Source organism: Acartia tonsa, chromosome 7 (genome assembly GCF_053477335.1).
Source record: "Acartia tonsa isolate MP-2025a chromosome 7, ASM5347733v1, whole genome shotgun sequence".
NCBI classification, from domain to species: Eukaryota; Metazoa; Arthropoda; class Copepoda; order Calanoida; family Acartiidae; genus Acartia; species Acartia tonsa.
In genome coordinates this window covers 17100973-17245151 of record NC_137266.1, presented here as the reverse complement: position 1 = coordinate 17245151, position 144179 = coordinate 17100973, and the positions used below count along the sequence as shown (strand labels likewise).

Genomic DNA, 144179 nt, shown 5'->3' with positions numbered 1-144179 from the left:
ATGATTATCGACTCCACTCTGTTTGATCAACTCTAAATAATAATATAACAAAGTAGATTATATGATACTAGTTTTTTTATATTCAAAATTTTAGCAAATCTTTTTTGTAACTGGGGTTAGTTGGTATGTACAGGTAAATCTTAATGTTAATTCAACTTTTTATATTAATTATAAATATTCTGCTTTTTAAAGTTCTGTTTCTTTGTCATTTTATTTCATACTAGCACCTCCGCCCATTGTATCTAGTACCTCTGTATTTAAAGAGGTAACAAGGAAGGCAACATTCATAAAAGCGAAGCTCTGAAACGCCAGGACAAAAGGGCATAAACACTTGTATAGTGTCAGAACTGAATAATCAGAATGTAAAAGTTGAATTAAAGAGTTGAAGCAAAATTTTAAATTTGTTGAAAACTTGCTTGCTTACATTTTTAGGACTTGATTATAGAGTTGTTTTGCTTATAATATTGTACTTTGTTGTCCCAGGAATCAGTTTCCCAAAACTCAAGTCAATTGGATAATTAGATCATTTAAAAATTTGTTGTTAAAAAAGTGAAAAAATCAACATGTTGAAAATGAATGTACGGCCATACGCCATACGCTTTCTAAATTGTACCTAACTACTACAGGGATCACCATGCAAAATTTGAAGTCAATAGGACAATTCTATCATGCCTAAATCACAAAAAAGCTATCCGTCATGGACTGACCAACCACCAACCTTTTACAAATTTCCACTCCATGTCTGACCGTATAGAAGCAAGTTCTGCACCCTGAGCCTCACATGCTATCTTTGCAGCATCCCAAGTTGTATTTCTAACAGTTAACACTTTGTAAAAATGTCCTGAAAATAATTAAGAATTTATTAACAATGAAAATTAAATAAATTTAAATGGGAAATATTCCAAGTTGGAAAAAACAAAAAAAGTTAATTTATCTATTAAAACAACCATTCATGCTCACATTTATAATGGATAAATAGAAAAATCAGGAACTTTAGTGTAATAAAAAAAAATCAGCTCACAATTTCAAACTGTCTGATGAAATTTACAATAGTACAAGTAATTATTAAAAAGCAATATCTAGTATGTTCAGATGTATCATTAGTACTAATACTTGGTCAAATTTCAGAAATGAATACTTATATAGTAGGACTAGATTATGAATACAAATAATATTACTATAGTAATAAATTTTTTTCTGGTCAAAAAGAAACCCTGAAAAACATAATTTTTTAAATATCTCCATCTTGGCGGGCACAGGGATGCCAGCAAACCTGTTAGATTCAGCCAGGTTAAAAGCAAAATATTTTTTGACTTAAACAAAGCAGTTTGTGTTACCAAAATACTAAAATATAGTAGTACATCCCAATATTAAAAAGGTATTCAAGCCAATTTCAGGTTCAAGGTATGATCGGGCAGGCCTTCAGAAATATTAAAAAGAAAGCAAAATTTAACTTTGACTCACTTTTTGTCAGAAATTCTTTATCAAACAGAGAATATGCACAACATTTTAAGGGTTGAGTACAATGATTTTCAAGTAAAATAACATTTATTCAACAATAAATCTTATAGATTTAAAATATGTTATTGTATTTAAATTTGAGATATGCAAAATTAGTTTACCTGTGTTTCCATCCACATATCCACTACTACATGTAACTGAAATAATAATAAAACAATCAATTTCTTTCCTTTTAAAAAATCTTGTGTATTGTGACTGGACAAGTAATTTAGCAACAAATGGTTGCCTAGACACAAATTACTCTGTTTAACCCTGATTCCCTCTTCTCTTATTTAGAAAGGAAACTAAGTTAGTTGCTGATTAGTTTATTACTTTAGGTCCGGTTAGGTTAGGTTTTAATTGGGTACTGTGTAGTCCGGAGTGAAAGCACTAACTTGCCCCAAATTTTATATTATTCAACTTGCACAAGGTATAAAAGCACCAAAAACTGGGCTTTTAGAATGTCTCAAGCCATTTCTTAAACACTAAATTCTAACATCACATCACTATTAGAGTAAAGCACTAGAGGGAGAAATGTTAAATAACTGTATCTCCCCATCGCAATGATCTTGTGCAAGATCCCAATTGGGTCAATGAAAATCAAACAATGGTGTTGCTTATATTAACACAGCCAAGTAGCAGAAAATATTTTAGTACCAGATAAAATAGGTCATTGAAAAAGGTAATGATGTAGAAATTTGTATCTATACTATCGATATGTCACTAGTTATTTTTAAAAACATATCATTATTGCACAGGTATTTCTTTAAAACCTATCTTAGATCCATAAAGTAAAAAATTTATTACAAAAACCTGAATTAAATAAATTTACCTTGTTCATTGGTTGCACTCAGTGTAAAACCAAAGAAAAACAGGGTGAAGATTAACACTAGCTTCATCCTTAATCTAGATATATATAATAATTGTTTTGATCCATTTACATTTCAAAAATCACATACTTGTTTTAAAAGCATAATTTGTCTGAAGTCATGAATTATTATTTTATAATATACAGTCTGTAAGTTCTTTATATGTTTGATCATGTATACAGCCATAACTCTGTGAAAAATGATTACAAAACAATTAACTTTCTAAATAAGGATTAAGACAATAATAATCATATAAAATGATATTAGGTAGATATTAATTTAGTAAATTTAATTTCTTTGAAATACAAATAATATCTACCTAATACTATTTATGTAATAAAAATTGCATTAATCCCCTTTAAAAAAGTTAATTAAACAGAATCAAACTTTAAAAATTAGAGAAAAGTATACAAAAAATAGATTTTTCCAATGATTGGTAACCATACATAAAAAAAAACTTACACCCAACTTTGCATACTTTTGGTATTAACAATAATTTACCATCAAATAGAATATTTATAAACTGATTACTTTGGCTTGTACATAAGCTGTTTTAGTATCTTAGTTCGAAAAAGATCTGTTTTGTAAGCATTTTTCACAGATTTATCTTTTCTCAAAAAAATATTATAGAGTTAAGGGAGATATTTCTGTTTTTTTAACTCTTCATAATGATAAGAGTACTTAAGATATTCTCATCTTTTACTTTTAAAATGGAAGTTGAGTGAAGATATTCTCATGTTTTAACTCTTATCATGGCTAGGCTATGATCCTTTCCATGCTATACTGAAGTTGTTTAGTTCACTGTCATCTATAGTTTAGATTTTGTAATTATTTAAAATAAAATATTTCTAAATACCAAAAAAAAAAAAAAAATGAAATGGGAAACCAGTTTAAATAAGATTTACTTATTTCATCTTATAACAACTAAACATGTATTGAAAACCCCAAAAAATTAAGTTTATCTAAAAAGTGAGAGACACCTAGCAGCAAAATTTGAACTAAATTAGGCAAAAATTGTCTAATTCTACTTATTAAAAATTTTGTACTTAGAAAAAATTTTTAATTTACAAAATTTTTAATTGTACAATTAGACAAATTTTTTGTCAAATTCTACAATCTTTTTTTTGATTTTCCAAAAAAAAAATTTATAAATATTTATCAAGTACTTAGTTTTGGAACTTTTAGAATTTATGTTATTGTATATTTTTTGTTGTTCAATTGTATACATTCCTAAGATTTTGTTAGAGTCTACGAAATTGGAATTTAGAAAACATTTTTTGAAATAAATGCTATCATACAAAAAAATTATATAATAAATACTATGTTCATTTTTATGCAAAGCCCAAAATTTCCAAAACTTTGTACTATTGTATAAAAAAAGAAATACAATAAGCATTTAATAAAAAATCTCCTTTATATCCAACAAATATAACCTAATTATTTTTGTTACTTTAGTACACATATTGAAATATTCAGTAAAGTAAAAAATGTTTGGATTCTGTCAAATTTTTTAAATTAATACTATTATACAAAATATGAATAGAAGATATACAATCAGCATTCTGGTATTAGTATGAAAATAAAAAAGTCTCAAAATTTTGTACTTAAATTTTTTTTCTTCAAATTCTATAATTTCAATTTTCTAATTCCCCTATTGTCCCCAAACTGTCTAATTCCACTATTTCAAATTTTTTTAATTCAAAAAAAAGTGAAATTGTAGAATTAGACAATTATTTTGTCAAATTCTACAATTTTTTTTTGATTTTCAAAAAAAAATTATAAATATTTCTCAAGTACTCAGTTTTGGAACTTATCAACATTTATGTTATTGTATATTTTTTGTTGTTCAATTGTATATATTCCTAAGATTTTGTTAGAGTCTACAAAATTGGAATTTAGAAAACATTTTTGATTTGAATACTATCATACAAAAAAAATACTATGTTCATTTTTAGGCAGAGTTCTAAAATTTGGACTTAACAAAATTTCCAAAACTTTGTACTATTGTATAAAAAAAGAAATACAATAAGCATGAAACAAAAATCTCTTTAAATCCACAAATTATAACCTAATTATTTTTGTTACTTTAGTACACATATTGAAATATTCAGTAAAGTAAAAAATGTTTGGACTCTGCCAAATTTTGGAAATTAATACTATTATACAAAATATGAATACAAGATATACAATCAGTAAAATGGTATTATAATGAAAATAAAAAAAAGTATACAACATATACATAAATAAATATGGTACTTAATAGACAAAATTGATACAACATGTACAAGAAAAAAAATAATGGACTGTCCAAAGTTACAAAAAAAATAATACTTTAGTATCTTTGTATAATTTTCATAACAAAAAAAAATCTACCTATAAAATGTATAACCTGGGTAGAGTGAAGCTTGTTCATAGAAGGTTTTAACTATTTTAGAAAGGGGATGGTAATCCAATCCCTTTTTAAAGTATAGAAAATAATACTGCTTACCTCTGTTCAGAAATAACCAACAGAAACTGATAATTTTCCAAATTTTCCCTCTAGTTTTATTACCATGAACAAGTGTTTTAAACACACAAATCATATTTAATAAAGCTTTGAATCCCTCATTAATTTAATTCTTTTTTCTATTCAAATTATATTTGGTGATTTGTAAAACATTTTATTAGTTACAGAAAAATTTATTTATTCCCTTTCATTTATTTTATACCAAATTCATATTGGTATATATTCAATATTCATATATATTCATATTGTCAAAACTGGATATAAAATTATTTTAATTCTAAATTATAGACAGATATTAACCAGAGAGAGAGGGGACAATGGCCTGTTTATTGCACGTCCCCAAAGTTTTATAATAACGTTTTCTTATTGATTATACAACTTTAGGGGCTTTTTATTCGTTGGTTCATTAAGTTGAGCTTCCAAACGTTTCAACCTTTAATTGTTATCTACAGAATGGGTAATTTTGTGTATCATTATTGGGGATGTACATAAATTTATCGGCCATTGTCTTATCCCTTTAGATCTCTGATAAATAAACTAGGTAGCAACTATAGGGTTTAAATTTTACATATTTATTTAAAAATTCCAAATTATTTTGATGTCGCTTTAAAGTTTAAATTAAAATCAATTTTAAATGATATTTGCAAACATTTTGAAGATTTTTTATAAACATAATTATTTTTTAATCCTTATAGTAAAGTAACAGAATCTGTGTATGTCTGAATGCAACAATAATCTCACTAACCACTGAACCGATATGGTATCCCTTTCAGGGGGGCTTCATTCAGGTCCACTTCAAAAACTTTAAAACTTGATTCTACATATATTAGCAAACATGTATTGGGATATCTAAATCTCCCATTGAGCTTAATACATCCTAAATTGAAATGTTGCTTATATAACAATTTGTGGGATAAAGATAAAAGACCTGGAGTTTTTTTTATTGAAAAAATAAAATAGACAAAGACCAAATTGTGTAAAAAATGATACATGTGACGTAATAAAATGAGGGAGATGCCCCCCCCCCCCCACTAAAAAATATATGTTAATTGCAAAATTTCTTTAAAACTGTTTTCATTAGTCGACATTGGCGGCAGCTATAAAATTTGCACCAATAGGAAGCGTTTGGGTGGCGGCAAATTTGATTTGTTATCTAGTAGATATTTTATAGTTTGCTTTAATTTATATTTTTGTCTTTTTGTTAAAGAGACACAACCATTCCTTCCGGTAGCCGTCGGGGATGTGATGGGGATGAATCTGGGCCCAAAATGTAGCATAAGTAAAAACGTTAAAAGTTATACCTACTCAGATGCTATGTCTCATGCACTATATTGATAATAAGAATGCCTTGGCCCAACATCACTCCTTAGGGGGTCTAATAATTTTTGTATCATAACTATGGCTTCAACTGTTATCCTTGTTTATATTAAAATAATATTTTGTGACTTGTAAAACATTTTATTAGTCACAGACAAGTTTATTATTATCAAAATTCAGCAAAATTTGATTATTCTCTCTTATTGCTTTTATATCACTAGAAAATATTTCTTAACAGCCCTGCCCCCTTCTAGACCACCATCTCAGTTTCAATAGATCTCGAGGGCAAGACAGTTTTATCTGGTTCCCTGTTTCTTACAAATTATAAACTATAAGACAGTCAAAATTTAAAATTTAGCTTATTTCAATCCTTTTTTTTGGCAGACTTAAGCTTTTAGGTTCTTAAGTAGCAAAGCTACTCTTTAATTCAAAATGTCCAGCCTTCTTTCTGTCTGTAAGACATATTTTTGGGGAAACATGATTTTCTCAGTACCTTTTAACCCTTAATGGTCAGGCCCTTTCTGGAAACTAACTAAGTTTGGAAAATCAACCAATCAATCAAAATTCAAAAATAGTCCCCAAAATTGTTAAGCCAACAAATAAGAAAACGTAATTATAAAACTTTGGGGTCTAGTATAATAATCAGCCTAATGTCTCTTCCTCCCTGTGTATAACCTAAATTTTAATTTTTGTAGGAGTAGTAAGCATATTTTATTTAAATCAAAATCAAATCTAATAAAGTTTTTTTATTTGAAGAATTTACCATCTACCGTTTTACTTCCATTGTAAAAAGCCTATGGGCTTCAGGCTTAGATATTTCTATAAAACGTATATATAAATGAAAATTTCAAAGTTTTGTTTCCCCAGGGGTATAGGCATTGCACAATGGATCTAGAATTCAAGGACAACTCCCCCTATTGACTCCATTGACTCCTATAGATATAAATGTAAAACTAAAGGCGGAGTATTTTTATTTTTTATAAGGAAATTCGACTTTAGGACAGTCAATGTAATTTTTTTACTTCCTGAACCTTTAATTTTTAGGTTCTCATTTTACTTTGCGGTCAGAATTTTTTAGAAATTATTCCTGGAACTTGTTAGTTTGGAAACTTATATTATGAATTAGTTATTAGCATTTTATCAACTCTTTAACTGTTATGGTTGTTAAAAAAAATTTTTTACTTTTCCCTTTAAAACTCAAATTGAAAATGGGGAGGGGTTCGACTTTCACCCTCCCACCTCTAGTGTCCCTAAGCCGCAAGTTAGTAGGGTTAGTTTGTGTGTGCCTGTCTGTCTGTACAGAAGGATCGCATTAACCGCTGAACCTATATGGTACTCCTTCGAACACAGTAAAAGTGTCTGACTGATTATGACGTAACAAAAAAAATTAGCCAATGAGAGGCCACTATAAATTTTACAATTGGTCAATAAAGGCCTCTCATTGGCTAATTTTTTTTGTTATGTAATAATCAGTCAGACACTATTACTGTGTTCTACTCCTCCACAATGTAGCTTATCATAGGTATTGAGACGATTAATAACTATCTTGAGGGAGGGTACCACCACACTCTCAAGAGAAATTCTTCCTGCAAAAGATTTTTTTCTTTTTTTCTGAATTAAAGTTTGATTGATGTGGCTTAGGGTAGCTGGCTGCAGCTGATAATGGATAATTCTTCCTTTTTTTCCCAACTAAACAGGAACCTTACTTTTCTATGTAAAGCAGGCTTTTTTTCCTAATCCAAGCCTTTTCAATTTCTCGAAAATGATAGATTTTTCATTTTGTATAACTTATAATAAATTTAGAATGATGCTTTCCCACAAGAGGCCAGTGGAGCACTGACAAGTCCTCAGTTTTCATTATTTTGATACTAATTGGAAATAGGCGGGGGGTATCCTGCCGTATCCTAACCCTGAGGGTCTGCATAGTATTTTATATAACCTAACCTAACAATACTTAAAGTAATAAACATTTACTAGGAACCCATCCTCTCATTTTAAAATAAGTTGGAGAGGGGGGGGGGGTAGGTGGGGGGTATTGTGTATCTTTGTGTGATAGCACCATTAGAATAAATCATAAATTTAAATAATATTTAATATTTGATATGAGTAATATGATTGCTAATAACAGCAGGGGTCCAGGGATAGGTTTGTCACAATTTGTTTAATCTTCCCCTAATGTATGAAATGCTGATACAAGTTCTAGATTTTCTTTGGAGAGGGGTGGGGGTGTAACTAAATTATCCCGCCATTGTCACCTCCATCTCTGATTAAGACCCACTTGTTCTCAAAATGTTTTGCAACAAAAAGTCTTTCAAAGTTGTGTCATCGCTCTAGATCTAACAGATATATTCTACAAAAAATTTACATTCATTGTCATTCTATCAAATAATTAAATATAAAATTTAATTTTTCCAAATCTAAAAGGATTAGAATTTCTTTCTTTGTTTAAAGAAAAAGGCTTTGTACAAGACATTTGTGTCTTTAGATGAAAGAATATGTAGTGTTATATTTTATTTGACTGATTGAAAGAAATTTTAAGACATAAAATTATAATTTCTAGTTGTTTATTTGTAGATAAATGGCATGTATAATGATATTTGCTTCTGAAATGTTTACAGACGATTCCTCTGATTGATTAGCATATTTCTTGACATTGTAAATATTCTTTACTTTACTTCTTACTAGCCAGTTCATACCAATAACGAAATTAATTCGGAAGAAAATCACGAAACCTATACGTGTTTTTCAGCTGTCGTTGGGGGGCAACACATCGTAAAATTGACGACCTCACCATTTGCCCCCCAAATATTATTTTAGATTTGTTTTGCTTGTTGGTTATACCTTATTCCTGCTTACTAGCGGCTTCGCCCCTAAAGGCATCTAGGGGCGAAGGAGTTTAATTTAATAACCCAATTTCTTATTTTAGCCCATCGGTTCAGCGGTTAGCGAGATCCTTCAGTACAGACAAACAGACATTTTGTTACTTTATTATAAGGATGTGAACCTTGTTTTCTAATAAAGAATTTTCATGATGTTTGTATAAATGTCCTCAACTAACTTTTGAAAAAAAATACAATTATTCCAATAACTTTTGTACACTAATTTGTTGGCAATATAAAGATATTTTATGCATTTCTCCTTCGACACTTTTCCATTTATAACAATAAACACTATCACCTGAAAACTTGGTTACTATAACTGGAGGTAGGGGGACAAAGTAACACAAATATCAGCCATGTGACGTCATAAAAATGAGGTATTATCCATCTCTTTTTTAGGGATTTTCTTTCCCACTTCTCCTCTCATCTCCCTAATTTTTATAACGTCACATAGCTGATTTGTTAGTTACTTTTATTTTTATTCACGAAAACTAAGGGTAGTCAAATCTCTCCTTTTCTGTCCAAACACCCAAAGTATTAGATTAACTAACACCCATCAGACAACCAACTCTTTGATTGCACGACCTTTGTCTGGTAGTCCTTAGTTTGTATAGTAATGAGATGTGTCTATTTTCGGCCATATAATATGACATAGCAGCAGTAGAAACTATTTTAGCTATCTTTAGTTATGCTGCAGTGAGAATCAAACCTATCACCTTCCCGACAATGAGCGGTTGTGCTACATGTCGAGTCATATGAATGCATATGATCTTGGTCTGTAGAAGAATAACCAGATATAAGTAATAGATAAGGGGTAATTTAAATGTGTACCCAAAATTTTTCTTTGAGTTGGTTGTTGAAACTTTTTACAACGTTTATTTGCTTGTTTCCTTCTTTAAATAATGTATAGTTATAATATCATTATTTAATACTAGCGTCGACGCCCCTAGAGGCTTCTAGTGGCACCTATTTTTTTTCTATGTTGCTTTCAAGTATCTGAGTAAAAAACAAATATTTTTGGGGGATTTCTCTTGGGCGGATGGTGGTACCCTTCCCCAAAATAGTTATAAACCTTCCTGGGACCTATGAGAAGATACCCTGTTAAGGAGAACCCGATCGGTTCAGCGGTTAGCGAGATCCTCCGGTACAAACAAACAAACACACAGACAGACAAACATCATGTTACTTTATTATAAGGATTTATATAATCCTATGCATTACACAATGGTCAGGGCAACTCTATTGACTAATTATCTTTTCAACTACTAACAAATAAGAGTTAATAATGTCAAATTGAAGGGTAAAAAAGTATTGGAAAAAGTTTATCTTTATGTAAATTTTAAATTAGAAATATCAAAATATAAATTTCAGCGGCCGCAGCTGTACTTGGCAGCTGCCAGCCGCCGCAGTCGGCGGTCGGCGGGAAAACGGCGGCGGATCTCTATGAAATTTTAATACGTTATGTAGACATGTAAGAAAAAAAGCTTAAGTTTAAAATTTGACGTCTCTAAGTCAAAAATTGCGGTCACAGGATCCTTTAAAGATTTCTGGAGACCTGGAGGATCAGGACCTGCAGGATCATACCTGGAACCTGTAATTGACTTGAATACCTGTATTTCATATGAGTATGTACTACTAGAGGATATTTGAGTATTTTGGTAAGAGAAATACTTTGTTTGAGTCAAAAAAAAATATTTTTGCTCTTTACCTGGATGACCCTACCAGGTTTGCTGGCATCCCGCCTCCCGACCGTTAAGGGTTAACAATTTCCATGAAGATGTATTTTTTTTCAGGAGAAAAAATCTTCAAGCTGAAAAACATTGAGAGAAAAAATGCTCCAAAGAAAACATCCAATAATGTTATGCTCCGTGTAAAAATATTGCAGCTCCTCTGTTGTGTGTGAATATTAGTTATAGCTGTGTAACAAATTAGCATTACAGACTGACAGAAAGACAGACAGACTCATTTTATGAAAATAAATCAGCAATTACAGTTTGTAACCCACAAATTGTGACCCAGTCAACACAAAAAATGATATAAAGTAGTAAGTTATTTTATTTTGCTAAAGGTTAAGATCTCAGAAAATGCAAATGCTAATTTTTGTTGTACTTTTGGTGGTTTACGCCATATTTGTTAAACTCCCCCTTAACCCGCCCTATGTATGGATAGGGAGGGTTAAGTGGACTTGATTAAGCAATTAGTGTAAAGTAGCATTTTTTATGATTGCGCCTACTTTATTACTTTATGTCCACTATCTACATTTAAAGAATAGCCAATTTTAATTGTTTATAGTGTTTTTTTAATTTTAATTTTATTTTACAAATCATATACTTTTTCGTGTTCTACTAAGAATGATTATTCAAAAATCAAATGAATAGCATAATTATATCATACAGAAAAATGTTGTCAAAATCATCATGTTCTAAATGGAGGAAATGACTTTCTGGTAACGATTATAGAGTTGATACGCTTTCTAAATTGTACCTTTCATAGGAATCAGCATGCAAAGTTTGAAGGCAATATGATATTTATAACATGTCTATTTTAATAATTATATCATAAAAAGAATGTTGTCAGAAAAAGCTAAAAATCGGTATGTTTTCAATGAACGTACGGACTTTTTCGTCGTATTTTAACAGAAGCTTTTCTTCTATTTCTTGTCCCTCTAACATTGCTCTAACACTGCGGGGCCAATTGCCTAACCCTGCTGGGCAATCACCTAACCTAACCTATACAAAGCTACTGTAAAAATACGACGAACAGTCCCTTAAAAGGCGTTGCCACGAAAGGGACAGTTCTAACATGCCTAGATTAACGAAAAGAGCTAACCGTTACGGACGGACGGACCGACCTTAATTATAGAAAAGATTTGATTTAAAAAAAATTAATATTATGATTTAGCGGAAATGTCTAAATTAAACTTCTACAAAGTTTTTCATTCTTTATTATTAGAAAATAAGATTTAGAAGAGTGCTTTTTAAAAGCAAACAAATCATCTTTTGAAAAACGTACAAAGAAAATTAAAAAGTAATTTAAATCTGAATTTAACTGGAAAATAAAATAAAAATATTGATATCAATCAACCACTTGTTAAACTATTTAAATTGAAAGCAAAAAAGCCTTATCACCAAAAAAGATCTGCTAGCCAAAGTTGACAATGAGTAATATAGTAAAATTGAAAATTTTAACATATCCTATTATATAAAGTAGTAAGCTTTTTTTATAGTTTGTCCCGAAGGATCTCGCTAACCGCTGAAGAAATATTATTCTCCTTTACAGTGAAGCTACTTATAGGTCCTGGGAAGGTTTTAAACTATTTTCTTGGGGGGTGGAACACCCCTAACCCCCCCAAAAAAATGAAAAATACCCCACCCCCCCCCCAAAAAAATGATATTTTTTTTAAAATCTAAAACACGAAAAATTAGTTTGATAAAACCTCTTGGGGCAAAGCCCCTAGAGGCTAGGGGCGAAGCCGCTAGTGTACATATAAATTATAAATGTTAAATATGAAATTTAATAAATGATAATTTTGAATAAAATAAAAAAGAACATTATTGTCCACATTCACATCCTCTTTGGACGCTTTTTTAAAAGGTTTAGAGGCGGCAAAAATGTATTATCAAGATTCCTATTATAGCTGCAGTGGTTTCAAAATTCTTAAAAATATTTCAATGAAAATAAAGATTTTTCCAGTACATAATTACTGTTAGGTAAGTCATATTCAAAAATTTTCAATAAAGCGTATCCTTATAATAAAGTAACAGGATGTGTGTTTGTGTGTCTGTACCGAAGGATCTCGCTAACTGCTGAACCGATCGGGTTCTCCATAATAGGGTAGCTTTGCATAGGTCCAGGGAAGGTTTATAACTATTTTGGGGGAGGGTACCACCACCCTCCCAAAAGAAATCGCCCCTAGAAAAATACCCGTCCCACAAAAAAGATTTTTTTTAATTTCTAATTTTTTTAACCAAAATTAAAAATGGGGGAGGGACCCCCCCTAGAAGAAAATTCTCCCCCCCAAAAATCATCAAATAAGTATCAATTTATCAAATAAAGCAATTACTGGTGGATCTTTCTAGTTATTAATATATTAATATTAGTATAGACATGTCACTATAACAGACTATATAAAGACAGACATCCAAATATCACCAAATAAATACAACAATTAGATGCTTATTTATCTAAGAATTTAATTTTGCTACTCTTATCCCACAAAAATAGTAAAAATCAGAACCTGCAGATATTTTTAAAAGCGAAGCTTTTCTATAATTAGGGTTGGTCCGTCCGTACGTCCGTCCGTCCGTCCGTACATCACAGTTAGCTCTTTTCATTAATCTAAACAGGTTAGAATTGTCCTATCGATTCCAAATTTTGCATGATGATTCCTGTAGTAGTTAGGTACAATTTAGAAAGCGAAGCAACTCAATAATCAATACCAGAATGTCCGTACGTCCATTTTAAAAATGTCGATTTTTAACTTTTTTGTATGTTAAAATTATCCGATTCTTCTTATTTTTAAAAACTGATTCCTATTACAACAAGGTACAATGTCATAAGCGAAGCATCTCTAAAAAAAAGTCCCAAAAATGTAAGTATGCCCTTAAACAGTATCATCTATTTATGCAGTTTTGCAACAAATTTACTTACAATATTGTTTGTATTTATGCATTAATATTCCGCTAATTCAGTTCTGACAATCTATAAGTGTTAATGTTCGTTGTCCTTCCATTTCAGAGCTTCGCTTTTATGGATGTTGTCATCCTTGTTTTATAATTATTTTATTTCTCTTCTTGGCTACACTTGGTCCAAATACTTTTCATGGAAACATACAAGTCCCAATGAATTAACTTTTTAAAAAGAAAGCTTTAATTTCAATTTCTAGAGGCCTCTAGTGGCACTTTAAATCTTTTTTTTTTAAATAATACAATACCTATCTATGTTGCTTTCAAGTCTCTTTGATAAGTTGCTGTGTTATGATTTTTTTGTGATTTCTCTTGGGAGGTTGGTGGTACACACAAATAGATAGACAGACAAACAGACATCCTGTTACTTTATTATAGGGATAAATCAAAAACAGATTTAATTAAATATCCTATATATCCTTATAATAAAGTAACAGGATGTCTATTTGTTTGTGTGTGTGTTAGTAGGTTTGTACCGAAGGATCTCGCTAACCGCTGAACCGATCGTGTTCTCTTTAGCAGGGTAGTTTCCTAGGATCAGTAATATTTGACATAAAATCACTTCACATAAATTCATTTCACATAAAACATTTGACATAAAGTATCATTTCACATAAACTCATTTGACATAAAGGTACATTTGACATAAAAACGTTTCACATAAACTCATTTGGCATAAAGGTACATTTGGCATAAAAATACATTTCATATAAAGGTATACTTGACATAAAGGTACATTTGACATAAAGATACATTTCACATAAAGGTACACTTGACATAAAGGTACATTTCACATAAAGGTACCCCGAGCATGGCAACCGGTGAACAGAATCTCAGTTCTGCACCACAAGCCTCGCACGACTGAAGTTCCCATGTCTATACAGTCATATTTATATGAAAATATTTTTAGAAGATTTTTGAATTTTTTTTGAAGATTTTCTTTTAATAATAAATAAAAATTTCTAAAAATCTTTTTTAAAAAATGGAAAATCTTCAAAAAAAAAATTCAAAAATCTTCTAAAAATATTTTCATATAAATATGACTGTATAGACAAGGGAACTTTAGTTGTGCGAGGCTTGTGGTGCAGAACTGAGATTCTGTTCACCGGTTGCCATGCTCGGGGAAAAAAATGACAACCTCGGGTAGACTTTGAAATGTATCTTTATGTGAAACGTTTTATGCTCATAGAATAAGGAGGAATAGAAATGAAAACCCTAAATATTTCTGGGAAATTTGAAGGAATCTTTGACTTGCGCAGTAAAGACAATAATGTTAAAGTACAAATCACAATGACTAGTTGTCACTAGTACATACTCTTGTTTTAATTTTGGTAAGTACAATTGGCGTTATCCTCTTAGAAATTTTTTTTCAATTTTTTCCATTTTTTTCAATTTTGTACCCCCCCCCCCCCCCCAACTACCGACAAACAACTATTTTAGGCTAGGTTAGGTTTTAGGCTAGGGAGCCGAGCGCTGCGGCTAGGCAGGCAAGGGGGCCGAGCGCTGCGGCTAGGCAGGCTAGGGAGCCGAGCGCTGCGGCCAGAGTTCATAGTTCACTGTCGGGGGGGGGGGGGTTGGTTACTCAAATTTTCAATATTGAAAAAAAAATTTCCAAGAGGATAATACCATACAATTGACCACTTTTGTAATTTTAAAGGGTCAGCTAAATGAGTATAGCCCCTTCCTCCCCCATCCCCCCCTTTCACAAGTTAATGTATGGATGTAGTTGCTATCATATATAAATCAGCTGTTTAAAAACAAACATAAGAGCACAACCTAGTTTTATAATATAAATACTGAGACCAAATTTTTTAAAGGCTTAATATGCTCATTAAATTCATTTTTAATCTATTGTGAATAGGGAAGAGGAAGCTGGATTCTTGGGTACATGGCTTTTCGTAAACTATTACAAAAGGAATTTATTTGGAATATTTTTTCTGAATAATTACTGAAATCATGTTATTTACTAACAGCCTTATAGCCGTTTTGGTCTTTCAAAAGTTCCAATTTTACTTCAGGCTAGCCAGGCAGAATCTTCTACCTGGATTCTATTCTATACTTTATCTTCTTTGTTTATGCTAAGTGTACCTTTATGTCAAGTGTACCTTTATGTCATACGTACCTTTATGTCAAATGTACCTTTATGTCAAATGTACCTTTATATCATATGTACCTTTATGTGAAACGTTTTTATGTGAAGTGTACCTTTATGGCAAATGTTTTTATGTCAAATGTACCTTTATGTGAAGTGATTTTATGTCAAATGTTTTATGTGAAATGAATTTATGTTAAATGATATTATGTCAAATATTACTGATCCAGTTTCCTAAGTCCCGGGAAGGTTTATAACTATTTGGGGGGGAAAGTACCACCACTCTACCAAGTTAAATTTATTGACAATTAACAGAAAGTTAATGTACACTTTAAATTAAGATAAACAAAATTTCCCCCTATATCAATTTAATCTATTGGTAGAATAATTTAGACACTTCTAGTTTGTATTCTCTAATCAATGTATAAAAGATTAAAATATTTAAAAACATTTATTTAACTTTTAGGCATGATTTAAGAAACTTAATTATATACTATTAAAACAATTTATTACCTTAATGAAGAATGCTTCAAGCATTCAATATTGATAATAAAATTTTTGACCAAATAATAAAAATGTTAATGTCAAACTATTCACAATCCAAAATTATTTATTGAATATATTTGTATGAACTTTATTATTTTCATAAATAAGTAAATTCGTCAATTTTTTCAACAATCTTTCTTGTGTATCATAAATATTCCAAGTCAATTAGTTTCAAATTATAAATTAAAAGATGAAATGAGTTCAAAAAGAAAATGTTTTAGGTTTCATTGAAGGCTATAAAGTGTCATGTGTTACGTCATAAAATACGTGTAAAAATGAGGGATAATAGGAGAAGTGGGAAAGGGAAACCCTTAAAAAGAGATGGATTTAGATGTGTTTTTATGATGTCACACATGACACTTTCCAGCAATTTGGTCTTCTTCATTGATGGCTGGTTACAAGTTAGAGGAAAATTGAAATTGTAGTAATAATTTCGAACCTAGTAATAGTATCTAACTTTTTATCTTTGTGACGTAACAAAAAACCATCTCTTTTTTAGGGGTTTCCTTTCACACCTCCCCTCTCATCCTTCGATTTTTGTAACGTCACAAAGATAAAAAGTTAGACACTATTACTAGGTTCATAATTTCTAATAATTTTAACTTAATTTTGGGCTACGAATATGAAATGAATAAACAAGTATGACAACATTCATAAAAGCAAAGCTTTAAAACCAGACTGTGAGAGAAACGAACGTTAAAACTTGTGGAGTCTCAGGACAATATTATTTTGTAAATATAAACAAAAATTATATAAAATTGTTGCAAAATTGCCCAAATAGAGGATACTGCTAGCCTCAGCGTGGAATGTAGTTACAGAGAGAGATGCTAAAAATTGGGCAAATAGAAAAATATAAATATTCTTACCTCAAAAAGTCTCTAATGACACTCTTAAAGGTTGAGCAAAAAATGTGTAGATTTTTTAAATTTTAATTGCGCGGCTTGTGTTAATAGTAGAAAAATGTCATGCATAACATTAGAACCGCTGTAAGAGCTAGTTTTTAAAAATATAAAAAAAATCAGGAGCTACTTGTAGTTTAGTAGGTACGTGGTAAAATGTTCATACTGGCTTAAATTTTGACTTGAGAGTAAATCATCTATAATACAAAGTAGAACGATGTCTGTCTGTCCATCTGTCTGTCCGTCTGAAGTTTAAGATCTCAGTAACCACTGAAACAATTGGACTCTACTCTTCAGGGAATATACCTACTGGTCCTGTAATGGTTTTAGGCTAATTTCTTGGGGGGTTGGACACCCCCAACCCCCCGAAAAAAATGAAAAAGAGCCCCCCCCCCAAAAAAAAAATTTTTTTTACTTTTTCTTTTTAAATCTAAAATACGAAAAATTACTTTGATCAAACCTCTTGGGGCAAAGCCCCTAGAGGCTAGTGGCGAAGCCGCTAGTTAAATATTAAAGTAAAAGGGTGTGCAAAAACGCTTACATTTTAAAATTGAAACTGCGCGGCTTGTGTTAATAGTAGAAAAATGCTATGTATATCGTATCTTAAGTTTTTAAAAATATAAGTACCATTTTTGTCCTATTTGTAGTTAAATTGCTACGTTGAAAAATAAAAAATGTAAGAACAGTTGAAAAATGAAACTGTTGCATTTGAAGTCAGTTTGGACATTCTAACACGTAGCTCATAAATTATACAGCTCAGGTATAAATCTTATATTTCCAAATAATAGAGCTTAAAGCGATTCTAACAGTATGCATAACATTTTTGTACTATTAACACAAGCCAAGCAATTAAAATCTTAAAAATTAAAGCACTTTTTTTTTGCAAACCCCTTACTTTACCATATAATGATCCCTGGATTTACTCGCAAGTTAAGTTTTAAGTCAGTTGGGACATTTTAACACGTAGCTCCTAAAATATGCGTACCACAGAAATTGTTTTTATATTTCCTAAAACTAGAGTTTATAGTGGTTCTAACGGTATACATTTTTTCTACTATTAACACAAGGTGCGCAATTTGAAGTTTAAAAATCTATGCATTTATTTTGCTCACCCTTTATATCGGTATAAAATATTTGTGTGGGAATGAGTAATTGGATCAGTGAGTCATGATGAATATATGTTAATAATCGCAAAAAATTCTTTATCATACATCAGAGATTGACAATCAGATGTAACAAAAAGTGGCATATTTAAAAATTTTAAATATTCTATTTGAATTTAATAATAATAAAACTATCAAACGATTAGAATTGAGTCTTGAATAAAGCGAAATATATTTTCTACTAAGAAGTGTGTTGTTATTGTGTAGTACAGCTCTAGCCGCGCTTTTTTTTTGAGAATAATAAATATCATGGTAATTGTTTGTCCAAAAATGCTGTTTGTTTGGGACAAAAAAAATTAAAGATGATGAACTGTTGAATTGATACTAATATATATCTTTCCTTTTTTTTTGGGGGGGGGGAGAGGATTTGAAATTTTCTTTACCATCAACCTACTAATCAGCAACCATACTAGGTAGTGTGCATAACATTGCTTGTAAATTTATAAATCATAAGATTTTACCAAAGGTGTACCAGTTTGCCTTTATAACAATAATACATTAACAATTAGGTCCAAGTCTAAATTTGACTCAAATATGGCAATCCCTCTTTTCAAAAAAGAATTATAAAGCATCCTAATTTTAGGCTCAGTCGCTGCTGACGTGCGGCTGCCGAGCCCTGATAATTATCTTTAGTTGTATACAGGGATCGGAAGCCGCGTGTAAGCCTCAGCGAAATCGTCATTTTATCACTATAAAATTTAGCAGTCTTTATACTTTAGAAAATCTTAGGGAAGGAGGGGACATTGGACCGATAATTATGCTGATACTCAATGTTTCATAACATGCATTCTGATTTGTTGGCTCAAAAACATTAGTTAGTTTAAAATAGCTGTATCTAAATTTTCAAACAACAATTTTATACTTTAGAAGGGTAATTTTGACCATCATCATTGGGTCAACTGTCAAGTCTTGGACGACTATGTAAATTAGGAATGATTTTTTTTTCAAAGTATTTAATCTAATCTTAAAAAGATAAACATTATCAGAAAAAAAGCAAAGAAAACATTCTGAAAAGGAAAACCTAAAAGAACAAATTTTTCCAAAATTAATAGAAAATTAGTTCTCATAATGATGTGTGTACCTTAAAGACTTAGTTTATGTAACATAAAATTAATGCAGACTTTGCCCTTTTAACTGGTTTTAATTGCAGGAAAATTCTTATATTTTAAGTAGCGAAGCTTCTCTATAATACGATATGTCATTGCCCGTAAGAAACGTATAGGAGCCGTAGGAGAAAAAAAATTTAGATGATTTAGCCGTCAAGCCGTCAGTATTTAGTTGGTTTGGATGGTTCAGGATGGTTCGGAACCAGCAAACACTTGGCTCGATAAAAGGCACTTCTAAGAATAAACGCCAGGTGGATAATTAACAACTCAAGGAACAAACATGGCAGCTGTTTAAAACAATAATCTAAAAAAAACTGTGCTTTAACTTAAAGTGCCCTGTGACCCAATAAAACCTAGCCTATTCTGACCTTAAGTAATAAACAAACAAACGAAAAACTACATTTCTCCCCTTACATTAATTTTTTTCCAATTAAGGAGGGTAGCGGGTGGGGATTCTTTGCTCGAAATGTCAATTTGAGTGAAATTGATTTTTCATCTTTATTTTTTTCTATTTTAGTTTTATCTTTTTTTCTTTAAAAGATATATTATGATAGTAGGAAATGAGTCATTGGCTTGTCAGGAAGTTGAAATTTTCTTTGGGGAAATTTTTTTTTGCAAATATGATGTCTATTTTTGAGGTTCAATGTATATACAACTAAAGATAATTATCAGGGCTCGGCAGCCGCACGTCAGCAGCGACTGAGCCTAAAATTGGGATGCTTTATAATTCTTTTTTGAAAAGAGTAATTGCCATATTTGGGTTAAGTTTAGAGTAACTTTTGAAATTGTATGGAGGTTAATTTCCCCAAGGCTTACAGGCTGCTGTCGCGCGACTGCCGAGATCTGAGGTGGGTTCTTAAAAAACCTTATTTGTCCCACTGATTTTAATGGGTGAAAATGATTTTAGTGGGGCAAAAGTTTTTTAAGAACCCACCTCTGATAACTATATTCATCAGTAATGAAGCAATACCAAGCGTTATACTTTTTGGAGAAAAAAAGATGTACATAATCATTTCTTTAAGGCTTATATAAAACTTATAGAATTAATTTATTTTTCTCTTTTATAAAACCTGGAATATTCCAGTGTTTAAAAGAGAGAAATATTATTAATCATATTTTTATCATAATAGATGTGAATATAAAACGATTTGAAAATTGCTTAGTCCGGCAATTTATGAGCTGGTATCCTGTTATTTTATCAAAGAGAATTATTGGAATATTATCGGAATTATATTTAGAATAAATTCTTTCAACGAAGTTGAGTTTTAACTTTATTTTAATATTAATCTATTTTAATTGTTCATTGGCCTTTTTCTCAACTCCTACTATTTCCTCCTATTTTGTCGCCCTCCCCATCATTATCCTGTTAGTTATGCTTCCCTTTAGTTAACAAACCCTAATACTATTGGACGTAATCATCCTTGCTTTGTTTTGTATACTGCGGGGGAAAACAAAATAATAAAAGTATAAAAGTGATTCTATCTAAAATTTATGTTTGTCTATTTCCTTCACTGTTACTCCAAATTGTCTCAGTGCTCACAACCAGGGAGGGAGGGGACATTGGACTGGAAATTATACTGTTACCCAAAGTTTTATAACCACTTTTATTTGTCGGCTTAAAACCTTTAAGTTTTTCCATTGATTTGTGATCGGTTGATTCCAAACTAATAATGTCCAAATATTTCACCCAACTAGTTTGGGTAATTTTATTTATCGCCATAGGGAATGAATATCAACAGAAGAATATAAAGAAAATTTGAAACACGGAAATTGTGTTCTATTATGCTTCATGTTTGTATCATCTTGCATGTAAAATATTTTGGGGGGTACTTGTGTAAGATTTATCCGCATATGTAAGGGATCTTTGACAAGTAGCTTTATCTCTTAATTTTTATATATATAAGCTAAAAATTTGATGTTTTTTTTCTTGATTTTTGTAAGTAATAGTATCAAAACTAAATTTCTATACATTATGAGATATTTGTGACCATAGGTGTAAGGGCAAGCCACCTTTATTTCATTTTGCTCTAAGATTTGATAAAAACAATATATGGAGATAATTATAATTAATTAATCGTTTCCAAAACATATCTACTTAACAAGATAATTGTTAACCTATTCTAAAATAAAACTAAAATATACTAACAGACAGGTTATTGTTCTTTAAATCTAATTCTAAATATAATACATATAAGTATAAATATATTAAACATGTTGCTAAATTCAAATTGTGTTTAATTAAAACATATTTCATGAAAATAGATGTATTACCCTAGATGGGTTGTCAATCCGTCAAACTTAAAAAGGAAATGCTAACAGACGAAGATTTTTATTTATATTTAGTCACATATGAGTTATTCCAATAAAACGAGCGACGAAAATTTTAGAAGATATTATTTCTAGCAAGCTAGATTGATTCTAAGAAAAATACAATACTTATGGCTGACTTTATGGACGAAGCAAATTCTGTACCACTTTTGATACCTGTGACGTCATATAAATGAGGGAGGTGAGAGGAGAAGTTGGAAAGAAAACCCTTAAAAACAAACAAACAAAAGGTTATTTTTGATTGTTATATTAAAAACGAAATATGATCTATCTCACAAATTTTGAGCATTTGTTGAACAATAAAAATAAATGTACTACATAATGTCCAACATTTACATATCTTTTACATTTAGCTTATAAGTAGCGAAGCTACTCAATAATACACTTTGTTTGTCTGTCCGTCAGTGTCATTCAGTAACTGCTATAATTTTTATAAAAATATTACAACACATAAAACCCCTGCGATACAGTCCTTTTAATCAATATTTTTTCTTTATTTAAAATAGTGTCCGTAATAAAATGCATAATTTTGTGCTTCGTTACTTATGGATGTTGTCATCCTTGTTTTGATGGTTACGTACCATCGTAAAAGTAAAAGAAAAAAAAAGGAAGGGGAATATTGCTTGGTTTGGGAAGGGGGAGGGGAAAAGATGACGCATTTATAATTTGTTTCTAGCCCTCCTATAAAAGTGCGTTTCAGATTTAGGGAAACTCATCATTAAAAATGCTATCTTAGTACATAATTGTAGCTTAACCTCAAAAGATATACATTTTTATACTAAAAAGAAAAACATTGCTACGATGAAGCTCTAAAAAGTGGATAAATTAAAAAAACTTTTGGTCGAAAAATCCCGGAATCCCGACGTCAAATTAGAATAATAAACTTTTCTATTATGACCTCATTCGGAATACTTTGGCCGAAAACTTTTGAATTTTTCTACTTATTATATGGGCACTATAAAGAGCTCTGTGATTAATTTAATCCCATTTCTTTTATATCATCATTATGTACTCTACAAAGAAGATTTTAGAATTAAAATTGAGGATTGTAAATTATTATTTTTAAGATATATAGAATGTATATTTTTAGCAGCTCCCAAAAGCTCATCAGCGTATAATGTGAGACCCCGTATTTTCTTTGTGTCGAGTGACATTTGTGTACCGATCATCACGGATTATTACAACTTGCTGGAGAAAATATCAGAGATATTTAGAAAGATGGAACCCTTTTAAAGGTAATCCTTTTCTTATTCTATTCATAAAAAAACATTCTGTAATTTGAAGGTTTTTTGGCTGTAGCTTAAGATTTTGATAACTACAGAATCTTCTTAGGATAGTTTTAGGCTATTTTTTGTCATTCTCAACCTTTGTAGTTTCTTATAAAAAAAAGAATAATTAAGTCCATAGGTATATTAGAAAGAAAAGACGGGTATAGTCCCTTACGTAACATCGCACCTTATGGGGCGATTCTTCGTATTTTTCACAATAACTTTTCTCCTATTTCTAGCCCCTGCGGGGCCAATTACCTAACCCTGTGGGGCAATCACCTAACCTAACCTAAAATAACCTATAAAAAGCCATTATAAAAATATGACGAATATTCCTGAAAAGACTAGCTTAGGATAAGTTGTATTTTATTTCTCAGTGGCTAAGCCCCTAACATTTAGGGAAGGTGAGAGAGGAGGTAGAAAATAGCCTCAACCCGTCTAAAACCTTATTATAGAAATTTAAACCCCTAATTTAAGCATGTATTTATATAAAACTTTCTTAATATAAAGAGCTATATTATTTTAGTGTTGTTTTTTAAATATTTTCTAACTACTGAAGAAAGTGCTTTTATGTAAGCAAACGATGAAAGTTACATAGATATTTTAAAATCATTTTATCTACGTGATAACACTAATGTTATGAAACTGTTTTATTTTGTTTAATTTTTTAGGATTATGTCAATCTCTGAACATATTTCTGTATATTTACATGTTGATATTTTTAAAATTGACGAAACCTTGAGAATACAAATTTTAATTCGAATATTTTCTACAATTATACATCTGCTCATGCAAACGTCCATGATGGATAGCTCAGAAAATGTAGCAACTGTATAAAATAAAGTATTTTTTAAGAAGAAAAAATGATATTTGGAACCAACTAAAATAATTTTGTTCACAATGAACTTTATTGTATGCTTATGTTTGTGTTTTATATTTTCATTGGTTTTTGTCTGCTAGGAGCAAATTCAGTGGCATTCTGCTCTAGTACCCAAAGTTTCAAAACATATGAAAATAAACAAAGTTCCTTAGATCTAGTTTCCAACGTCCAAGGCAATCCAAATAATTAATTTTGAATCCACAGTTCCATCTCGTTAATCCTGGAGTTGGTAATCTATAATACAAAGTCCGTCTGTCTGTCCGTCTGAAGCTTAAGATCTCGGTAACCGCTGAACCGAATGGGCTCAACCTCCCCAAAAAATTAAAAATCCCCCCCCCCCCCTACAAAAAATTGTTTTCTGGGGAAACTACTTCACATAAAATTGGCAGAACCAGAAAAATTTTTTTAACTTTTAATTTTTTTAAAATAACCCCTGGCCTTGGGGCAAAGCCCCTAGAGGCTAGGGGCGAAACCGCTAGTATAAGATAAAGCAGGTTAAGAGGACTTAATTTAATATTTTTAAAAGATATTGTCAATAAATTACTGACTACTTATTATTTGCTTATCATATGTCAAAATGAATCAAAATTCCTGGGTGAATGTGCTATACTGAATAAAACTAAGAGGATAATGTTATTTTTATACAAGAAATATTAGACATATCTAATATAAAAATTGTTATAGTTAAAATAGCTGGAATTAAATTAAATTAACGCACTTTATGACGTATTAAAGAAATAATATGTTCAAATAGTTAAAATATGTAGCTCAGCTTATTTGTGATATTTATGTTCAGTTTACATTACTTATATTATATCAGTAGCTACTCTATAACCAGTACTTACTTGCCTGTCTTTTTGGTCAATATTTCCATTGCAATGAGTTTGTACGAGGTTGTGTGACACCCATATAAATTTTCTTATTTGAAACATAGGATTTTAAAACTAATTTTGGAATAGTTACTAATCAATCGTATTATAGACATCTTTCCGATATAAAAATGAAAAATTATAAATTAAATCCAATTTGGTTAGCCTCCAGGGGCCGAAGTCTCGGGCTAACAAAACTGTTATTCATTTTTCTTTTAATATTCTTAGATGCTATACATGATTTTTCAGTATGACTGAGAACCAGTTTCGAAGCCATCCTGGAAAAAGTAACCCCAACACTTTTTTACTATGATATAGTATGAGTCCCAAAAGAGAGCTAAGACTGCAGTTGTATCGTATTTTAATTTATCTAATCTTATTTATAAAATATTTTAATATTTTACACGAGGGTATTATAAGTATACCTCAAGTTTAACGTGCTTTCAAGTATTAATATTTTAAATAATGACTTTATCAATTAATGTTTCATAATGCAAGAGAAAAGAGGAAAGTACAAAAATCATAAAGGATTAAATATCACATTTTTCCTTACAACTTTGTTACTTTTCTTACTATCTATCAAAAATTACCTACACAACTAAAAGCCCCATAAAATGTTTTTTAAATCTAAGTTGAGAAATAATTTTTCTATTTTACGATCAGCTGTTTTTATTCATATTTCTGCGCTGGAGCCATCTAGCGTATTTTATGGCAATTTATCTTGGGAGAGTGGTGGCACCCTCCGACAAAATAGTCAAGAACATCCCCATGACTTATTAGAAGCTACGCTATAAAGGGAACTATTCCATTCACTACAAAAAAAAAGAATGAAATCAGGAATAAGGTATAACCAACAAGCAAAATAAAACTAAAATTATATTTGGGGGCAGGTGTTGGCCCCAACGACAGCTAAAAATCAGGTATATATTAATTTCGTTGTTGGTAAAAGCTGGAATGAAATAATTTGATGTACATACAACTGTCTCAATGAATTGTTGAAATCTTGTTGATATTACATAACATTACATAATATCCAACATTATATTTCATAAATGACCCGGAAACTAATTTTTTTGCATAATCCTTGCTTTAGTTATTGGGCTAAACACCACCCCACTTGTCATGCTTATTTTTAACTTTTATAGCTCCCATAGAGGGTCTTAACCTGTGGGGCTCTCCCAAACCTTACTTAACCAGATAAGCATTAAAAATACAATAAGGATTACAATATCAATAAAACTAAAAGCAAAGCTTAACAAATCAATAAGAAAGACAAGCAAACATTTTTAAGCTTGATTGTAAAAAATACTTTGTTTATAACATTATACCTAATGGTCCTAGGAAGCCATATTTAAAAATAATAATCATGTTAAAAATGGATGTACAGACTTATCTGTAATGATTTTAGAGTTGCTACGCTTTCTAAATTGCCCCTAATTGATAGAGGAATAGTCATACCAAGTTTAAAAAGTACAATTTTATATGCTTAACTTACGGACGTACCGACAGACTGACTTAATTATAGAAAAGCCTCGCTTTTAATAATTTTTGTTAGATTTATTAGAGGAGTGTTTGTGTGGTCCACTAAAGAATACAGGGATATTACCAATTTTCAGCTATCTATAAAGTTTTATAAACGTAGTTGGCTCTTTATGTAGATATTACGTTTATGGGGGTTAAAAACCAAGGCTTAGGGCGGTAGCCACAATCGCAGCTATAAGTCGCTATGTCTGTTTGTTAATTTATGATTTTTTGTGCTTTGTTACTTATGAATGTTGTCATCATTGTTTAACGAAAGATATACAGTCAATTAATTGTCTTTTTATTGGCATCTTATTTTGTTTGATTCTTCAGAATGAATTAATAGAATAAGTACAATCGTGTCCCTAAGTAGTGCAGCTTTGGATATTAACAATGGCTTGAATAAACCAAGAAAAAATTAACTGTCATCTAAAAAAAAACAGTAGTTATAGTAGTTAGTAGATACAGAATTAAATCAACTGCAAAAAAAATCACAAAAGTTTATTACTCAGTCGGACGGACGGACGTAGTAACAGAGTAGCAGTGCAGTGCTATCAAAACACTTTTACTGTGATAAATATCACATATTTTGTATTGCACGTAAAGGTTACAGAAAACATATGTTTTCTGTGTTTGTGCAAAAAACAGTGCAATTTATCATTATGATAGCTTGCAATTACAGAGAGAGATAAGCGCTATTTCAAGACAACAAAGCAGTTTTTCTATTTTTGTTTTTACATTGATGCGTTTTAAAAAATAAATAAATAAAATCCCTAGGCAATTATGCCCAGACTTTTATATAAGTATTTTACGTAAAATTAGAATATCGATTGTTATTAGCCAAAAAATAATAAAAGTAGAAAAAAACTCTCTTTTTGATTCGAATTGCAGTTTTTTTTGTGATACTTTTAAAGATGTCAGCAGCTGTGTTATTATTTGTTGCCCCTTTTCCGCAAAATTCCGCAACCTACACACAACCAACCCATTGATTCAGTTATGACGCAATTATCGAGATAGGCCGACATTTGAACCAAACACTTACCCGAAAAGGAGCGGGTGCGATACATGGTAAGAAACACAAGTCGCTGGTTGGTTGCTGTGCCTTACCTTTAATCATTTCTGATCGATTGCTATTTTTATCAATGTACAGCAATTATAAAATTGTATAAAGATAATCATTTTCTTTACAAATATCTCAAATTCTAAATCCAGCTAATTCTAAATTCTTTACAATAATCTAGATAGACCTCATGATTTATTTGGCTTAAATTAGTAAAGATTATCATGAACAATTTGCATCTACACTTTAACTAAAGTTTGTTTTATCTGCTTGACTGTTCTTACTTTTACATTTATTAGCCACGCAACTTTTGTAGGTTGTCATATCCTTGTTTTTTAAAGAATGTTAGGTAAATTTTCCATTTTTATATTTAATTACTTTTAAGAACTTTGCAAAAACTTATTAATATGGTCATAAAATACATTTTATTGCATATTTGTAGACATTCCACGTACTTTTTATCTTGTACTGGCTGCTTAGTTAATAGAATGTAGGGGAAAGGGGGTAAGAAGAAAAAATAGCCTAAAACCACCATAGAATGGATATGAAAATAGATGAAAACAATCGCAAGACTAAAAATAAAGTAGCCTAAAACAATCATAGGACCCTATGTGTAGCTTACATAAATACATAGAAAACCAAATAGTTCAGTAGTTAGCGAGATCCTTCGCTATAGACAAAAAAGCTTACTACTTTATAAAATAAGATTAGTTTTAGAAAATTTGCATACTTGATTAAACATTGTTTATGTACAGAAGTCGCGCTGCAAAAAAAATAATTTGCAAAGGAAGATTGCAAGGTGTATTGTACGTCGTACAGTCAACGTGACTAAACTCATAGTTCCAGTAACACTAGGATAGAACAATGACAGAAAATAATTACCTCCCTACTTTTATTTGTTAAATTATGCCTTTAGTTGCTAGCTTTTTGAAAATATGAGGAGAAAAGGGTTGTATAATTATTTAACCGGCATTGGTTTTTCCCTCCCTGTATAGAGTTCACAGTATACAAAAATATACATTAAAGATATACAAAACATTGAAATAGATTTATTACTTTTAGACATACATATACTATTAAAGCTTGACAATCCAACCAAACAGGGGCGTCCAAGCTTTTTTTTGTTTGGGGGGGGGGGGTAAAACATTTTTAAGGGGGGAATAATTCGTTTTTGTGGGGGGCAAATTTATTTTTACCCCCCCCCCCCCCAACATTTTTACCCCGGGGGTAAAATTGACTTTGGGGGGGGTAATTAAAATTTTATTAAATATCTATTATTAAAAATGCGCGCAAAGCGCGCAAAAATTTTTTTTGTTAGAGATTTTTTATTTTTTTGGGGGGGGGTAAATACCACCCCAAATTCGTTTGGGCGGGTAATCACCCCATTACCCCCCCCCCCCTTGGACGTCTATGCAACCAAACCCCATTTTTATATTTTTTTTTGGGGGGGGGGGGTAGCTATTTATTAATTTTTTATTGGCTATTATATTGAAGGATATTGCCTTACCCCCCCCCCCCACCCCCCAATCCTCAAATAGCCTAAAACTTGCACTTTACCATTATTAAACATTAGTTTAGATCTTTATTATATAATTAATATTCCCCTGCATTTAAGAACATTTTGTAAACATTGGTCTCATGAAAATCAAATAAATATGGCGAGATTTATTTTAACTAATGCGTCTATTTCTAAAAAGAAAGAGGTAAATATTAATGTTGGGTGAAAATACGCCTCAAGGGGGATATTAGCTTACATTCAGTCTTATCTTGTCGTTAGTTGCGCTTCATTTGTGCTTCAGTTAATATTTTTCAGTTACTAAAGTGTGTTTAAATATGGCTACAATGGAAAATCTAGGTAAGAAATTTTAAATAGTTATTTATCGCATCATACAATAGGCAGCTTTCTGCATATATTAAAATGAAAAATTATTGTTTTATTCACAATTAGGATTGATAAACAAATTTAGAAAGATAGGGCTCTGGGCTGATAGTTTTGAAATTTTTAGAAAAGCTTTGTATTTGTCATGTGGCAATTTTATAAAAGTAAAATGTAAATATAGATTTTATTTTAGCTTTTCATGGAAGCTTTGTAAATATCTCAAGATGGATTTAGACAAGAATGACAATATCCATAGAATTATGACATACTGAGTTATGGAGCTTATATTTAGTGGCCATTAAAAAACAAGAATGACAACATCCATAAAAGCGAAGCTCTGAAACGGTAGGACAAATGGACATTAACACTTGTAAAATGTCAGAACTGAATAATCAGAAAGTAAATGTATAAGAGTCAAAGCAAAATTGTAAGTAAATTTGTTGAAAAACTGCTTGATACAGGATACTGTTTATAGACATACTAACATTTTTAGGACTTGATTATATAGTTGCTTTGCTTATAATATTGTACTTTGTTGTCCCAGGAATCAGTATACCAAAAATCAGACCAATCGAATAAATAGGTCACATACAAATTTGTTGTTTAAAATGTAAAAAAAATCAACATGTTTAAAATGGACGTACGGACATTCTGGTAATGATTATAGAGTTGCTACGCTTTATACCTCGTACCTAACTTCTACAGGAATCACCATGCAAAGTTTGAAATCGATAGGACAATTCTAACATGCCTAAATTAACGAAAAAAGCTATCCGTTACGGACGGACGAACGTACGGACGGACCAACCCTAATTATAGAAAAGCTTCGCTTTTAAAAATGTATAATTATCTAGCTTCGAAACCAAAAGAAGATGTTCTGCCTTAGCAACAGTTAAATAATTGCGTTGTAAAAAGGGTTCAAAAATACAAAACAAGATTAATGGTTTTTTCGTATTCATTCGAATCCGGTGGATAGGAACCGGTTCTCACCCATACGAAAACACTATATGTCTAGGATCGTATTATAACCAGTTTTCTACAAATATAAAAATGTACAATCATAAGATTAAAACCAGTTTTTTTAGCCCGTGCCTTTGTACATTCTTTATCCGCGGAAAGCTGTTTATAATACGATGCGAGAAATAACTATTACCATTGACCAACCACAGCGTTGCAACGCTAACTATATTACAAGGAGGGAAGGGTTTTGTTGTAAATCTTACTAGTTTTATAATCGTGCCATTTTGGGCATTTGAATTCAAACTTTTTCAATTGGTAATCCTAATCTACAGATGATGGGGGTAATTTATGTAAAGCTTCACTAATGTCGTCTAGCGATATCAAAATAAAAATTTTACTTGAAATAAGGGGGGAAGTTTTTCTTACTTTTGCCTAAACGCTCCGGAGGGTCCAAGCATAGGCGTCCAAGGGGGGGGGGGGGTAATGGGCCATTTGGCACCCCCAAACGATTTTTGTGAACAATACCCCCCCCCCCAAAAAAAAAAATTACCCCTAGATTTTGGGGGGGGTAATTACCCCCCCCCCCCAAAAAAAATAAATGTTCTTTATAAAAAATTTTTTGTGAAGGGTATTTACCCCCCCCCCAAATTGAATGTTCTTAAAAAAAAAATTTACTGAAAATTTTTTTTTGGGGGGGGAGGGAGTAATACCCGCCCCCCCCCCTAAAAAAAGTCATAGTGTGACAACCCCAATATAGTCCAACCAGTTAAAACAGTTCTTAACCATGATAACAAAAAATTTAATAGTTTGATCATGTTTTATTTGCTTGGGCCTTTATAAGGGCTAAAACCATCCCGGGGATCTATGATGTAATTGTAAAGCACTGAAGATTCCATAAAATAGATACCTAACTAAATTGATATTTCATTAAATAATGAAAAAGAATTTCTATAGGCGATTTCTTTTGGGAGGATGTCAGGGTGTCTCAAAACTAGTTATAAAACTTACCAGGACCTATAAGACGCTTCACTTAAAAGTATAATCATATTGGTTCAATGGTTAGTGAGTTAATTATTGTATTTTTATGTTCTAAAGAATGAGATACTACTATATATTTGAATAGTAGTGGCGCCCTTAGCATCTAAGAACTCGTGTTTTCTAAAGGGTAAAAAGGGAGGAGAAAAATAGCCTAAAACCACTCAAAGGATTGACCTATAATATTGTGGAACCATCATGGGATCTATGTGAAGCTTTCCTAAAAAGGAGAACTCAGTATTAAAAGTAATGAAATCTGAAGCTATAGTCAAATAAACCTTACTTACTACTTTATGTTAAAGGATAGTACTTATTAACTTAATAGATTAGGTAGGTGCTTTTTTTACATAATTAAATTACCCCCCCCAAAAATTTTACCCCCGGGGTAAATTAGTTTGGGGGGGGTAATTACCCCCCCCCCCCCAACAGATTTGGGGGGAGTATTTACCCCCCCCCCAACAGACTTTAGGGGGGGGGTAAATACTCCCCCCAAATTAGTTTGGGGGGGGTAAATACCCCCCCCCCCAACAGATTTGGGGGGAGTATTTACCCCCCCCCAACAGACTTTAGGGGGGGTAATTACCCCCCCCAATCAAATTTTACCCCCGGGGTAAAAATTTTGGGGGGGGGGTAAAAAAAAATTTCGCCATTTGACCCCCCCCCAAACACGAATTACCCCCCCCCCCTCAAATTTTTTACCCCCCCCCAAAAAAAAAGCTTGGACGCCCCTGGGTCCAAGCCCAGCAGGGTTACCAGTACCCAACGTAAACTAAAATAATAAAAACTAACCGCCCCTCCCCAATTTTTAAATAACAAGGATGACAACATCCATAAAAGCGAAGCTCTGAAACGTTAGGACAAACGGACATTATCGCTTGTATAGTGTCAGAACTGAATATAAATGTATAAAAGTCGATCGAAACAAAATTGTAAGTAAATCTGATGAAAAACTGCTTCAATGCAGGATATTGTTTAAGGGCATTCTTACATTTTTAGGACTTTATTATAGAGATATGATTTGCTTATAGCAATGTACTTCATTATCCTAGGAATCAGTATTCCAAAATTAGACTAATCGGATAATTTTATCGCATAAAGATTTGTTGTTAAAAAAGTTAAAAAGCAACATGTTTAAAATGGAAGTATGGACTTTCAGGTAACGATTATAGAGTTGCTTCGCTTTCTAACTCGTACCTAACTCATACAGGAATCATCATGCAAAGTTTAAAAATCGATAGGACAATTATAACATGCCTAAATTACGTACGGACGATCGGACATACGGGCGTACAGAAAGACCGACCCTAATTATAGAAAAGCTTTGCTTTTAAAAACTATTTACTTTCAAAAGGGTTGGTAGTAATCCATGCTTAACAAGGTACTTTGTGTGATAGCCCCTACTAAATTTCCTTAAACTCTTTTAGGATTGGCGGCACGGGTGCTACAGTATGGATTTGCTGGAGCTTGGACAGGTGGCGCAGCCTACATCACCTTGGTAGAGTGTCCCGCAAGGTACAGTCCTAACCTGGGAGGGACGGGACATTGGATTGTAAACAACACTGTTACCTAAAGTTGTCTAACCATGTTATTTTATTTGTTGGCAGAGTAGCCAGTATTGATGATGTATTTAAAATTATGGTTCATTGTCTTATCCCTAAAGATCACTAATCCTCACTTTTGTTCATTGACGCGGCCGGGCAGACAGACATATTAACAGACATATGGGTTCGAGTACTAGTTGCATCATAACCAAAGATGTTAAAAATAAATGGTTCCTACTTCTGCTATGTTTTATCATGATGGGATTAGGAGTAAAGGTAATGGCTCAACAAGACAAAAGCCATGCAATCAAAGATTAATGTATTTTATGTTTCTCTGCTTATTAAACTTTAAAGTTTTATATTTGAAATTTAAAACTATCAAATACGTTTTTGTAGACTAATTAAAATTATTATGTTGAATTTAAAGTAATATGATGTAAAAACCTAAAAATTTGTAACAACTACCAATAAGACACTTTAAATTAATTTTTTTTTTAAATCGAAGCTTCTCTGTTTGTGTATGTCTGTGGGTCTGTCCTTCTATCTTTCCTTAGGGTGACCAGTTTTTCTTCCCTTTTAGTACCTTTTAATTAAACATAATTCTTTTTTTAAAGAGACGTTATTTCCTCTCTGTCACTCTCTCGCTCTCTCTGTCTCTCTCTCTGTCTCTCTCTCTCTGTCTCTCTGTTTATCTCTCTCTCTATCTATCTCTCTCTCTCTCTCTCTCTCTCTCTCTCTCTCTCTCTCTCTCTCTCTCTCTCTCTCTCTCTCTCTCTCTCTCTCTCTGTCTCTCTGTCTCTCTGTCTCTCTCTCTATCTGTTTATATCTGTCTCTCTCTGTCTCTCTCTCTCTCTGTTTATCTCTGTCTCTGTCTGTCTCTGTCTGTCTTTCTCTCTCTCTCTCTCTCTCTCTCTCTCTCTCTCTCTTCTCTCTATCTCTGTCTCTCTGTCTCTCTCTCTCTCTCTCTCTCTCTGTCTCTCTCTGTCTCTCTGTCTCTATCTCTGTCTCTCTCTGTCTCTCTTTCTCTGTCTTTACTTCTTCCTGTATCCTTAGGTTAAGCTTTGCTACTATTGATATAATCGTACTTGTTTTAAATTGAGGTTCAAAAAGAATTCATATTACAATACGTGAATTAGAAAATTCAACTGTATAAATTTGAATATACGAACTAGTTCAAGCGGATATTATTTTGTGCCATATTGGAACAGTCATTTATCTCATTTTATTTTATTATTCGTTGAAAATTGTCTATAATTCTATATGATATATAAATTTTCAGTGTGGCTTAGCAAAGGAATTTAATCCTGCTGATATTAAGCAGTTTCAAAGCCAAACTAGAAATCATAATTATTACTTTTCAGAGCAGCCATGGCCACCCCTGGACAAATGCTGGATAATTGGCAGGTTATACAGATTTTCCGCCTCTTAGCAGCGCAGCTTATCTACTATTAGAGTGTGTCCGTCCGTATGTCTATTACGTCATTACCTGTCTGTAAAAAGTATTTCACAATTGAGATAGAATATCAACATCCATAAGTAGCTAAGTACAAAAAATCATGTAACAGAAGTTTATTAGTAGAAAATAAAAATAAATTTTTTGCAAAAAATCCAGAAAACTTTCAAATGTGTTTTTATATGTTTTAATATTCATTTTTTGTAGCATGACTGAAAGACCGACGGACAAGAAAATAATATAATGGATGCTCATTGGTATAGGGAATCCTCACAAAACAAATCAGCAGAAATCTGGCTTGCCCTACAGTGTTACGAACTGACAGATGGGCAGAGAACGTGAATTATAGAATAGGTTTGCTTGAAACTACGCTTAAGAGTGATTGATTGACATTTAGGCCTTTGATATATTCTTGCGGATTACAATTCCAATGAAAAGTGTTGTTAACTTATTGTAGCGCTACTTATGGACAAACCTCCAATGGATTAACATATTAATTATACTAGAGTTGGCTTGATATAACTATCTCACTATTTGTTAGTTTTCTATGAATACATATCTATTTCTCAATAAATCAATTTTCCTCCCCCGCCATTACTATCTAAAAGAAAGAAGTAAATATTTGATAATTTAAATGATTTTAAAAAGATTTTTTCAATTATACTTTTTTTTCACATTACCATCACCAAAGGGTTAATATGATTAAAATTTTAGTTTTAATATTTGAACACACAAAAGGAAGTGTCGCCACAATCGAATTCTTTTAAAGCAGAGTTTTCTTCAATTTACTATATTAAGAATTTAAATTTTCTTTTTTTATGATTAGAAATTAAATTCAAATTCAATATAATTGCAACATGAAATGAAAAAAATGAATTTATTTTTAATAAAGTAAAATAATTGATCTCATCGTTCTGGCCAATGAGAGTTTATTATGGATTATTGAAGCAGTATGAGTTTTCAACATTAATTCCTTGGAAAACTTGAGCTCATTTATAGACATTTATTTCCTATATAGATCTGACATGGATCTTGAAGCAATAAAGCAGGCTGTTTTGTAAATGTTAAAAATTGGAAGAATCTATTAAATAAAAGTTATTGCAAATAAAAATCATCTTATCATTAGATATAATGATTTTCAGCAAAATTTTGATCACATGAAAAAACATGTTTATAATATTCAAAAAGGTTAATCTTTCCTCTTTAATAATCAATATCTTATACAGTTTGAATAAATAGATGTAGATAATGAGAAAATTGAATATTTTTTTTTTAGAGAAACCAAACAAAATATTGAATTCAGTTAATTACCAAGGCTTTCAGGGGGAATGGAATTACATTCGTTGATTAATTTGCAGCTTGATTCTTTGTTAAAACTAGGGCTAAATGGCTGCGGCCAGCAACTGCCAGCTAACTGGAAAATCAGCCGTCAAAATGTCAAGATTAAGTATTGCTGCCTAAAATTCCTACAAATAATAAGTGGTTTGCCAATAGCATAATTTTCCAGGAGCCTAAAACCGTTTACATAAAATCAAAATTAAGCAGCTACCATAGAATCGTTGGCTGTATATCAAATATTTAAATATAAGAGAAAAGTATTTTTTTAAAGTAAAATTTAAGATTGCACACCCCTTCACACTTATTCATTAATCAATTAACTTTCAATTATAAAATAAGATTTTAAAAATAGACGAATTGACGTGTTTAGGAAACTTTCAGTGGAGCTGCTTATTACATGAGTAGATTTTCCTTGATCACTTGTGCCGCTGGAATGTTCGGTAAGTCAATTATTTTGGGTGATTTTCCATAAAATGCCATCTCCCCTAGTTTTGGAAAAAAATTAAAGGGTATTTTATTGAGTCGACTGTCGACTTTCAATTTTAGCTTTAAAAAGAAAAAGCAAAGAGAAATAGTTCGAGGTGGGTTACCCAACTCTAAAATAGTTGTAAACCTTTCCTGGACCTATAAAAAGCTTCACTGTAAAAGAAAAACATATTAATCCAGAGGTTAGTAAGATCTTAAACTATAATGGACAGGCAGTCAGAAACCCTTTTACATTTACATAAGCATTTTGTCTATGGGATATGACAATGGCCGATAAATTAATGTACATCCCCAATAAAGATACACAAAATATCCTCTTCTGTATATTACAATTGGTTTAAACGTTTAGAAACTCAACTGAAGGAACAAACCAATCAAAATTTAGTAAAAGTCCCAAAATTGGTGAGTCAACGAATAAGAAAGCGTTATTTTAAAAATTTTGTGGATTAATGTAATAAAAATATCAATGTATCCTCCCTCTTTAATAAGAGAAGGAAAATTTTGAAAGTAATCAACCACCTACACCAATACCTCTTCAAATAATTTTTCAGAAAATATTTGCAATAAGCTTATTAGTAAATAACTTGAAATTTCAATATTTGTTAAGCATGTTGTTCTCAAAACTATGTTCATAATTGAGCTTAAATTGTGAAAGTAACCATATTGTGTTGGAAAATTGGCAGTTGTGACTTCATAGATTTTATGTATTTTTACTTTTTGAGGCAAAACAAATTACTTTGTATAAATCATACCTATTTCCTATATGATAAATTTTAAGATCTTAAAAAGCTTTTTTTTCTTAATTTTAAATGATAAAATTGTTAATTTTAGGTTGGTATACAGATACAGACCCTCAGGTATAGTTTTGTTTCATTCATTGTTAAAACAAAAAACAGGGCTCGTCAGCCGCGCGTCAGCCCCCACGAATCCTTGAATTTAAACCTGTTTGATTGCTATGAAAATCTTCTTGAAAAGAGGTATTGCCATATTATAATCAGGTTTAGACTTCCAGATAATTTTTAAAATTGTAAAAGGTTGATTTACCTGAGGCTTACAGCCGCTGCCGAGCCCTGCATAAAACAATTATGTTTAAAACTATAGTGCAGCAATTTAACAAGATAATAAAAATTGTAAAATCAATAGTTTGCAATTCAATAAATATTTGATAATTTTCTTCAACCTAAGTTACCCTCTGCTTCACCTTTTAATTTCCAACTGTAGGCCGTTTTAGTGGTTAAGACATTCCCCATCTTTCTCATCATTACTTAAATTCACCTGAAATAGTATAGCAGCAAATATGAAAATATGATGGTGAGGAACGTTTTCGTCTGTCAGCAAATTGCTGTCTGTTCTAATGTAGCGGCTCGGCTGCGTTTATATTTCCGACGCTATTGGCTATTTTTTCAAAGTCGGCACAGGGACCTCACCCCCGTGGGTAGAGTTACATATAACTCGTTCCCTCTCTTCTTTTACTTAAATACCTACACCACAATTCTGTTTTAGAGATGGCTGCTTCTAGCTGGTTCTTTGTTTCAAATTGCTATCATGCCCTTTACTTTGATTTTCATCATGCCAACCAACAATAATCTTCTGGATGTTGATGGTAAGTTAATAGATATAGTATTCATGGATATATTAACATGGGAAAGTTGGTCGGTAATATATATGTTAATATCGTTATTTATTGGGAAGTTTGTTCATCCAGTAGGAGGGGAGAGGGTAGAGGTTATGATGATGGGTATCGTAATTTTTGCTAGCTGTGAGTATCACTTTTTTAGAATTCATGGAAATCTGGTGCAATATCCAAGTAAATTTAAGGAACAGTTAACTACTATTTTGTTCCGTTGCCTTGTACGTTTGTATGCATTGCAATTCTTATAGATTTTTTAGACTAAGATACACTAATGCCAAATGTCCGTAAGTTACGTTAGCGGCAAATGTGATTTTTTGGCTGCTATTTATAATAGGCAGTTTTATTCTTTTGGGGGAAGATGCCCTATTAAAATGGACATCTAGTAAGTTTAGATGGTGGTCTACCAGTTTGTCGGTAATATTCAGGTGGTCATTTATGTAAGAAAAAATTTAAATACACGGCTGGTATTGTAGATAGGCGTTTTTTATTTCCGACCCAGGGGCGTCCAAGCTTTTTTATTTGGGGGGGGGGGGGTAAAATTGAAAATCCAAAATTTTGGGGGTGCAACATTTTTTAATGTTGTCATACTTGATTGTATATTGGATTCAAACGCTCTCCTAGGGATAAAATTTATAAATTGAGAGGGACACTTAAAAAACCTTTTTTTTTGTACAAAATCGTTCTTGCTAAAATAAAAATTTTAAATATTAAAACAAAAATGTTCACTTTCTCTAAATGAGCTGATCTTAAATGTACATTTATGCATTTATATAAGAAATCTAAATTTAACCGAACCATTTTACATAAAAAAGATTTTAATAAATCAATTCTAAGATAAGGAAAGCTACTCTATAATTCTTAATATCTGGCATGTCTTTACGCTGAAGCTTTTTATAATGCTAATAACAATGACGTCATACTGTCCTACCATTGGTCAATTAAAATTATTCTGGCCTACCATTGGTCAATTAAAATGTATACTGGTCTGCCATTGCATGGTAATTTAGTAATTTACCTACAAAAGAGATGAAAATACTATATTTTACTCGGCTGTTAAATGTAATAGAAAGTCTTAGCCTTAGAAATTCCTTTTAAAGATTTCCATTACCAATAAAAAAATGAACAATAATTGTTTTATTCGAATGTTCGTTTGATTAACTGTTCTTGGTATATTGATAAAATTTGTTTATATAAATCTATGCTTTGATACTTTTGGATGTTTTCATCCTTGTTAAAAATATTAGTTTTTTATGGATATGGATTTTTATTACTTTTAATTTAGAATATTTTATCCTTCATGAATTTATCTAAATAGCAATTATACTTTACGACATAAATTCTCTGCAATTCTCTGACAAACTCACATTAGTAAATAACTTAAAATTAAATTTTGTACCTACTAGAAATTCCAATGGCAGATTGAGGTGACTGATTGTCCATCTAGAGTAATATATCTATTGTATGGGTATACTCATATTGTACAAGATGATCCTTGTTTGTTATTACAGGTGCCAGGAAGAAAGGAGATGAGTATATCAAGACCCAGGTTAACAATTGGAAAAATCTTCATTCTGGCAGAATTGTCTTTGGGTATGTCATTAGTAAAATTAGGATGACAACATCCATAAAAGCGAAGCTTGTCAAATCAGACGTTCAGTTCAAGCAAACATCAACAAATGTAGAATAACTAACAAATTTGATATTCAAAATTATTTGTAAGTCTAAACAAAGATTTAGTATAAATGTGAACAAAAATAACTTGAATGGGCATTAATATAGATGCTTAAGAGGTGACTAAATATCCTTGCAATCCACATTCCCAAAAACGAAAGAAATGGATTTTTTAAAAATAATTTATTTTTAGAAAAGCAAATGACCATAATGTTAAAATTGAACTTTCTGAATTTTTAGAATTTCTGGTATAAATAATTATAGAGTTGCAATTCTTTTCAAATTATGATAAGATATTTTAGTGGCAATTTTAAGTTTTATCCAAAAAGAATAGTTTATCATAAACAGAACAAAAATTGATAATGATCTTGAAACCATATTAACAGCTACATTAATTCTAGACTTGCCTCCTGTACCTGCCTTGGTCTATATTGGTTCAACAAAGTCAACAAATTCCTGTAAAATGAATGAAAGGTACGGCTTAATCCATTACACTTTTTGAACTCCTAATGGACAGAGAATCACTTACATAATTTCAACTATTAACACGTAGCGCTTAAGCTCGTCGTTGTGGAGTGATGTATTCGAGTCTCGGCTCGACACTGAGTCATAACTAAAGAAGTTAAAAATGGTTCCTACTGCTGCTATGTCAGATGCGCGACATTGATAGTTAGAGTAGGGGAAATGCCTTGGCCCAATACAGGCGCAACTCATTACTATGCACAGTTGGGACTTACAGACAAAGGTCGTGAAATCAAAAAATATGTTGGGTGTTACTTGTTGAATACCCGGGATGTTTGGACAGAAAAGGAGATATTTGGCTCCCCTAGTTACCTTTGGTTGTTGGACCTGACATTGGAGTGTCATGGACAACAGCCTTGCCTATAAGGTATCCTCAAGGGTAGATTTGGGTTATCTTCACTCTACCATATACATATTCTATTGTAATTCATTAAATAAAAGATAGAATGATAATGGCCAATGTAAAGCTTTCCTTTACAGATTTTTAGAGGTTACAGAGATCTTTTAGCACAGACAGATAGACATATTCTTCAGTGATGTTATTACTTATATTTTTATTTAGGTGCAGGGAAAATTAGAGATGCAATAAAATCAACATTAAATGCTCAAAAATGAAAAAAAAAATCCAAGAAAAAATTTAGAAAAAAAAGAAGAAAATTCTAGAAAAAAATCAATAATTTTTAATTATTCTGTTTATCTGTGGGTGTATTTTTATGTCATTTTTTAAGCTTATGAATGTATTGTATATGCACTTTTGTACCTTTATATTCAAGTCATATTTGTTGGTCTTTATTGGCGAGGAAAAATTTGAAAATTGTGTAGATAAAGGCTGGATTTGTCATTTCATTTTGAATGAAAAAACAGGCTAAAAATGGCATTCAATTATATACCTTTTTTTTGTTTCATGTAATTTAAGCATATCTAAAATATGCTTTTGTTTCGCTACTACTTAACACTATTGTAACTGTTTAAGAAATTGTTTGGATCAGTTTAAGAATAGCATGCTATTGCTCAATTATAAATGTATCCGAAATAGATGACTTAAATGAATAAATGGCTGCAAATGGGTGATAGCTATTTTTCCTTATTTGCTTTTATTTCATATAAAAATTAAAAGTCTCAATAGAACAAAAAAATCGTCAAATTAAAAAATCTACGGAGGGGGGGGGGGGGAGGAGATAAAGTCCAATCTTGTAGAATGGTATGCTAATCCTAATCCTGTTATGATATTTGAAGCAATAATTTTAATCAGTATATGTATTATGCGTTATAGTATATGACTAATAAATGATAATAAATAATATATTTTTCTCATTAATGTGTATTTCATTGTACTTAACTTATACAACTTTCAACTTAACGTTCACAAAAAACATCAAAAACGGCCTAAGTGAGCTATAGAAAATTACCTTTTTTAATAGCGTTACAAACTGACGGACGAACATAAAAAGTAAATTACAGAGGATCTTCACTACTAAAAAAGTAAAATTACGTCCAATTACGGAAATTTTATTTAAACGGAGCTGTCTGCTAAAAACTTAAATATTAAAATCCAAAGATCTAAACTTACAAATTAATAGGCTTAAATATTTCCAGGACCAATATTTAGCTTCCAAAAAATTCAAAATTATATTGGTTAAGTGGTTCGTTTTCTATTTAAACAAAAAAAATCTTATTAATTATGATTTGTCTATGTTCATATAATATGAAAAATACTTTGTCTATGTTTGTGTGCGCACTTGCCGCGTATTATTATGTTATTATGATATCATTGAGTCTAAATGTGACGTCATTTTCAATATTATTATTATTGTGAAATATGGCGCGTTCGCCGGTTATTCGGCGATTTGGCCCGTTATTTCTCGCCGTTCTTAACGGTTTAGCAGGTAATGCAATTATTAATATTAAGCAAATATTACTCGAAAGTTGTCATTTTGATTTTTTAGTTTTTATGTAAAAAAAATGGTTAAGAAATAATTGCAACGTTTTTTCTAGCTCAGCATGGGGTAATAATTTAATAGTATTTGAATTTATAACGGATACATTAATAAAACTCGTAATTTTTTATTGTTTTAAGGTTATATTTTGTTTCCGTACATTCAAATATATAGTACGAAAGTTCGTAATTTTCACTACAAGGATATTTTATTTCTACTCAATTAACAAGTTTATAAAAGTTTAGGTATCTAATAAAAATATTTAGTTCAAGTTGTACTCACAAAAGTTTTCTGTTTTGCATTATATAGCTAGCTGCTACTTAAAGCTGTAAGACTGATTAGGCTGCCTCTATGTGATATAAATATACACAGATTCGAATTTACAATGTCTCTCACAATTATGTATTTAAATGTCATGCACCCTAGCTGTTTGCGTCATAATGTACAAGCAGATACGCCTCTAGATACCTTTTAAATTTCAGTTTAAAAATAAATAATAATAAAATTGAGGGGGGGGGGGGGGGGCATCTTTTGGAAGGGCGGATATACCCTCCCTCAAAATAATTATAAACCACCCCTGGACCGATAAAAAGATAAAGGAGAACTATATCGGTTCAGCGGTCAGTGAGATCCTTTGCTTAGATAAGATAAGATAAGATTTATTTTCCTCAAAGGTACAACATATTTTATTAGATATATATTATAAATTATGTTACTATGCTTGATTTGTTTGATTCATCTGGTTTGTTGTGTTTGGTGCAGGTTAGATAATAATATACATAATAACAATTATTAAGTACCTATCATGGAATTGGCCGAACTTCATCTCCACCTAGTTACCAGGCCAGTTTAAATTGAATGGAGACAATATTTTACAATAAAAATTCCATGCAACATTGTACCAGATAGTTGGCATAACCCTTTAAGGGTTGTGGAGCCACTGGTGTACTTTGACGCTTGCCAAGCCGATACAATGTTATATGTGCAAATAAATAATAATCTTAACAATGAAACAATATCTTGCTGTGTATTTCAGACATCCTCCTACTATCAGTTGCAACTTCTCCAAGCGTGAATTCGGAACAATTAAGGAACCAAAACCTCCATAAGGAGTCGCTATTCCCGTTGAGATCCCTTTTCAGCTCCAAATAGACAGTTTCCTTTATATCAAATTATTTTCATTATAGAGTGGAGTTTTGTCCGGGTTTTAAGGACATCTCCACACCAATAATTACAGGATAACGGCAAATTTCGCGATAACACTTGGTCCAATCCAAAAAATCCAAAAAAAAACCAAAGAAAAGTCCAAAAAAGGACAAGAATACCCTAATAATAATCATATCGTGTACTTAAGTGAACAAGGTGTAATGGTTGGTTTCGATTCCTACGGAATCTGATTTTTATTTTTGAGAATGGATATAAAAAATCCTAAGAATAGGTCATATGCGATTCCTACGGAATCTGATTTTGGTATTTTGATAATGGGAGTGTGTCCCTAAATATGTATGGTTCGATTCCTCCGGAATCTGATTTTTGTGTTTTGAGAACTGGTCACAGCATGGCTGTGAATGGGGCAACAAAATGGGAGAGGAAGAGGGGGGGGGGGAGGGGGTTTTAAGGGAAGGCGAAAACGTATCATTAATCCATTGATTCCACCCCTTTTTGAAGGTAAAAGGGTGAAAGTGGGTCATGTTAAAAAAGACTGTGGCGTGCTATTGCGCGCGTAATTTGGTTATAGCTTTGCTTTAGTGAGGTTTAAATCTTACTATTGTTTAGACACGAAATGTTCGGAGAGGAAGAATACCAACAAATGTGGCAGCCGCTACGCAATAGATTGACAATAACATATGAACGACTTCTCAATATAGTTAATGGTGACAATGTCAGTGACGAAGTACGTCGTGAGGTAGCCCGTCTTCTATACCAACAGGGTTATTTAGAAACCGAGTTGGCCCTCACACTATACAACCCAAACAAGGACATGGAGTTTCATGAAGCTAAATTGGGTGAAATTGCTGAGCGGATAACTGCTCAAGAGGGGGCCTGTCTCCAGCTATAGTTCCAGAAGTTGGCCATTTCCGGTTTGAACCAGTTACGGTCAAGTTCTCTACGACTTTATATACAAGATATCCGCAAAAATATCCGCAAAAACACCCGCGGAAATGTCCACATGATGTTCACAAAAATCAACAAAAATCAACAATGAATCAACAGAAAAAAACTGCAAAAAGTTACTGATATGGCTATTGAAATATAAAATTGTTTTTGAAGAATAATACAGTTTAGTTTTATCCAAAAAAGTAAAAGTATTAAAATATCATAAATTATCATAAATTCATTGATTTGTTTAATAAATCCTAGATATCTTGCTATGAACTTTTATTTTTTATGAAGGATGTATAGAGTAATAGGATGTCTGTTAATATTTCGCTATGGATTAATTTTCATTAGCATAAAAAAAAGTGAAGTGAGAAACTGGTTAAAATAAGGGAGATGGGTCAGGGAATTCAACAGGTTAGGGGGAGGAGGGGGGGAAAAAACTAGAAGGGGAGTGGTGGGTGGTTTGTGCGCGGCCGTGACTTCCAGCTAGACAGACGGAGCGGCGCCTATCGTTTGGTATATACTGGGGGGGAGAAAAATAGGGGGAGGGGGGAAGAGTGGTTTTCCGGTAAAGCACGGCAGAATAAAGCAAAAGAATAAAGCAAAAGAGGGGGCGGGGGGGAGACAATTGGTTGTAAAGCATAGGGGGAATACGCGGGAAATCGGAAGTAGGGAAAGTTATTTATTAATTAATAAGTTAAATTAAGATTGAATAATGTATGGTATTAAGACACAAGGGGGGTATAAATATGGGGGTGGGTAGGGTCAAAGTTCAATTGTCTCAGAAATGTCAGATCAAGAAGAGGAAGTTGGACAAGGCCAAGGTGCTTTACCGGATGGGGCGCCGGAAGTTCCGGAGGAGGCTGGAGGAGAAGAAGATGTTCCCCTCCAAGACCAGGTGCAGGAGCTCATCGCCATGTTGAACTCAAGCGATGAAATCGATGATCCTGCACCCGTGCACGGCGTCCAGCAGCTGCTGAACCTCGCGGCAGTGCCTGATCTACTCCCATTTCCGGGGGTAGACAGGCGCTGTCTGGACCTCTGGTTTATGGTCAAGAGGAGGTTAATGGGCGTCGTGTACGAGGGCGACAGACTTATGTGGAGGAGATTCCGCCAAGATGCCATCGATGAGGAGATCCTCCGCATGATGTACTCCAACTATGGGTTAGTCGTGAGGCTAATTTCAGTAATGCCCACGTACGCCCGCTCCTTCCAGGCCAACATGGATTCCATCGCCACCATGGACCGCTTGGTCACCGTCCAGCAGGACCTTGTGGAGGAGCTCCTCCAACAGGAACCCGACGACGTCGATGACTCCAGCGACTACGACGAGTAGATGGCTATGCCCACTACATGAGCTTAACCAGTCCAGTCAGCGATAGTCATATATTAAACAAAATTTTCGATATCTAAATTTGAATAAATAAATATATTTTTGGTCAAAATTATGAAAAAACTTTGTTATTTTTTTATTAGATAAAATAGAGGTAGAGGTTGCGCGATTCGTTAGTTGCTTGATAAAAAATATATAATATAATAGAAGAAGTCAAAGTCAAAATATAAAATGTAAAATGAATAAAGTGGATAAGAAACAAACTATGCTAAAGCTACTCTATACATAGGTATGTATGTCGGTTCCTACGGAACCTACTCGTTGAGATTTGAGGTTAAAGAAATGCTGTTTTATTATTTTTTTGGTATAGAAATTAAGTGCTTACAAAAAGTCGAGGGCTAAAGATACGAATAGAAACTTAGTTAGAACAAAAAATTGTTAAATAGAGGAAGAGAAAAAATAAAGTATTTGCTTTTTTTTTAAGAAAGTAAGTAATAAGTAAGTAAAATATCTTTCTTGAGAATAATTTTATTATCAATCAGTTTAATTTCAAAAATAAAATATTTGCTTTTTTAAAATATTTGCTTTTTTAAAACTCAATCTTGTTTAGGTAATAAGTAAAACATTTTTTCTTAAAAATATTTTTATTATCAATTAGTTTAATTTCAAGTGGAAGGTTGTTGAATATAGTTGGGAAAGAGTTAAGAGGGGCGTGCAGGAGAAAGTTTCTATTGGTGCCCGGTTCGTAAGCAAAGTTGTTCCTGTTCCTAGTGCCATACGTATGTCTGTCTTGAACAAAATTCCAGGTGTTTTCGAAAATTTTGGGAAAATTGCCTAATTTATAGGCGTGCATAAATTTACAAACATTGAATTCAATTAACAGGTTAAATGGAAGTATGCCATTAGATTTAAAGAATTCAGCTGTGTGAGCTCTGCTAGGTAAATTTTCGATTATTCTAATGGCTTGCTTCTGCAACTTAATGATTGGTGCTAACAGATACATAGGACAGGCAGTGAACAGGAGACAACAATATTCGATATTCGACTTAATATAAGAAGAATAGAGTAGCTTTAAGTGTTTCTTGTCCAACAAATGACGCATTACTTTCATACTATAAATTATTTTAGAGACTTTGCTATAGACTTTTTCAAGATGATAAGAAAACTTCATTTTCTCGTCCAATTGAATTCCCAAGTGTTTGATACTACCCTCATTGGTACCGCTCACAAGATCCAACTTAGTGATTTTTGACTCATCATTTTCGTTATGATTATTCATGTTTACATAGACTTCAAAGTTGGTCTTAGCGGCGAGCTCAGCGGGGGTGAGTATCTCACGGGGGGAGGAAAAGACCATACATTTGGTCTTGCGGGGGTGAATAAGAAGTTTATTGGCATTGTACCATTGGGTCAGTCTGGGGACAAGCTCCTTTGCAAGGTTGATCAATTGTATAATATTCTGCTTTTCAATGAAGCCCACTGCGTCATCAGCAAAGAGATTGATTAGGATCTCTTCACTGCATGAAACAAGGTCATTGATAAAAATCAAAAAAAGAATTGGTCCCAGGACTGACCCCTGAAGTACGCCAATGATAATGAATTCAATTGTGGAGGAGAAAAGGCCCTTAAAATATACACGCTGTTTCCTATTTGCATAATAACTACGGAACCAATCAAGTGCAACCCCCCTTATCCCTGAATTCTCCAGTTTGCTAAAAAGGATGTCCCTATTTATCATGTCGAAACACTTCCTTATGTCCAAAAATATGGCCATACAGGAAGTGTCTCGACTGAGTGCTTGGGTGATCAATGTGCTTAAGTTCAATACATTGTGAAAGGTTGAGATTCCTTTCATGAAGCCAAACTGGCGGTTGCTAAAAAAAGACCGATCTTCCAAGAACTTAACCAGCGTTTCACAGACATATTTTTCAATGGGCTTGGAAAAGTTGTCAATGAGTGAAATTCCTCGATGATTATCTGCCTCGCTGAGTGAACCTGATTTGTGAAGGACAACTATTTTGGAAGTTTTCATTTTTTCAGGAAAAGTGCCATTTTGAAGTGATAAATTATAAACATGTGTTAAGGGAGTGGCAATGGTATCAGCACAGCGAGACAGAACATACATCGAGACATCATTTATGTCTGTGGAACGCTTAGGTTTAATACTACGAATGATATTAATAACCTTGAAGGGGTACAATGGCTCAAAGAAGAGGGAATCTTGACATGGGGGTGGTAAATATTCAAAGAAATTTTTGGGGGTGGAAGGAATTTCAGGCCTTAGGGAAGACCCAATCTGACTAAAATAACGATTAAATTCATTAGCTATTTCTTGGTCATTTTCAATTTTGTTTGGGCCTACTTGAAGGTATGTGCACTCAGGGGAAGATTTACTAAACCCAATGACTTCCTTTAGGGTTTTCCAGAGTTTTTTCCCATCCCCGTTTGCATCTCTTATTTGTTGTCTGTAATATTCAATCTTTGCTCTTCTCACTTGCCTATTGTAATTATTCCTATAGACATTGTAAATACTTTCATTTTCAATTGTTTTGTCTTTTAAAAAGTTGCTGTACAAAATATCTCTATGCAATCTACAACGCAATAAAAAGTCTGACATGAAAGGCTGCTGAGGCTGGGTACGTTTGTTTTTTCGTTTTTTTCTAACTGGACACTTTTCATTATAAAGTCTCAAAAAGGTTGAAATAAAGTTATCATAAGCAATGTTTGTGTTGTCTTGGTTTAAAACGTGATTCCAGTTAGTGTGGTAGAGTGCATAGTTTAAGGCATCAAAGTTTTCATCATTCAATTCTCTTTTTTCAAAGAAATCTGGAGGTTTGGGTTTATTTACTCTGTCTATTCGGAATGAATTAATAATTGGCAAGTGATCGGAGATTTTTGAAGTTAAGACAAAGGAAGACATTAGGTTTTGAATAAAGTTACCTACCCCGAATAAATCAAGAAGGGTTGCAGTGGTTCTAGTTACTCTAGTAGCTCTGGTAACGGTATTTATGATACCGTTAAAGGAAAAAGACTCAATAGTTCTCATGGAGTTGCTATTTATATTATTTATTTTGAAAAGATCAAAATTGAAATCTCCTACAATGAAGTATGGTATGCTTAAAGCTGCTATTCTATCAATCAGGTCCAAAAAAAGTTCAAAAAATTCTTCTATTTCAGCACTACTCTGATTGGGTGGCCGATAACAGTTTAGTAAGCAAAACTTTAGTCCATTGTGGGAAATTTTTAAGCAAATAGATTCAAGAATATTTTCTTTAAATGAAAATTTATCAAATAGTTTATCTACTTTATAATATTTGCTTACTAGAATACCCACCCCTCCCCCCCTACTTTTTGTGCGGAGTTTAACATGCCAATCGTAATTATTAATTCCATAGCAATCCATATTTACATCCTTATTCAGCCATAATTCTTGAAAACACAGAACATTTAAGTGGATATCATGTTGTCTAAAGAAGTCTACAGTGGAGACAATATCATTGTATTTAGAATGTAATGACTGACAATTAATACTAAAAATATTGAGAAGGTTTTCATTGAATGTTTTCAGTTTCTGTACGATACCTTGTTCACTTGAAAAAACGCAATTTATTCCGAATTCGTTCTCAAAATCGTTAAAGTAGTCGCCGTAAATCGGATTCATAAGATTTAGACCAATGTTATCGTTTAAGTTACCGTAATCCTGGTTAATCTGATCATTAGGGAGGTTTGTCATAGCAGAGCTGGTCCAGGAGCACCGCAGGAGGAATCGTCTTAACATCAAGTATGGACATCTGAAACACAGTAGATATTAGTGGACAAATAAAAATAGGTAATATACAATATATTATCGTTAAAGCGAAAAAAATTACCATATTTACTATGGTTATTCCGATAGCGTTTAGTTTATGTGTGTGTTGGGGGTGGCAACACATTTCAAGCTAGTTTAGTTCCCCCTACTCATTTTCATACAAGTTCCAAGTATTTTATATGCTAATCAGCAGAAAAATAAGAAAAATAGATTGAAATTAATATGCTATGTTGGCGTTCTAACAAGTTGGGTAATATTTAATATTAATATTATAATAATATAGAGTTTACGTGGATATAAACATTAAGTTTTTCGAAATAAATCACTTTGTAAATGAATTTAAAAATGATGATAATAATTTTGTTAAGTACCTTTTTTTCCGACGTATAAGATACTTAACCTCATGATGTGATTACCGCCTTTGTAGCTTTGCTTTGCTTAGCTTTGTTGGCGGTGTCTCTAGCTTTGGCCCTCGTGGCCACAGGATCAGAAGGTGCTGAGTCAACGACAGGGGCAACAGGTACAGAAGGTGCTGAGTCAACGACAGGGGCAACAGGTACGGAAGGTGCTGAGTCAACGACAGGTGTAGATGCGGCAGATGCGGCAGACGTGGCGGCAAGTGCGGCGGTGTGTGTGGCGGTAGGTACGGCAATAGATGCCGCAGGTACGGCGACAGACACGGCGGCAAGTGCGGCAGACGTGGCGGCAGATGCGGCGGCGGTCACGGCGGCAGGTGCGGCGGTGAGCGCGGCGGCAGGTGCGGCAGTGAAATCAGCTGTAGCGGCGGCTGCGGATGCGACGGCGGCAGGTACTGACTGTGTGGGCTGTGCGGCTGGTGCAACGGCTGTATGTGCGGCGGTTGCGACGGTTGCGGCAGAGTCTATGGGAGGGAACACAGCTAGGTCCCCAAGAGCTGGGGCAGGGGCAGACGTTAAATTATGTTGAATCGTGCTGGAAGGGTGGGCTGTGATCGTACTAAACTGTCTTGGGAAGTCATCCTCTGTTAAGTCAGCCTGATTAGAGAAGAATGTTTTCCTTTCCTCAGGCGCTAGCTTGTTGAAACAAAGGATAGGCGGTGCCTCTGACAGAAAAAAATCCTCGCTTCCAGGTATGGGTTGGGCCATTTCCTTCAGGTCTTTGCCAAACGGGTTAAGGCAGCGTATCCAGCGGCTGCCGTTCTTGAGCTGAAATTGGACATGTTGGCCAGCGACTTTGGCCCTCGAAATCTGGTTTGTGGCATACACAAAGGTCATGGTCTTCCTGTTGAGGTCGGACATATCTTGCTTCGCCTGGACTAACCTATTGGGGAAGAACGGGACCGGTGACGCGTTGTTCCTGGGATTGAACCTCTTGATCTCGGCGTTGTAACGGTCAAGCACAGCCTTCTTATTGTTCATCCACGCGTCGAGGTAGGATCTAGACATAAAACGAAAAATAAAAACGGGGATCTGGCCCTTTGTATATGGGAGCATATGGGCACGCTCGACGATATCACAAAAATGTGAGGGAATATATTCTAATTCTCCACGTTTAAGAGCGGCTTCAAGGGTGGGCCTTATAATGTTTCTAAATATGATAAACTCTGTAATATTTTCACGGCTCCACGGCTGCTGAAAATTCACTATTCTACAACTCCAATCGCGGCACCTTTGCTCTCTTATCGAGTTTTGTAGAAGTTGAAATTTGACGAAATTTTCTCTCGACGATTCAATAGAGTTTAAATAGTCTTTTTGTTGTGTAATCGTGGTCCTAATCGCTTTTTGTTCACTTGCAACAGATTTAGCATCTACGAAATTTTCTATACCTTCGATAGATTGAATTTTAACATTTAAATCTGAGACTCTCAATTTAATATCGTTTATTTCGGTTTTATGACTGGCAAAAGTACTATGAATAAGCTCATCCCTTACCTTAGCTATATTCGCATCGTATTCTTTAAACTTAACATCCAAAGCAGCGTCCAAATTTGTTTTAAACTTTGACCAATATTCTGGGTTGTCACACGTACTACAGGCCATGATGAAGTGAAGATGGCGGAACCGAGGGTGCTGAGTGAGTGTGGGTCAGCTGACCAATGGTGGGACGCGAAAAAATGTTAGCCAATGGGAGAGCTTATTTGTCGGGAGTACTTTGCGCCGGTAAAAATGTTGCCAGACCGATAAATTATCATAAAATTATCAAAAAAAAATTTGAGAGTGTTTTCACCAAAAATTGTTCATTAAGTTAAAGCGATTAGGTTACACATAAGTTAAAAAAAAACTTTTAATTCATTAATGTTTTATTTTCACTTTTTTTGTGTTAACAATTGACCGATACGTTAACACATACACATTGCCAGGCCTAAATACGAGGTGCCCTCTGGCTACAGTGTCTTCCCTTTCCTCCAACTGCGGAGTGACCACGGGCAGTGGGGAGAGGGGAACTAGTTGAGAGAGAGGGGGAAGGTAGAACTGAGCTTAACACATGGGGTAGGGCGGGGGAGAGCTTGCTAAATGCGTGTGCTCAGCCCGACTCTCTGAACTTACAGACAAAAACTTAACATTTATATAATAGGAAAATATTCATAGTCAATCTGTATTCGATTTATCATGCAATTTATAAGTAAATTATAATTGACAATATCTAGGTATATATATCTAAACCAAACATTTTATTTAAATTGGTCAGTTTCGTTGATAGTTTGTTAATTCGTTTAACAGGGGTGTTAAATTAACTGCATTTACTATGTAAAACAAATAAATATAATCTGAGAAAAAATACCGACCTAATTAATAACTGTACCATTGTTTAATTTCATGTGTTTTTTTTATTTTCTGTAGAAGTTTGAAAGTTTTAGGTAGTACTAGAAATAACTCTTCTTGAAAAGCACAAAATACAACTGGAATATATATTAAATATATATCATAGTAAAAATTCTAAAAGCTACTTTGTTTAATAGATAAAGTAAATTTGATAGGTATTTTTAATAGATAACCCAAACTTAAAATGTCTTTTTGATGTTTTGAAACTGAAAAACGTAGTTCATTTTGACTCACCCTTAATACGTAAAACGAATAATTTTAATTGATTAATTCTAGTTATTGACGGAGCAAGATTAAATGTGCCACGAGTTCTTCTGCCATTCAGTGAAACACATCCAGAATTTCTATTATCAGGTCAGAAACTTATCTTTCTTGTATAAAAGTAAGAGGGTGTCTATTGTCTATATGAGTGTCTGTCTGTCTGGGCAATTCAGTGAAACACACCCTGAGTTTCTATTATCATGTCAGTCACTTAGATATCTTCTTTATATAAAAGTAACAGGATGTTTGTCTGTTTGTGTGTCTGTCTATCTCTACCATTCTGTGAAACACATCCAGAATTTCTATTATCAGGTCAGTCACATATCTTCTTTATATAAAAGTAACAGGATGTCTGTTTGTGCGAAACTCATCCAGAATTTCTATTATTAGTCAGTCATATAACAAATCTCCATAATTATCTTACTGATAGAGTTCTCCATTTTATGGAAGCTTCAGCGCATAGCTACCTCTCAGTGGAGTTACTTTTGGGCTGTTTTATTTCCAAGTTTTCATTGCAGCCCTCGAAAACCGTTACTTCCCGTTGATATTTATAAAAAAAAAATTATGGATGAAATCATATCTTCCATGGTTTTTTTTGGAAGTTCCATACTATGCCAAATTAAAGTAACTTCCAAGCCAAATCCCTGTGCTTTACTTGTAACATAATTGGGCTTAGTTTCTTTTTGGTTTTAATAAGTGACATTTCTTACACTAGGGCGCTTATTTTCTGTTTAAGAGGGGGGGGGGGGGTGTAAGTGTAAAAAAGTAAAAATCGGGGGCTTCGAACCATGGAACATAGCGCCTCCATTTTTTTTTTGCAGGTGTTCGATTTTCTAAAATGTATAATATTAACCCATAATTTATTTATACCTAGCTGATTCTGGTTGCTATGTATGGAGCACTACAAGACCAGATATTCTCAATATTCAACAACAAAACATACAAGCAAGTGGAGATTCATGCAGTCAAGGCGTTGTAAGTATTTTATACCTATAGGGTTGGAAATCCGCCCAATTTTTGGACTGGATTCATTTTTTTTTTTTTTAAGCAGATTAATCCGTGGATTGCGGATTCTTGTTTTTTTTTGGCGGATGCGGATTTTCGTATTGTGGATTGCAGATTCTATCAATATTCTTAAAGGTCCTTTTATAAAAAGAATTCTCGCCCCTGCATCTTTAGAGCTTTTGTTCGGTGTTAGATGCTTAGATTGCCGGAATCTTAAGGAATAAGATTGAGATAAAATGGTGTTCACTCCCAATTGATAAAATTTAATTACCTATAGATTAAAATTATTGAATTTTTTTTTTGAGTAAAATCCGGTACCAATACCATTGTAATTTAACATCCAATTTAACAAATTTCAACAAATATTAATTTTAGAGTATCAGTGCTGTAGGTCCTGTTGGTGGAAAAGTGAGCGCTGGTCTACTAGCAGAAGATAAATCTACGGGTATGTTTTTAATATTTTTTTATTAAAGGTACTTTTTACAAGCGATATTTAGGCGATTTTGGGATTTAAAATTGTATGCTAACCTAACTTTTAACCTTAAACCTACATTTACTAATTAGGTAATTTTATTTTTTAAACGTAATACCTACGAGATGAATTATTAAATTAAATCCAGAGGCAAAGACGTCCAACCTACTTTTTGGTGAGGGAGTAATTTGAGTTTTATGTGAGAATATAGCACAAAAATAATTTTTATTTAGTTGAAAGATCCAAATTTAAGTGTACCTATTTAATTTAAAAAAAATACATGTTATGTAGAAACTAAATATTTCGAACCATTGCATTGGGGGTTGGGGGGATGGGGGTAGGTGTTACCCTCTTTTCCCCCTCCCTTAGGAGTCCTTGATAGTAGTGACTTTCAAGCTCCCAAAGATTAGACTATGATTATTTAAGTTGTTGCATGTATTTTGTCTATTGACTAAAATGTTTATGATTAATCCATTATATACATTATTGATTCTTTGATCTATAAGCAAGAAATATCAGGTTTATCTATAATTTTTTACACTAAATTAGTTACCAAGAGCAAATTTTTGGTTTCTGTTTATTTTGTTTTAAGAAGTAAATTGATTAAAGAGTTTTAACTAAATACTATCAGGGATCTTAAGGGATAAGATAAATAGATATACAGCACTAATGATCATAAACTTTTATAACCCCATCTGTAGAATAAATTGGTTGGAAAGTTTGTACACTGCTACTTAATGAACCAACCAATCAGATTTGTTATAAGTACAAACAGTTATGAAGCCAACGAATGAGAGAGCCTGTCACCAAACTTTGGGTACCAGTGTAATTTACAGTTCAATGTCCCCTCCCTTCCTCCCTCAATATTTTGTACTTTTCTAATTTTGAACATTTGTATCTTATTTCTTTTCTTTTTATTAGGTTTAACTCTGAGAGCTGATGTTGTAGTTGATAAGATACATTCTCTAAAGGTGAATATTTAAGAATGCTTAATTTTTTTAACAGAATTTAATAGAATTTTTTTGTTAGTCTGGTAAGATCTCGCAGACCACTGAACCATTTGAGCTTTTCCTTTTAGGGAAACTTTACATAAACCTTAGGATGGTTTCATTCTCCTAATAAAATAATAATAAAGAGTTCAAAGATGCTAGGGGCGCAACCTTTATTCCTATAATATAAAATAGCATGTTTTTGTTTGTTTGTCCGTTAAGATCTCCCCAACGAATGCACAAACAGTTAATTTATTTAGGCTTTCTATATGTTATTTCAAGGGTTTCGGATCCGCATTGATTTTTTGCGGATCCGGATCCTCCAAATTTGGTCAGTGCGGATCCGGATCCGGATCCTTGGCAATAAAAATAAAATCACCAAACTTTTCAAAAAATATTTATTCTTTAATTCGAAGTCAAAAATACTTTTAATTTTTAAGTCTGACCCTAAACCTTAAAGATTGGCTCTCATCAAGAGAATGTCTGAGATTTTATATAAATTAGGTAGATTTTTCCATTTTTTCCGCATTTTTTTGAGTCCAAGGATCCGGATCCTGATCCGCATTTTTTTGCGGATCCGGATCCTTGGACTCGAAAATATGCGGATCCGGATCCGAAACCCTGGTTATTTCTATTTTAGCTACATTGCTCTTAATTAAATCAAAGTATTAATCTTGAAATATCCAAGACTTAAAATAGGTTTTTGCGTTGCGGTCTAGTCCTACTGTTGGGATCATAATACTTTTTAAGTTTAAGTTTTAATCCTTTTTTGTAAAGTAATGTGATAGAGAATCCCTAAAGTATGAGGCCTTTCTATGTACGTAGATAAAGAAAAATTTTATTTCAGATTGTTACAAAAACTCATGAACTTTACAGAGAAGAAACCCCTGAAAAGTTTGAAGTCAGAGCTTATGATGAACAAGGTATGAATGTAATTTTTTTTAAAGCATTTGATTTAATTTTCTCTTATCTTTCGGTGAAGAAAACGTTTATTTGAAATAATTAAGATCATAATGATTGATATAAAAAATTTTCCTAAAAGATGAAAATTTCAACTTCCATATAAGCGGATATCAACATCAAATAAATAATAATACAAATGGACAAATTCATAAAAATAAGAGTATCGAGCTTTAAATAACAGAATACACTTTTCATGTTATATGAAAAAATGAACAAACAACGTACTGGCTTAAGGGGATTAAGCTACCCACCAAGACTGGTTAGATTTTTATTGAATATTATACAGAATAGCAATTCGAGAATTTGCTTTAAACATCAAGATTTTTTTTTATTCTTTGTACTCTGTTCATTTTAAATTATTAAGGGGGGGTTTTAATGCAACTATCTCGTAATCTATAATACAAAGTAGAACGATGTCTGTCCGTCTGTCTGTCCGTCTGAAGCTTAAGATCTCAGTAACCGCTGAACCGATTGGGCTCTACTTTTCAGGGATTATACCTACTGGTCCTGTGATGGTTTTAAGCTATTTTCCTGGGAGGTTGGACACCCCCAACCCCCCAAAAAACTAAAAAAACCACCCCACCCCAAAAATTTTTTTTTTCTTTTTAAAACTAAAATTAAAATAGTGGGGTCGACTAACCCCCCCCCCCCCCCCCCCCCAACAAAAAAAAATTTCCCCCCCCCCATTTTTTTTTTTTATTTTTCTTTCAAATCTAAAATACGAAATATTGGTTTGATTAAACCTCTTGGGGCAAAGCCCCTAGAGGCTAGGGGCGAAGCCGCTAGTCAATATATAAATGGCACTTAACCCATTAGTGCCGAACCGGGTTTTAAAACCCGGTGCCAGAAAATGGAAAAAAAACCGGTTTCCGGCTTCATAATTGCATCATTCTCAGTATGAATCCCCCCTCTACTACCCTGGCTTTCATTTCCCCCTGGAGCAGGCAGTTTAGCTTACTTCCGTTTGCTGGTATAGATCAACAAAGTTTGAAAATCATGACAATTCAAAATACCCCATCTAACTTTTTTGTTTTTATAGTAAAGTCGCTGATTTTTTTCGTGAAATCTAATGTTTATTGACAAGTACATCTATTTGTGAATTCGTTTTATTTAAATTATTATTTCTTATATGATTTTTTTATCGTTTTTTTACGCCCTATATAGGCCCGGTTCGGCATTTCCATTTTGAGTCTGAAATTTTTATTACCCGGTTTCACTAATAGATCTTTTTTGACAACAACAACAAAACAGGGTTTTTTTACCCGAAATCGCCGGCTAAACACGAAATTTGAAATAAATCGCTTCGTATTATACTTGTAGCTCTTTAGATTACATGAGGTTGTGTAGTTTTCAATTACGGATCGTATCAAAGTTCTAAAAAGTGTTCATCTCACTTTTGGCGTTCAAAAATTACATTTTTCGATTTTTGGTCAAAATAACCGGGTTTATACAGGTCAACCGGGTTTTAAAACTGGGGGAAAGCACCAAAAACGGGTGTTAATGCCTGGTTGGTATTTATGGCCAAGCCGAACCGGGTTTTTTTGCAACTTTCCTGTGCACGCCACTAGAGCAAAACAAAAAAATACGAATTCCGTTTTGACCATTATAAAGCTTCCCTGAAACTTACAGCTCGATCGGCCCATAAAAGTGGCGCTCGGCACTAATGGGTTAAAATTCGAATTTCGATCTAAAAATTTGCATGAGTAATCCTTGGTAGGTCTATTTTCCCTAAATGAACAAAAAGTTGAAAAAGAAAAGGCTAACGGCTCAGCCGTTTAGCCGTTTTTTGTGTGACTATTTTAGGGCAAATCTGTCATAAATTACATAGGAATCAACTATTTGAAACATATTTTTGCTTTAAATCATGTGAAATGATACAAAAACCATTTTTTTTAGATTTCTATTACCAGCAACTACCAGAGCAACGTTTTGGAGCAGCAAAGAGTAGGTTTCGTGATGGATTTGCCTCGAAAAAGCCATAAAATGGCTAAACGGCTGAGTCGCCAGCCGTAGCCGTTACTTTTGTTCGATTTAGGGAAAATAGACTTACCAAGGATTACTCATGCAAAATTTCAGATATAAATTTGAATTCTAAGTGCCATTTATTCATTGATTACGAGATGGTTGCATTAAAAACTCCGCCTTACATAATCAATGATTTACGTCTTATTCGCAAGTATTAAAAAATTATGCTTTATCTGATAATTTTTATTGCATCAATGTGTTTTTAGGAAACGAATTTTCCACGGTGGAGGGAATGGTGTTCAAATGGAATATTGAACCAACAAGAACAGGAACTGAAATTCTCAGGTATTTTGCTGGCCATCATTAGTCTCATGGAAGCTCCTCATTATTACCTCACACTCGACTAGTAAGGCAGGTGTACCAGATTAGGTCACCGTAATGAATAATGCTCTCCTCAGATGAGCTTGGGATCAGGGTTGTGCTGATATTTTATTCGTGACTACTGAGTATCCAAATAAAAAATCTCCGGTATTATCCTCTTAGAACATTTTTTTTCAATTTTGAAAATTTGAGTAGAGTGCTACCACTGAGCTACGAAGACCCCATGTGTGTTTGTCTAATGGAAATTGGTATAACTTCGATTTTCAATTTCTTTGGCTTGCAAATTTTAGAATACCTAGGTACTTATTTATCGAAACATATTATAGACAGTTTTCAAAACTTATCTTGCTTTTACTTTTAGATTTATGCCATGGGCCGAGTCCCCGTACAACACTGAGCCATTCCTGGAGAAGATTGAGATGGAGGGAAAACAGGGCAACAAGGTGCTGCTGGAAGGTGTCAAAACCGGTTCCGCCAAGGTTACCGTCAGGTATTGTATATAATATTTTATAACCAGGTTCGAATGACCATCCGTGCGAGATGACATAAGACGTAAGATTGACTTCTCCTTTCTTTACTGATAGTAGATTTTTCGGGTAAAGTCCCTTTCGTGACAACGCCGCCTCTAAAGGGGCGTTTTTTCGTATTTTCACAGTAGCTTTTCTCTTATTTGTGGCCCCTGCGAGGGGCTCTAACACTACAGGGCCAATTATCTAACCTTGCGAGACAAGGGGGGGGGGGGAGTTTGTACAGTTATAGGAAATGAAATTCAGTATAAAAGTTTGGGAGGGCCGTGTGGGCTTGTTTTTGTAGTTATCAACCTAATTCTTTTTGTAGGCTCTCTTATATGACTGGATGTACACATAAAACTTTGAAAATTGAATTTCGGCACTTTCCTTCTTGGGGCTTGTGGAGCACAAAAACCCCCCAAACTCTAAAAATATGAGTTCTGAGCTTATTTTTAAAGATATCAACCTGATTTTTTAAAAATGATACTCTTTTAACATAACTAAATCAACGAACCATTACAGATTTCATTTTGGGACTTTCCTTCTTGGGGCTTGTGGAGCACAAAAACCCCCCAAACACTAAAAATATGAGTTCTGAGCTTATTTTAAAAGATATCAACCTGATTTTTTTAAATAATACTTTTTTAACATAACGGAATCAACGAACCATTACAAATTTCATTTGGGACTTTCCTTCTTGGGGCTTGTGGAGCAAAAGACCCCCAAAACACTAAAAATAAGAGTTCTAAGCTTATTTTTAAAGATATCAACCTGATTTTTTCAATAATACTTTTTTAACATAACCGAATCAACAAACCATTACAGATTTCATTTTGGGACTTTCCTTCTAGGGGCTTGTGGAGCAAAAGACCCCAAAACCACTAAAAAAATGAGTTCTTAGCTTATTTTAAAGATGTCAACCTGATTTTTCTTAACATACCTGAATTAAGGAGCCATTACAGATTTCATTTTGGACTTTCTTTTTAGGGTCTAGTGGAGCAAAAGACCCCCAAAAACACTAAAAATATGAGTTCTAAGCTTATTTTTAAAGATATCAACCTGATTTTTTTTAAAATAATACTTTTTTAACATAACCAAATCAATGAACCATTACAGATTTCATTTTGGGACTTTCCTTCTTGTGATTTGTGGAGCAAAAGACCCCCAAAAACACTAAAAGTATGAGTTCTGAGCTTATTTTTAAATATATCAACCTGATTTTTTTTAAATAATACTTTTTTAACATAATACTTTTTTGGGGTCTTTTGCCCCACTAGCTTCTAGAAGGATAGTCCCTAAATGAAATCTGTAAAAGTTACCAAGTTCGGTTATGTTAAAAAAGTGTTCTTTAAAAAAATCAGGTTGATATCTTTAAAAATAAGGTCAGAACTAATATTTTTAGTGTTTTGTAGTTCTTTTGCTCCACAAGCCCCTAAAAGGAAAGTCCCAATATTTTTAGTGTTTTGGGGGTCTTTTGCTCAAGTAGACCCAAGAAGGAAAGTCCGAAAATGAAATCTGTTTGGTTATATTAAAGAGATATTATTTTTAAAAAATCAGGTTGATGTCTTTAAAAATAAGCTCAGAACTAATATTTTTAGTGTTTTGTGGTTCTTTTGCTCCAAAAGCCCCTAGAAGGAAAGTCCCAAAATGAAATCTGTAATGGTTCCCTAGTTTGGTTATGTTCAAAAAGTTTCTTTAAAAAAATCAGGTTGATATCTTTAAAAATAAGCTCAGAACTCATATTTTTAGTGTTTTGGGGGGTCTTTTGCTCCACAAGCCCTTAGAAGGAAAGTCCTAAAATTAAATCTGTAATGGTTCCTTAGTTCGGCTATGTTAAAAAAGTTTCCATAAAAAAATCAGGTTGATATCTTTAAAAATAAGATCAGAACTCATATTTTTAGTGTTTTTGGGGGTCTTTTGCTCCACAAGCCCCTAGAAGGAAATTCCCAAATGAAATCTGTAATGGTTCGTTGATTCAGTTATGTTCAAAAAGTATTATTTAAAAAAAAAAATCAGGTTGGTATCTTTAAAATAAGCTCAGAACTCATATTTTTAGTGTTTTTGGGGGTCTTTTGCTCCACAAGCTCCTAGAAGGAAAGTCCCAAAATGAAATCTGTAATGGTTCGTTGATTCAGTTATGTTAAAAAAGTATTATTTTAAAAAAATCAGGTTGATATCGTTAAAAATAAGCTCAGAACGCATATTTTTAGTTTTTGGGGGTCTTTTGCTCCACAAGCCTCTAGAAGGAAAGTCCCAAAATGAAATCTGTAATGGTTCGTTAATTCAGTTATGTTAAAAAAGTATTATTTAAAAAAAAATCAGGTTGATATCTTTCAAAATAAGCTCAGAACTCATATTTTTAGCGTTTGGGGGGTTTTTGTGCTCCACAAGCCCCAAGAAGGAAAGTGCTGAAATTCAATTTTCAAAGTTTTATGTGTACATCCAGTCATATCAGAGAGCCTACAAAAAGAATTAGGTTGATAACTATAAAAACAAGCACACACGGCCCTCCCAAACTTTTATACTGAATTTCATTTCCTATAACTGTACAAACTTCCCCCCCCCCCCCTTACTTAACCTAAAATAACATCAATCAAAAGCTACTGTGAAAATACGAAAAAACTCCCCTTGATGTACATTTTTGAATAATAATTCAATTGATCGAAATTAAATAGGTAAGCTGTGTGTCTCATGAAAACTCAGTTCTTTTCTCTTTAAAAAAAACATTCATAGCTTGTTTATTGCATTTCTTGTGAATATAATCGTACTTTCGCCATACTTACCTATGAAAGTATTATATTTTAGCATTTCTATTGACTAAATAACCTTCAATATAAAGGAGGAACCATGCTAGTTTTGCAGTCTAATTTTGGTAATTTAATACAAAATTTACGTTTGACTGTTTCGAACCAAAACTCAAGCAATTTCATAAGGTTTAATCTTATAACCTATAGATTAAGTAAAAACTTACATTTCAACCAAAACTCAAATAATTTCATAAGGTTTAATCTTATTACCAATACCTATAGATTAAGTAAAAACTTACATTTCAACCAAAAATCAAATAATTTCATAAGGTTTAATCTTATTACCAATACCTATAGATTAAGTAAAAACTTACATTTTGACAAAGATCATTAATCATCATATATAAGCTTAAAATATTACTTAGTGTCAGGGGTGTATATTCTGCAAATTTGACCCTGCTAAAGGGAGGGGGGGGGGGAGGGGGTAAAAAAATATGCGGTTTGGGGAAAAAAATGTAAAAATTAAGATAAAAACTTAACACTGAAAACATTTTTTCCATGTTTTCCCCTCCTTGATGAAAAAAATTTAAAAGAATATGTGGGAGGGGGGATAATATGAATAAAATAAAGAGTTCTGAAAATATTTTTACATTTTTTCCCCTTCATTATTCATTAAAATAGAATAACTTATCCTTCTACTTTCAAGTGCTCTAATATTTAACATTATTGTATATTTTATCAGGGATCTAAAGGGATAAGACAATGGCCAGTCAATTGATGTGAAGCCCCAATGTTATTGTTGATGTACAAAATTACACATTTATATTACAATTAGTGGTTAAAACGTTTGGACACTCAACTTAATGAACCATCCAATCAAAATTTAATAAAAATCTCTAAAGTTGTCGAGCCATCGAATAAGAAATTATTATTATAACACTTTGGGGACTAGTGTAATAAACAGCCGAATGTTCCCTCTCTCCCTGGTATTTTATACATTTTGATTTAATATTTACAGTACAATTTAATTGCTTCTTAAATCTTAATCTAACAAGGATGACAACATCCATAAAAGCGAAGCACTGAAACGGTAGGACAAACGGACATTAACACTTGTATAGTGTCAGAACTGAATAATCATAATATAAATGTATAAGAGTCAAAGCAAAATTGTAAGTAAATTTGTTGAAAAACTGCTTGTTTCAGGATAATGTTTATGGACATAATTACATTTTTAGGACTTGATTATAGAGTTGCTTCGCTTATTACATTATACTTTGTTGTCCCAGGAATCAATATACCAAAAATCAGATCAATCGGATGATTAGATCACATATAAATTTGTTGTTAAAAAAGTAAAAAAATCAACATGTTTAAAATGGACGTACGGACATTTTGGTGATGATTATAGAGTTGCTACGTTTTATAAATCGTACCTAACTATTAAAGGAATCACCATGCAAAATTTGAAATCGAAAGGGCAATTCTAACATGCCTAAATTAACGAAAAAAGCTATCCGTTACGGACGTACGGACGGACCGACCCTAATTATAGAAAAGCTTCGCTTTTAATAAAATATACAGTACATTATTTTATATAACTTAAAAATTATCATGTTCACATTTCTACAAAATCTTTGTTATTGTATAACATTTTTACACATAATATTCGTAGTTCATTAAAATGTTTTTTTTTGGGAGGTTGGGGGTAAATTATTACAAGAAAGATCTTTAACGTACATGTTATATGGCTTTTAAACTAAAATATAGCTTAAAACCAGATCAATACATATACTAGGTAAGAAACCCTCAAATAACTAAATGGCATAATTTTCTTTTATTTAAAGAATTAAAGAATATTTTCTCCTAATCGTTTTATAAAGCATAATAAAGTGTACAGTACTTTATTTGGTTCTGATAATCTAGAGATAATTTACTAATTTCTATAAAAAAAATTATGGTTTCCCTCAAAGTGCATGTCGAACACAGAAACCCTCCTTTTTATCATCTATAAAGGTCCCGGGAAGGTTTATTACTGTTTTCTTGGGGGTGGGACACCCCCAACCCCCCAAAAAATGAAAAATACCCCCCCCCCAAAAAAAAAAAATTTTATTTCTGGATTTATGTCTTAGGATGGTTTTAGGTCATTTTTTGCCGTTTCCTAGCTCTTGAAATACAGAGCCCCTATATGCTAGGGGCGCAAGCGCTAGTTTAAAAATAAATTGTCAAAAAGGGGGGTTATTATTATTAGGAGGGGTTTGTTTTACCTTAGGCTAAGCTAGGCTATGTATAAGGCTACAGAAAAAAAAACTAATCATCTTCGCTTTTCTCAATTAAAAAAAAAAATAAGTGGAGAAGCGGGGGTCTGCGATCACTTTGCTCTTTGAGGGAAAACTCCAAAAACTGTTTGAATATTTAACCTTTAAATGGACTAACGTCAGCGGAGCAAATTAATTAATACGTTAAAATATTAAGATTTTAAGATAAAATTATAGAAAATGTATAAACTTTTTTAAAAGCTATTTTACGTTTGCTTCTAAAGTCCCTCTTTATTTGATTATAAATTTGCCAAACTGGGAGGAAAAAAACACTCTACTCCCCTTTTAAAATTTTTAGAACGGAAAATTTTCAATTACCCATGGAAATATAAGGAAATTGACGTGCTTTATTTTTTTACTTTAATTAATTTTTAGTCACTTTTTAACTTGTTTTACTAGTTCTAGCTGTTTTTTTATATAAAGTTTAATAAATAAGGTAGATTAAGATAAGATTGGCTAATTTTAAGTAAAAATAATTAAAAGTAAATAATATAAAAATGCGTGTTGGGGGAGGGGTTAGGTATACTTTTAGGAGTATGTAGTGTCGCATCCCAGGCAAAAAGCATTAAATCACAGGCCAAAGGACAAGTAGGTTACTTAGTTTCTCTGAAAAGCACAACATTATCGTTTCTAAGCGATATATCTTAATCATCAGACAGACATTGTTATACTTTTTATTAAAGATCTTTTCATTAATATGTTCTGTAATTTGCAAGATTAATAACTTTAGGTATTTTTATTGAATCTTAATTTGCTGTTTTCAACTAATAATTTTGATCTACTTGAAAGATAATTTGTAATTTATCATCTATAATTCTTGACCCTTAAGATCCTTAAATCTACTCAAATTCATAACCCTGTGGTTCACTAACCTTACCTTTTATCATTTAGATTGATGGATTCAAGTTCGACAGTGCCCCCAACAAGCGAGAGCCTGATGGTTGTAGCGAATCTATTCTTGGTACCCCCCGTGGCCTACATTCTTCCTGGGGCTAAAATCAAGGTAACACTAATTTTATGATAAGTTTTTGCCATTTTTTTTCATCTAATCATGTTTTAAAGTCTTTATAGTTATGTATTGCATCGTACTAAGACACCTTTCCAAGGATATTAAAAAAAATAACATAAAAAACCATTTGTTAGCTCCGAGGGGCCGAAGGACCTGGCTTCAAAACTAAATTCTGTAAATCGATGCTATACTTGATTTTTTAGTAAAGCTAAGAACCGGTTCTAATCAACCGGAGAATAATCTGTTTCGAAGCAATGCTGGAAGACATATTAGTACTTTCTGGATACTTATCATTTAGGACACCCACCTTTATTTTAATTTATGATCACTGAACATCTCTTTAGTTTACATCACTTTGTCTGTATTGACCCTCAATAATTTTTTTGTGCTTCGTTTCTTATCAATAAAATGTTTTATTTCTACATATTTATAAAAGAATTTCATATTTACCTATCTGAGATGCATGTCCACCATTGTCCAATGATTTATGTCTATACTTTTAGTACACAGCCAACCAATTCCGTGGAAACAGAATTCTGGAAGTGGCCCTGCCCTCCCCTCACCACCAGCTGGGAGTGGATGCTGGCCTCGCCTCCATGGACCAGGCCACTGCAACCCTCACCGGTCAACAAATTGGTCATGGACAGGTAAAAGTTCAATTCAAAAGGGCAGTGTTGTATCTTTATTTTGTATTTTTCTAAAGTATAACTCGATATTCCAAGTATTTTCACGCCATTAACATTAAAGGAAAAGTGAAAACACCAGAAAGGATTTTTAAAGAAATAAGATGAGTGTATGTCTGTCTGCCTGTAGAGGCCAATAGATTGACCAAAATTAATTAAATGTAAATGGACCTACCAAAGACTACTCATGCAAAGTTTCATTTTGTTATTTGTGCACTGATTACGAGATGGTTGCATTAAAAAAAAACTTTAACTTTGATTCGATTAGGTATCATAAAAGTCAGACTTTGATCATCTATACACATAAATTAAAATTAAGATGGAAAAATAATTTAGGTTGAGTTGGTTGATCAGAACGTGGACGCTGGTGATGTTGTGAAGACTCCTCGAGCCGAGCTACATGTTGTGTTCCCCGCCAGGCTGGCCATCTCCTGCCTACCATACCTCAGCTGGTCGGTCCTGGTCCAACAAAACTATCAAATTAAGGTAAAAAAATTGTCCAACCGTAAAGCAATGAAACTCATTTAAATGAAAGTTTGCAGCGGCAATATCCCTTAAAGTTCGTTGTTGATGATACTCCTGAAGTAATGATACTCCCCTTTTTAAAAAATAACAAATTGGGGTTAGTTTTTTTTTACTTAAGGTTAGGTTAGGTTATATTAGGTACAGGGTAGCCGCACAGGGGTAGGATCCTCCACAGTGATCAATAGGAACTTCTTGTGAAATCACTAACCTTTAGTATATTAATTCAGGTTGAAGTATTTGACAAGGACTCAAACAAGGTGTTTCCTAGCGACAACCTTGTCATTGATTTGGAATATGATACAGGAATGGATAATATATACCTGGATATTGTGACAACAGGGGAATTTTGACGTAAATTTAGGTGGCTAATATGGTCCTCAGATATTGGTTAATATGCTCCCCCTGGGCAGGGGAGGGGGTTAAGTCATAAGTGGAGTAGATGGGGGTATTGTTATATTAGCCAGCTGGGGGAAACATTTATCAGAGTATGCGAGAAAACAATATCCATGTATTCTATATCCATTGCTACAGGATACATTATTGTGTCCCACAGCCTGGGAAATGGAACCCTGCACGACTTTGTACCGCTGCTGGCTGGTAGCACCGAGGTTACTGCGAGGCTCAGGTGAATTAAAAAAAGATGGTCAGGCCATTGTTGTGGAGTATTTTAATATAAATAATCCTATTTACAAAGAATTAGGTTCTTTGTTCGTTGTTAAACATACCTGCATTGTACGGTATCGATTAACTTCTCCAATTTAGTTAGGTAAAGTTTCATATAGCTACCGATGTGGTTTTAGGCTATTTTCTTCATTAAATCTTAAGTCTAAAGATTATTTTTGGCCGTTTACTAATCATAAACCTTACAAGGCCCAATATGAAACTTTAATGTAATGTAGAGCCATATTGGTTCAGCAGTTGCCTAGGTCTTTTTGTACAGACACATAGATAGACATCATGTTACTTATATTAATATTATTATCAAATTTAGGGGAGTGATGGTGGATGGTAAACTAGTGGAGGTGGCAGAACCCATACTTGCCGTTGCTACCCTGGAAATATTTGACGGAATGACCCTGGACCCAGCCCAGATCATCCTGCCTTGGAATCCGACTAAGAGAGGTAAGTTGGCGGTTTTTCTGATTTCGTATATGAACCACTAACGGAGTTTTTTAAAATTACCTACGTTTTTTATGCTTTTTATGCTAGGTTTTGTTTTATTTTCTTACCTAGTTAATTTTTTTCCCTCCCACCCCTCTCTATTTTTGCCCCAACTTATATTAATAGTAAAAATATGAAATATTTAGAATTTTCACCTGGCTTAAAAATAGGGTTGGGCCGGATATCCGGCCGGATATACGGCCATTTTCAATATCCGGCCGGATACCGGATATTGAAACTATCCGGCCGGATATCCAGCTATATAATCTTTTATATTTTTTAACAAAAATCTCTGTTTTTTTAATCTTAAATGGCTGTAATTTTCTTATTATTGAAGCTAAAAGAACAATTTTTTCTGAATATGTTTATCTTAATGTTTTTTGTTTATATTAGAAATCTCAAAACATAAGTTTTGGCGATGGCAGCAGTACTTGACAGCTGCCAGCCGCAAACCGACGGTTGGCAGGTAAACGGCAACGGATTTTTTTTGCGGGTATAGTCGTTTTCGTGGCAACGCCCCTTAAGGAGCGATTATTCGTATTTTCACAGTAGCTTTCCTCCTTTTTCTAGCCTCTCGCGGGGGACTCTAACCTTGCAGGGCCAATTGCCTAACCCTGCGGGGCAATCACCTAACCAAATATAACCTAACCTAACCTAAAATAACCTATTAAAAGGAATTTTAAAAATACAACGAATCGCCCCTTAAGGTGCGTTGCCACGAAAGGGACTATATCCTTTTTTGATACTTTAATGTGTAGTAATTTAGCCGGATAACCTGATAATTGCCGGATATCCGGCGTTGGCCGGATATCCGGCCCAACCCTACTTAAAAACTTGTAAACTACAAAAAGCGAATGATTTTTCTTTCAGTGACAGGTGTTACCCAACAGTTTAAAGTTCAAGGAGGTTCCTCACCTTATTCATGGCAATCATCAAATAAAACATTAGGTAAGTTAATCCTGATCTATAATACAAAGTAGAACAATGTTTGTCTGTCCGTCTGAAGTTTAAGATCTCGGTAACTTCTGAACCGATTGGTTTATTCTCTTCAGGGTATATACCTATTGGTCCTGTGGTGTTTTTTCCTTGGGGAGTAGGACACTACCACCCCCCGCACCCCCCCCCCCCAAAGTGGCAGCTCCCAAAATCTTATTTTTTTTATTTTTTTTAAATTACCTCTTGGGGCAAAGCCCCTAAAGGCTAGGGGCGAATCCGCTAGTAAATTATGAAGTTGTAAGATTTTTTTGTCTGAATCTAAAGATATCGCAAATTGCCAGTTACGATTAGTTTTACTTTTTATTTTCAGTGAATCTTTATTAATGTCCTGTGGTAGCTTTAGGCTACAATTTCCTTAATCCTAAAAATTTGAGCTGATTTTTGCATGTTATGTGTAGGTATTGTCAGCCAGATGGGAGTTGCTACTGTCTACACATGGGATATTGGAGAGACTAAAATTTCTGCAGCTATGACCAGAGCTACACATAATAAAGCACAGGTACTATGTTATGTCATGGAGGGAGGGGATAGTGGGATGTAATTCAAACTGGTACCCAAAGTTTTATTATCATGTTACAATGTTATGTCATGGAGGGAGGGGATAGTGGGATGTAATTCTAACTGGTAACCAAAGTTTTATAACCATGTTATCTTATTTGTTGATGTGTACTTCTATTGAACTTTGATTTGTTGGTTACAAACTTTTAAACCAATAATTTTAATCTACAGAAGGGGTATTTTTTTAGAATGTACATAAATTTTTCGTCCATTGTCTTATCCCCTAAGATCCCTGCATTTATATCAATAAATGAAATAAAATAAAAACTTAATATCCATATTCCCTGCTCTATCGTTAAAGGACGCCTGCAAGAAATACCACGCTTTAACTGCTGAAAGACTGCCACAAGTAGACCCAATACCCCAAGTTTTAAACCTTCAGCTTCAATAACAAAAATTTCTAGGCATTTCAAAATAGCATTTTATGTACAATCAAATTTTTGAAAGATTTCCAATGCTCATAAAAGAAAAAACAATATTAAATTACGTCGCCTAGACACAAAATTATAACCTTTCTTTGTCAGAAACTTAGATTGCCGGTAACTGATTACATTTTTACAATAAAAACACCACATTTCATAGTTAAAATCTATGAAAAAAATTCGATTTAAATTGCATTTTTAAACGAAAATCATAGCACAAACAAAGGGGGAAACTAATACAATCTCAGCTGTGATTGGTTGTTAAGCTGGTTCAGCCTTCTGATTGGCTACAGTACACTCGGTACAACGGAAGTTAAACATAATTTTTTTTAATGATTTTGACTATAAAAATGGGTATTTTTATTGTAAAAATATAATTAGTTACTGGAAACCTAAATTTATGACATAAATAAGGTTATAATTTTGTTTCTAGGCTACGTAGTTTAATTTCAAAGTTTTCAACATGAGCATTGCAATTTTTTCAAAATTTTCATTGTACATAAAATGTCATTTTAAAATGACTAGAACTTTTTTTGTTATAGAAGCTGAAGGATTCAATTTTGGGGTATTTGGTCTACTTGTGGCAGTCTTTCAGCAGTTAAAGCGTGGTATTTCTTGCAGGCAGGGTTTCGGATCCGGATCTGGATCCGGATCCGGATCCGCAAGGATCCGCATATTTTTGAGTCCAAGGATCCGGATCCGGATCCGCAAAAAAATGCGGATCCGGATCCGGATCCTTAGACTCCAATAAATGCGGAAAAAATGGAAAAATCTACCTAAATTTATATAAAATCTCAGACATTCTCTTGATGAGAGCCAATCTTTAAGGTTTAGGTTCAGACTTGAAAATTAAAAGTATTTTTGACTTCGAATTAAAGAATAAAATTTTTTTGAAAAATTTGGTGATTTTATTTTTATTGTCAAAGATCCGGATCCGGATCCAGTAGGATCCGGATCCGCATCCGCATCCGGATCCGGATCCGGATCCGCACTGACCAAATTTTGAGGATCCGGATCCGGATCCGGATCCGCATTAAATCAGTGCGGATCCGAAACCCTGCTTGCAGGGTTCCTTTAATTGTAAAGTTGATTAAGTTTTTATATAACTATAAAGAATGACAACATCCATAAGAAGCGAAGCATATGTTCAGTGGTCATAAAAAGAGGAATTGGAAAAGAAGAAGAAAAATAATAAGATGCATAATAGATAATGACGAAAATGGCATAAAAATGTCTTTTGTGGTATCACAAACGACGGATAGTTTTTGATAAGGTTCATCTTCACAAAAAGCAGTCCATCTTAAATAGCAACCGAGAAATTAAATAACATTTCCTTATAGCGATACTGACGATAGAACAAAGTGAAATATAGAATAACTTAGCTAGAAAAAATGTACTTAATTATACGCGCTTCTGAGAACTTTTAAAATATATTATTTTCAGTGTATTTAATGTAAGACGGTATTAAATATTGATTCAGTTATAAAATAATATTCATTAGAAAGCAAGGAAATTATTTTTAAGGTTTATTTTTAACTTGATGAAAAATAAACCTTACAATTAACTGGAATATTAAACACAAAAACAGTTTATGAAATGTTAGGTTCAAAAGAAATGATCATTACAAGTAGCGTAGTTTTCCTAAAACTATGCTATCCATATACAAAAGAAACATATTAGTCTGTAGGACTCAAGGAACTCATTAACCTGCGCTGAACTGATTAAGTTCTCCTTTACCGTGAAGCTTTATATAAGTACACAGAATGGTTCACTTCATACAAGTGTGATACTTTCCGACTGTTTTAAGATTCAATTTTTCAAGCTAGAAATGTTAAAATTGTGTCAAAGATGCACATACTTTGGCAGTTTCCCTCAAAGTGACAATTCGATCACAGAAACCTTCCCCCGCCCTTTTTAAAAAAAATCTAACACTGGGGGAGGGGGATTATGTGCTCGCTAGATATTTTGAGGGAAAGCACTCATAGTAATTTTTAATTCAGGGTTTGGTGATTGTTGAACCAGCTGAAAAACTGTTATTCCTGGATTCGGAACGAGAATTTTTAACTGGTTCTGAGGTCGTCATTCCACTGAATATTATGTCCAGATCTGGCCAGCCTGTTTCCAGGTAAACTTATCAAAATAAACAATAAATATTTTTCCCCTTAAACTTAACCACTTCGGGGTCCTTAACCCTGCAGGACTTATACATGTTGTCTGTAATAGGGCCCTAACACTTCAGGGCTATTCTGTTCCCAATACAACCTAACCAAATGAGTACACCAAAACTACTATCTCACCTTCACTATAATTAAAACAGGGGGGTTATTGTTATTTGGTTATTAGGCAACTTGCGGGAAATTGCCGGAAGTTGAAATGTTGTTATAAGAAAAATCCAATAAAATCAATATTTTTAGATGCCACTGGTTGCCGTTTGACACCATCCTGTTGGACAAATCCAACTTCCAGACAGATTACGTAGCCACTGCAGGGTCTGGTTGCGCTGACCTTACAGTCTCCACAAACAAGGAATTAATCATTGCTGTAGAAAAGCCTCGCTTATAAAACGATACTATTTTCTGTTTTACGGCTAATTCGTTGGCTTAACAACTTTGAGACTTTGGTGAATTTTTATTGGTTGACTCATTGATTTGAGTGTTCAAACGTTTCAACCACTAATTTTATTCTACAGAAGGGGTAATTGTGTGCATCATCATTGGGGATGTACATCAATTTGTTTCAACCCTTTAGATCCTTGGTATTTTGGCTATTTCTTATCGGATTTTCAATTTTAACGGCTAAAAGCCTAAAAGCATAAGAAAATAATTTAAATCCGTTCTTTGTAGTAATTGGATGTCTTTCTGACAAAATGTAGGATCTATATGGTATATTTTAACAAAGGTTAATTTATAAATATGCAATGATTAAATATGAAAGGTTACTCATACAAGAATAACATCGAGCTTCACATTCTCTGACTCTGGAAAGAATATTATTATGTCAGATACAGCTATTGTGGCGTCATATAATCCACTCAGCCCTGTCTTCCCTCAATCTGGAGAAACTCTGGTGGCACAGGGCAGCTCTGTACAGGTATATTTATACTTCAGGGAACTACAACAACAACAACATTGGACAATAAATTTTGCTGGTATCCAGATTTTTTTAAACCATGTTATCCTATTATTTAGACAAAGAACTTTTGTTACTTTTTTTGAATTTTAATGTTTTGTTGCCTTACTAAAATTATTAAAACCTTTCTTCTAATAATTTCAATCTATAAAATTAAAAAGGGTTAATTTGTGTATTACCATAGTCTTATCCCAAATTAATTTTAATCATATTCCTCAATGTTATGTACCTAATGTTTTTTTTTATTTTTTACATGCCTTGGTGTTTTCTTATTTTCCACTAGATTTTCTAATATTAAAACAGACGTCTGATTAAAACTGTGATATAGGTACCTAGGTAAAGAGTATTAGAAGAAAAATTTTCTTTTATAAATATTTGCAAGCTTCATACTACAGAATTTTACAGGAATAAGATATAGCCAACAAGCGAAATAATTGTAAATGATAATTTTTGGGCAGATAAAAAGTTGGTCAATTCTCAAAAGTGTAACCTTTAGATCCCTGTTGATAAATGCTTATTCTGTGTAGATTGTTTGGACAGGAGGACCGCAACCCTGGCCAGAAAATCCATCAAATCATTTTGCTCACACCATTGTTGAAAAGGTGATAATATTATTTGTAAATATCTCCGTCCTCTAGGTACTTACTGATATTAAACTAAGGGCTTTCACAAAAAGTACTCCCCCCCTCCCCCTTTAATTTATTTAATAATTGAAAATAAGGGGGTGTATTTTTTTAATACATAGTTAGGATAGGTTGTATTTGGGACTGCGTATTGGTTAGAAAAAACTACAACCCCCCCCCCCCCCCCCCACTAATTTTCCATTTGTTTTTAAAAAGAGGGGGATGGGGTATCAAAGCTCAAATGACACTTTCTGTGAAAGAACCAAAACAATCAAAAAATATAAATTGTTATTGAAGCACATATAAAGTGTCACACCCCTCCTTAACCGAACTTTATATTAACAAAATGTCCCAAACATTCGGACAATTGGGCGTTCAAATAGGACCTATTGGTAGTTAGAATCAGTTGAGAATAAAATCCTAGCCGTTCCTTCTTGCCTGATATGGCCATTTTAAGATTTCAAGTCAAATTACACTAAATAATCTGATACAAACTTCACTCTTCTTTGAAAACTTTAGTGTAATTGTAGTGTGACAGCCCTAAAACATAGTACCTTTGAACCTCTGACCAAACTGACTGTCTGGAGTTCCTAAAAGAAAGTGACTTATTGTGTCAACACAAGTTGGGATTCGAACCCATTCCCAAAACTATCAACATGGAATGGGGTTCCCTACAGTCAGGCCCCTGCGCATGAAAATCGGCCTGGTCTTGACCACCATCTCTGTCCTGGGGGGAGGGGGGAGCAGTTTGATGCATAACCTCAGCCCTATCTAGATGGAGCCTCCTGGAGGAACCTTGAATACCATGGGTGTGTACATCTAAGAATAGCCCCTGTCCAGTTTCAACTTCTCAGGGGCCTTGGCCTCCTTAATGAGAATTGCCAGCAACTCCATGCTACCCATATCCTTGTCATCAGTCAGCTCTGTACAGATGGGACTAAGGGCAGTGGCTTGCAGGGCCCTCATGAGAGCTTCCATGGCCAGACAGTTGATTCTATGGCTAGTGCGCTTCTTGCCTTAAATTGCTGGTGGTGGGAGGGGCTCTGTACCTTCTCCAGGCTTGTTAGGGTTGGGGCCACTGGCTTAATGGGAGTGGGGGCGACCATGGCTACTCTCCCAACTGATCCATACCAGCTTAGGTCCATCAAAACAGTAACAAAACAGTCCCCCAACTCCCTCAGAAATAACCCTCCCAGGTTCAGGGCATGGTTCAAGATGCACACTACCATGATCTCCTGAAGGATCAAGATCAGGGTAGGGCTAAGATGAGATGCTAGATCAGCACAGCCACCACAGAAGAAGAGCCGTATGTGGTGGGCCACATTCTTTGCTCAAGATGCAAGTTAGCCATACCCTGATCTTGGCCCTCAAGGAGATCATGGTGATGTGCATCTTGAACCATGCCCTGAACCTTGGAGGGTTCTTTCTGAGGGAGTTGGAGGACACAGTTGCTGTTTGGTGGACCTGAGCTGATGGTATGGATCAGTTGGGAGATTAGCCATGGTCATTGGTCACCCCACTCCCATTAAGCCAGTGGCCCCAACCCTGCCAAGCCTGGGGAAGGCTCTAAGCTCCCACCACCACCACTCAGTTTGGAGAGTAGCCATGGTCAGCATGAGGAGGCATGAACTGGATAGGGCTAGGGTTAAACATCAAACTGTCCCCCAGGATAGAGATGGTGGTCAAAACCTGGACAAACTTCCAGCTCACGGGGCTTGACTTTGGTGAACCCTAGGTACAAGTCTAACAAGAAGCTGACCCTGCTACTAACAACAGCCAGGATCAGCAGAGGGTATCCAGAGGGGCATGCAAATTACTGTCGTCATGCTGTAATATACAGCTATTCCATGTTGGATACTTTTGGGAATGGGTTCGAATCCCAACTTGTGTTAACACAATAAGGCACTTCCTGTAAGGAACTCCAAGCAGTCAGTTTGGCCAGAGGAGTAAAGCTACTCTTTTTTGGGGCTGTCGCACTACAAGTACACTAAAATATTCAAAAAGAGTGAAGTTTGTATCAGGTTATTTAGTGTAATTTGACTTGAAATCTTAAAATGGCTATTTCAGGCAAGAAGGAACGGCTAGGATTTTGTTCTCAACTGATTCTAACTACCAATAGGTCCTATTTGAACGCCCAATTGTCCGAATGTTTGGGACATTTTGTTAATATAAAGTTCGGTTAAGGAGGGGTGTGGTGTATGACTCAATTTGGTAAGGTAGATTAGGTATTTTAAGAATTTTTTTAATGAAACGATTTTTCTTACATTTTCTGTAAAAAAATTTCAGGCTGACCTATTGAAAGTAGAGAATGAGAAAGAGATGGATGGTGTTTATGCCTACAAGGTTCAATGTCTGGGCCTAGGCGAAACTCAAATAACGCTCAGGTTTGATTCTTCGCGGATTTTAGTTGTGAAGCTACTCTATAATTCAAAATGTCCGTCGAGTCAGTTAAGTTTAGTTAGGGGTAACATATTTCTTTCCTGTTGTTCAAGATAGACGGCTGAATTTATTTTGTTAATATTCCTTAAACCAATGAGCATCCAGTATTTATATTTTTTGTCCGTTGGTCTGTCAGTGTTGCCACAAAAATAAAACATAATAATTATATTTTTTAGAGGTTTCGTGATTTTTAATATATACTTGTTAAAATTATTGATTTATGACCACTGAACGAACGACTACTTTTTCATCAATTTGTCCATATGTCCATCTATGATTCGTTATGTATGGATGTTATCAACCTTGTTATTATTTGTATTACATTGCACATAGGGGCAACAAGAAGCATCAATTCACCACCCCCAAATCAAGTTTCAATCATTCTATGAGTATTATCATACCCAATGTACATCAGATTTCAAAGGAATCGTAAAAATACGCTTTTTAAGTAAGCTTTCTAAAGTCTGAAAGTCAAGATATGCAAAAATTTTCTTACAGAAAAAGGCATATATTTTGTGTTTCACCAACAATTTTAAAAGTATTATAAAATCTCTTAGAACTGACGTAATTAGACAAAATAACTTCAGGTGAGTCATGCACTACAAGTATTTTGACAATATGAAAGAAAAAAAACACAAATTAAAGATATTAGTCCTAAATAATTCTAGTTGAAGTTAAGATTTTAGTTTATTTTTGTTTGTTTTATAATCAACATTTGAGTAGACAGTAAGAGGAAATATGTTTTCACCGGTTGCCACCGGCTAAAAATACGATATTTGATTACCCAAAGACATATTATAATCGCCTGTACTGGTCTCATTTACCCCCCTGCGCCCCCGTAGGGGTTTTTAGCGCGTTTTCTGAGGCTGGGTGCACGAAAAGTTTGTTAGGAAAATCTTTTTAAACGCGCTTTTAAAGTCAATATGTGAGATGTAATACATATAAATAAAAGACGCAAAAACATAGTTATGAGAAATATTTATTTGATCAGACTTTGAATTAAAGTTGATAATGAATATTTTCAAGTTCTATTGCACTAAATGATGGAGAGGGGAGGGAGGGAGGGGGGGCTAAACCTAAATCTAAACCTCTTTATGTTTTAATGTAACTGAATAATCTTTTCTATGGATTATTACAAATATCAGGGATCTAAAGGGATAAGACAAAGGTCAATAAATTGATGTACATCCCCAATGATAATTATCAAAATTACCCCTTGTGTAGATTAAAGTTAGTAGTTAAAACGTTTGAACACACAACTGTAAAACTTTGGGGACTAGTTTTATAAACAATATTCAAATAACGAAGTGTTCTTATAATCATTCTAATTTGGAATTAGCAAGTAGTCTATCTGTCTGTCTATTAGTAATGCTTTGTTTTTAAATTATGTAGGTACATGGTCTTCATGTTTAGCGTTAGCAGTTTTATTTAGAAAGGGAGAGGACATTACACTAGTCCCTAAACTTCAAAGTTTTATAATAACGTTTTTATATTCGTTGGCATAACAACTTTAGAAAATTTGATTGATTTTTTATTGGTTGGTTCATTAAGATGAGTATCAAAAATTTTCAACCACTAATTGTCATCTACAGACAATCAATTTTGTAATATGATTTATTATTTAATGTATCAATATTGGGGATGTACATACATTAATCGGTTATTGTTTTGTTCCTTAGATCCCTGGGCGTTAATCTATAATAAAAAGTAGCTTGATGTCTGTTTGTCTGTCCGTCCGTCCCTTAAGATCTCGGTAACCACTAAACCGATTAGATTCTACTCTTCAGGGAATATATCTACTGGTCCTGTGGTGGTTTAAAACTATTTTACAAAAAAAATCCTCTAAATTTTTTCATATTTCTATAATTAGGATCTGTCCGTCCGTACGTCTGTTACAGTTAACTCTTTTAGTTAATTTAAACAGGCTAGAATTGTCCTATCGATTTCAAACTTTTCATGCCGTTTTCTACAACAGTTAGGTACGACTTAGAAAGCACAGCAACTCTATAATCGTTACCAGAAAGTCCGTACATCCATTTATAACAAGCTAATTTTTTTAATTTTATGACAATAAATAATGGTTTTGAATGTTAAAAACATTCTATTCATCTGATTTTTGAATACTGATTCCTAGTACAATAAGGTATAGTGTTATAAGCGAAGCATCTCTATAAAAGTCCTAAAAACGTCAGTATGTCCTTAAACAGTAACATGTATTTAATCAGTTTTAATTACAATTTATATTTAGTTCTGACACTTCACAAGTGTTAGTGTTCGTTTGTCCTTCCATTTCAGAGCTTCGCTTCTATGGATGTTGTCATCCTTGTTTAATTACCTCTTGGAGCAAAGCCCATAGAGGCTAGGGGCGAATCTGCTAGTATACATATAAACAGTAAACAAGAATCATAATATCATTATAAATATAGATATTAGCCAATAAAAATTCATGTCAATCATGCTCACATTTATAATGGATTTATTATTAAGTGAAACTTGTAGCTTGTTAAAATAAGAATCCCCATCCACCACTTTACACCATCCTCTCCCCTTCTACTGAAATGAATTAAATGACCCCAAATTTGACATTTTGAATATTTTGATGGATAGATAGATGGATAGGTAGATGAATAGATATAAGGATAGATAGATGGATGAGTAAATGGATAGACAGATGAATAGAGGGATGGATAGATGGATGGATAGATAGATGGATGAGTAAATGGATAGAAAGATGGATAGAGGGATGGATGAGTAAATGGATAGACAGATGGATAGACAGATGGATAGACGGATAGATAGATGGATGGATGGATGGATAGATAGATAGATGGATAGATAGATAGATGGATAGATAGATAGATGGATAGATAGATGGATAGATAGATGGATAAATTGATGGATAGATAGATGGATAGATAGATGGATAGATAGATGGATAGATAGATGGATAGATAGATGGATAGATAGATGGATAGATAGATGGATAGATAGACGGATGGATAGATAGATTAATAGATAGATGGGTAGGGTAAGGGGGCGCTATTTTTAGGGAGGGGTTAATCTGGAAATTTTCCATCTACCTTCATTAAATGACCTTTATCTCCATGTTCCTTTCAAATGACTGAAAAAAACATAAAAGCAAATTTGTTCGTTGTTCAATTGCCTACAAAAAAGTATAAAATGAAATTTTTGTGGGATGAATTTTAAGGGTACTAAATAATTAAATCCCCTTTTTGATTGATTTGCCCCATTGTGCATTGATTAAAATTATTCTAGTTAATATTTTGATATCTTTGTTTTCAGTGTTGGAAATCTGAAAAGTAAAAGTCTTCCCAAACCCGTTGTTCTTACATCTACAGTAAAGGTGAATGATTTACATTTTTTACGGTTTACAGACTTATTTTTATCTAAATCATAATAAATTTTAGGTATATAATTTCTTTAAGATAGCCAAATGTATAGGTAATAAGTATTTATTTTGTTTGTTTGTTTAACCTTTGCTTTCCTTTTAGTGCTTATTGAGCACTTAACCTCCCTCCCCCTTATATTTGATTGAAAAAAATATTTGTAATCTATTTGCTGAACACCTGAGGTGCTACCACGGAACTAAAGTAATAAACGAAAAACATTTTTAAATTTATTATAGAATAAGGGTGGGAGGGTTTATGCTCTTTAAGGCACTTTGTTGAGGAAAACCATTTTACCTATTCCTGATATTCATGAAATGGTTAATTTAAGGTTATTTGCGGCACCCCTTCCGGAATCCAGTTGACGCCGCTGATCCAAGGACCTGTAGGACTGCCACCTTGTCCTGCAAGTGCCAGAGCTGGACGTGTGGCCACACAGGCTTACCTAGACTTGCCTCTTCAGGTAACAATTAAACATATTAGATGTTTTTTAATTCATGCCCTATAAACTTTACTTTTGTTTATTTAGTATTGCTTATTAAGTTATTTACTTTGATAATTTGTAGGCTTATTTTTCTTTTTCTTAAGGTTGACGTAAAGGACAGTGAAGGCCGTGTGTTTGACGGTGTTGATAGTGTCGATGTGTCCTGGAGCCTCTCTGATAGCAGCCTAGGTCAGTTGGAGGCCACTACTGGTCTACTCAGGAAGAAACAGCTAGATCTTTTGCAACAACCAAGCAAGCCTTATCAAATGTTGAAGGTCAATAAGAAAATTGGTAGCCTTGATATCAAGGCAAGCCTACCAAAACCTGGCCTCTTATCCAGCCCACCAGAGTCTACTGTCAAGCTGGCGCTTGTGGAGGACGCCAGGATTGAGCCAAAGTCCATGGAGGTTTTCCATCATAAGTCTGCTCATACGGCCGGCAAAGCTGTCCAGGGCAGTGGATACTTTATTCTGGAGACTTTACCGAAAGGTAAGGTTTTAAACCTTTTTTAGCACTTCGCATAAAATACCTTATATGTTTTGATTAGGAACTTAACTAATCTAAATGAAATCTCAATTTGTTTGTTGTTTTTACTTCGAAAAAAGGCATGTAGTTTCTGCATGTGTGACTGTTTCAACGAGATTTTGTGCATCTTTGCAGTTTTTCTTCGGATTTCAATTTTGTAGCTTTTAATGATAGAAATTAAATAACTTTTAGACGTTCTAAGGGTTTTGTATATCTTTAAATTAAAGAACAGTAAGTAATCTATTTTATATTTCATCAAGACATCAGTTTTTATTAAATCTAATCTTGTTAATATACCTAGGCGTAGCTGGACAGGAGATAGTTAAAGCTAATTACCATCACAACAATCAATCAATTCTGGTAACTCCCATGCAGCCGGGGAATACTCAACTGGTGTTAAAGGTAAAAAAGTTCAATATATTTAAAAATGTTTTCAGCAAAAAGTATTAAAAATACCAAGGAATCTTAAGGAATGAGATTCTAAAACGGTCCGGGCCACATAGGAATAAGTTGAGGCTGTTACGAGTCAAGTCGTGCCTCCTATTCTTATTATTAATGTCATATGCCTCTGGATTAGAACCGGCTTCAGCCATACTGAAGAAAAATCATGTATAATTAGCATTGTACTATAGACAATTTTCCATGAATTTCAAATCTGCGGAAAACTGTCTATAATACGATGCGATAAATAACTATTGTGTATTTTAGGATCTTTGCCTGTCAGCTGTTGAGCCAGGAAGCAGCAGTGTCCATGTGAAGGGGGTTGTCAAGGTTGAGCTGGATATCCTGGACAGGGTGGAGATGGGCAGGCAGTTGAATGGCGAAGTCAGGCTCTACTCGGCTAACAACAAGGTAGTGTTTATGCCTTCTCGGGTTATTATGGCATTTAGTTTTCCCTCTTTCCACCAATTGAATATAATATTTTGTTACATTCTCGTCTTTTGTTTGGACCTACAAGACAATGGCCTCTGGCTGTGTGTCTGCTATTAACACAACTTAAAATTCCTATGATTATTTTTAGTTTGTTCATAACTTGACCACTTTTTTTTTCATTTTTAAATGGCTTAATTTTTCATGACATATGTGCTAAGATTTTTATTTATATCTCATTATTTTTTATAATAAATTAGACGTTCACAGTGACTTATTTACAATACCTGCCATAAACTGACTGTTTTGTTTGCAATCTTGAAGAAGCAATTGAGAATAATTTTAATGTATATTCAGTTATTGGATTCCAGTGTTCTTGATTACGTGGTGCTTTCAGTGGCAGCCCAGTCGGATATTGTTAGGTAAATTATTGATACCTCAATTAGTTTCCAATTCTTCTATTTCTTGATAGCAAAGCTACAGGGAGGGAGAGGCTTTGGACTGTAAATTACACTTGTAAAATTTATAACCATTTATTTTTGTTCGTTGGCTTTTACTGAGTTTTGATTGGTTGTTTCAAAACAAGTTGTGTTTAAACTTTTTAACCATTAATTTAAATCTATAAAAGGAGTACCTATTTTTTAACAAATTTAGCAACTAAATTGTTTTATCCTAAAATTGTCCTTTTTACTTTTGATTTTAGACAGAAATATTTAAAATTAATACTAAGAATTACCCATAAGAAGTGTGATAAGATATTATTCCAAAAATTAAAGGAAGATAAGCTTTATATCCAATAATTACGGATTAATTTTGTTGAAGAGGATTTTATTTAGACACAAAAATACTATTTCATTGTTAATCAGTCCAAAGTGTTTTAGGAATGGATAGAGAATACTATTGTCATTAATTTAGGTTGCTAATATAGTCCTCGGATATTGGAAAATAGGTTCCTCAATGTTCGGTATGGTGGATGGGGTAAAGAAAACTTTGGGTACAAGCGTAATTTATAGTCCAATGTCCCCTTCCTCCCTAAGAAAATACATAAGTATTGAAAAGCTTCGATTAGCGAAATGTATTAATTTGTGTTGTTGTTCATTTTAGTGTTGGAAAAGAGACAAGCCTAACACCAAGTGTTAAAGGAGATAAATTAGGAAGTACACAGTTGGTTGCCACTGCTTCTTATTTGGGCATCAAGGTTGGTTACTAGTAGCGCAGCTACATTATAAATCATGTGAGATGTAATCTAATAATTGGATTGAAAATGAAACCCATTGTATTCTTATATTTTAGAATTAGATAGCTGAATTTTTTTCCTTTTTCTTCATTTAATGACCTGAATAGTTATTTATCGTATCTTATTGTAGACAGCTTTCCGTGGATATTAAAATGAAAAAATATAAGATAAAAACAAGTTTTGTTAGATTCGAGGGACCAGTCTAATAATAGTTATTTCTCGCATCGTATTATAAACGGCTTTCCGCGGATATAGAATGTACAATTATAAGCCCGTGCCTTCGGCATCTCGGGGCTAAAAAAACTGGTTTTAATCTTATGATTGTACATTTCTATATTCGTAGAAAACTGGATATAATACGATGCTTGACATAGTTTTTTCGTATAGATGAGAACCGGTTCCTATCCACCGGATTCGAATGAATACAAGAAAACTTATTATTATCATGATTTTTATTTAATATTCGGGGAAAGATGTCTATTATACGATGCGATAAATAACTTTTACATCATGGCCAGGAATCCGCCATAAAAAAATATAAATAATATTAAAATAGAAGGAGGTTTCTGTAATCGACTAGACACTTAAAGGGAAACCTTATTTTGTGAAAACCATAATTGTATACCTTTTTAGGTTTCCAGTGAGCCAGCACCAGTCCAAGTTTTTCCTCCATTAAGGATTGAACCAAGAAATATCACTCTCATTATTGGAGCTTCTTTCCAGGTATGTCTCTACTTGCGCAGCTACTCTATAACTACCTTTTAAGTATGGCTTCGAAACCTAATTATATCCGCTGGATTAGAACCAGTTCTCAGTCTTACTGAATAATCATGTTTAGAATCGTATTACAGACATTTGTCCACGATTATTAAAATTAAAATTATAAGACTAATAACAGTTTTGTAAGACCCAAGGGCCCGAAGGAAGGCCCTCGCTAACAAAACTAGTTTTCATTTTATAATTCACTATTTTCGTTGAACACACAATAAAAGCATTTTTCACATTTTCACACAATACAACCTGTAGGACAACATCCATAATTAGCGAAGCACAAAAAATTATCTGAGAAAAATACTGAAAAGTGATTTAAAAAGAAGATTTTCTGTTTTTATAAATTAAAAATATAATTATTGGTAAAACAAATCCTGAAATCTTTCACATTTACTTTTTTATTTTGATATTTATATTTTGTTGCTTGACTGACAGACTGACAGACCATGTAAATCACATACCAGATGGTCATAGGTAAAGGAAGTCCTCGGAAAAAAATAGCCGTCTTGAAAATTCCATTTTCTCCATAGCTTTACGACCTACTGACGGACGAACAGACAGACAAAGTGAATTATATATTAGCTTCGTTACCATAAACATAATACATTGTTATCAATGTACTGTACAGCATGATCATCAAATTAAAACTAGCGCCTACTCTTTCTTAACTTTTAATTACAAGGATCTAAAATTGTACAAGTACCTTGTTGCTCAGACTTTTTCTTCATAACTTTGATTTTGCAGTATTGAATTACAATGTTCTTCAAACTAGTGATGGGAATCCGGATCCGGAATCCGAATCCGAAATCCGGAATCCGCCCAATTTTCGGCCTATTTTGGAATCCGAATCCGGATCCGGAATCCGTTTTTTATAGCGGATTCCGGATTCTAAATTGGTAGGCTAAAATTACCGTCTTTTTTTTTTTCTTACAACTCCCTCTTAAATTTTTTTGTACATAACAAATTTTAATAATTACTAATGTGATGTAAATGTTTAACACTTTAACACTTTAAACAAATCAAGGCTTCAACCAAGTAACATAGTGTTAAATAAATGAAAAAAGCTATCCCTCTGTGACGGACGGCCTTTTAAAATACTGCTAGAATCCGGAATCCGAATCCGGAATCCGCCAAAAATAAGAATCCGGAATCCGCAAGAATCCGTCACTTTTTTTGACGGATTCCTTCAGAATCCGGAATCCGAATCCGGCCCAAAAATTCGACGGATTCCCATCCCTACTTCAAACAAAATGTAAATGTAAGTCAACAAATTAAATTCTAAATACATAAAAAAAACATGTTCAGAAAGTTGGGTTCATTCACCTTTTATATTTATATTTTATATTTCGATTGAATATGATTATGATTTTTTCCTATATGAAGGAAAAGTATCTTTCTTCCAAGGAATGAATATTACAACTTTTTTTTGTAAGAAGTGCATTCATATATTTTTTAACTGTATTTTTTTTAATTTTGCAGTTTTGGCGTTATCCCCTTTTATTTAGCCTACCAATTAAGAATCCGAATCCGCTATTAAAATACGGATTCCGGTTTCGGATTACAAAATTGGCCAAAAATTGGGCGGATTCGGATGGCCAACCCTATTAATAACAAATTTTATTTCAGGTTTTAACGACCGGTGGACCCTCGGATGCCACCATCGAGTATTTGCTCGGTGACTCAACAATTGGACTTGTGAATGGAGATGGTCTGGTGACAGGCTCAAACCTGGGCTCCACCTCCCTCACTGCTAGGGCTGTCGGAGTTCATAAGTCAGGTAATGTAATTGAAATAACTGGTTCTTTCCCCCAAAAAAACTATTGAGCTCTGTCATCTCTCCTCCCTTATTTTTTTTTAATTAAATGAAACTAATAGTTTTTTTTATAAGCATAACCACTGCAGGGTCGCTAACTCTGCGGGGCCTATATCCGGTACCCAATATAGGGTAGTTAACCTTACTATTTAAAACTCCCCCCCCCCCCCCTTATTTTCAATTTATTTTTAAAAATAAGGGAGGATGGGATTTGTTCTGTACACTTCTAGAAAAAGGATGTGAAATACAAAGTTGTCTAGGTAGTCAATAGACTTAAAACAGGACAGAGATTTTGTTTCTGGAGCAGATAATTTTTAGAAGCACAGAAGTAGACAAAATGTATTGTTTCTATTTAATGAATAAAGATTAAAGTTAATATTTGTTAAAATGAATCTCAAATTTGATATATTTTACTAAGATTTATTTAAAAGTGAAGCTTTAAAATATAATCTTATTCTTCGCCCACTAAATTGTAAAATTATTTGCAAATTTATTGGTCATTTCAGTTTCGCAAATTAGCAATTCTTTTATTGCAAAATTCCAGTTAGTTATTGGCAGATTACAGATTGTTGAGGAATATATTGAGAATTTTGAAGTACCTTAGTTTCGCAAATTAGCAATATCCTTTTATTGCAAAATAAGTTTGAAGTACCGCATAAAAGGGATAGATATTCGAAAAAATTATAATGTTAATGTATTCAAAGTAGTAAGATTATTTTTTTTATGTAGAATACCTATTATTAACTAGTGGCTAAAAGATGGTGAGGGGTGGGGTATGTTGACCCTCCCCTTTTAATTTTTAGCTTTTAAACAAAAGTAAAAAATGTATGGTAGGGATTTTTTTCCTTAGGGTGATATCACTTGGAAGAGTGATACCTTGCTCAAAAATAGTTATAAACCTCATATGGACCTACAAGAAGAACCAGATCGGTCCAGTGGTTTGCGAGATCCTTCTGCATAGATATACACAAAGACAAAGATATATCCTTTCGTGGAACTATCTCTTCTAAATTTTAATGATCAAATAATATTTTAAGAAGCTACCTACACATTATATAAAATTTGCCTGATGATTCATTTACTTTCCCTTATTCTGAAAATCTAGCGGAAAGCACCTTCAGACAAAAGACCTGCAATAAACAGTCCATTGATTGTAGGTCGACGAGTGGAGTACAGCCGTGACACAGTTCATGTTCACGTGGTTGCTCTAACAGACATCAGACTACATACACCCACCAAGAAAATAGTGGTTGGTGGCACCCTGCCTGTACACATTCTTGGCCAGGTAAACATTTTTACTATATAAGAGTAAAACACAAGAGGGGGATGGGGTTAAATATTTGTATCTTCCCATCGCAGTGTCCTTTTGCCGACTTTTAATTGGGTCATTGAAAATCAACCAATGGTGTCGGTTATATTAAAAACAGCTAAGTATCAGAAATCAATTTGCTAGCAGGCGGAAAAGGTCATTGAAAAGAGAGGGAGGAAGTTATCTGTATATACATCTATAGGTACTATAGATCTGTTTTTACCATCAAGGACAATCATGTTCGATTGTAGATAAGTAGTGTAGCAACATTAATAATACCATATACTTCATGGAAAAAAATACCTAGTAAAAAATAAAGTTCCACTGTAAAGGAAAACTCAATTTAAAAAAAAGACTAGGTACTTACCTACTAACTTGATAACATGAAAAAGTTTTAATTTTTAAAAACTTATTTTTTTTAGGATGACAATATTGATGGTTACAGTTTTGCTTCAGCTCTGCCTAATCTGGAAATAACTTGGAGTGTACAAGGTACCTTTGCATTATATTTTACTAGAGGCGGCGTTCTAAAATTATCCCGCTATTGGTTAGATTGAATCTTTTTCTTCCATTTCAAATTAAAAAATCGGATTTGCCTTTAGTTTCGTTTTTTTATCATTTTTTTAAGATTAAATGTCCCTCAAAGAGTTCCTCATTCTGTATCTGATTTATTTTATTTGATTCCTTATAAAATTGATTTTTAACAAATATTTTAAAAAGATTTTCTTTTTGTAACTTTCACTTACGTTCGCTATTTTTTATTGTGCTATATTATGGCATTTTGTTGCCTAACTAATAATTGTGTTGTTTATTAAGGATCAACAAATGGAGAAAGCCTTCGCAGCTCTTGGCATGAAACAGGTATAGTCAATAAATTCCATGATCAAAATTATTGGCGCTTTCACACAAAGTAACCTATTGAGCACTTACACATCCTATTTATTCCCCTTGCTTTTTTAAAAACAATTAATTAAGGTGGGTTGTTTTTCGTTTGTTTGTTTATTACTTTAGGTTAGGTTGGGTAATATTGGATGATGGGTAGCTCTGCAGGTTTAGGAGATAGACAAATGAAACGTCTCCTTATAGGTGCGGGGGAGGGGGAATTATAAGGGATCAACAGTGTGTAAACAATAAATCATTTACATCAATAAGATAGAATCTTGTAGACACGATTTATTTTTATGGTTTTTTGGTATTCTTTTGATATTCCTATATACCTAATTTTGTATATTTTAGGGTTAAGCTTATCAAATAGTAATTCTGGTGTGGCCCTGTTCCATGGACAAGCTCCTGGTAAAGCTGTTATTTCAGTTAAGGTAAAGATTTTATAATTCTGGTGTGGCTCTGTTCCATGGACAAGCTCCTGGTAAAGCTGTTATTTCAGTCAAGGTAAAGATTTTATTATCAAGCTGTGTGGCCCTGTTCCATGGACAGGCTCCTGGTAAAGCTGTTATTTCAGTTAAGGTAAAGATTTTATAATTCTGGTGTGGCTCTGTTCCATGGACAAGCTCCTGGTAAAGCTGTTATTTCAGTCAAGGTAAAGATTTTATTATCTAGCTAGCTTATCAACTCTGAAACTATCTGTAAATCCTGGGGATCTAAAGGGATAAGACAATGGCCGATAAATTGATGTACAGCTCCCTTTTTAAAATTACAATAAGTGGTTGAAACGTTTGGACAATCAACTTAATAAACAAACCAATAAAAATTCAAAAAAGTCCCAAAAGTTGTTATGTTAACGAATAAGAAAACGCTATTATAAAACTTTGGGGACTATTTTAATAATTCACTCCCTGACTAATATGTATTTTATTACTTGGCAGGTTCGTGTGACAGAAAAGCTGGCCGCCAGCGGCCAATTCCAGGTAGCTGAACATAGAACATTGACTGCCAGCACAGAAATAACCATCGTAGAGGACCTGTACTCCAAGACACCTGATACCTGCTGCTCAAATCATTTGCTGGTCGCCCCGGGATCCACGTTACAGCTCAATACTAATAGGTTTGTCAATTTTTATTTTCAATCTTTTTTAGACCTTTTTTTATGGTTGTTACCTACCTAGGGTAAGGGGGGGGAAATTTCGGTTTTTTTTCGGTTTTTTTGAAAAAAAATGGGGTAAATATTAATATTTTCAAATGAAACCAAGACCAGTAGAAAGCTTACGGAAAGGACTATCAGGTCCTAAAAGGACATTATCCTAGGACTTTTAGAAGTTGGCCGAAATTGACCGCAAAAAAGTTACCGATATTTCCCCACCACCGGGGGAAATATCGGTAATTTTTTTCAACCTAAAAAAAATCGATGAAAAACGGCCAAACGGCCAGTCAAACATAAATAATCATAATTAGTATAGGTTATAGGGATTATCCACAAAAAGTTTCATAATGATCGGACTATTCCTTCTATGTTAAAAATGAATTTTTTTGAAAGACGCGAATTTTCGATTTTTTTTTTCGAAAATTTTTTTTTAAAAACTTAAAATTAATATAAGAAAAAAACGTATTTTATTACTTTTTAGGCCTGATCCTAAAAAAGCTCACATTGAACTATAGATTTAGCCCAAAAAACATGAAAATTGATTAAAAATTGACCTCAAAAATTGAATTTGAAGCAAAAGTGTCATCTTTGCAAAAAATCTTGACTACATTTTAACCTTAAAAAAATCGATGAAAAAAGGCCAAACGACCAAACAAGCGTAATAAATCATAATTAGTATAGGTGATTGGGATTAACCACAAAAAAATTCATAAAGATCGGACTATTCCTCCTATGTCAAAAATATTTTTTTTTATAAGGACCAGAAATTTTGATTTTTTCCTCGCAAAATTTTGATTCAAAAAATAAAATTATTTTTTTTTTGTTTTTTATCTGTTCTATTCGTTTTTAGGCCTAATTCTTAAAAAGTCCATATGGAATAATAGATTTGACAAAAGAAAACATGAAAACATGACCTTAAAAGTTGAATTTTAATTTCTTTTGAAATTACCGATTTTTCCCCCGGCGCCAACTTTGGTCATTTTTGAAAAAAATATTAACCCGATTTTAAAGCTCTCAACGGATTTGGAAAAAGCGGGCAATTTCTAGTTCAAAAAGTTTTTCAGATCAGCTCTAGGTCTTACCAATTTTTGTGTAGGTCGATCTTTACACACCTACTAAAAAATGTTTGGAAAAAAAAAAATTTTCGTCCGACTTTGAGACCCAATAAGTACCCTTAATATTCATCTCACAAAAAATTCATTTTATACTTTTTTGTAGGCAATTTAATAAGGAACAAATTTGCTTTTATGTTTTTTTCTGTCATTTGAAAGGAACATGGAGAAAAAGGTCATTTAATGAAGGTAGGTCGAAATTACCGAGAATAGCCCCTTACCGAAACTTCCCCCCCCCCTTACCCTACACAATTTGAAATTTGGCATATATTAGCTGATTTTCATTCGGTTTTATTCACTAGAATACTTATTTATCTCGTCGTATTGAAGACAACTTTACGTAGTTAGTGAAATTAAAATTATAAGATTAAGATAGCCCTTGGCCTTAAGCCCTCGGTGCTAACAAAACTGGTATTAATATTATCATATTCACGATACAATACATGATTTTTCATTATTGTCCAGGATCGGTTTTAAACCTGCGGATATAAATCGTGTTCGAAATCATACTGGAAAATATTCACAGTCTTTCTATGCAGTAATTGGATGTCTATCTGCTAATGTATTAGGATATATTAACATGTTTTTTTTAAAGGGTGTTTGTAGTAAAAATTTTAAATAAATCTTAAAGCTGGGGTATATTTCCCATACCCACCCACGAATTGTAATCCAAAATAAGGATACATTCTGTATTTGACTACCTACCTATATGATTTGATAAAAAAAATATATACCTCTGTCTTAAAGTCCAAACAACTTGTAATTTATCATTTTGTTTAGGAATGGAAAATCTGTGTACAGTAAGATCTCTGACTCAAGTACTAGTCCTAGCCTCAGTGTAGACTCTAAGGGTCTAGTAAAGGTAATATTTTCAGGGTAGGGAGTGGACATTGGACTGATATTATAACAAAGTTATCTTATTTTTTTTTTGCTCTAAAACTATGTGTACATATTCTTCATTTAATTTTAATTGTTTGGTTTAAAATTACCCCTTTCCAACCCAGTAATTTAAACCTATTAAAGAGGTAATTTTGTTTATCATCATCTGTATATCTATTTATCGTCCATTTTCTTATCTATTTAGATTCTTCAATATTATAAAATACTTTTCATAAAATATTATACTTCTTAATTGATTGCACCCTTTTCGTCGTGAAGCGTACCTTATTAGAGTATGAAATGTATATTGTATATACGTCCGATAGTCGACGGACACCTAATTATCATTAGGAAATTGAAATTATGATTTCCACTTCACCTAATTCAAGTGTTTTATTTTCTAAAATTTTGTTATTGTTGCGCTGCTGAATGACATGTTTTTTTATTTAGGTATCAGCAGCCTCCAGTACTGGAGCTCCCACCGGTTCTAGTACCTCTAACATTCTTGCTACTGTCGAAGAAGAGGTATTTTGAATATGACTTTGTTTCATTTCCTCACTTAAATGACTTCATTACCAAAAAGTTAACGATTAACCATAATTTTGTTTCAAAACAGCAACTCGACAGAAAAATACATTTACTCTTTAAAACCAGCAAGTGTTAATAGGTAATAATGTTTTAAAAAGAGTATATTTCATCCTTTAACTTGGGAAATTTGGAATAAGCTACAACGAAAGTACCATTTCTTTTTAAGGTTGGAATAAAACTGCATACAAGTTGGGTTGTTGAGGTCCGTCCTGTTCACTACCTGGTCCTGCAGGCTTCTGGTGCTCCTGCCAGCTGGACAGCCACTTCAGGAATAGAGTCTTAATAGTTTTAAAATCTGCTCAAAATTTGACCTTAAGTCGGAATCCTGAATTCCTGTCATGCAACTAGTCTGTCCGGCCGTCTGTAGCTGAAGGTCTTATTTTAATTTCTAAAATTGGAGATGGAAAAATCAGGGAGGGAGGGAGACTTTGACAGTCAACTTGGTACTTGGTAAAAACGTTCACTTATTAGGTGGCTCTAAAACTTTGGGGATTATAATTGGTCAGTGTAACCTAGAAGTGCCTAAACGTTTTAACCAATAAATGTAACCTACAAAAAGAATATTTTTAAAATTATGAATGGGAATGGATTAAAATATAGTTCATTGTCTTAACCTTATGATCCTTGAAACAAACCATTTAGATCAATCACTTCAAAATACGTCTTTAAATAGGGTAAAGCGGGGCGATCTCGGTTTTGAGGTGAAGTCGGTATTTTTTTGACCACCTTCATTAAATGACATTTTTCTCCATGTTCTAATCGACTGACAGAAAAAAACATAAAATCAAATTTGTTCCTTATTAAATTGCCTACAAAAAAGTATAAAATTAAATTTTTGTGAGATGAATTTTTAGGGTACTTATTGGGTCTTAAAGTCGGACGACAAAAAATTTTTTTTTCGATTTTTTTGCTTCGGTCGGAAAAACGGTAAGTTGGACAAAAACTGGTAAGAGCTAGAGCTTAGACGTCTTCAGGGGACTTATTAAGAATCTAATAGGCTATCCATTTCCGTTTAAAACTTTAAAAAAGCTTGTATAGTTTTTTCTTAAATCGACTAAAAGTGAAGCGGGGCGAATTCGGTTTTTTCACTTTTTATACTAACTTTTTCAATTTTATATAAAAAAGTGAAATTTTCGAGAAAAAAAGTCAAATTTCTCGTACTTAGAAAAAAAATATTTTTTTTGTAGAAAAAATTGTCCGATCTTCATAATTTTTTTTGAGAATGCTCTTTATTACATTTAGCAACTTTAACCTTTAGGGCATGCTGTTATTAAATCAATATGTCATAGGTTTTTTGAAGCTGGAAAATCGACCACAGATTTTGCCAAACTTTTCTCTTTTTTTCAACTTGATTTTTTTAGGAAATTTTGCTAATAGAACTAATTTTTTTTTGGCCAAATCTATTCAAAATTGCCTGAATTTTAAGGATCAGGCCTTTAAAGTCATAAAAAGTTATTTTTTCTAGTAGTATTTTTATGTTTTTTATCAAAAAAAATTTCGAAAAAAAAGTCAAATTTCGCGTACTTCGGAAAAATTATTTTTTTTGGTAGAAAAAATTGACCTATCTTAATAAAATTTTTTGTGCATACTCTTTATTACATTTAGCAACTTTTACCTTTTGGGCATGCTGTAATAAAATCAATACGTCATCGATTTTTCAAAGCTTGAAAATGCCCTACCGACTTCGCCTCAAGGCGGGGCGAAGTCGGTGCTGTTTTAGAGATCAATTTTGACAAACTTCCCAAAGTCCTAGGTTTACGTCCTTTTAGGACCTGATCGACTTTTCCGAGATCTTTCTACTGGTCTTGGTCCCATTTAAAAAAAATAATTTTTACGATTTGCAGGTTCAAAAAACCGAAAAAAAGTCCGAGTTCGCCCCGCTTTACCCTAGATCTTCAAAGCTATCAAGGATCTATAACAGGATCAGTTGAACTGCCTCGCGGTGGAGCTGTCAACCTTGAAGTGAGTTGTCATGACGCCCTTGGGAGAAAGTTTGTTGCCTGTCCCCTGGATCTGAAGGCCAGACCTTCCAGGTTAGATTTTAATTAGGTTAGGTTAAGTAAAGTTTAAAAGATCAATGCATGGATATTATCGTTAATGGATCAACTCTGCAGGGTTAGAGAAACAGCAGAAACTCGAAAATATAAAGATAAGTTTTTTTATTCAAAAAATAAAGAGAGAGGGTATTTCAGTGTTCGAATTTAGTTTTGGGTGAAAGCACCAATTTTACAGAAAATACTAAGAACTTACTGTTCAACTGTATTGAAGTAATTATGACTGTTTGTTTAGGTTTGATCTGTCCAAGCTTACCCCTGCAGGAACTGGTAAATTAGGGCTTAGCCTGCTGTCTAATGGCTACACTGTACACAAGATTTCAGACAGGACAACTGATTTGACCGCTTGGGCCGTTTCTCAGGTATTACATTACTAAAAATTTATTAGGATATAAAGACAAACATGATTTATTCCAATTCCGGTATTAAGACCACAAAAAATAATTTTTCATTGAATCATCTTACGATGTAGACAACAATATTTTATTAATAATTTCAATAGGCACTTTTAGCCATTTTTTGTTTATAGGTTGGAGATTCAATTTCTGTTCCATCTACTCTGACAGTTGGGGATGTCATACAACTTAACACAAATATCCAGCAAGTTAGCCAAGGTGATCATTATTAGATTTTTAAAACCTTTACATAATATAGATATATTTTAATAAATGTATTGATAGTCTTATTTTTATAATAAAGTAAAAGGATCTCAGTGTGTCTGTTTGTAAGGAACTCGCTAACCGTTGAACCGATATGGTTTTCCCTTACAATGTATTATGATCCTGGGAAGCTTTACAACTTTTTTATGGGAGGGTACCACTAACCTCTCAAAAGAAGTCACCAATATTTTAAAGTGTCGCCATCAATTTGTGGAGACTTGAACTCGAACTTTCACCACTGCAACGTAACTCATTATGTTACCACTGGGCCACAACGCAATTTTTCTGTCACTTGTCATTTAACCATCAATTTCTTTTTTTCAGGATCATGGAGTGTAGAGCCAGCAGGACAGCTTGTGTTTAGTCCTGCCGGTGTTGCTATTGCCAAGAAGGCTGGTCCTGCCAGAATTAAACTTACTACTAAACAGGTACATATACTTTTTATGGTTGACATTACAAGGAGGGGGGGTTGCTTTGGCCGAATGGGATTGTTTTTATAGTTATCAACCTAATTAACGCACTATCCCTCTAGGGGCTTTTGGGGTAAAACAACCCCCCCAAATACAAAATTTATAAGTTTTTTTTCTTACAAGCCCCTTGAAGTAAGGTGCAAAAATGTAATATGGGGTGGTTAATCAACTAATTTATGTAAAAAAGGATCCATTTAAACAAGGATGACAACATCCATAAAAGCGAAGCACTGAAACGGTAGGACAAACGGACATTATCACTTGTATAGTGTTAGAACTTAATTATCATAATATAAATTTATAAGAGTCAAAGCAAAATTGTAAGTAAATTTGTTGTAAAACTGCTTGATACAGGATAATTTTTATGGACATACTTACATTTTTAGGGCTTGATTATAGAGTTGCTTCGCTAATTACATTATACTTTGTTGTCCCAGGAATCAATATACCAAAAATCAGATCAATCCAATGATTTGATCACATAAAAATTTGTTGTTAAAAAAGTTATAAAATCAACATGTTTAAAATGGACGTACGGACATTTTGGTAATGATTATAGAGTTGCTACGCTTTCTAAATCGTACCTAACTACTAAAGGAATCACCATGCAAAATTTGAAATCGATAGGACAATTCTAACATGCCTAAATTAACGGAAAAAGCTATCCGTTACGGACGGACGGACGTACGGACGGACCGACCCTAATTATAGAAAAGCTTCGCTTTTAAAAATCAGCTCGATATCTTCAAAAACAAGCCCATAAGTTAAAATTTTAGTGTTTGGTGGGTTATTTTGCCCCTTTAACCCCTAGACGGAGAGTCCTAAAATTCAATTTTCAAAGTTTTATTGGTAGCTGGTAGATCCAATCACATAAGAGAGTTTACAAAAAGAATTAGGTTGATAACTATAAAAACAAGCCCAAACGTCCTGGGCAAAATTTGATACTGAATTTTCATTTCCTATAAGTGTACAAACTTCCCCCCCCCCCCCTTATTAACTCAATTTTCCTTATATAATATAGAAGTAGCAGGATGTTTTGTCTGTCTATAGATTAAAATTTCGCTATCCACTTTACCTATGTAATTTATATTTACAACGGATCTTCCTATAGACCCAGGGAAAGTTTTAAACTATTTAGGGGATGGTACATCCACCCTCTAAAGTTATTTCCCCCCCCCCCCAAAAAAAAAAAATGTAAGTGAGGTCGACTGACTTTTCCCTTTCCTTTGAAGTGCTCTAGTGGTCCTTAGTTTAAAATTAAATTAAGAGTAAGTGGGGTAAGATTAAAGTTGATTGCTTGTGTAAGTTTGTCTGATTATTTCTAGCAATTTTTTTCCTGTAAACTAAAAATACTATTTTACAGGGTGATAGTTTCTACGCTGATACGACAATCCAGGGCGCATCAGCTGTTACCTTTTCTGCTGACGCGGTCATCACGTGCAAGGAAGAGCCTAGAGTTGTACCTTTTACTTTTGCAGGTATGGTATTATTTTTCCATTGTATGCAATTTTTCTTTTAACACTACATAATTTTGTTAAATTTTGTAAGGTAATCTTCAAGACGTCAGCAAGGCAGGGCCAGGGTGTACTGTAGTAGTAATAAGTATAGATGTATAACCTCGACAACTACGTACCTGGCCCCTGTCTTAGGTGCCTTTTTCGCCTGCTAGCAAATTTCTTTCTGCTCTTTTGTAGCGACTTGGCTGTGTTAATATTTACGAAGCTAATGGCTGATATTCAAAGACTCTATTTAAAGTCGGCACAGGGTCAACAAGGTGGGGACATACAGTTATTCAACCCTTTCACCCTCTATTGGTTTACTATAATATCCTAATGTTCCATAATTAACCCATTTCTTGACAAATATTCTTTTAGGTGGCTTGTTCAGTGCTTCTGACCTCTCTGGATTAGACCCTAGTACCTTTGTGAAATGCAGACTAAGCTCTAAGAACTTGAATGTGGACGGATTGAAGGCTGCGGCTGTGTTGACCAGTAATGGTTGGGGTTGTCAGTTCACTTGTGTCAGTTCACCAGGTAAAACAAAGGAACTTCCTTGCCTAAAATGAGTTGATGCACTTGAAGTTGTAATATGGTAATACAAAGAACGTCCGCAGAACCGCGATTGCCGTAAAAATCGGCCTCTTTCGCCAAATTTTATGCTATTTACCGCCTAAATAGATGGTTAATTTGTTGCATCTTAGACTTATATCCGCTTTTATTTGCAGCTGAAACTTTAAATAATTTTAGTTGTCACATTTTAAGAATATTACATTTTTTTATTTGGTCTAAAATGATTCAAAATGTCAAATATTAGTGTTAAAGCTTTTTCTTATAGTTTAGTTACAAAAGGTGTAACATCCAACATACCTATACATTTAAGGATTTTTATGAGCACTTAACAGCATATTTTTTTCTTAGTCAGCATAATTTATAGAATTTGAAATAGGCTTTTTTTTGTTATCAGGTGACAGCCCAGGAAGTTTGTCAGTAGCAGTAGAAACATCACAAGGAGCTGTTCTTCCAGCAGCACAAATAGAATATGTTCCACCTTTCAGGTAGAAATAATTATATGAAAGTATGTCTTATTTTGGTGACGACGAATATCGCTAGGTAACTGCTAATGCTAAATGGATATGGTTCTCCTTTATAATGTAGCTTTTCATAGACTTCTTAAGATAGACTACTAGTTTTTTTGTGAACTTATACCTTACCAAAGGACAGCCAGTAGACAATCAGTCTGTCGGTCATGCTACAAAAGACATTTTATTATATATCTTATTCTTCTCTAATCCTCCCCCTCCTTATGACCACTGAACATCTGCCCAAATCGTCACTTTTTTCGTTGGTCTATGCATGATTTTATGGGCTTTACTACTTATAGACATTGTTATCCTTGTTTTTTTGTTGTAAACATCCATTAAAAATGTCATGGTAAAAGTTATTATTTGTTTTTTTCAGTGTGTCAAGTCCCGTCCTAGAGGTTGGTCCTGGTGGGGTCCAGCTGCGCGTGAGCGGTCACAGAGACGTGCTGACCGGTCTGACCACACGGGGCGAGGGAGTCCACCTGGCCTCCTGGTGGCTGGAGGACAGTCAGCTGGTTCTACCTGTGTCTCTGGTCTCACCTGTACAACAAGAACCATGGGTAAGTTTTATTTCTCTGAAAATGTATCTTAATTCCACGACTAGGGATCTTTAGTTGTACGACATTTCTAATGATGATACAAAAAATTCACTAGGTAAAAATTATCGATTGAAAAGTTTTAAAACTACTAATCCAATCATTCAAAACTCAAAAAAATACCCAAATTTTTAAAGCCAGCGAGTAAGATAACGTGGTTATAAAACGTTGGTTACTAGTGTAATTTACAGTCCAATGCCTCCTTCATCCATATGATATAAGCAATGAAGCATATATAATGGAACTATTGTCAAACTTTACTTACTATTCTTAAATTTATGTTTTATTTAGGTCCAGGTAAAGAATCCAAGCACTGGAGATGTTGTTAAAGTTTCTGTTCTTCCTGTCCTGGACTCAACCTACACACACGAGGCTACATTCATGGGTAAGCTTCCGCTAGTTGTCTAAGAATTTGTAACTCAAACCTATTGCTTAATATTTAAAGACATTTTGTTTTTCTTATTTTGTTAGATGCATAAAATAAGCAATTGTAAGATAAACAGTAGCAACTAATTTGCTTGCGTAGTTAGGACTTTCATTGGTATTATCAATGTTATAATGAGGTTGGTATTAACATTATTAAGTTCTTCATGTATTTGTTTTTTTTTATATTTTACCTATATAAGATTTGACTACACTTAATAAATATACCAAATAGATAATGTTTTCTGTTGTAGGCATGGATATGAGATTCCTATATACCATCACAATCGGCGTTGTTATGGGCTGTTTCTTGTTTACAAAATTTATCCCCAAACCCTCATCACCGCCTCCCGCTCCTGCCACATCTTCCCCAAGCAGATCAGAGCCCCCAGCAGCCCCCGCCTCCCCCCAACCATACCTGTGGAGTGTAGACAACTCTCCCATTTATGGAAGTCCGCTGGTAAAGCGGTCACCGCCAGCAAATGCGCGAAATTTGACCACCTACTCATATTCTTAATTGGTGAAAAAATGTGCCATGAGGATACTCTACCTCTTCTGTTAAAGAAATGATATTAAAAGTCACAATCAAAAAAAATAAATCTATTAGCAAAGGTTTAGTTAAGAAAATAAACAAAAACGGCAAGTATACGTCCAATTTACTGTTTCTTTAAGAAAGAAAAAAATGAAAATAAACAAAAACATTATTTCAGCTTTAATTTTATTTATATATAAAAGTAAAATGTATTATACTTATTTTTTATTTACTAACAAAAAATAATGAAAATTGTTTGAATGTATTATTGTAAAATCTATTCATTTGTACTAATGTGTTCAGAAAACGCTTATTAACCAATGAAAAATGGCAATTTTTGTATACTACAAAAATATTTGAGAATTATCCTATTATTGTTTGAATGTTGAAAAGTGATATTTTTCGTTAAGTTTGCCAAGTTTACTTATAAGATTAAATGTCACTTTCAATTAAAAGAAATAAGGGGGGGGGGAAGTTCTGACACATTTGCGTAAACGGTGATTATTGGCTTTATCTTTGGACTGAGAGGATAGGTTATTAGGGATAAAATCATTCATATACGATGAATTTCCCCCAGATTTAAGAATTTTTGGATAGGCCTCCAGGTTCCGGAGCTCCAGGCCTCCAGGTCCTCTCTGTACAGGTAAAAATTAAAAAATAATTTTTTTTTTGAAGAGTTAGAAGTCAACCTATGAAACAAAATATGCATATTTTTGAATGTTATTCACATATTTGAAGAAAAAAACGCATATTTTGTTTCATAAGTTGACTTCTAACTCTTCAAAAAAAAATTTTTTTTTTCATTTTTATCTGTACAGAGAGGACCTGGAGGCCTGGAGCTCCGGAACCTGGAGGCCTATCCAAAAAATCTTAAATCTGGGGGAAATTCATCATATAAGAATGATTTTATCCCTAATAACCTATCCTCTCAGTCCAAAGATAAAGCCAATAATCACCGTTTACGCAAATGTGTCAGAACTTCTCCCCCCCCCCCCCCCCTTTATTTATCGCATCGCAAATAATAAAATAAAAAATTATTATATTCAAAACCAGTTTTGTTAGCCCTGAGGCCCGAAGGTTTGGGCTAACAAAACTGAAACTATATTTTTAAAATATTTGTTAAAAACTGTCTATACGATGCTATACATGATTTTTTCAGTGTGGTCGAGAACCGGTTGAATACAACAAAAATGTTATGAGCATTGTCGGTTAAAAATGTTTCCCTGAGAAAAAAAATATAAACCTAGTTATGTTTGTACTTTTGACCACCGTTAGTTGTACTTTTAAAATGAATCTAGTGTTGTACTTAAAAAGTACCTGAACTTAAGTTTAAATTTCTATATTATTATTTTTTTGATTGAGCTGGTTGTTTGTTATGTTATATGAAGTTAAGATATATTTAGATAAGGATTGGTTAGCTTTTTTTTAGGAAAAACCTTCCAAATCATTCAGTTAGCTCTTAGTAATGTGTGATTTTATGGAAATTTTCTTGAGATATTTTTTTCATTCGCCAATTTTTGTTTAATTTAACAAGTAAGGTTTTTAGTTTAGACGATTTTTTTATTCTTTTTTTGTGAAATAAACCTCACTGTTAAAAGTCACAAATGCTGGAGAACCCAAATTATATGTAAACAATCAGCTTTTTTATAATAAAATTATTTTTACTCGCAGATTTTTTTAAAAAGCTGATTGAAAGATTTTTTGAAAATTATTATAATGTGATATAGAAATCACCTAGTAAATTCATGCAGTGTTGATACTTATATGTAAATCATTTTTTTTATACCAAGAACAAATAAACATTTTTTCAATTTCTCTATTTTTTAATATTTCAAATTTGATTTTTATACCTATTTGTACTTTCAGAAATTGTGAATATGTGTTTTTTTTCAGATTTTTAGAATTTTAAAAAATGTGTATCATAAGAGCCCTTTCCGACACAGGAATAAAAGTACTGAGCTGGACAATACTAATATGCCTAGATTACTGACCGACCTTTCTTGTAGAATAAATTCGCATTGAATAAAACATCTTCAGCTTCATCAAAAAAAATAATTTATGAATCTAATACTAAAGCCTAAATCCAAATACTTGGTAATATCATTCTAAGTTTTATAACAGGCTTGCAAATAAATCTACACGTGCGCCAAAAACCATATTTGTGGAAATTAGCATAGATTCAAATCTTGCCCAAATTCTCTAAAAAACAAGAATAAAATTTAATTTTCCTTGTTACTATTGTGCTAAATTCCCCTATATGTGTAGTTTTTTTCACCAAAAGTTAGCTTTTATACAATCTCAAACTACTTAACTATTTTTTGGTAAGAAACTACTTTGCAAGTCATCTCTTAAAATTTAGGCTTAAATAAAGTAAAAAAATTTGGTTTTTGACAAAAAAAAATCCACGTTGAAATGGGAGCGTCCAATTTCATATACATTTATATATGTTTTGAACTTGTAAAGTTGTAAAAGTTAAGATTTGCAACGCAATTTGCAAAACTTATCAAGTGATTATGTGTATATTTGAGATAGAATTTTTTAATCCGATTTAAAATAGTTTTAGCAGTTTATAGTTATGCCTAATTGAAGGACAGATACAAGTCTGTTTTTTGGGGGAAGGGAATGATGAAAAAATGCCTAAAAAGTAAAAATGTGTACTGTGAATGATTTTGTGTAAAGAGAACATTTTTTTGTCGTCCGTGGTAATACAACAGACAAAGTTGCCGCCCTAGATTTTGCCTTCCTTTTCTACTACAAAATGTCTCCCATCCCCATACATGAAAAATTCAGAATAACCTCTCTCTACGTAACTTGTTGCCAAGCTTTTACGCCGCGTTTCCAGTTACCAAACAGAAATTTCTTTTACAGGATTTTTTTCTGTATGTTTTTTTAGTACCTAAGCTTATAATCACTAAGAGCTAGTAAGACGATTCCTAAATATCTGATGGTAATAAATTGTTTTCATGATATAAGGAGGGGGGGGGGGGGGTAATGCAACCATCTCGTAATCTATGAGCAAAGTGGGCTGCGAATGATGAGCTGCGATATTTCTTGGGTAGGGTAATCCTATAGATATTAAATTGAAAGTATAAATGTTTAATCAGACAACTACCTGGATCCTCCTGTTAAGGACCTTTTTGTCTGCTAGCAAATTGAATTCAGCTATTTGGCTGTATTAATATTCCCAACACTATTGGTTGATTTTCAAATACCCAATTGAGAATTGACACAAGGGCACATGCACAGGGAGTAAGGGAGGGGACAATTGATCAAATATACAATTTTTGGGAGTCTTAGACTTTGGGTACTGGCTTAAAGGGAATGTGCAAGAATTTAGCAGTTTCTGACTGATTTTGGGTACTAGCGCATCAAATGTTGCTAACTCGCTGAGTTTTTTTTGATATAGCAGATGGAAGAATTTGTTATGATATGGCTGGTTTTAAAAAAAATTCTTCCAAAATTACCATTTCAGAGATAAAAATTTTATTGTGATATTTGTGTTATAAACAATCTAAGAACCCTAATCTAACAACCTAGGCGTTTTCCTCTTAGGAAATTTTTTTTCAATTTTGAAAATTTGAGTGCAACCCCTCCCCCCCAACAACGAACAACTATTTTAGTTTTGGTTAGGTTAGGTTATAGGCTAGGGAGTCAAGGGGGCCGAGCACTGCGGCTAGGCAGGCAAGGGGGCCGAGCACTGCGACTTGGGAGCCGAGCACTGTGCCAGAGTTGTTCATTGTCGAGAGAGGGGGGGGGGTCTTAAATTTTCAAAATTGAAAAAAAATTTCTAAGAGGATATTACCACAACCTATATTTAATTCCTTTGTTTAGTGGCATTTAAAATCTAGGAAAATGGGTTGTACGTGTTCCAGGGAGGTTTTTTTTAGTAATTAATTACAGAATGGTTATGTCAGTCTGATATACTGAGCTGGATCTTTAAATGTGTAGCCTTTGCCGTAGCTGTAGCCACTGCTAGTGCTGCCAATAAAACATGGATCTTTAAATGTTTGAAGTTTTTACGTATTATTATTATTTTATTTCATATTTTTAATGAAAATTCAAAAGACGGTTGTGATTTAAAGATTTAAAGTCGTAGCCACGCGTAGCCAATTTGATTTAAAGATCACTATTAGGTTAGTGGCTCTACCTCTGGCAGCGGCAACAGCAACGACTGCACATTTAAAGATCCAGCTCAGGTAATCTAATTTTCAAATGATTGCTTTTTTAATTGGAACTTTTTTCTTATTTTATAGTTTTCTAAATTTTACTAACACCCCCTTTACAACTTCCTTCAATTTTTTCTGGATTTTATGGCCTTTCTTTGAAAACTCTTAAATTGAATTAATTGCCCATAGTCCCCTCCCTTACTCCCTTGCACATACAGTTATGTAATCCCCTCCCAGTGTAGGGTTTTACTCTATCTACAGATACCCATACCAATCCCTTTATACAGTAGCCTTGCCCCAAGAGCATCTTAAACAATGGTCTCAACAAAGTTTATCTGTCTGTTAATGCATTCTCAACCCTGACATATCTTAGCTGATTTAAATTGAATTCTAATTTTCAATTTGACATCCCCCCCCCAAAAAAAAAAATTTAATTAAAAAGAAGGAGTTAAATAACTGCATGTCCCCATCCTTAGGACCTTGTGCCGACTATCAATTGGGTCTTTGAAAATCAACTAATACTGTTGGAGATATTAACACAGCCAAGTAGCAGAAAACAAGTTGCTAGCAGATGAAAAATTTTACTAACAGGGGGATCCAGGTAGTTGTCTGGTTATACATCTATTCTTTAAATTTATTTACTGGATAGTCTATATCTATAAGTAATATGATTACAACAAGGATGTTCAAAACAATTTTCATTTTAGCCTCCCCCCCCCCCCCCACCATTTAAGATTTACCCCTACCTTGGGGGTGCCATAGGCACCCCCAAACAATTATGGGGGGATAAATAACCCCTCTAAAACAAATAATTCCTAAGAAAAAAAATTGTGCCGCGCTTGGCGCGCATTTTTACTACTAAATATTTAATAGTATTTAAATTACCCCATCCAATAATTTTACCCCAAGGGAAAATTTTGGGGGGGATAAACAAAATTTACCCCTGCCAACAGGTTTCAGGGGGGGTAATTACCCCTCTAAGCAAATTTTACCCCTGGGGTAAAAATTTTGGGGGGTGGGGGAATTTGCATTTCCCCCCACCCCCAAAAAAAAAACCCTTAAAAAATTTTACCTCCCCCCACCCCCCAATTAAAAAAACTTGGACGCCCCAGGATTACAAAATACTTTAATTTTCTGTTGTATAGTGATATTGGCATAAAGAATTTTCATTTGGCAACTTGGTGGTTTTTCCCTGAATAACGCACCCCTCCCCCATCCCTCTGTACTATAACCCTCCTTTTATTCTTCAGCACAACTTCAACATTGAATCTACTACCTTCCCCATTTCCGCATTCCTCTCTATCCTTCTCCAATCTCAGTCTGCTTCAGTTTTTGTTTACATTTTCATTTCATTTCTTAATCTTAGTAAAAGCGGGCGGGGTGACTGCACAAGGCAAATGTATGCTTCAGGCATTTCTATTTACATATCTTTAAATCTTTATGCTTATAGTGCAAGTTTATTGGCTTGATTATGTGTAATAAAAATTCATATTATATGTATTGAGTGAAAAGTTATAGTATTATATAGTTTTGTATTGAAAATACCATAAATGTTGATTTATCAAACAGCTCTTAAATTTTTATTGCCTCTGGTTGTTTTCTTGATTGAAAACCACATTTATGCTATTTATAATCCAGAAAAATGCAAGTTCAAAATATGTATAATAATATTGTAATAGGTACATAACTTTAGAATTTGTATGCGTAATATCATGAAAGGTGTTTTTTTTTTATTAGTACGTACATTATAAAAAATGTAACCTGGGCTCGGCAGCCGCTAGATTTTAGATTGTAAAAGAATTGCCAATTAACTGACATAAATTTGATTTAAAATACCACTACGGAAGTAGAATTTATTTCATCCAGTCGCTTAAAAGCAGCTGCAGTTAGCATGATTGAGCAGCGAATTGTTGTATAGAGCTGATTGTATCCGATTACAGCTGCGACTGCCGAGCCTTTAATAATATAAGTGTTTGAATACATGTGCAAAATTAAATATGTTGTCATGTTTTAACAATTGTTGCCTATAGAATATCAAATAATATATTTGGATCGATAGTAATAGTAATACATTTGTTAAAAACGAAGCTTTTTTATAATAACGGTCGGTCGGTCTGTAACGGATAGCTCTTAGAATTGTTAGAATGATCTTATCGATACCAAACTTAGCATGATGATTCCTGTATTAGTTTCGACTTAGAAAGCGTAGTATTTCTATAATATTTTCCAAAATGTCCTTAAACAGTATATGAGCAGTTTTGCAACAATTTACCCACAATTTTATTAAACTTATACATTTACATTCTGCTTATTTTTAATTGTTAATGTTCGTTTGTCATAGCGTTCCAGATTCAGAGCTTCGCTTACATGGATGTTGTTATTTTTGTTAATAAATGTATACACACACTCAGTATAGTGTTTATTCTATAGGCCTATAAAAACATGTTTGCTTAAGCTGTCTATTTGGCTTTGTATTTTATTTTCAATTCATTTGTATAAGCATAATGCATTGCGTTTAATTAATTTTTTTTTATAGGTGTTGTATAATTAATTATTAAATTGCTCTATTTTCATGATAGATATCATTTACTGAATATTCTAAAGATTTCTTTATTTTTACTGCATTACAATAAACTGTACTTTCTATGAGAATATTGTTAAGTTGTTGTCACTGCGCGCTGCGCTACTTCTGCATTCCCTAAGTCTTTCCGTAAGTCCTTAAGTCTTTGGGGAAAATGTAATTTTCTTGGCATCTATTTCAGACAGACTTGATTTTTTGTGAAGATATTCCTTTCCAAATTTCTTCTATTCTTTTTTAATGGTTATTGAGCTTTTGGTTTCTAATTGACTGTCTGTTTGTCCATCAATGATTGTTTTCATCCTTGTTTTGATACAACTTGCTAAGCAAGCACTGTACAGTACAGTCAGCCAGGTGAATAATAATAAATTACAACATGTTATTGTGTATATTAATATTTGCAGACAAGTAACCAACTCATCTGATACAAAATGAGCCAGAAGGAATGGAATAATGGCATGTGCGACTGCTGCGCTGACTGCGGAAACTGTAAGTATTTTTTTCCAGTATGGCTTCGAAACTGATTCATATCCGCTGGATTAGAACCGGTTCTAAGCCAAACTGAAAAATCATGTATCGTTTTATTTAATATCCATTTTTTACTGATATAAAAATGTACATTCATAATAACATAACTGGTTTTGATCTTATAATTGTACATTTTATATCCGCGGAAAACTGTTTATAATACGATGCGACAAATAACTATTATTATTGTATATGTAAAGCATCTCTACCTCACTCTTTCATTCACTAGGTAAGAAATATGACATTATAGTTTGACTTTCTATTACTTCTGTCGTTAAATTTGTACAAACATATTGATTTATATTAAAAACATGTCTGTTTTTTTAATTAATACCATAAATAAGGGCCAAATAAACAGGATTAAATCAGACAATTTTCATTTCTCTGTTGAAAATTTCATATCTTCAATGTGATAGGTAAATAAATATATAATATTTCAATCTTGCAGTCAGTTCATTCCAAAACAACATTGAAATTATAATTTTTTAAATTTTTTTTATATATTTACTAGCGGCTACGCCATTATAGGCCTCTAGTGGCACTTTAAATGTTAGGTAGGTTTTTTTGGGATCAAGTTTGTTTACCCTTCGGGGCTACACAGTACCCAATATAACCTAAACTCAAAGTAATAAACTAAAAATTACTTTCATCCCCCTTTTATTTAAAGGGGGGAGGCGGATGTGCCACTTTTTGAAACCAAAACTAAAAGTCAAAGGAACTTAACTAAAAAAAGAGTTGCAGGTCTGAGATTTTGCATGGCAGTTGCTTTATAGGGTTACAATATGGAACAGTGAAGAAACGGCGGCGCATCCGCCGAAAACCGCCGAGAAATTGCAAAAAAATTCGGCGGTTTTCGGCGGTTGCGCCTCCGTTTCTTCACAGTTCCATATTGTACCTCTATAAAGCACAAAATCTCAGACCTGTAACTCTTTTTTTTAGTTGAGTTCCTTTGATGACTTTTAGTTTTGGTTTCAAAAAGTGGCACATCCGCCTTCCCCCTTTTTTTATTAAGGGGGCTGGGGTGAAATAACAGTGCTCAACAAGTACTTTGTGTGAAGGCGTCAAATTAGTTTAATGTTCCATCGTTGATCCAACTATATTAAGGCTGTTGTGGAAGCTTCTTTACTTGTTGCCAGATCAAGAGCAACGCTGACCGGCTGGGCGAGTCTGGCATCCTGTGCTGTCTGCTCAGCTGTATCCTGCCCTGCATTCCCATCTTCATTCTCAGGAGCAAGACGAGGGAGAAGTACAATATTGAGGTCAGTTGGAAGTTTTTTTTATGTCAACAAAACTGGAATTTGTTCTAAATTTTTTTACTTTCCGCGGAAAACTGCCTATGTCACTATGCGATAATTAAAATAGTCTACTTTTCATAGCTTTAGCAGCATACAGAATTTTTGTCTTATTTTGTCAAAAATGCACTCCAAGATAAGTTCTTTAAGTTTATAGTGCCTTTAAAAAAATTACGTCATCAAATTAAATACAAATTACCAATGGTAGACCAATATACAAAGTAAATTACCAATGGCAGGCAAGTATACATTTTAATTGACCAATAGCCGGCCAGTCTGACGTCATTTTTCAAAGGCACTATAAAAGATTTACCCCAAGGGGGGGGGGGGAGTTCTGACACTTTTGCGTAAACAGTGATTATAGGCTTTGTCTTTGGAGATAATGGATAGGTTATTTGGCAAAAAAGTTTCCTTTTGGGATGTAGTTTTCCTATTTTTTAAAAAATTTTGGATTCGGCCTCCAGGTTTCGGTACTCCAGGCCTCCAGGTGGATTCTGGACAGGTAAAAAAAAAATTCCAAGATAGAACAAAACTTATTTAACAAAAGTTGGTACTTTATGGATGGTATGAACTAATTTGAAGAAATTTTTGAAATCGGGCTCCAGGTTCTGGTACTGCAGGCCTCCAGGTGGATCCTGGACAGGTAAAAATTGAAAATTTTTAATTTTAAAGTTAGAACAAAACTTATTTAACAAAAGTGGCTTCTTTATAGATGGTATGAACTAATCTGAAGAAAATTTTGAAATCGGGCTCCATGTTCAGGTGCTGCAGGCCTCCAGGTGGATCCTGGACAGGTAAAAATTGAAAATTTTTACTTTAAAAGTTAGAACAAAACTTATTTAACAAAAGTGGCTTCTTTATGGATGGTATGAACTAATTTCAAGAAAATTTTGAAATCGGGCTCCAGGTTCAGGTGCTGCAGGCCTCCAGGTGGATCCTGGACAGGTAAAAATTGAAAATTTTTAATTTAAAAGTTAGAACAAAACTTATTTAACAAAAGTGGCTTCTTTATGGATGGTATGAACTAATTTGAAGAAAATTTTGAAATCGGGCTCCAGGTTCAGGTACTGCAGGCCTCCAGGTGGATCCTGGACGGGTAAAAATTGAAAATTTTTACTTTAAAAGTTAGAACAAAACTTATTTTACAAAAGTGGCTTCTTTATAGATGGTATTAACTAATCTGAAGAAAATTTTGATATCGGGCTCCAGGTTCAGGTGCTGCAGGCCTCCAGGTGGATCCTGGACAGGTAAAAGTTAAAAATTTTTACTTTAAAAGTTAAAACAAAACTTATTTAACAAAAGTGGCTTCTTTATAGATGGTATTAACTAATCTGAAGAAAATTTTGAAATTGATTTCCAGGTTCAGGTACTGCAGGCCTCCAGGTGGATCCTGGATAGATAAACAGTAATTTTTTACTTTAAAAGTTAGAACAAAACTTATTTAACAAAAGTGGCTTCATTATAGATGGTATGAACTATTTTGAAGAAAATTTTGAAATCGGGCTTCAGGTTCAGGTACTGCAGGCCTCCAGGTAGATCCTGGACAGGTAAAAATTGAAATTCTTTACTTTAAAAGTTAGAACAAAACTTATTTAACAAAAGTGGCTTCTTTATGGATGGTAGGAAGTAATTTGAAGAAAATTTTGAAATCGGGCTCCAGGTTCAGGTACTGCAGGCCTCCAGGTGGATCCTGGACAGGTAAAAACTTAAATTTTTTTCTATTAAAGTTAGAACAAAATTTATTGAACAAAAGTTGATCCACCTGGAGGCCTGCAGTACCTGAACCTGGAGCTCAATTTCAAAATTTTCTTCAAATTAGTTAATACCATCCATAAAGTATCAACTTTTGTAAAATAAGTTTTGATCTAACTTTTAAAGTGAAAAAATTCAACTTTTACATGTCCAGGATCTACCTGGAGCCCGATTTCAAAATTTTCTTCAAATTACTTCCTACCATCTATAAAGAAGCCACTTTTGTTAAATAAGTTTTGTTCTAACTTTTAAAGTAAAAATTGAAATTTTTACCTGAACCTGGAGCCCGATTTCAAAATTTTTTTCAGATTAGTTAATACCATCTAAAAAAAGGCCACTTTTGTTAAATAAGTTTTGTTCTAACTTTTAAAGTAAAAAATTTCAGTTTTTACCTGTCCAGGATCCACCTGGAGCCCGATTTCAAAATTTTCTTCAAATTAGTTAATACTATCTATAAAGAAGCCACTTTTGTCAAATAAGTTTTGTTCTAACTTTTAAAGTAAAAATATTCAGTTTTTACCTGTCCAGGATCCACCTGGAGGCCTGCAGTACCTGAACCTGGAGCCCGATTTCAAAATTTTCTTCAAATTAGTTCAAACCATCTATAAAGAAGCCACTTTTGTTAAATAAGTTTTGTTCTAACTTTTAAATTAAAAATTTTCAATTTTTACCTGTCTAGGATCCACCTAGAGGCCTGCAGTACCAGAGCCTGGAGCCCGATTTCAAAAATTTCTTCAAATTAGATCATACCATCCTTAAAGTAGCAACTTTTGTTAAATAAGTTTTGTTCTAACTTTTAAAGTAAAAATTTTCAATTTTTACCTGTCCAGGATCCACCTGGAGGCCTGCAGCACCTGAACCTGGAGCCCGATTTCAAAATTTTCTTCAGATTAGTTAATACCATCTATAAAGAAGCCACTTTTGTTAAAAAAGTTTTGTTCTAACTTTAAAATTAAAAATTTTCAATTTTTACCTGTCCAGCATCCACCTGGAGGCCTGCAGTACCAGAACCTGGAGCCCGATTTCAAAAATTTCTTCAAATTAGTTCATACCATCCATAAAGTACCAACTTTTGTTAAATAAGTTTTGTTCTATCTTGATTTTTTTTTTACCTGTCCAGAATCCACCTGGAGGCCTGGAGTACCGGAACCTGGAGGCCGAATCCAAAATTTTTTAAAAAATAGGAAAACTACATCCCAAAAGGAAACTTTTTTGCCAAATAACCTATCCATTATCTCCAAAGACAAAGCCTATAATCACTGTTTACGCAAAAGTGTCAGAACTCCCCCCCCCCCCCCCCCTTATATATTTACATTTATTTTTTTATTTAGGGTTCCACTGGTGCCGATGCTATCACCTCTTTCTGTTGTGGCTGCTGTGTCAGCATCCAGGTAACATAAATCAGCTGATTAACAGCTGACAGGCGTGTGTTTGAATCCCGGCATTATCTGCGTCATAAACAAAGATGGGGTAGTCCCTTTCGTAACAACGCCTTTTAAGGGGCGTTTCGTCGTATTCTCACAGTAGCTTTTAAGGATTAAAAGTTGAGCTGTGGCTGGCAATTAAACAGTTGTTTATTCTGCTTAGTTAGGACAATCAGACAAAGTTAATAAAATCCAAGTGATTAATTGATGTCTTCTTACTTAAAACTTCACTAAGGTTACCTAATATTTATTTCCTTTTAAATGGCATTGAGGAACCATCGTTTCTTTATTGGACTGCTGCTTTTAATTTATTGAAATTATTCTTGTTTTAAAGATCTGCGGTTTAATTTTATTGCATCATAGTAGGTATAAGATTGTTTTTGTCTGAGTACAAAAAAATCTACTAACATTTTTGAATTATATTAACTTATTAATCAGACTTGTGAATTTGAAAGTAAAATATTTTTTCTCATATGATTTCATGTTTATTTTAACATTTACTAGGTAAAAAGTGGGTCACATGTATCTTTATACATGATAAAGACAGTAAGAATTTTAAATGACTTTTTGTGAGGGGAAATTTATAAACTGTACTGTAAATTTTAGAAAGAGTTAATTTTAGACGTATTTTCCCTTTTAAAACGTTAAATCAGATACTTCATTTTGATGAAAGTAATTTTATACCTTGCTGTTTTCTAAAGATTTCTTCTTATGCTATACCTACAAATGACGTGTTCATTTTTGAATTTCAATTTTTGTAGAGTTTAATTGGTAGGTTCTATTTATTGCTTTAAAAATTACTATTAATTCGTGATTTTCATGTAATTTATGCGTTTAATCATGTTAATGAATTGGTAACTTATAATCGCAATACTTTTCTTTGTTGCTTAAGATCATTAAATAAAAACCCTTTAAAAAATTGACATTGACTATTTAACTTAAAACAGTACACATTCTTTCCCCAATTTTCCTTATCTATCAATGGATATAAGATATACGTGGATAAATTGACATCGGAAAATTTTCGTCAAAAGTTTGCTAATGTGGACTTCTTTTGTTAGTCAGTTCGTCTAGTAGGAGGGGGTGGATGGGGGTTATAATTTTTTTTATCCATCTGCGAGTATCACTTTATCAGAGTAAATGAAAATCTGGTGAAACATCCAGGTAGAAATATATCTATTTATCTATCACTCAGAATCAAAGGGGTAATTGACCGTCTGTTTAAATATTTTCAGCTGCCTTTCATAAAAACTCGCAAGGAAAGTTTCGAAAATGGCAAAAGAACATGTTGCCTTGGTATTCCCCTTCTCAAAGCGCATCTACTCTTTAACTATAGTATATTCGTCTTACTCACCTATACAATTTAAAACTAGTAATGGAAGGATCTAAAGATTTCAAAACATAATTTGCTTTAACCCTTTTTAACTTGATATTTTGTTTTTTTGGTTGTTTGTTTACAACAACTACAATAAAATCAAATATAGTTTAGCTTTTTATTGATGCATTATTTTTTCATTGTCCCTGTTGTTTCAAGAAAGCACCTCGGCACCTCGGGGCTAAACTGGTTTTAATCTTATAATTTTACATTCTATATCCGCGGAAAGCCGTTTATAATACGATGCTAGACATAGTTTTTTCGTATGGATGAGAAGGGTTGTTCCTATACACCGGATTCGAATGAATACGAGAAAATGTATTCTTTAAGGTTAAATTATCTACACACTTAAAAGGTTAAAATATATAAAGCATGCCTCGATTTTTTGCATTGTGCAAAATTCTTCTTAAATTGATGAAAATTAAATCAAGATGCGCAGACAGCATAAAAACAAGGATGACAACAAGCTAGCCTAAACATTTATCCGTTTTTTCGCAATATAGATTCTTTATTTCGTTACGCCATAATTTTTTCCGAATAACCATGAAAAGTTCTTTATATTTGATAATAATAGTAGGACAATATTCACTAGTACCTAGTGAATTCAAAGATGCAATGGTTTTATTGTAGAAAAGTTTTGGTTTTAACAGGTTTTATTGCCTGAAGTAACAAATTACATAATACACAATTGCAGACTATAGATGATAAATAGATTATGAACAAGGATGAAAATATGCATAATGCATTATTTGCAAAGTGGACCAATTTTCTGCACTAACTCTCTGATTTTACTTAGCAAATACTGCAAATATTAATGTAAATTTAACGGAGTACCAACTGTATTAGTCTTTAAAAATGAAATACTATCCTTAAAACACTCCCTAATATTCTGATGTTTAAATATATCAATTATGTCAAAAACGAGCAATATTTTTGCCTAATACACCTTAGTTAAAGAAAAGCTACAGTTTTAAAATTTTAAAATACTATTTTGATTATTGAAACTCATCCATGCTTATTGCTTAGCTTATCAAACTTGAAGCTTCCTATTACTCAATGAAGTAATATATAATTTACATTCTTTAAATGCAATATAAAACTATAAAACTTTTAATTTAATAATTGTGTGTGCGAATGGGGCGTTTGTCCAAATTTAGGTATGGAGACCGCTCTTCTATGAGTATTACTAAAAACCTACTTTTACTGCAATACACATAGACATTCTCATCGTCGGTTCGTTTGTTTAGAATGCTTAACCCTCTATTCCCACAAGTATAATACGAATTTGGTTGAGCTGGTGGAAGCTCAACAAAAGACCCACGCGAAGTATTATGTTGCTTTAACCTAAGAATAAACAGTTGGTTTTGATATTCGATCAGAATTATATAAGTATATTAAGTATTAAGGAAGGAAAATGTTTTTATAAAGTGTATTTATATTACAAGTGCATAAGTTAAGTATGAAAATATTTACAGGATAAGTGTTAAAATTATAAGTAGAGTAGGACAGAAATGTGCCCTAAGTCCCAAGCAGTGAATTGTGCTAAGTGTTAGAGTTCTAACACAAGGCCTAAGCTCAATTCATGCTAAGTACTAAGGGGCCTAAATTTAAACTACAATGCATGCCAAACAACTAAGTCATTACCTTTTAAAGCCAGAAAGAGAAGTTGATGGTAGGGGAGTCAATAAATAACTAACTAAATTTAAGAGGTACATGCTATAACATTAGCTTTGGACCAGGATTTTAGTGTTTGTCTGTACAATTAAATGTCTGTGTGTTAATATGTGACGTAAATCAGGCATGGTTGTAGGCATACATATTTGTACTGATTATTTACATGATTACTTTAACAATAAACATAATGTCTTTAATAAACATATACTATTAGCAAATCACATACAAATTACCATGAATAGGCTAGCGTTACCCATATATGGTGTCATATAGGTAGAGATAGGCCTATGAATGCATAAAATGATACAAATAATGCCTTGGGCCTAGCTAAAGTAATTGTGTCTTGCCCCTGATTGCTACTAGATAATTGCAGGGCACGCGTCAATCAAATATTCATAATCTGCTCTATAAAGTGTTGACTTTATATCAAGCATAGATAGATAGTTGTGGATGCGAAGCATTTCTGTAAAAGTCTTATATGTACGTTCAAAGAATTTGAAAATTGAGGATCGCATCTCCATAATGCTGCTAGTCTCGCAAGATTGTTACAAGAATCTTCCACATGTGGTTTGGAATCGATACGAAGATTTTAACATACTCAAATTTATCTTTAAGATATATTTGTTAGTACAGACAGAAGGACAAACACTAGCTAAATGTCAGAATAGCTATACCTAGCTCTATTTATGAACGAAAATTAAATATACTTCCTACGCTTTCAACAATTTTTTACCAAGCTGTTATTAAAATCCTCTTGTCCATTTTGAAAATGATAGAACAATTCTAACAGGCCTAAAATACGATAAGATTTATCCGTTGCAATAAGAAAAGCAAAATAGAAAAGTATTAGCGTCTGCAATGCTAATCGATATATGTTTATTTGGATGTTGCACCAGATTTTCATGTACTCTTAATAAAGCAGCTGGCTAAAATAACGATAGCCCCCATACTCCTCATTTAACCCATCCACTCCAATTAAATTGGATGAACGAATTGGCCATATTAGCAACCAAATTGACTACAAATTTTCGCTTGACAATTTATCCACATACACTATCCATTGCATTGTTTTTCATGAATAAAATACGCGGAAACAAAATATATTTGCCCTCGTTATCAACTCTTTCCAGGAAAAACTAGAGTTTGCCTTGAAATTCTAGAACTTAAAGTTTAATTTTCTTGTTTTTTAGCCCATAATTTTACATTTAATGTTTTACAGATTAAGCAATTTTTAAGAATCATTGCTTTTTAATAGAGAAAGTGTAATTCATGTGAATATACTTTGAAACAACTTAGTTAAAAACCCTAAACTGATTTATTTTTAAATATAGTAGATGCTTTTTTTATAAGGGAAATCCTTTCAAGAAATTTTATAAAGCTGCTGGAAAGATAATAGATAGATAGATAGACGACTTCTGTATTTACTGGCAGCCAAACAATTACATGTCTCTTAAAACTTTTCTAACATACAGACTGACGGACTAATTAATATTATTAAGCTTTACTTTTGAAATTTTTTCTGTGAAAAAATTACAACATTAACATTTCTAATAATGAAATAACCCAAATTACAGTGTATATAAACTTTATGACAAACATGTTTATTCGGATTGAGGTCACTAGTAGCGATGACTCATTATTACTATACCTACAGGGAAATTGGAACAGGTGTATGAAAGATTTATATCTTTCGTAGGCCTGAATTTTTTACTAAATTTTTTTCTCGAGAAATACCTAGGTATTTCTAAAAAAAATTTATATTTTAAAACTCAAATCATATATGAAGAATATAACCCCAAATTGTAAAAAAAACTAAAGCCAGGGTCAAAGGGGATTTTGAGAGAGAACAAATATTTCGTTTACATATCTCTCTATTTTACTTTTACTTGCTGCCTGATTACACTAGGTAAGCAATTGTATTTCTATGTAAATATAACATTACTTGAAAGGGGGGGGGCGAACGTGACACTTTTTGAAAACAAAACTAAAAGTCAACAAAGGAACTCAACTAAAAAAAGAGTTACAGGTCTGAGATTTTGCATGGCAGTTGCTTTATAGGGGTAAAATATGGAACTGTGAAGAAACGGCGGCGCAACCGCCGAAAACCGCCGTTTCCCGCCGAATTTTTTTTTGCCTTTTCTCGGCGGTTTTCGGCGGTTGCGACGCCGTTTCTTCACAGTTCCATATTGTACCCCTATAAAGCAACTGCCATGCAAAATGTCAGACCTGTAACTCTTTTTTTTAGTTGAGTTCCTTTGACTTTTAGTTTTGGTTTCAAAAAGTGTTACATTCGCCCCCCCCCCCTTATTACCTAACTTGTACATAAATGGATATAGAATATTTGTGGATAATATGACAGAGAAAATTTTGTCGTTGATTTAAGTTGCCAACGCGAAATTCATTTATTGGTCAGTTAGTTCATCCAGTAGTAGGGATGGGGATTGAATAAAGGGAATGGATGGGTGGTATCGTTATTTTAGCCCGCTGTGAGTTTAACTTTATAATAGTACATGAAAATCTTGAGAAGCATCCAAGTAATAATATATCGATTAATGTATTTTCATTAACATTATACCTAACAAGTATGACAGCTTCTTTAGAATCGGATCTCAACTAACCAGACGGTCAGTCAAACAAGCATTTATGAATATAGAGAATCAGAGTTTTAGATTTTAAAATTCTGAACAACAATTATTATAAATCTTTCCTAAAATTGCTTAAAATACAGGATGCCTAATATGGAAATAATTACATTTTAAGACAGTATAAAGAGATAATATTAAAGTAAATGAATAGAGGGTTTATGGGTGAAATAACTGGATGTCCACGGGGTTGTGACTAGGGTTGGGCCGGATACTTTTTTGGCCGGATACCGGATATCCGGCTGATTTCAAACGCCGGATATCCGGTAACCGGCCGGATATCCGGCAAACGCCGGATATCTGGCAAATATCCGGTTATCCGGCCAAATTACCGGATATCCGGCTGGATAACCGGCCAAATTACCAGATATTAAAGTAGTAAAAAAAAAATTTCTTCAGAAATCTTATATAAATTTACATAAAGTTAAACTTATTCAGAAAAAATGTTCTTCTAGCTTCAATAATAAGAAAATTATAGCCATTTAAGATTTTAAAAAGCAGAGATTTTTGGTGTAAAGTATAAAAAATTATAGAGCCGGATATCCGGCCGGATAGTTTCAATATCCGGTATCCGGCCGGATATCCGGCCATACCGGATATCCGGCCCAACCCTAGTTGTGACCCTGTGCCACCTTTCAAATCATATGGTCTTTGAATATCACTAGCGTCGGAAATATTAAATCACCCACGTCGCTAAAAAAGGGTAGAAATAATTTTACCAGTAGACGAATACTATTACGTTTATTGAGATCAGCACACAACTTTTTCTGAACTAATATTTTTTCTTTTTCAGACTGCTAACGAGTTGGATGCCCAGGGCGCTTAGACGCGCAGCTATCTCACAAGTGGGATTCGAACCATGAACTTGAACACACAACAACCTACCTGTAATTATCTCAGTGTCGTACAAACAAACCAAAATGACAATTATTTAACACAAACACACAAAAAAAGTATTATATTAAGCACTAAAAATAGTTTTGAATAAATGTGGTTTTATTAAATTTGAAAGCACAAAATCAATATTTTTTATTTCTCACATTTTTGCAATGTTACAGTATAGAAAAAATAATAATTCAAAATGGCATTTTCATGTACAAATATATTTCATGTTTAGTCTTTTCCAGATAGAATTGCTTTGTAAAGATTTTTTTTAAAACTTCATATAGCTTATTTTTTTGTTAGTGCCAAAATTAAATGCTAAAAATCATGTAATTGCTTAAATCTTTGTTTGATTTGCCTTTTTTTGGATATACGTTTAATATAAAATAAGATTGTGCCTTTAAAAGATAAAAAAAGTACTTATTTTTCAACGTTTTGTATAAATTTTCTAATGTCCAATGGAAATTAAAAATGTACTATATACAATTGATAAAATGAAATTTTTTCGTCCATGATGTAAATTGTGTTACTAATTTGAATTAAATACTGATAAATTTTCAAAAATATAATTTTTGTATATGGAAGTTTATTTTTTGTTAATGTTTAAATTAACGATTCATATATTATATTTATGAATTTTATTCTCAATAAATCATTCACAATCATTTTGTTCTTTTTCCATAGTTCCTATTAGCCACTGATAAACAATTTATAAGATTTAACATGGAAATAATAAAATAACCTAGAACTTTGACCTTTAAACCAAAATCGAGTTATGTTTTACAGCCAAGAGGAGTGTATTTAGTGTTAGTGGCAGCGTTGCGGAGCTGTTTGATTTTTGTGCGGCTCAGGCTCCGACCTAAAATCATTAAAAACTTGACATATTTTTTTGTTTATTTTTTTACTTTTGAAGGTTTTAAAAGTTCAATTTTTGAAAAAAATGGAATTGAAAACTTAAAAGGGGCATTTGCACATGACAAATTATAATTTATAAAAAATCTATTTATCTAGTCAGGAGCCGTTTTTTAACGAAAATTACGGCTCCAGCTAAATATATGGCTGCTCCCGGCTCCGAAACACTGGTTAGTGGGGAGGGCACACCCCCTATGACGTCCACCCACACACCCAACTTGAATTTAAGGGCTGTGTTGCTTTCTTACCAACCTCGATATCGCCTTTGGCTGCATTAGGGGGATGTAGAGTAGACCCTTGTCAAGGGGGATCCTTAGTTTTGCCAAGCGGTTTGCTTCAGCATGCCTCTGATAGAGAAATATATTCATTTCACTAAAGTTGATCTTTTCCTCTTAGGAAAATTGAAAAATAAAGAATTCAAAAAGAAATATTTTTCTGATCATTTTGCTTAGTACGGATATTATTAATATATTTCCCGCCGATCGCGGATAATTCTTGTCTCTGTAATCAATAGATCAAATGCCATGTAAGGTCTAAGTGTATTAAACAGAAGATTTTTTTTTGGAAAAATATAACAAGTAGCTGTTTAGTTTTTCAGTTTTATTTATAAATATACATTATATAAACATTAATTGATAATTCTATGATATAAAAGCAGTTATATTTTTTGTTGTAAGCTTAATTTCTCGGATATTGTTTGTTAGATTTATAGATCTAAGGTAAGCTTTATATCAATTGGGTTGATTTTACACTATCTAACTTACCCCTCCCTCACATAGAAGCTAGATGCAAAGCTCCTATCCCTACAATTAACTTTGTAATGATTTTTGTCTGAAGCAAACGATCTCGGAAATTGCCAGTCTGAATTTGTTTTACTTTTTAAATACGGTTTATAACTATTTTCCAGATCTTGCCCAGAGGCTAGGGCGAAAAAAACTATTAATAAGAATTTTTAAATATCTTAGGGTAATTTTAAGCTGACCTTCCCTTGAGGCTAGGAGTAAATAAATAGATTATAATAATAAGATATTATTGATTAATATAATTATCAAGGGTATCGAACTTGTATCCACTATCCAAGGCCAGCCTGATGAAACTGCTCAGTTCTTCCACTCCGTTCAGGTAACTTCCAGATCCAGGTCTGTAAAAGATAATATATTAGAAATAGAATAAATAAGGAAACTTAACTAAAGTAGCAGGATGTCTTACCTGTGGTGCCCTACTCCTTTCGAGCTTTTCATGACCCAATATAACCAATCCCAACCTTACCTAATGCATAATAAGCATACAAACAAAAAACTACCCCGCTCCCTCATTTTTTTAATTTTAAAATAAGAAGTTGGAGGATTTAAGTGTTTAATCACCCCCACAAATTTCCAACTAATAATATACCTGTGTGCAATATCATGGCTTAGAACCACAACTTTTCCAGGTAGTCGTGTTCTGGGTTTTGTTTTGTTACTGGAGACTATTTCATCAACTCTTGTCATTGTAGTGGCTCCGGAGTCTACATACCTACAAAAAAAATAAAATAAAAACAAGAATGACGAAATGCATAAAAGCAAAACTTAAAGTTGGAACAAGTGTGCAACATTTAAAGAGTAAATATCTTACTTTTAGGTCAAAAACTTTGGATACTTTTATTGAATTTTGATTGGTTGGTTTCAAGCTACCAATAATTTTTATTCACAAAAGGGGTAACTTTGTTTCTCATCATTGGGGATGAATATCAATTTATCATCCATTGTCTTATACCTTAAGAACCCTCCAAATACTTTACCTGCTGATGGTATAATTCATTCTCCAGTCAATATCCCAGCCAATCACCTGCTTTCCCTGGGCCTCCAACAAATCTGCAAGTTTTATTCCATTTCTAAAAAATAGGATGTTTTTAGATTGGGTACTATGAAGGGGTACGAATATAGAGGCTGCTGGGCGGTTTCCCTTAAAATGCCTAGCCCCTTCCATAGTTTTTTTTTAGCAGCGAAGCTACTCTATAATTCATTTTGTCTGTCCGTCCTACAGTTTGTAACGCTATGGGGAAAAATTTTCTCGGCTTCTATTCAAGATAGACAGCTGACATTTTTAGGGATTAAATATGTTTACATTCTACATATTTCAACAAAGTTTCATCAAGATTTGCCCATTAATTGGAGTTTTAGATCAATTCCTAGAGTCAACTGACCTTGCCGAATATTCTGGAATAGTACAGGCAAAACAATCATGGTACACATCTCCTACTCTCCAATTATTTGTGTAGGGTAACCTAGAAAAAATCCTTATAAATGTATAATTATTTATTTATTTAATACTCATATTTGAGGGAACTTTTGTTTAATGAAATCTTCCAATTTTTAACATTTACAAAACAGCCTGCTTTATTGCATCAAGATCCATAACAGATTTATATAGGAAATAAATGTCTATATATGAGTTCAAGTTTTCCAAGCCACAAATGTTTAAAACTCATTGTGCTCCAATAATCCGTAATAAACTCTCATTGATTAGAACTGTGGTAATACGGCAGCAGACGGACGGGTATTTTACAGAGTTGCTACGCAGTGGCTTATCAAGTCAAGCCTTCTGCACTAATCCTATTATATCACCATTCACCTCATGACCGCAGATGACCCCGTCGGCAGCGGTCAGATTGGACTGGCTAAATAGGGGAGGGGCACGGACACTTAGCAACCCCGCGCCCCTCAGGCAACTATTCAACCGGGAGATGGTGCCTTCCCTTTTACTACAGCTTGCCCCACAGATGTCTACCGCCGCGGGCTACGCCCTTGTCTCCCACACCCCCTTCAAACCTAACCTATTGTTATAATCTATTTTGTATATATATAGTAACCACCCATTGTAAATGTATTCAGTTTAAATATAATTTCTGTATGAGTAAATCCTGCTAGTTTGTTTTGGTAGAATACTTCAAGGCTAGGGGCTCGTTGGATTCGAACTCGCAACCGGTGAGCTGAAACGCTTCGGCTTACCACAGAACAATATGACCCATTATTTTACTGTATGAAGAATAAATTCATTTTTAGTAGCGAAGCTACTCTATAATTTGAAATGTCCGTCTGTCCGTATGTCTGTCTGTCCGTATGTCCGTCTTAGTTTGGGGGAAACGTGATTTTCTCTGCTCCTATAAAAGATAAAAGGCTGAAATTTTTTGACAACATTCCCATTATCAAGAAGCACAATTAACTATAAAACATCAATGGCGATAGGACCGCTTTTTAGCAGGTTTTAGGCTATTTTTTGTATTTTCATATTTTTCTCCATATCTTTGGTGTTTATGGTCCGATTTCCAAAATTTTTTCAGTTATAGAATCAAAATTAAATTTCCTGTCGTTTCAAGAAAACAACTATGACGGTCAGACTGCCTTTAAGCAGGTTTAAGGCTATTTTTGTATTTTTCACATTTTTCTCCATACCTTTGGTGTTTATGGCCCAATTTCCAAAGTTTTTCAGTTATAGATATCAAAATTAAATTTCCTTTCGTTTCAAGAACACATCAATGGCGGTCAGACTGCCTTTTTGCAGGTTTTTGGCTTTTTTTTATGTTTTTCACATTTTTCTTCATATCTTTGGTGTTTATGGTCCGTTTTTTTTTAAATTTTTGTAGTTAAAAATATCAAAATTAAATTTCCCGTTGTTCTGAGCATCCAGTATGTAATTTACTTTGACCGTCAGTCTGTTAGTCATAGTACTGAAATATAAATAAATATCAAGAAATTAAAAACAAATGTTGAAAAGGTTTCGTGATTTTTTCCTAATATACATGCTTTTGTCAACTAAGATCTAAATTCTTATTTAATTGTTTATGCTTCGCTACTTATGGATGTTGTCATCCTTGTTTTTATTTCATGTTGCTATTTGAATTATATTGCAGTATTAAATTTCTAACCATAAAAAAGAAAATTTAAATTTATAATATAGTAAATTAGTTTTAAAATAATTTTATACTAGCGATATGTGCGTAATGTGGTCAGATATTGAACTAAAATTTAAAAGTTAACTAAACATTTTAACCCTTTTAGGACGATAATTTGAAATAAAAAATATTAAGATCCTAAAATAGTTTAAAGGGCGAATATAGGTTTGATATAATATGAGCTTATTTCAAAGGTGCCATTATATAGATTATAAATAACTTAAGGATATTGACATATCTAATTGTATAAGTCTGTTTATAGCTTAAAACCTTTCTAACTCAAGATAATATTATGTAATAAGTGTGGTTCCCTAAGAACTCAATTACCCTAGCATCACACAAGGCTTCGTAGCAAGGTTGAATTAAAAAGCTTTCGTTAAAGGATAGTCGTAATAACGTGGAAACCAATTAATCAGGGGTAAATATACCCATCTTACCTTAATACAAATTATATAAAGTAAAATATTTAAAAGTTTAAAAAAACATCAAATAATGTAAAAAGTAAAAAAAAAATAATTGATAAAATTTTCTTGGAGGAAGAATGATTTCAAATCCCTGTTTTTTTAAGGTTCGTGTGTGTGTGTGTTAAAATTGCGTACATCAGGGTTTTTATATTTTCCAGAATTAACCAATGATCTTTGTACAGAAAATAAACTTTAAGACGTATTATTTACCCTAGTCAAAACTTTTACGCAAATTATTTCTACGCTTTTTAAAAATTGAATTAAAGAGTATATAATCTAAAATAATAAACATTTAAATTATCATTTAAGATGCGTGCCATTGTAATAGTCAATCAAAGTTAAGCAAAATAGTCAAAAAATAGTCTTGTAAAGGGCTAAAATAAACCGTTTGTCGTCAATCTCATTTATCATATGTTCAATTGAAACAGAAAATTGCAAAATCTACTTAAGGATTTTTTTGAATTTTTAAATTTGGCATAGATATTCTAAAAGTATGAAATGGCACCTTTCATATAAGCTCATATCATATCGAACCTATATTCGCCCTTTAAAGAAAGAAATCGTCAGGGAGAAGATAATGGAAGAATAGGGTTAATAGTCAGAATTCAGATAACCAAAAGAAAGTAAATAAAACATTGAATAAACCTAGCCAATAGCGAGATAATTATATCGAGCCCAACTCTAGTATGTAGATATATAGGATGTCTGTGTGTCTGTGTATTGTAGGATCTCGCTAATCCATGAATGGTTCTCTTTGACAACGTAGCTTCTCATTTCTCATAGGTCCGTCCATGAAAGATTTCTTATTTTGTTTTGGTGGGTATCACCAGCCCCCTCCCTTAAGAGAAGTCGCCCTAGAAAAAATTACTCTCCCTAAATTGATTAATATAATTTTTAATTATTAAAAACAGAGAAACTGCTAAAGCTTTTTATATTGCCTATAAAGAATGGCGTTATGCAAACGACCAATGATAGGCCAATACACAGACTAAATTACCAAAGGCAGAACAGTACACAATTTAATTGACCAATGGTAGGCCAGTTTGACGTGATAATTTATAGACACTATAATAAGCTTTGAAATTACCTGATCAAAGATTCCATTTTATCCACAATCTCAAAAATTTCATATTCACTAAAACCTAAAACAAATAGAATGCCATCAAATAAATATTGTAAGCTTAGATACCCAATTACTTAATTGGATCAATAAGAATACAGTATAAAAACAATTATGTGGTTCAAAAATTACACTAAAACACTAGAGGGGGCAGGGGTTAAATAACTTAATGTCCCCTTCTCGAAGACCCTGTGCCGACTTTTACTTGGGTTTTTGAAAATTGGGTGTTTGTATTATAAAAAAATTAATCTATTACCGGCAATCTAAGTTTCTGACAAAGATAAGGTTATAATTTTGCGTCTAGGCGACGTAGTTTAATTGTAATTTCTTTTATAAGCAATGGAAATCTTTCAAAATTTTCATTGTAGATAAAATGTAATTTTGAAATGCCTGGAACTTTTTTGTTATTAAAGCTGAAGGCTTCAAATTTGGGGTATTGGGTCTATTTGTGGCAGTCTTTCAGCAGTTAAAGCGTTGTATTACTTGCATTGCAGGGTAGCCGCTAGTTCATAAAGTAACTGTTATATGCTACTTTGTCATCATTATTATTGTGTTCCATATGGTTATAGGAATGATCTCCAACTAAATGTCCCTCTTGTACAGTCCTAAAATATCAGAAAAATTTTCTACAACAAAAAATTACCTTGGAGTGTCCTTTTTGTTGTTATGAAGCATATGATTATAGGAATGATCAGCTACTACATGTCCTTCATTTAGTGTCCTAAAATAGGGATTTTTTTTGGTTCACTTGAAAAAAGTTGCTTGTTTTTGAATAACTGTCTGTCTGTTTACTCTGCTTTTTTACATTCTCTCCAAAAACCTAGAAGAGAAGCTTTATTTTGATACTTGAAAAGATTTGGGAAGTCCTTCCCAGGGAAATAACTCCAAAGAGAAATGACTCCTAGAAATTCCCCTCTCTATTTCCCTCTAGTTCTCTTAGAGGCCTGTAAGGTTTGTAAATAACCAAAGTAAACCTGAGTAAGTAATCTTCATTTTCGGTTACTCCATTATCCAGGTTTTGGCCGTTGATGAAAAAGGTTCCTCTGAAATGTAATAATCATTTTTAGTAACGAATCTACTCTATAATTGTATGTTTCTTGAAATAAATAAAAAATAAGGGTGGGGTAGTTTTTCATTTCATTTTTATTTCTTTAAGTCAGGATATATTGCGTGCTGGGAGGCCTCACACAGTGTTGAAAATTAAATGATTGAAATGGGGAAAAAAACACCCCTTCCCCCTTAATTTAAAAAATAAGGTGGTGGTAAATTAAGTCTTTGATAGACACCTTGGTTTATTAAACTTATTTACTAAGTATATTTGCGATTACTTTTATTTAATGAAATCTTCCAATTTTTAACATGTACAAAACGGCCTGCTTAATTGCTTCAAGATCCATGTCAGATCTATATGGGAAATAAATGTCTATAAACGAGCTCAAGTTTTCCAAGGAATATATGATTAAAACTCATAGTGCTCCAATAATCCATAATAAACTCTCATTGCCCAGAACGATAAGACCCATTATTTTACTTTATTAAAAATAAATTCATTTTTTTCATTTCATGTTGCTATTTACCTTATATTGATGTATTTAATTTCTAATCATAAAAAAGAAAATTTAAATTTATAATATGATAAATTTAAGAAAACTATGTTTTAAAAGAATTCGATTGTGGCGACATTTTGTGTGTTCAAATATTAAACTAAAATTGTAATCATCATCATTAACCCTTTGGTGATGGTAATGTAAAGAAAAAAATATAATTTAAAAAATCTTTTAAAAATCATTTAATTATTAAATATTTACTTTCTTTTAGATAGTAATGCCGGGTGAGGAAAATAGATTTATTGAGAAATAGATATGCATATAGAAAACTAGCCAATAGGGAGATAATTATATCGAGCCAACTCTAGTTCTAATATATAACGAAGGCTTTTTTGTCTGTCCTTTAAGAACACTTAACCAATAAGACTGATTAAGTTCTAAGTTCGTAAAGCATTATATATTTCAAAATTGAAGTTTTGAAATAGTATTAAGTTTGTTTTTAGAGCTAGGGGCGAAGCTAGTTGTTCTATTGTAAAGTAGTACCTGACACCATATTGTTTAAGAACATCTAAAACATGTGGAGTACCCTCGCCAGGCCCGTCATCAAATGTCAAATAGATTGTTCTGTCTGCTGCAGGCTGAAACATTTACAAAATTAAAAATAGATTAAAAGTATGACAACATTCATTATAAGCAAAACACAAAAAAAGGATGAATAAAGTTCTCAAATTGAAGTTCAGTGATCAGAAATGAAAAAAACTTGTTTAATAAGAAATTCACAAAACCTTTAGATGTTCAATATACAAATGTTTTAATGTTTATATTTTTCGAGCATGGCTGATAAACCAACGGAATAAGTAAATTATATATTGGATTCTTTGCTAATTGGTATTGGTACTGAAAAAAATCAGTCGTATATAAACATTGAATAGGATATTTGATAGGATTTGGCCTAATGTTGTTATAGGATACCAATTCATTATTAAAAGAAATTGTATTTACATTAAAATCGACTTGTGATTATGTAAAGGGGTGGTATGCCTTAACCCTGAAATTATCCCTCTTTTTGTCTGTACTACACCACCTAAAGATCACACCCACCTTCACAAGCTTTAGTTAAAATGGTGTAAAGATTTTTTATCCGCTTCGCGCATCCTTCTACAGCGCGCCACTGGGCAATATATTTTATAATGACATTTCCATGTTATTTCTATCTCACCTGAACTGTTCTTCCATAGTAGGCTTGGATTGTTAACATAGACAGGAACAAAATCTGCATTTTTATATCCTAAAATCAAAATTAAATTTTTAATTCCTATAAAAAAAGGCTGTAAAGACTGATAACATAATCTATAGAAAAAATAAGGGGTGTGGGGTAGTTTTATTATTAATGATAACCCCTGCGGAGCTACCAAATAAAACCTAACCGTCTTATTTTAAACTCACTTTAAAATGATTTTGATATGATATTTAATCCTGTGCAACTGCGCGCCTCTTGCACGGCAGCTTGCAGGCCTACATGACCATTTGCACCAACATACATTACATTAATAGCCTTAATAATAACATTATTAATTACAAAAATTTTAAGCTAGGGGCGCTAACTCGCTGCTGGTGCCGGTACAACGAGTTAGCAACAAATATGTTTATCAAAAATTATAATAATAAAATTTTAAAATCTGTGCTTGACTTGTCACTTTAGGGGAATCCACCAACAAATTTAGCTGATTATTTAAACAGGAGATAAGTGATTAAAATCTCTTTGTTGTTGATGCAAACATTTTGCTTTATAGAGTAGCATCACTAATATAAAATTATAAATTATCTTTGTAGATTACCTTTCTGAAAAAATGCAAAGTTAAAACTAAAATTCTAAAAAATACTGAAAGGTAAACGTTTTGACACGCCCATTTTTAAGAAAATGTGGGAAGGGGTGGGATGAAGCCCCCCTGAAACTTATCGAAATCATTGCTACTCCTACCCTATCGCTCATTTTGATAAAGTATAAGGAGTAAAGGTAAAAATTGCACGTATATTCTGGTAGTGAAGCTACTCTTTAACTTGTTTGGTTCATCTGTATTTACGTTGCTGAGGAATAGTTTCGGCTACTTTTAAAAATAGAAAGCAAATTAGAAATTATCTTACTAAAAAAATCTAATTTAGTAGTATATTATATTAGTCAATTCGTTTGTTAAAATCATTGCTTATCTATAATAAGGGCTGATCCGTCTGTTCGAATGTACGTAACAAATAGCTTTTATTGTTTGTTTACATTGAACGATTTTAAACTTTGTATGATTTTAATATCATGAATTATGCAACAAATTTGCAACTTTCTGCGTGCCTTTTCACTGACTGCAGAAATTTGGGGGATGTGCATAACTTTTATAGATTTCATCACCACCACCACCGCGGCGCTATGAAATTGAATCTTTAACAAAGATTTAATTTGCGTACTTTTTAAATCTTTTTCTTAGAAAATGCAAAATATTCTAGCCATGGGTTAAGGAATAAGTATAGAAAGAACAAGACTGAAAACGGTCATAATGCGCAAAGAGTTCCAACTATTCAGCTCAAAATTGTGAACAAAAAGACTTGCCCCAAAGAGTTTATCACCTAATTAAATCTAAAATACAAAACAGTGGTTTATCCTTTTTTAGGTTTAAGTCAATTAAAGATTAAAGCCCAAGAGGATTAGGCCCATAGACGTCCAAGTTGGGGAGGGGGTAGATGGATGTTTACCCTCCTTAAACTTTGAAATCCCCCTCGAAGATTTTAAAGAAATACATTGGATTGTACCCCCCCCCCCCTCAAAACCCTTGAATCTTTTCATTTAACCCTTCTCAAAAAAGCTTGAAAGATTAGGGCTCAGCAGCTAGTAAAAGGTCTCTACAGAAATTAAGGACGTGCAATCCTTTTTTCACTCTGCTGAACCAAACACATATTTTCAAGATTCAATGAATATTTTTTAATAAAGCCCTGAGAGCTTAGTTTTTATATATGTTGCCATCCTTGACTTTTTAATATTATTAGGAAAATAAGGTTATGGAATTTTTTTTGGTCAAATAAGCGCTTCACATTTCTGACATTCAAATTTTGTATTTTACCCAAATGTACATAGCAACTCTGGTGGATAGTTAAAGATAAAGGGTGAAGACACCCCTTTCGTAGCGAAGCTACTCTGTAATTCACTTTGTCTGTCCGTCAGTCAATCAGTTTGTAAAGATATGGAGGGAATGTAATTGTTAGCTCAAATTTTCAGTGAATATTTCTGTGACATATGCGCATCTAGTCTATGCATTGTTTTGTCCGTATGTTTGTCGGTCATGTTCATAAAACAATTTTTACAGTCCAATGTCCCCTCTCTTGTGGGTATTGATGGTCTACTAGATTTGCAAAATCTATTGCAACAGTGTCTGCAAGAAAAATTAACTAAAATTATACTCTCATCCAATATGTCTGCAAAATTTTGGATAAAAATTGCATGATATACACTATACAGGGACGGTATATCTATAATACAAAGTAGCACGATGTCTGTCTGAAGCTTAGTATCTCAGTAACCACTGAACCGATTGGGCTGTACAATTCAGGAAATATACCTACTGGTCCTGTGATAGTTTTAAGATATTTTCTCCGATAGCGGGACACCCCTCCCCCCCCCCCAAAAGAAAAATACCCCCTCCCCCCAAATTGTTTCCTTTTTTTCAGATCCAAAATACAAAAAAATTGGGTTGTCAAAAGTGCTCCCAGAGGCCTCTAGGGGCGTAGCCGCTAGTAACTCATTGAACAAAAACAGAGAAAAATGTCTATATGACAGGACAGATAGTGTGGTATCCGCCTAGGGTAAATGGCAGACACCAGAGTTCGAATAAAGACTACGGCAGTGTGAACAGACGTGGACACCTTACTATAGAGAAGCTACGCTTCTCTAGCATTCACTAGACAAGAATCAACATCTATTTCAGTTGTCACTTTATTGGAGGTTTAAAGGATACTAAAGCTATATACAACAAACATTAACTACAATGGATAGGAATAAATAATCATAACATAAAAGCATTGTAATACATATACAATAGTCAGTTTGGGCAATCATGGTCCCCCATCCCTGGAAAGGGTGGGGGGAATTAAGAATACAGTTAACCATAATATAAATACATATGGATTAGGAATAAAGATAGTTAAAGATAAATCATACAGTAAAACATAGATAATTGCAATGGTTAGGTAGATGGCTATCCCTGTCTGGGGCAGGCAGGATAGCCCATGGAGCAGCACAATAGGTAGATAAGCATAGAGGGGTTGAGTGGTAGGTCTGGGTACTAAAGAGGGAAGGTTTGATGATTACTTGTGACAACAACAGTCTGTGTGGGGGTGATTATATTAGGTGAGGGCAGGTTTAGATCCTTTATCCTCAGGGTTGAGGTGGTGCTGATAACTTGGTGGTTGAAGGGGAAGGTTCCGGTGCTTAAGATGGGAGAGGGAGGGGTAACACCCCTCCCTCCATTTGCAGGACAACTGAGAGATAAAATCAGTACCGTTATCTGACATCTTTTCAGGTGGCTTCATAATTGTAGAATAACAGGATTTAACTAGGTGCGTAGCATCACTATAATGTCTTGGTTTCTGCATGGTCCAGAGCTGCCGCATACCACAACTCTCCCCTCGGAAGGCTGGAGGGGTTGTCTGCACCGCCAGACTTCCGACAGTGGTTGCGGCCTTCAGTTTGTTGTCCTTGTGGAATGGGTCCGCCAGGATACCAGTTGCTGGACGGTGGTGGACTCCAGCCCTCCCCAGGTCTAACGGAATCGGCTATATCTGCTGGAGTAGCTGGTCCTGTTGGATCTTCTGGCCGTTGGATGTGTACCTCTGAGGCCACCCTGGCAACCTCCAGGGGTGGCACAGCACATGAGGGGGCTTGGACCAACAGCCGCCTGGTATACACCTCTGCAGGTTTCTCCACTGGGCTGGTGGTCTCCATCGTGTTGGTCACCTTGCTGCTGGCAGGCTGGCTACTGGATGCAGGCGCAGTTTCTTCGCCCTCGGGGCTGGTCAGGTTCATTCGGCTTCCAGGGTCTCTGTCAACGCGGGCAGGTGGTGGTTGCCATACTGTAGGAGCGTTGCCTCCTTCAGGCTCATTCTGGCAGGGTGGTGCATGGCAGTCCGACCTGCGGGGTAGGGAAAGGTAACAGTCCACCCTTTATGCCGGAGGCTGTCTTGGATCTGCAAGGGTGGCTCCGCTCTAGTTGGCTGGGAGACAGGCCCATCCACGGACACTGCTGCTAGTGGACTGGAGGCACAAGGCTCCGGATTTCCTCCCCTAGCCTGAAGGGGTCCAGGCACATTGTCTCCATCTTGGGTAGACATAATTGTTGGGGATCCTCTACTTCTATGGTTAGGCTCGGCACTTGGCGCATCTAGTTGTGTTACTCCCCAGGCAGCGGTCAAAGCTTCTTCAGTTTGGCTGGTAATGGCTGATATCCTGGCTCCTGGGGCAGATGCAGGGGGCGCAGGCAAGTTTGGCCCAGCCCAAACTTCCTGGTACACCAGTGCAATGCAATTACCCTGGCTTGGTTGAGGGAGGTAGACAGCTGGATGCAGTTGAGGGTGAGGGACAGCTGGACTCTCCCTGCTGGCTGGGGGCTCTGGCTGGCTGGGGGTGACGGGTGTCACCCCTTCCTCTGGGGCTGCGGGCTCATTCCGGGGTCCAGGTATCTCGGTGGCGGCGACGGTTGTCGCCCCAGGCACCAGTGTGGGGGCGCTGGATAGCACCCCCCAGTCTTCACAGGGGTCCAGGTCTCTCGGTGGCGGCGACGGTTGTCGCCCCAGGCACCAGCGTGGGGCGCTGGATAGCACCCCCCAGTCTTCACAGGTGGCGGCGACGGTTGTCGCCCCAGACATCAGCTTGGTGGTGCAGGGAAGCACCTCTCGTTCCTTCCAGGTGGCGACGCCGGTTGGCGTCCCATACATCGACTCAGACTCGCTGGGTAGCGCCCCTCGGCTCTTGCTTGGGGTGACAGGGGTTACGGACACCGGTCCCCTGTGATTGAGGCTGAGGTCCAGGCCAACCCGGTTGGGTTCAGCCGCTCCTCCCAGCACGTTGATCCTGGCCACTATGGTCCCAATCTGAGACACAGACTCCTGGGTAGCCGCGGCCCCAGCGGCGGCAGCTAGTTGGGGTGACGGCTGGGCATCTCCCTCCAGGTGGACCTGGGTGGCAGACTGGTTGCATGCAGGTTGTTGGGCGGCCTGGTGTTTCTTCATTGCTTGGTCCCAACCGGTTCTACACTTGGCGGCTGTGTGGCCGTTGAAGCGGCAGCGCCCCTTCGTCCAGCTGGGTCCCATCAGGCCGGCTTCCCCAGGGTGTATCAACCTGCCAGGTCTCTCCTCCTCCAGTTGGGGCACCAGCTGACAAACAGGGTCTCCCCTACTAGGGGTCAGGCGGTGCTGGGCTGCTTGTGGTGGCTCCTTGGTTACATTCAGCCTCCTCCCCATACACACAGGTTCCTTCCATCCAACAGCGGCTCTCCTCCCCTGGGTGGCGAGGCCAGCCTCGGCCTTAGCTTCTGCAGGTGCTTCTCCACATGAGGGATCCTGCCTCTGGGTATGCCAGGTAGTTGGTAGCAAAGGCCGTTGATGGTGCCAGTCGGAAAGGGGGCTATGATCTCTGGGGGGTACCTGTGGCCAGTGTGTGGACAGGTACCCACAGGTGGACCAGCAAGGCCCAGAAGATGCCATACTGATGGTAGCCTGAACTGTATTCCGGACTGTCAGCAGACTGTTGGTAGCCACCTGAGTTGGGCCAGAGTTGCCAGCTGGTATTGCGTCCCTGCCAGGCTCCGTCAGCTGCTGGTGGGGAGCCCCTGCGGTGGTTCTGGTTTTGGCAGGGGGTGGCCTTCTTATTGACTTCCCTAGTTTGAGCTCTGCATCCTGGTGGGCCTCCATCTTCAGCAGCATGGGGGAACTTGGCTGGGACATGTGCAGTGGTTCAACAAAGTAGCGGCATCTGGTCTTGGAGTGTGGGGGGACAGCCTCACTGCTGCTGGTCAACCCTGCTCCCTCCGTGCTGGGTAAAGTCTTCCACTGCAGCAGGTCACCAGTCCCCATCCTTAGGCCGGTCCCCAGTCGTTCCATGCCTGGGGGCTCCCAGGGAGGCTTGGGTGGCGGCTCCCCCACCCCCAGGTATGCGTCGGGCATCTGGGTGAAGGGCCTATTCCCCTGGGACAGCTCCCCATCCTCCAGATTGGTGAGGCCAGTGCCAGGGAGGACCTTTCCACCCCAGAAACAGGTGGTACTGGCCCTAGGGCTGGGCCCCTTTGGAGTCTCAGTTCTGGTAGTAGTGTCCATCTTGGGGCTGGCCACTAAGTCTCTGAAGCTTGTCACCTTCTCATTAGGCTCAGTTGCATCGTTCAACACCCCCAGGAGGACACCTACAGGTTCAGCAATCCCCAGTCCAGTATTGCTATTTCTCGTACGTTGAGCACCAACTGAACAGGAGCTGTGCAGCGGACATTCAGTCACCCTTCCAGACAAGGGCATCTCAGGGACCAGGGGTCTGTGACCTGGCATGTGTTTGATGTTCACTGTACTCAACACAGTAGGCCAAAGTAATAACAGAAGCAGTATCTTGTAGATATAGGAGCAGAGTAGAGTAGCCGCACCGCAAGGAGGTTCGAGCCGGCTCACCCCTAGTATAAATACTATAGCTGTGTAATTAGGGTGGTAGTCCATGTAGCCGTAGGCTCGGTCCTCCTGGCTCAAGAGTTTCTGTGGCTGGCGCGCCCCCATGATAAGTAGCAGGGGGTTGGTCTGTGGGTGCCAGCGTCTTGTTTAACTGTTGAGCCTGAGTTGTTCTCCTTTCCAGTATAGCTCTTGATTTCTGTGGTAACCAGCGGATCTTAGCTTAAAGGTAACAGGGAATATGTTAGGAATCCACAGATGTCTCTAGGAGCGTATCCGCTAGTAGATATATGGATAGGTAGGCTATCTATATATATACATGGCTACACGCCCATATATATATATATATACGTGTATAGGAATATCCCCAGAGCTAGCTAGCTTTTCCTCCTTGCTCCAAAAAAATCACGCTTCCTCTGTATATAGTTCACAACTATGAAGGTCGATGGTCCAGGTACACACCACCACTGCCCAGTGTGGGGCAGCAAGTCAGGCTATGTCCACAGGGTGGGCGTACTTTCGTTCAGTTACCATATCAGTTTCCAGTGTTGTTTGGTGAGGTTAGTATTCACTTACTTGTACCCATGATACAAAAAAAACAACCTTATTTATCACTTGGGTATTTATATATACATATATTTGTTTCACTAACCATTCAGCTTTGAAGTAGGGTTGGCAGGCTAGGAAGATGTTGAGGGTCTGAGCGGGTTTAAGGAACTGGTTTAGTTTTCCTTATCACACTGTAGACAGGGAGGGAGGAGCTGGCAAGTTTTTCTCCAAAAAAATATCTCTGTTGTATGCTATAGAGTGGCCCCTCTCCTGTGTGGGTGTGTGTGTGTGTGTGTGAAATCTCCTGTCCTTGCAACGCGCGTCCGCACCGTCAAATCCGCGCACACGGGGAAAACGCGCTCTCACCCCTCAACTCGCTCTCTCATTGGTCCGCTTCGTCCGTTGGATTTATGATATTTTCCGCACTCTGTTGCGCTACCCGTGAATGGCGCTCTGTGTGTCCGATCGCTAGCCCCACACTACAGACGGACTTAGTCTAGTGTGGGTAGGAAGGGGGAAGCGCGTGAGGGGACGGGGGTAACTCCGTCCGTTTCCCCTGTGAGGGAGGGAGGTAACTGTGTGCTGGTGTAATAGTGCCTTTTCTTCTTAATCCTAGGCTTATCTATTATATCACCCTGATTGTATTTGCCTTCAATGGAGAGGGGCTCCTCCCTTTCCCTTGGAATAAGGGGTGTATTGTTGTTGTGCTATAGGCTTGAGGTGATTTGATTGTATATCAGGGTCTTTATTATATTACATCTAGCTTCTATTTTTGTCCTTATCACAATTGCATAACAGATTTGTTTACCAACTCTGTTCTATTTTTAGCTGTTATCACAATACCCAATAAATCCAAGCCTGTTCTATTCTTAGATTTATCACAACACAACAATTTGTTTGCCAAGCTTTGCTCATAAATCTATTGTTTAGCCATCACATCAGGGTGGTAATCCCTGCAATGTAACATAATATCTGTTTTTCTAGATGGGTGGCTGCGTTGTAGCCTCTCAGGATACTTGGAGTTGACGTAGTTTTTCTCTGTTCTGGTGCACTACACTCGTATGTTGGCTCGCAGCTTGCAGCTATGTGGCGTGTTTCAGCCTATCGGCGGCAGGGAATGTCCCGTCCTGCTAGCGCCGCTTGCAGCTATGTGGCGTGTTTCAGCCTATCGGCGGCAGGGAATGTCCCGTCCTGCTAGCGCCGCTTATCCAAATCCAGCTGATGGCGGCAGGGAATGTCCCGTCCTGCTAGCGCCACTGGTTCGGATCCTGCTATCTCTTGCAGTAAAATTGGCCTATTTTCAGCCGTTTACACTTATTTGGCTTGTTTCAGCCGGTCCGCAGGCCTGTTTCAGCCTTTTGAGCGCTCAATTCTCCGTTAGATGTCGGCGCTTCTCGCGGTTCTTCGTCCAGTTTCACTTCCACAACTGCCGGATGCAGAGTTAGACTTGCTGTCCAGGGTGGGTAATTCAGGTTGCTTGTGTCAGTTTTGCCAGTTTCACTGCTGGGAGTACCTTAGCCTCAGCTGCGCGTCTGCTCTACACTTGTGGTTCGCCGTAATCTCACACAGCTGTCACCAAAAGTTGTGGTATCCGCCTAGGGTAAATGGCAGACACCAGAGTTCGAATAAAGACTACGGCAGTGTGAACAGACGTGGACACCTTACTATAGAGAAGCTACGCTTCTCTAGCATTCACTAGACAAGAATCAACATCTATTTCAGTTGTCACTTTATTGGAGGTTTAAAGGATACTAAAGCTATATACAACAAACATTAACTACAATGGATAGGAATAAATAATCATAACATAAAAGCATTGTAATACATATACAATAGTCAGTTTGGGCAATCATGGTCCCCCATCCCTGGAAAGGGTGGGGGGAATTAAGAATACAGTTAACCATAATATAAATACATATGGATTAGGAATAAAGATAGTTAAAGATAAATCATACAGTAAAACATAGATAATTGCAATGGTTAGGTAGATGGCTATCCCTGTCTGGGGCAGGCAGGATAGCCCATGGAGCAGCACAATAGGTAGATAAGCATAGAGGGGTTGAGTGGTAGGTCTGGGTACTAAAGAGGGAAGGTTTGATGATTACTTGTGACAACAACAGTCTGTGTGGGGGTGATTATATTAGGTGAGGGCAGGTTTAGATCCTTTATCCTCAGGGTTGAGGTGGTGCTGATAACTTGGTGGTTGAAGGGGAAGGTTCCGGTGCTTAAGATGGGAGAGGGAGGGGTAACACCCCTCCCTCCATTTGCAGGACAACTGAGAGATAAAATCAGTACCATTATCTGACATCTTTTCAGGTGGCTTCATAATTGTAGAATAACAGGATTTAACTAGGTGCGTAGCATCACTATAATGTCTTGGTTTCTGCATGGTCCAGAGCTGCCGCATACCACAATAGTTCTTCGAGTAAATTCACCTTTGTTAAACTTATCATATGGATAAACCTTGCATACAGATTCCTGTAACAATCAACCTTATTTTTTGTCTTGGTCTTGAAATTTTACACACAAACTATCTTTTCATATACCTTTTAGAAAATACAAAATATCAGACCTTTTTCAGTATTTCATTAAAACAGAAAACAAAAGAGAACTATTATTCAGTATCTCAAAAGCAAATACAGAAAAAAATCACCAATTATTTATTTCTTTCATGTCATACCCACTTAATGATTGCTCTCTTTAATTCTTTACTTTATTATTCTACTAGCCCCTAGCCTCTAGCCACAAGAGGTAATTGAAAAAAATAGGTATTTAAAAAAAATAAAGAAAAAAGTTTAGGTACCAAAAAAATTATAACGTACCTAAAAATGTTTTGTTTTTTTGGGGATGGGGGGGGGGGGGTTGGCCCTTGGGGGTGTCCCACTCTCCAAGAGACCACCACAGGACCAGTAGATATATTCCTTGCAGAATAGAATCCAATCGGTTCAGTGGTTACCGATCAGACGGACGGACGGATCAAGCTACTTTGTATTATAGATAAGAAATAAACTTTTGACCAAAACATAAAAATCTGCTGAACTAAATTTGTTTTCGCAACGTATGAAAGAAAGAAATTTTACCAGACATCAGACTGTTATGTTTGCTAATTTGATATTTTTGTTGGAACTTTGCAAACTGGGTTTTTTTTGTTGCAAAAACAACAATTAAAAAAATTGCCATTAAATAAATATTCTTACTGAACACATGACATAGAAATTAAATCTGATTATTAATGTTGTGGACTAAATTGGACAGGCACACAAAGACAGAATAGATGCAAAACATTTACAAAAATTTCAGCTGACTATCTAAAATAAAACTAATTTACAGGGATCTAAAAGGAAAAGGCAATGGCTGATCATCTGACTGACATTCCTAATGATGATGCACAAAATTACCCATTATAAATTAAAATTAGTGGTTGAAAGTTTAAAAACTCAACTTAATGAATCAACCAATCAAAATTTACTAAAGTCCCCAAAGTTGTTAAGCAAAATTTAAGAAAACGTTATTATAAAACTTTGGGGACTAGTGTAATAAACATCCCATTATCACCTCTCTCTCTCTCTGATAATTTACCTATGACGTTATATATATTGTAAGAAGAATTAAGATAAAATATAGAATAATTGTTTTATTTCCTAGCATGGAAATAGTCTAAAATAGCATAAAACCGCCTTAAAATTAAAAACCAAAACTAAAATTGAATATTATTTATATGACTAGCGGCTTCGTCCCTAGCCTCTAGGGGCTTTGCCCCAAGAGGTAATTAAAAAAAAATTTAATAAAAAATAAGTACTACTGGTGCTGCCAGTAGTTTTATGTGATGAACTAACTTCCCCATAAACAAAAAAATGTGGGGGCATTTTTGGGGGGGTTGTGGGTGTCCCACCACACAAGAAAATAGCCTAAAACCACCACAGGACCAGTAGGTATATTCCCTGAAGAGTAGAATCCGATCGGTTAAGTGGTTACTGAGATCTTAAGGGACGGACGGATAGACATCATTTTACTTTGTATATAGAATAACCATGAAAATCACTGAACCTCTTAACCAAGGTAATAAAAGGATAAAACTAGAATAATTAATTAAAATAATCATCCCCTCAACAGAGTTAAATTATATTTTGGATATATAGAGCAAAACATTATATTACTTTATCTGTTCCTTTTCTCTCTCTCTCTCTCTCTCTCTCTCTCTCTCTCTCTCTCTCTCTCTCTCTCTTTCTTTCTCTCTCTCTCTCTCTCTCTCTCTCTCTTTCTCTCTCTCTCCCTCTCTCTCTGTCTCTCTCTATCTGTCTGTCTCTCTCTCTCTCTCTCTATATATATATATATATATATCTATCTCATTGTCTGTCTCTCTGTCTGACTCTCTGTCTGTCTGTCTGTCTGTCTGTCTGTCTGTCTGTCTGTCTGTCTCTCTCTCTCTCTCTCTCTCTCTCTCTCTCTCTCTCTCTCTCTCTCTCTCTCTCTCTCTCTATCTATCTATCTATCTATCTATCTCTCGCTACCTCTCTTCATTTAATTTAATCAATAATTTTTATTTTATTTTAACTTTGTGGGCTCAAAATATTTTAATTTATTTATGACAAAAATGTTTTTTATTTGAAAAACAAGTAAGACAATATAAAAACATGTCTTATTTTAGTATTAGCCGTTTTTAATAAAGCGGAAATGAATTAAAAATATTAAATATGTTGAGCCAATAACTGCACAGCGACAGGATAAATGAGAATCTTTTATGACAAAAACATAACTAAATCATTTCATGGTAAGGAAAAGTCTTTATCTTTAAAAGTCCTAATTGTGTTGTGTACAGTGTTACGACTGTTTATGTGCCAATACATTTCCCCAACTCTAAGCATTATTACACAAAGATTCAATTAAAGCAGTGAGTTCTGATTTATCTTTTAAAAAATTCAAGAATTGAACCGTCACCCCCTTTGTGACGGTAAACCGCGCTTCTAAAATTGTGACCGATGAAACTTTCTATTTTGACATGAGTAAAAACGACAGAGATAAATTATTCTAATAAAAGAATAAAGAGAAAGGCAAGCTGTAGAGATAGGGAAATGTTATCTAGATATAAAATTTTAACAGAATTAAAAAAGGTAACAATATTTCAACAAGGATGACAATATCCATAAGTAGCGAAGCACTATACAGGAACAGGAGCATATGTTCAGTGGTCATAAATCACGAAACCTATGTTTTAAACCATATACTGGATGCTCATTGGTATTGGGATTCATCACAAAACAATTTTAGCCGTCTATCTTGAATAGCAGTAAAAGAAAATAAATAACATTTCAATTATTGCGTTACAAACTGACAGACGGACGGACGGACGGACTAATTAAGGACAGACAGACAATGTAAATGTCATTTTAAAAACCTGCAAAAATGTCTTACAATCACCCCCCATCAATTTTATCTTGTCATATTTTGAGAATCATGATCCCTGTCCTGTATAAGGGCCGCTTTTCGTTTTTACCGCTGAAGTTTGAAGTTAGAATATAGGGATAAGATACTAAACGACAAGTTTTTCGGATCTACATACTGCAGTTCACGGTAAAATATTGCTGGTAACGAATATTGCCAAAAATCTATGAATTTTAAAGGGTGCTAGCTGCCAAACGGCTGAACGTACAAATCATACCCGCATACCATTTTAAGCGGTATGAGAAGGCCTACAAATAATCTGAAATAGCCAAGATCCAATGATGCACAGGGAAAGCTTCACTGAAGAAAAAATAGGCCTTTTTAGCGCATTTCTCTGCACTGCGAGATAATTATTCATTATTGATTTATGGCTATTCCAGATTATTTGTAGGCCTTCTTAATATGCCTCCCCAAACAGTGTGCGGCATGATCTGTACGTTCAGCCGCTTGGCAGCTAGCAGCCTTTAAAATTCCTAGATTTTTTGCAATATTCGCTACCAGCAATATTTTACCGTGAACTGCAGTAAAGGGAAAAAAGTTCATATATCAATTAAGCAGCAGTTGACCTCTCCCTCCCTAAAAGTTTGTTACTTTTATCTGGAAGAAATCTGTAGGATTTGTTTGAAGAAAGACAATAAACCATTGAATTAAGGAGTCTTACATTATTTCCTTAAGGTTAGCAATATGAAGACAATAAATAATAAAATTATTTATGAAGCATTTTCTTATCTTAACAATATCAAATTCTGAATTCAATAAAATAACATTAATTGCGGATGCGCCTCTAACATCTAGGGTCTGTATAACAAGGGAAAAAAATAACCTTAAACAATCCCAAAACTTAAATATAAAAATTAAATAGCTTAAACCATCTTAGGAACTATGTGAAGCTTCCCTGAAATGTATACCTCAATTCGGTTTTCAAAAAGGGGGAGGATATTATACTATAAATCAGTGGCGTGCACCGGGTTCTACTAGATGGGCGTAAAACCTTTAAGGGGTGAAATAAGTAGGAGACAGTTTTTCATAATAACCTGTTTTAGGGGGGTTTAGACACCCTCTACCCACCCCTTATGCTATAAATAGATAAAAAAAATGCATTATTGTTTATGTTTTTTTGTGATATCCAATGAAATACATTTTTAAAAAGTATTAGCACTAAGCATAAGCACTAAATGTGTAACTAAAGTGACCATTACAATGTATATTGTATATAAGCAGATTCACTCGCGAACCCTATGCCTCCAAAATCCATGTATGTACTTTTGGGCGGTTTTTTAAAAGTGGCTAGTCGAACGCAAAATACCCCACCCCCCCTTGTATCAATTTATTTCTATACTAGCGGATACGTCCCTAGGGGCCTCTAGAGGTCTATTTTTTTTTTTTTGGGGGGGGGGAGAGTCGACCACCGTTCATTTTAGTTTTAGTTTTCAAAACAAAAATTAAATTTTTTTAATGGAAGGGATGGTTTTCTTTTCGCGAATTCTCTTTGGGTTGCAGTGGTTCCCTCATCAAAAATAGATGTAAACCTTCCCAGGACCTATGAGAGGCTACCCTATAAAGAAGAATTATATCGGTTCATTGGTTAGCGAGATCCTTCGGTATAAGCAGACAGACAAATAGACAGACAGACAAACAGCCAGATAGATATCCTCTTACTTTATTATTAGGATAAAGCAGGGTTTATGCGTGAGGAAAATATCTAAACATATGCCTAATGGTCATTCTTCAAAAGTCATAAACCTAATTCTTAAATTTTCTCTATTTCTTTTCTTTGATTTGACACCTGAACATCTGCTTTATAACCCACTTTGTCTGTTTGTCCATTCCACAATTTGTTTGTGCTTCGCTACTCATGGATGTTTTCATCCTTTTTAAAACTCATTTGAAATATATATTTTTCCTTCTTTATACTTTTGATACCTTAGTTAATTCTTTCTTATTCAATACTGTGGCCTTTCACTCCATTTTCTTCCTTTAAATAACAAGCAGCTTGTGTTCTACAAAACTTATTTCACCTATATTTGCATATATCAATTAAATTAGTATTAGTATCTTTCTGAAAATTGCGAAAGCATGAAACTTTAAGTTAAAGATAAAAAAAATTAAGTAAAAAAGTTGTTTTACTTTATAAAATGATAATATAATGCTTAATTTATTAACAATTTACTGGGTTTTTTTTTTATACAAGTCGAAGACTCTAAGACATCTTAATTTAAAACCCTAACCCTTAATATTTCCATTCAGATAAGTTTGCTCTTTATTTAGTTAGACTGGAGTACAGTTTACTATTATTTTTCTTTACTAGTAGCTATGTCCCTAGTCCTAATCAAAAGCGTGAATTAAACAAACATATAGCCTAAAACCATTTTAGGACATATATAAATTTCTTTAAATTTTAGTGGTTAGCGAGATCTTTTGAAAGGCTTCAAGTTGTCATAACATTCTTTTTTGCCTTTGATTTTAAGTTTTACTTGTTATGATCCTGGTGTAGCCTTGTTTTTTCTCTCATTGTTTCTCTTTCTAAATCTCAATATGTAGTTCATCTTCCTGTATTTCAGGGATTCCAGGGATAGGACAATGCTATATATTTTCCTTGGATTCGATGTTTTTAGGGTTTTATTGGGTTGTAGATTAATTTAACTGTCATTGTCCTCTCCCTTCCTGCTGCAATATAGAGAATTTATCTGTCTGCTATCTCTTTCTTTTTCTCTTCAACATCATTTTTCTATCTCTCTCTTTCTCTCTCACTCTCTCTCTCTCTCTATCTCTCTCTCAAAGAAGAAGAATACAATTTATAAACATCCAACCTTCACATAAGTATATTATTTCAGGGATATTAGGATAGGAGATTAAATACTTATCTCAATCCAAGCCAAAAGAAATGGATAGGCAAATAGACAAAGTGAATTTTAGAGTAGAAGTACAGTTGTTGTAAAAAATCACGAAATCTTTATGTTTATTGAAGCTTGACTGACAGACCGACGGACCATGTAAAGGAAATATCCTCTAAAAACTTTATATAAATAACATAACATTACATTTATTCCAATGTGTTAGGGGCAGACTGAGGAACAAACAACGTGATATATAGAGTAGCTTCGTGACTAAAAAATGGATTAATTTATTTCTTATTAACCTGTTTATTTCCCTGTTTCATTATTATCTCCTTATCCCTGCATCCATGACTTTCTATCTTCCATTATTATCTCCTTATCCCTGCATCCATGACTTTTTATCTTCCATTATTATCTCCTTATCCCTGCATCCATGACTTTTTATCTTCCATTATTATCTCCTTATCTCTGCATCCATGACTTTCTATCTTCCAATATTATCTCCTTATCCCTGCATTCATGACTTTCTATCTTCCAATATTATCTCCTTATCCCTGCATTCATGACTTTTTATCTTCCATTATTATCTCCTTATCCCTGCATCCCTGACTTTCTATCTTCCATTATTATCTCCTTATCCCTGCATCCATGACTTTCTATCTTCCATTATTATCTCCTTATCCCTGCATCCATGACTTTCCATCTTCCATTATTATCTCCTTATCCCTGCATCTATGACTTTTTTTCTTCCATTAATATCTCATTATCCCTGCATTCATGACTTTCTATCTTCTATTATCATCTCCTTATCCCTGCATCCATGTCTTTCTATCTTCCATTATTATCTCCTTATCCCTGCATCCATGACTTTTTATCTTCCATTATTATCTCCTTATCCCTGCATTCATGACTTTCTATCTTCCAATATTATCTCCTTATCTCTGCATTCATGACTTTTTATCTTCCATTATTATCTCCTTATCCCTGCATCCCTGACTTTCTATCTTCCATTATTATCTCCTTATCCCTGCATCCATGACTTTCTATCTTCCATTATTATCTCCTTATCCCTGCATCCATGACTTTCTATCTTCCATTATTATCTCCTTATCCCTGCATCTATGACTTTTTTTCTTCCATTAATATCTCATTATCCCTGCATTCATGACTTTCTATCTTACATTATTATCTCCTTATCCCTGCATCCATGTCTTTCTATCTTCCATTATTATCTCCTTATCCATGCATCCATGACTTTCTATCTTCCATTATTATCTCCTTATCCCTGCATCCATGCCTTTCTATCTTCCATTATTATCTCCTTATCCCTGCATCCATGCCTTTCTATCTTCCATTATTATCTCCTTATCCCAGCATCCATGCCTTTATATCTTCCATTATTATCTCCTTATCCCTGCATCCATGCCTTTCTATCTTTCATTATTATCTCCTTATCCCAGCATCCATGCCTTTATATCTTTCATTATTATCTCCTTATTCCTGCATCCATGACTTTCTATCTTCCATTATTATCTCCTTATCCCTGCATCCATGACTTTCTATCTTCCATTATTATCTCCTTATCCCTGCATCCATGTCTTTCTATCTTCCATTATTATCTCCTTATCCATGCATCCATGACTTTCTATCTTCTATTATTATCTCCTTATCCCTGCATCAATGCCTTTCTATCTTCCTTTATTATCTCCTTATCCCTGCATCCATGCCTTTCTATCTTCCATTATTATCTCCTTATCCCTGCATCCATGCCTTTCTATCTTCCATTATTATCTCCTTATCCCTGCATCCATGACTTTCTATCTTCCATTATTATCTCCTTATCCCTGCATATATGACTTTTTTTCTTCCATAAATATCTCATTATCCCTGCATCCTATGACTTTCTATCTTCCATTATCATCTCCTTATCACTGCATCCATGACTTTCTATCTTCCATTATTATCTCCCTATCCATGCATCCATGACTTTCTATTTTCCATTATTATCTCCTTATCCCTGCATCCATGACTTTCTATCTTCTATTATTATCTCCTTATCCCTGCATCCATGAATTTCTATCGAACAAAACAACATATACTCAGATATGAATATGGATTGTATTAGAGGCTTGTATTAGGGTTCTGCATTCTAAAAAGGAGAAAAAATAATTACTTATTATATTCAAGCAAGGACATCCAAGCTTTTTTGCTTGAGGGGGGTGGTAATCTTTTTATCATATGGGCAAGGACGTCCAAACTTTTTTAAACAAAAAATTTGATTGGGTGGTTATTCACCTCTTTACCCCTTCCCCCCCCCCCTTGGACCCTGTATTTAAATATATGTTATTCTTTATTCATTCAAAGGTTTGCATGTATTCTACTTCCCTAATGTTTTTTCTTATTAAATTAGCGTTGCTTGTGGATGCTTCTTTAGCTGAGTACAGCTGCAAAAGTCCTAACTTAGCAGCTACTCAAAGCCGCTCAGGCTACTAGCAGCTGTGACTGAGCAAATATCTTATCCTAAAAACCCAAAAAATGAAAAGGTTGGACAGGCTTGATTGTCTATGCTAGTTTTAAAAATATTTATTGAAGCTTTTAATTTTGAAAACACTTTTCCCAATCTTTGAATTGTCCATACATGCTTTTGACCCCATACTCCCCTCGCTCCCCCTTTCCTACTTTTTAGTTGACTCACTCATCTGCTCTTGCTAACCCCCATCATCTACCACACACATTCGTGGTTTCCAGGATCATTCATGTTAATTAGAATTACAGCATATTAACAAGCTAATAGGAACTAAAATCCTATTGTGAATCAACATTATTTGATGGCTCTAAAAACTGCTTACATATACTCGGCGTATATACCCAAAATTGCGTATCTTCCTATTATTTGGTGCATTTTCGTATCCACACACAAACACACACACACACACACACACACACACACACACACACACACACACACACGGCTATCTATTCTCTGTTCAATAGTTGAGAGAATTTTGGTGTGAATAGTTGTAGTGGTAGAAGTGGTCAAAACTTGGTGACATAGTCAACATTAAAAAAAGTGCTTCATACTTTTATTCAAGTGATTTTTAGTGATTTACTTATTTGCAATGAAAATTTAACTATTTCTTGATGAAGCTACCCTTTGATTTGAAATGTCCGTCCGTCGATCTGTTCGTTAGAAACCGTATAGAGGAAACTGGATTTATTCAGCTGCTTTTAAAGATAAACAATTGATTTTCCTTGTGAAGATTCTTTATACCTTCTAGAATATAATTTACTTGGTCCGTCGGTCTGTTAGTAGAAGGTGTCTATTTTTTTGTTTCTCTACCTATAAATGTTTTTAATTTGTTAATAAGTTGTGTTTAATGCTTAATAATTAGGGGCTGTCTCTCTTTCTTTCGTTAAAGTCACTTGAAAATCCGCCAAATTTTAATAATAATTATCCATAACATAAAAGTAACAGTATGTCTTACTTTCTGTAGTGAAAGAACTCGCTAACCACGGAACCGCTGAACCAAAAGATATTTTTGATGTAAATCTCCAATTATGAAAGACATAATTGTCCCTTAACTATTTTATAATATTTGTGACCAGTATAATTAAAGTCCAATACCCCTTTCTTCTTTATAAAAAAAAATAGTAATAACAAATTAATTGATAAGTGCAAAGAACTTAACTTACCTTATACATACCAAGCATAGAAAAATAATAAAAGAGAGAAATCGAGGTATTTGGAGGACTAAAATAGGCAGTGGGCCTAGAGGCCTATATTGAGCAATTGCCGCGCTGAATTTTTATTGTTATTCCACCACTTTTCAAAATGGGAATATTTTAAAATTAGATGTAATTTTAAGACAATTATAGTTGTTGTTTGAAGC

At 34.1% G+C, this 144179-nt stretch overlaps 7 protein-coding genes across 8 annotated transcripts in view; 3 read left to right on the top strand and 4 right to left on the bottom strand.

Moving 5' to 3' along the window:
• LOC145324163 (uncharacterized) overlaps positions 1 to 4887 on the bottom strand; it is an 11023-nt gene extending 6136 nt beyond the window's left edge. The window contains exons 1-5 of the mRNA XM_080166790.1: positions 4858 to 4887; positions 2333 to 2406; positions 1623 to 1658; positions 719 to 841; positions 1 to 32 (exon numbers count right to left, since the gene is read on the bottom strand). The exon at positions 1 to 32 is cut by the window's left edge and continues 64 nt beyond it. Coding sequence (XP_080022916.1) covers positions 1 to 32; positions 719 to 841; positions 1623 to 1658; positions 2333 to 2399 — 258 coding nt within the window. The 5' untranslated portion in view covers positions 2400 to 2406; positions 4858 to 4887. The remainder of the gene's footprint in view (positions 33 to 718; positions 842 to 1622; positions 1659 to 2332; positions 2407 to 4857) is intronic.
• A 24236-nt stretch (positions 4888 to 29123) lies between these two features.
• LOC145324971 (uncharacterized) lies at positions 29124 to 40631 on the top strand. The gene is made up of 9 exons (XM_080167745.1): positions 29124 to 29343; positions 32787 to 32874; positions 34265 to 34307; positions 36065 to 36134; positions 37012 to 37037; positions 37684 to 37783; positions 39322 to 39403; positions 39886 to 39958; positions 40569 to 40631. The coding sequence occupies exons 1-8, from the start codon at positions 29322 to 29324 to the stop codon at positions 39944 to 39946; spliced, it is 492 nt and encodes a 163-aa protein (XP_080023871.1). The 5' UTR covers positions 29124 to 29321; the 3' UTR covers positions 39947 to 39958; positions 40569 to 40631.
• A 1134-nt stretch (positions 40632 to 41765) lies between these two features.
• Positions 41766 to 97881, top strand: LOC145324970 (nuclear pore membrane glycoprotein 210-like). 2 transcript variants are annotated; one of them, XM_080167744.1, is made up of 48 exons: positions 41766 to 41892; positions 52262 to 52339; positions 53121 to 53221; positions 53627 to 53696; positions 54645 to 54694; positions 55560 to 55635; positions 57907 to 57985; positions 58383 to 58511; positions 64487 to 64598; positions 65108 to 65251; positions 65624 to 65773; positions 66040 to 66117; positions 66346 to 66437; positions 66804 to 66934; positions 67844 to 67921; positions 68368 to 68468; positions 70950 to 71074; positions 71364 to 71476; positions 71885 to 72039; positions 72606 to 72680; positions 74988 to 75085; positions 78444 to 78504; positions 78879 to 79010; positions 79136 to 79520; positions 79858 to 79958; positions 80265 to 80408; positions 80784 to 80848; positions 81531 to 81624; positions 82297 to 82386; positions 84061 to 84211; positions 85405 to 85532; positions 85979 to 86048; positions 86373 to 86417; positions 86793 to 86872; positions 87380 to 87558; positions 89487 to 89568; positions 90036 to 90110; positions 90340 to 90438; positions 92091 to 92206; positions 92463 to 92589; positions 92757 to 92841; positions 93211 to 93314; positions 94720 to 94834; positions 95231 to 95389; positions 95820 to 95910; positions 96314 to 96497; positions 96825 to 96918; positions 97211 to 97881. In XM_080167744.1, exons 1-48 carry the CDS (start codon positions 41826 to 41828, stop codon positions 97471 to 97473), a joined length of 5421 nt encoding a protein of 1806 aa, XP_080023870.1. In that variant the 5' UTR covers positions 41766 to 41825; the 3' UTR covers positions 97474 to 97881. The 2 variants fall into 2 exon arrangements, with proteins under 2 accessions (XP_080023870.1, XP_080023869.1); XM_080167743.1 differs by having other exon boundaries at positions 90340 to 90444; positions 92097 to 92206.
• Positions 48730 to 51475, bottom strand: LOC145324959 (uncharacterized). Its single transcript, XM_080167724.1, has 2 exons — positions 51095 to 51475; positions 48730 to 50600 (listed from the first exon to the last, which is right to left on the bottom strand). The coding sequence occupies exon 2, from the start codon at positions 50579 to 50581 to the stop codon at positions 49586 to 49588; it is 996 nt and encodes a 331-aa protein (XP_080023850.1). The 5' UTR covers positions 50582 to 50600; positions 51095 to 51475; the 3' UTR covers positions 48730 to 49585.
• A 6688-nt stretch (positions 97882 to 104569) lies between the features above and the next one.
• On the top strand, positions 104570 to 116466 carry LOC145324969 (cornifelin homolog). The gene is made up of 4 exons (XM_080167741.1): positions 104570 to 104721; positions 105865 to 106019; positions 109136 to 109195; positions 115713 to 116466. Exons 1-4 carry the CDS (start codon positions 104664 to 104666, stop codon positions 115743 to 115745), a joined length of 306 nt encoding a protein of 101 aa, XP_080023867.1. The 5' UTR covers positions 104570 to 104663; the 3' UTR covers positions 115746 to 116466.
• Positions 116467 to 117725: 1259 nt separating this feature from the next.
• On the bottom strand, positions 117726 to 122317 carry LOC145324160 (chitin disaccharide deacetylase-like). The gene is made up of 5 exons (XM_080166787.1): positions 122199 to 122317; positions 118899 to 118979; positions 118494 to 118586; positions 118106 to 118228; positions 117726 to 117854 (listed from the first exon to the last, which is right to left on the bottom strand). The coding sequence occupies exons 1-5, from the start codon at positions 122213 to 122215 to the stop codon at positions 117743 to 117745; spliced, it is 426 nt and encodes a 141-aa protein (XP_080022913.1). The 5' UTR covers positions 122216 to 122317; the 3' UTR covers positions 117726 to 117742.
• Positions 122318 to 122818: 501 nt separating this feature from the next.
• On the bottom strand, positions 122819 to 125062 carry LOC145324159 (chitin disaccharide deacetylase-like). The gene is made up of 4 exons (XM_080166786.1): positions 124998 to 125062; positions 124322 to 124416; positions 123206 to 123274; positions 122819 to 122952 (listed from the first exon to the last, which is right to left on the bottom strand). The coding sequence occupies exons 1-4, from the start codon at positions 125055 to 125057 to the stop codon at positions 122871 to 122873; spliced, it is 306 nt and encodes a 101-aa protein (XP_080022912.1). The 5' UTR covers positions 125058 to 125062; the 3' UTR covers positions 122819 to 122870.
• Between the last annotated feature and the right edge of the window lie 19117 nt (positions 125063 to 144179).

Bases quoted from the DNA above. Each gene is read 5' to 3' on its own strand.
- LOC145324160 (XM_080166787.1), bottom strand. The intron at 118,587-118,898 runs GTCAGTTGACTC...CCTATTTTTTAG, and splicing joins ATTCCAGAATATTCGGCAAG to AAATGGAATAAAACTTGCAG. The intron at 117,855-118,105 runs GTATATTATTAG...TATCTTTTACAG, and splicing joins AGCCATGATATTGCACACAG to ACCTGGATCTGGAAGTTACC.
- LOC145324969 (XM_080167741.1), top strand. From the start codon at position 104,664: ATGAGCCAGAAGGAATGGAATAATGGCATGTGCGACTGCTGCGCTGAC. The intron at 106,020-109,135 runs GTCAGTTGGAAG...TTTTTTATTTAG, and splicing joins GGGAGAAGTACAATATTGAG to GGTTCCACTGGTGCCGATGC. The intron at 109,196-115,712 runs GTAACATAAATC...TTTCTTTTTCAG, and splicing joins GCTGCTGTGTCAGCATCCAG to ACTGCTAACGAGTTGGATGC.
- LOC145324159 (XM_080166786.1), bottom strand. From the start codon at position 125,057: ATGCAGATTTTGTTCCTGTCTATGTTAACAATCCAAGCCTACTATGGA. The intron at 124,417-124,997 runs GTGAGATAGAAA...TAAATGTTTCAG, and splicing joins ACTATGGAAGAACAGTTCAG to CCTGCAGCAGACAGAACAAT. The intron at 122,953-123,205 runs GTTTACTTTGGT...TCCCTATTTTAG, and splicing joins AATGAAGATTACTTACTCAG to GACACTAAATGAAGGACATG.
- LOC145324959 (XM_080167724.1), bottom strand. From the start codon at position 50,581: ATGAACAATAAGAAGGCTGTGCTTGACCGTTACAACGCCGAGATCAAG.
- LOC145324971 (XM_080167745.1), top strand. From the start codon at position 29,322: ATGGCTACAATGGAAAATCTAG. The intron at 36,135-37,011 runs GTAAGTCAATTA...TGTTAATTTTAG, and splicing joins TTGTGCCGCTGGAATGTTCG to GTTGGTATACAGATACAGAC. The intron at 39,404-39,885 runs GTATGTCATTAG...CATTAATTCTAG, and splicing joins TCTGGCAGAATTGTCTTTGG to ACTTGCCTCCTGTACCTGCC.
- LOC145324970 (XM_080167744.1), top strand. From the start codon at position 41,826: ATGGCGCGTTCGCCGGTTATTCGGCGATTTGGCCCGTTATTTCTCGCC. The intron at 65,774-66,039 runs GTAAAAAAATTG...ATATTAATTCAG, and splicing joins AACAAAACTATCAAATTAAG to GTTGAAGTATTTGACAAGGA. The intron at 85,533-85,978 runs GTAAACATTTTT...TATTTTTTTTAG, and splicing joins CTGTACACATTCTTGGCCAG to GATGACAATATTGATGGTTA.